Below are 144179 nucleotides of genomic sequence, written 5' to 3'. Positions count from 1 at the left end.
TTTTTTTTTTGCTTTTCTGTTAGTTTTTTTAATTTATTCAACAAGTATTAAGTTTTTATCAGTTTAAAATAATGAGTTATAAGATATTATTTGCAAGCCTTGTGGTAGCCTCAAATCTAAAACCATGCAACAGAATCACAAAAATAAAAAGCAAGAAATTAACATATATTCGTAGAAAAAGTCACCTTTACAAAAAAAAAAAAAGACAAGGAAAAAGAAGGAAGAGAAGACAACAAATAACAAACTAGCAGGAGTAGGTCATTATGTATCAATGATAACATTAAATTATATTAACTAAATTGCTCAATCAAAAGAAATACAGTGGCAGAATGGATGATAAAACAAGACCCAACGTTCCATTGCCCACAAGAAACACACTTCACCTATAAAGACACACACAGACCTAACAAATGGAATGAAGAAGAGATTCCATGCCAATGGAAACCAATAAAGAGAGGGAGTAGCCATATTTATAGTAAATAAAAAACAAAATAAGTTTGAGGACAAAAACCATGAAAAGAGCAATGGAATGTCATTATATAGTGATAAAGGGGTCAATTCGGAAGAGGATATAACAATTGCAAGGATATATGAACCCAACACTGGAGCACCCAGATATATAAAGCAAATATTATTAGAGCCGAAGAAAGAGATAGACCCCAATACAAGAATAGTTGCAGAATTTATTACTCCACTTTCACCATTGGACAGATCATCCAAACAGAAACTCAACAAAGCAACATTGGACTTATTCTGCACTAAAGAACAAAGGGACCTAATGGATATTTTATAGAGAAATTTCATAAACTGCTGTAGAATAAACATTCTTCTCCTCAGTACAAGGATCATTCTCAAGTATAGACCACACAATAGGCCAGAAAATAAGTCTTAAAGCAATTTAATAATTTAAATGATATCAAGCATCTTCTCTGACCACAATGACTGAAATAAAACTACAAATCCATAACAAAAAGAATTTTGGAAACTATACAAACACATAGAAGTTAAACAATATGCTCTTGAATAACCAGTTGGTCAATGAATAGATTACAAAGAACACTGAAAAATTTCTTGAGACAAATGATAATGGAAATACAACATATGACAATCTATGGGATTCAGTGAAAGCAGTACTAAGAGAAAATTTAATAGCTATAAGTGTCTACATTAAACAAAAAAGAAAAACTCAAAATAAACAACCTGGTAGTACATCTCCAGGAAACCAAAAGCAAACCAAACAAAAACTTAGTAGAAGTAAAGAAAAATTAAATATCAAAGTAGAAATAAATGAAATAGAAATGAAGACAACAATATAAAAGATCAACAAAACAAAAAGTTGGGTTTGAAAAGTAAATTTGACAAAGCTTCAACCAGACTATTAATAAAAAAACAAGAGAGAAGATCAAAATAAATCAGAAATGAATAAGTAGATATTACAACCACAGAAATTCAAAGAATCATTAGACGTTACTATAAGTGATGCTTTGCCAATGATTAGGAAAACCTAGAAGAAATAGACAAGTTCCTAGACACAGCTTACCAAGATTGAATCATGAAGAAATCCAAAATCTAAACAGATCAATAACAGTAATGAGATCAAAGCCATTTTTAAAAAAAGTATCCCAGCAAAGAAAACCCTGGGACTCAATGGCTTCCCTGCTGAATTTTACCAAACATTTAGGAACTTATATTAACCCTATTCAAACTATTCTGAAAAATAGACAAGAAAAGAACACTTCTAAACTCGTTCTATGAGGTCAGTATGGCCCTACCACCAAAATCAGACAAACACACACCACAAAAAGATAACTACAGGTCACTATCCCTGATTAACAATGATGCAAAAATCTTCAACAGAATTAAAGCAGATAGAATTCAACAACACGATAGAAAGATCATTCATTATGACCAAATGAGATTTTTTCCAGGGATGTGAAGATGATTTAACATAGGCAAATTAATCCATGTGTTACATTATATCAACAGAATGAAGAACAAAAACCATAGGATCATTTCCATTGATGCTGAAAAGCTTTGGATAAAATTCAATATCCCTTTATTATAAGCACCCTCAAAAACTGGGTATAGAAAGAACATACCTCAATAAGATAAAAGCCATACATGACAAACCTGAAGCTTGTATCATAATGAATGGGGAAAAACTGAAAGCCTTTCCTCTAAGATTGGAACTGTGACAAGGATGTTTCACCATAGTTATTCACTAGTACTGGAAGTCATAACTAGATCAAGCAGACAAGACAGCAATAGAGGTCTCTGCATTGGAAAACAAGTCAAATTATTTCTTTGCAGATGATATAATCTCATATTTGGAAAAACCTTAAGACTATCAAAAATTATTGGAACTTATAAACAAATTAAGTAAAGTTTCAGGATACAAAATCAACATACAAAAATTAGTAGCATTTCTGCATGCCAATAGTGGACAATCTGAAAAAAAAATTAAAAAGTAATCCCATTTGCAATAGCAACAAATAAAATTAAATACTTATAAATTAACTTAACCAAAGAAGTAAATCTACAAGGAAAACTATTAAAAACTGATAAAAGAAATTAAAAAGGACACACAACAAAATGGAAAGATATGCCATGTTCATGGATTGGAAGAATCAATATTGTTGAAGAGTCCATACTATCCAAAGCAATTTGCAGATTCAGTGCAATACCTATTAAAATAAAAATGACATTCTTCACAGAATTAGAGAGAAAAAAAAACAAAATTGACATAGAATCACAAAAGACCCAGAACAGCCAAAGCTACCCTGAGCATAAAGAACAAAACTGAATCACATGCCTAACTTCAAACTATACTATAGCATTATAGTAACCAAAACAGCATGGAACCACAATAAAAACAGACACAGAGACCAATGGCATACAATAGAGAACCTGAAATAAATCCATATACCTACAGTGAACTCATTTTCAGCAAAGGTGCCAAGAACATACAATAGGAAAAAGATACTTTCTACAGTAAATGGTGCTTGGGAAAACTGGATATATGCATACAGGAGAAAGAAACTAGACTCCTATCCTTCACCATGCAAGATTCAAATCGAAGTGAATTAATGACTTAAATCTAAGACCTCAAACTATGAAAGTACTAAAATAAAACATTGAAATAAAAAAATCTCACCACAATTACAACGTTTTTTTTTTTTAATCAAAAATACAGGTAATAATGAATACCAGTGAGAATGTGCAGAAAAGGGAACCCTCATACATTGTTGGTGGAAATGTAAGTTAGTACAACCACTATGGGGAACAGTTTGGAGGTTCCTCAAAAACTAAAAATAGAACTACCATATGATCCAGAAATTCCACTGCTGGGTATTCATCCAAAAGAAAGGAAATCAGCATATTGAAGAGATATCTGCACTCCCATGTATATTCACAATAGCAGTATTTACTCAGGAGCAATGCAAGTGTCCACTGACAGACAAATTAATAAATAAAATATGGTACATATACACAATGGAGTACTATTCAGCCATAGAAAATCATGAGATTCTGTTATTTGCAACAACATGGATGGAACCAGAGGTCATTGTGTTAAGTAAAATAAGCCAAGCCCCGAAAGACAAACTTTGTATATTCTCACTTATTTGTTGGATCTAAAAATAAAAATAATTGAACACATGAAGACAAAGAGTAGGAGGATGGTTACCAGAGGCTGAGAATGGTAGTGGGACCCTGAGGAGGAGGTGGGGATAGTTAATGTGTACAAAAAATTAGAATAAGACCCACTATTTGATAGCACAACAGAGTGACTACAGTCAATAATAACTTGACTGTACATTTTAAAATAATTTAACATTTGTAATTGGATTGTTTTTAACACAAAAGATACATGCTTGAGGGGATAGAAACCCTATTCTCCATGATGTGATTATTTCATATCACATGTCTGTTTCAAAATGTTTCATGTATGCCATAAAATAAAACACCTACAATGTACCCACAAAAATTAAAAGTAAAAAAAATACAAATAATATAAATTAAAGGAATTGAACTCATGGAGACAGAGAGTAGAATGATGATTATCAGAGGATGGAAAGGGTAGTTAGGTAGGTCGGGGGTGGAAGGAGGCTGCTTAATGGGTACAAAAACATAGAAAAAATGAATAAGATCTAGTATTTGATAGCACAGGAGGATAACTATAGTCAATAATTTAACTGTACATTTTACAATAATTGAAGGAGTATAATTAGATGGTCTGTAAAACTAATGATGAATGCTTGAGGTGATGGATACCTCATTTACCCCAATGATTACACATTGAATGTTTGTATCAAAATATTAAATATACCATATATACATCTACTGTGTACTCACAAAAGTTAAAAAAATTTTTAAACTAGATATAGAAGGAACATATCTCAACATAATAAGTGGCATATATAACAAACCCACAGTTAACATCTTACTGAATGGGAAAAAATTGAAGGCCTTTCCCCTAAGATCTGGAAGATAATGATGCCCACTTTCATCACTTTTATTTATCACAGTATTGGAAGTCCTGGCCAGTGCAATTTGGCAAGAGAAAGAAACAAAGGGCATCTAGGGATGGAAGAATTAATATTGTTAAAATGACAAAGCTACCTGATATGGCTTAGCTGTCCCCACCCAAATATCACCTTGAAATGTAATAATCTCCATGTGTCAAGTCAGGGGAGTCAAATGGGGATAACTGAATCATGGGGGTGGTTTCACCCATACTGTTCTTGTGGTAGTGAATAAGTCTCACAAGGTCTGATGGTTTTAAAAATGGGAGTTCCTGCTGGGCACGGTGGCTCACACCTGTAATCCTACCACTTTGGGAGGCCCAAGTGGGTGGATCACTTGAAGTCAGGAGTTTGAGACCAGCCTAACCAACATGGTGAAACCCTGTCTCCACTAAAAATACAAAAATTAGCCAGCCATGGTGGCACATGCCTGTAGTACCAACTATTTGGGAGGCTGAGGCAGGAGAATCACTTGAACATGGGAGATGTAGGTTGCAATGAGCTGAGATTGTGCCACTGCACTGTAGCCTTGTAGACAGAGTGAGACTCATTCTCAAAAAAATGGAAAAAAAAAAAAAGAAAAAGAAAAATGGGAGTTTCCCTGCTCAAGCTCTTTTGCCTGCCTCCATGTAAGACACAGATTTGCTTTTGCCTTCCACCACGACTGTGCAGCCTCTCCAGCCATGTGGAACTGTAAGTCCATTAAACCACTTCTCTTTATAAATTACCCAGCCTTTGTGTCTTTATTAGCAGTGTGAGAGTAGACTAATACAGTAAATTGGTACCAGGAGTGGGGCACTGCTGTAAAGATAACTGAAAATGTGAAAGTGACTTTGGAACTGGGTAACAGGCAGAACTTGGAACAGTTTGGAGGGGCCAGAAAAGGACAGGAAGATGTGGGAAAGTTTCAAACTTCCTAGAGACTTGTTGAATGACTTTGACTAAAATGCTGATAGTGACATGGACAATGAAGTCCAAGTTGAGATGGTCTCAGATGTAGATGAGGAACTTGTTGGGAACTGTAATAAAGGGGACACTTGCTATGTTTTAGCAAAGAGAGTGGTGACATAGCATTTTGCCCCTGCTCTAGAGATTTGTGGAACTTTGAATTTGAGAGAGAGGATTTAGGGCATCTTGTAGAAGAAATTACTAAGAAGCAAAGCATTCAAGAGGTGACAGAGCATAAAAGTTTGGAAAATTTGCAGCCTGATAATGTGATAGAAAAGAAAAACCCATTTTCTGGAAAGAAATTCAAGCCAGTGGCAGAAATTTGCATGAGTAACAAGGAGTCAAATGTTAATCACCAAGACAATGGGGGAAATGTCCCCAGGGCATGTCAAAGACCTTCATGGCAGATCCTCCCATCACAGACCTGAAGGCCTAGGAGGAAAAAATGATTTTGTGGGCTGGGTCTAGGGCCATTCTGTTGTGTACAGCCTTGGGACTTGGTGCCTTGTGTCTCAGCAGCACCAGCCATGGCTAAAAGGGGCCAAAGTACAGCTCGGGCTGCTGCTTCAGAGGGTGCAAGCTCCAAGCCTTAGCAGCTTCTACATGGTGTTGGTCCTGCGGGTATACAGAAGACAAGAATTGAACCTTGTGTCAAGGTTCAGTTGAGGCAAAGGTTATAAATTACCCAGTCTGGAGTATGTCTTTATTAGCAGCATGAGAACAGACTAAAACACTACCCAAAGCAAGTTACAGGTACAATACAATCCTCACCAAACTACTAGGACAGTTTTCACAGAAAGAGAGAAAACAATTCTAAAATGTATATGGAACTATAAAAGATCCCAAATAGGCAAAACATTCCTGACCAAAAAGAGCAGAGCTGGAAACATCATACTACCTGACTTGAAAATACATTACAAAGCTATAGCAGCCAAAACAGCATGGTACTGCCAGAAAAAAGACATAAAAAACAACAGAATAAAGAACCCAGATATAAATCTATGCATTTACAGCCAACTCATTTTCTATAAAGGTGCCAAGAACATGTAATGAAGAAAGGATAGTGTGTTCAATAAATGGTGTTAATTTGAATAACCATATGTAGAAGAATGAAAGTAGACCTCTATCTCTCACCATATACAAATATCAATTCAAAATCTATTAAAGACTCAAATATAAGACCTCACACTGTGAATGGGGAAAGAAACATTGGGAAAACACTCCTGGACATTGGGCTGGGCAAAGTCTTTTGTGTAAGATGTCAAAAGCACAGGCAACAAAAGTAAAAATAGGCAAATGGGATCACATTCAGCTAAAAGGCTTCTGTACAACAAAGGACACAATCAATAAAGTGAAGAGAGTCCAGTGAATGGGAGAAAATATTTGCAAACTATCCATTTGGTAAGGGATTAATAACCAAAATATATGAGGAACTCAAACAACTCAATAGCAGAGAAACAAATAATATGAATAAAAAATGGGCAAAAGATCTGAATAGACATTAAACAAAAGATGATATACAAATAGCAAACAGGTATATAAAAAATTCTCAACATCACTAATCTTCAGAGTAATGCAAATCAAAACCATAACAAGATATTATCTCAGCCCAGTTAAAACGACTTTTATTACAAAGACAAGGAATAACAGATGCTGGCAAGGATGTAAAGACAGGGAAACCCTCAAATGCTTTTGGTGAGAATGTAAATTAGTACATCACTATGGAAAACAGTATGGACATTCCTCAAAAAGAAACCTAAAAAAACAGAACTTTCACATGGTCCAGCAATCCCACTGCTGGGTATATTTCCCAAACAAATGAAGTTAGTATATCAAAGTGATATTTAAGCTCCATCTTCATTATAGCACTACTCACAATAGCAAAGATATGGAATCAACTTTAGTGTCCATCAGTGGATGAGTGGATCAAGAAAATGTGATATCTATACACAATGGAATACTATTTAGTTATTTTTTAAAAAATGAAATCCTGTTATTTGTAGCGACATGAATGGAACCGGAGTTCATTTTAAGTGAAATAAGCCAGGCACAGAAAGACAAATATTTCATTTTCTCACTCATATGTGGGAACTAAAAAAGTATATCTTATGAAGACAAACAGTAGATTGTTGGTTACCAGAGGCCAGGAAGAGGAGGTTAGAGGGAGAAGGATGAACAAAATAAATAAAGGGGAATCTCTGTTTGAAAAAATAAAGAAAAATGTAATAGAAATAAAATATTAGAGCTTGACTCCAAACCCCTCCCATCATTTTCCTGCCTTGCCCTCCTTAGAATAACCACTCTGCTGAAGTGCCTGTGTATCATTTCAATAAATGGTCTTTTTAGGTTTTACTTTACTGAGATAGGGTCTTACTGTGTCACCTAGGCTGGAGGGAAGTGGTGCAATCATGGCCTATTGCAGCCTTGACCTCCTGGGCTCAAGAGATCTGCCTACCTCAGCCTCCAAAGTAGCTGGGACTACAGGTACCTGCCACCATGTCTAGCTAATTTTTGTACTTTTTATAGGGGTGAGCCTTTGTCATTTTGTCCAGGCTGGTCTAGAACTCCTGAGCTCCAAAAGTGTTGGGATTGCAGGAGTGAGCCACTGCACCTGGCCTCAGTGAATGTTCTTATTCTTTTCTCTGTACATATGTTTCATAAATAACACATGATATCATACAGGGTAATTTTGAATTTGCATAGCCAGTATCAAACTGATCACTTCTAGGTATCAGTCCTAGGAAAACTTTTACACATGTTCACGAGAATACACATGTGTATTAAGTACTATTCATTGTTGTACGATTTGCAATAGCAAAATGGATAATGAATACAATCTAATTGTCCATCAGTAGAGGAATTGGTTTATTCATATCATAGAATGCCATAGAGAAGTTAAAATAAATTGGTTAGACCTAAGTGTATCAACACAAATAAGTCTCAAAAACACTGTTGGGTAAATAAAGCAAGTTGCAAAAATAAACATGCAGGATGATACCATCTACATATTTGTCTACTCATCTGTAAATCTAAGCTTTCTGATGTCTGTATATTCATGTTTAAAACACAGATCACGAAATAGTATTTCACCATTATTTCAATTAAATATCTTTTCCAGTTTGCAAAGCACTTTTATATATACATTCTCATTAATAAAGGCAAATAGGAAGATAAATGTGTTGATGTTAAAAGATGCTTTTTCAGTTTTGAGAGTCCTGAGAATTTTCAGTAAAGACTTCATTAGCTCAAGAAACCTACTAGGATCTGAGCTGTATTCTTATCTTTAGGGCCACCAAGCTCAATATATGAAAGCCATTAATTAACTTAAGCTATGACCTTGGATGAGCCTCGTAAACAGCCACCTCTCAAACAAAGGAGAAGTAAGACTAGGAAATCACACCAAGGGAGATCCTCTTACGGTGTTTCCTTTACAGACACATCACCCTATAAAACGACCTGAACATTTCAACAAGACTTCTCAGAGAAAGGCATAACATAAATTCCTTGTTTAAACTTTTAAAATTCCCCTAGAATATAAATTGATTCAGCTTTCATCCTACAGTAGGCCCTCAAGAAGATAGTGTTAATACACAGTTCTTCCCAAATTATCTTTTCTTGTCCTGGAGAAGCCAATCATTTGAAGGCACGGATTATGCTTTATGTTTGTGTTTCCCAGGGCATTGTTTTTGTGCATGACAGTTGCTCAAGTGTAGAAACCAGTTCAGAACAGTAGAAAGTGCACAGGGTCTGACATCAGACCAAACAGACCTGGCTTCAAGTCATGGACCCATCATTTATTGAGATGTGGATCTGCCAGCTGACTTTGGGCTAAGGTTGCCTGATTATTTGTCAGATTTAGCAAACAAAAATCCAGGAGACCCAGTAGGGACATATACAAAACAATTCCTCATTGTTTTCTGAAATTAAAACTTAACCAAGCATCCTGTATTTTCATCTGGTTATCCCACTTTGAGCAAATTACTTGTCTGTGTTTCAAGCAGTTTTCCTGAAAAACCCACAGGGAAGCAGCATTCCCTATTTGGTCATGCATGGATGAGGCGGAGCCCTCACCTATCCTGCTTCTCCAGAAGATGGAGTTAGGCTATTGACACTTAGTGCCCTAAAGTCAGAGACCCTAAACAATTTCCCTAAGACAGCCCTGCACAAAGAAAAACAGTCCCTGCCAAAATACTGATGGTGCCTTGTTTGATGAGCACTGTGCCAAATGCCTGTGTGATAAGGACAACTGTGTTTAGTTTATTGTTGAGTTGGTGATTTTATACTGGATGGAAAGTGTTCCCTCCCCATTTGCTTTCACTGTTTATGGTCCAGTCCCACACTTAAAACTGGAAAGATACAACTGGGAGTAATACATTAAAGAATGAACAGAAATCATTTCAATTCTGTTGCCATCAGTCCAGTTACAGGCAAAAAATTCCCATAATTCAATCCTTTCTGAGAGAAGTTTCCTATGTAACTCAGAACTAGTCCACACAAGACAGTGGACAAACACGTTTTTTTTCTCCCACATTGTTATTTTTTTCACTATCTAAACTCAAAGCATTGTAGAAATGTACACTACATACTATAATCCCACTCCACAATTTAATACTGCTGAATAGCATTGAAAGGAGGGAAGATGAGAGGGTTTTTGTCTTACATCTGTTTTGGAACAGTTGATTCAATGACCATAGTTTTTCTTCTGTCTGCATTTGTGGGTATCTCAGCTTATGCTAAAAATGCTCTCTTCCCCTCTTAAAGTCAGTTACCCTCCTAAGTATGGTCATACATTTAATCAAAATGCAGGGGCTAAGGTGATCAAAGTGAAGTCGAAAAGAGGCTTCAGCAGGTCCACAAGTAATCTTCTGAGGTTCTCTTCAATGTCACCTAAGTTAGTGGAACCTTTGGCATCAAACACCTGCATTCGAATTCTGGTTATACCACTTATAAGCTCTGTCAACTCAGAAAGATATTTAACCTCTTTGTGCATATTTCCTTGTCTACAAAATAGGAATAGTAATATATACTTCAAGTAATTGTCATAAGGATAAGAGAAACACTACATGTAAAGCATTTAGCAAAATGTTAGGCAGAGAACAGATACTCAATAAGTACCTATTACTGTGATTCCCTCAGAGAAGCATCCCTTCTGACTCCAGGCCAACAGAATCATTGGCAGGCTAATGTTAGCCTTGAATGACCTGTGTGTGGACAAACAGGGAAATAACCAGTTTATATCATAGCTTAATTAACGCCCTCCAGAAAGTCTCCATATGCACACACACATACATGCACACCCTAAGCAAAATGAATGGGATAGGATTTCACATATAATTCAGATTCAGTTGCATACACACTGAAATAAACTATTTTTCATAAGCAAATTATTAATTTAGGAAAAATGTGATTCATACACTCAGTTGAAGGAATTTGGCTGAAATGTCACTGCCAATATTAAATGTCATCTTTCAAGAATAACTTCTACACAAGGGATAAAATGTAAATTTCCATTTTAAGCTGTATGGGAAGAGTATTTCACTCAGCTGAACAAGGAGACAGCATTATCTCCATGCTTTGTGAATCTCAGTGTCCTCCGTAACCAATTACATCAAACTGTTTAGCACTTTTGATTCATGATTGTGCTTGACAACATCGTTTGACCCTCAGCATCCTCAGTACCCTCTTTCATGCACCTTCCTGTTTTACAGGTGTAAGAAAACTAAAACTCTATTTCCCAGCCTCTCTTGCAACTAAAGTTCTGGATGTGAATTCCACTTGTCCAATGAGATGTACTTGCTCAAGATTTGTAATGTGGGTGGGAAGAAAAAGCCATTTTCCTACTGCTTTGGCCACTGCTGATCAAGTTTACTAGTCAGCTTTGAGCACTGTGGAGGAGAAGTAGCAGAGGTAGCAGCAGTGGTGGCAGAAGTTGTTGAGTGGTAGCTTCTTAGCCTCTAGGTCAGTTATGGTGGTGAGTTTCCTGACTGCCAATCTTCTAACCTTTCCAATGATTTTATAAGCACTGAACTCTGCCTGATCCAATTCCGTTGGTGCTTTAAAATAACCTTTCCACCAAAACACTTTAATAGCAGTGAATCATAAACTCTACCTCCACAGAGTCTGGGAATACACTCCCAAGTGAGCCCTTAGGTGCATCAAATGTCTAAAGCTCTTATTTCAGAAACTAATGCAAAATTAGAATTCTGTTCCATAATTCATCTGTTTGTTTTCATACAAAAATGTTTTAACTTATTTCCCTTCAAATGAAACACATGCTAGAGCAAGGCATGCTATGCCTATTGTATATTACAGATCAGTGGTTCTCAAACCAGGATCTGCATCAGAACATGTACAGGGCATCAATAGCTACAGTTTCCCAAGATCCATGCCAGACCTTTGAAATGAGAATCTCTGAAGATGCATGGTGGATTACAGAATGTAAATTTTTAAAAACTCCCCAGTTCATTCTGTTATGCAGCCAGGTTTGAAAAACATTTGTTTGGATTATCAGGAATATATGTACCTGGATTATATACTCTCAGATTTCCAAAGAGATATTTTCAGTGAATTAGTGGTGATTTGATGTTTTGACTGCATCTTTATAGAGAGTAAATAGCAAAAATATTCAATCGAAGGTCTCTGTGTCTTTTGTAAAAATATAATTTAAAAACCATTGTGCTAAAGATAGCAACAATAGACCCTAGGAACTATGAGAAGTGGCGGGAGGGAGGGAGGGAGAAAAAGAGGGAGGGAGGAGATAGATTGAAAAACTATTGGGTACTATGCTCAGTACTTGGGTGATGGGATCATTCGTACTCCAAACCCCACCATCACACAATTTACTCAGGTAACAAACTTGTATATGCACCCCCTGAATATAAAATAAAAGTTAGAAAATAAAAAACCCCAATTTACAAACAACTCAAGCAGATTTACAGGAAAAAAACAAACAAGCCCATTCAAAAGTGGGCAAAGGATATGAACAGATACTTTACGAAAGAAGACATATATGAGGCCAACAATCATATGAAAAAATGCTCATCGTCACTGGTCATCAGAGAGATGCAAATCAAAACCACATTGAGATACCATCTCACGCCAGTTAGAATGGCGATCATTAAAAAATCTGGAGACAACAGATGCTGGAGAGGATGTGGAGAAAAAGGAACACTTTTACACTGTTGGTGGGAGTGTAAATTAGTTCAACCATTGTGGAAGACAGTGTGGCGATTCCTCAAGGCCTTAGAAATAGAAATTCCATTTGACCCAGTAATCCCATTACTGGGTATATATCCAAAAGACTATAAATCGTTCTACTATAAGGACATATGTACACGAATGTTCATTGCAGCACTGTTTACAATAGCAAAGACCTGGAATCAACCCAAATGCCCATTGATAATAGACTGGATTGGAAAAATGTGGCACATATACACCATGGAATATTATGCAGCAATCAGAAATGATGAGTTCGTGTCGTTTGTAGGGACATGGATGAATCTAGAGGACATCATCCTCAGCAAACTGACACAAGAACAGAAAATGAAACACCGCATATTCTCACTCATAGGTGGGTGATGAAAAATGAGAACACATGGACACAGAAAGGGGAGTACTAAACACTGGGGTCTATTGGGGGGAAAAGGGGAGGGCCAGTGGGAGGGGGAGGTGGGGAGGGATAGCCTGGGGAGAAATGCCAAATGTGGGTGAAGGGGAGAAGAAAAGCAAAGCACACTGCCATGTGTGTACCTACGCAACTGTCTTGCATGCTCTGCTCATGTACCCCAAAACCTATAATCCAATAAAAAATTAAAAAAAAAAAAAAAAGAAAAGAAAAAACCCCATAAAAATTAAAATAAATAAAAGCCTCACTCCACAATTTCAGCTTCTTATTCAAGGAAAACAACAATCTTCTATTGAAATTTGCTTTTAAGCAGAGCTTAAATTTATCTTTTGTTTTATTTGTGCAATTTGAATTTAATTCATTTTATTGCTAAAAAAATTTACCTCCAAAACTCGAGAGGCATAATTCTTTGGGATATCATTTTTCTATTTCATATATCTAAAATAAATCAATAAAATAAATTATAAGCAATTTTTTAAAAAGTTGTTCAATATATCAGTGTCACATATGTGATGCCATATGATAAATTTTTCATAGCATTCCTTACTTTGGTAGAAATATATAGAGCCAATATATTTTCCTTTTCCCCTTGGGTACTAGAAAGTTCAGAGGTAAACTTTTTGCTATTTTCTGTAGAGAAGTCATTCCATATTCCAGGTCTTGCTATCTCATTCCTTCTAAAGCATTATCTCATTCCTTCTAAATAATTTGTCTTTTTTAGTTTATACTTTTTATATTGTTTCATTTCAGTCTTTTAATACTGTAAACAACTTTGAATGTGGAAGGGATATAACTTATAAGTTAATTAACTGGCTCTCTTTGGCTTTGGTCTGCTCAAGATGAATGACAGAATTGATTATACTACACAATTATATTCAGCACTTGAAGGTCTCAAAGGGTAGTACCAACATATGCTCTCTTTATATCATTATTTATTCAGACTACGTTCTTATTTTTAAATATCCAGACAACAGAAAAACATATAAAACAGAAAACATAAGTTCCCTTGTACTACAATGCTACTCCTTTCCCCACAACATAAATAAAACAAATTTTTATACGGTCTCCTATATCTTACTTTCTGAATACATAACAGCAAATGTATACTCCAAAGTAAGACTGTGCTTTACATACAGCTCTGCAACTTGTTCTGTTTCTCCTACAGTTCAGCTTGGATATCTTTTCATGTCAATATATTTGAATCTATGTTATTAGTTTCAACAGCTATATACAATCTCAATATATGAATATGTCATTAGTCATTTTACCAGTTCTCTACTGAACATAAGCTCTGTTAAGGGACAACATGGAATTTCCAAGGGAATGCAAGAAAGAGCAGGTAAAAGTTCATTCCTGAAGACATGACCATCTTACTATTTAGTCTCTTACTGTCAGTCACATTACTAACTGCATGGAGCTCATTGTCCCTCAATAATGATTTTTTAATACTAATGAAATTGAGAGAGCAAAAAAGGTAACAACTCAGTAAATGACACTTTAAGCCGACTACGTGCTGCCAACGCATTTTAAATGAGCATTTTATTTTCCATTAGTTGACGCTTTTAAAAAAATCCATGCCACCTAAATAGCCAGATCCAGATGAAAGCGCTCAACACGGATTTTATTTTATAATCAAGCAACATGCAAGTTTTTAAGACAACTATCTGCCCAATGAATCGAAAGAAGAGCATTATGTGGCTTGGCTCTTACTGTGATCACCTAGCTGCTCACGTTGCAATGTATAGAAACTTAGTCCTTATCCAAACCAAGAACTCATGGGGTGGCAGGGGATGGGGGTGGGAACAAGAGGCAAGGTGACACTCACAGGAGACCAGAAGTGTCCTGTAAATACAAGCTTGGCTCATGTTGCCCAAAAAGTATGAACTCTTTTCACAAATGTTTACAAAGAGAAAGTTTTGTATTGCAGGCATCTCTATTGACCAATAAGCTGTTTTTCTTTGGGGAGTAAAAACTGAAACACAGGGGCGGGCGTGGTGGCTCATGCCTGTAACCCCAGCACTTAGGGAGGCCAAGGCGGGTGGATCACGAGGTCAAGAGATCGAGATCATCCTGGTCAACATGGTGAAATCCCGTCTCTACTAAAAATACAAAAAATTAGCTGGGCATGGTGGCGCATGCCTGTAGTCCCAGCTACTTGGGAGACTGAGGCAGGAGAATTGCTTGAACCCAGGAGGCGGAGGTTGCAGTGAGCCGAGATCGCACCATTTCAGTACAGCCTGGGTAAGAAGAGGGAAACTCCGTCTCAAAAAAAAAAAAAAAAAACACAGGCAAACAACTGATTTTGTTTGGTGGGGAATTGTTTTATGTGATCACAAATATCTTGCTGGCTAAAATTTTATCTTGGTGTGTGTGTTTGGGAAAGGATGTTGGGGAGGAGGATGGCATGAGTGCTACATTCACACCCAGGTCTTCTGACTCCTCTCCATTCACATCCACTAGTTCCTACATCAATCCATTTAACAATCACTGCCAGAGCACTTAACTAAACTCGCTTTCAAAGCACATATTAAAGAGAAATGGCTTAAACTACTACTAGCTCTGATGTGATTAAGGCATTGATCTAGTGCCACTTTCTTGAACCCCTCAAGCTTCTAAGTTTGGGGAGCAATAACTGACCCCTTTGAGACATACTAGAAGTTGTAGATATTCTCACCATAAAATAAAAATGCTCATACACATGGCATTTTGAACACATTTCAGGAGTTTATAAACCAAGTTTAACAAAATGGTATTTATTTCAATGAAAGCAATTCATAGAATGGTAACAGCCAAATGGCATTTTGTCTTCATACCTTTGTATAACGTTACATGTAAATGTATTCACAAAGCAAAAACAATCCTTTGCTGGATCTCACATCCTGCTTTGAAAATCAGAAAATGTCACCTTACAAAAGGCCCCAAGAAACCCATTTTGAGAGTGTTCCTCTACTGCCATCTTGTGGATTTTTGTTGAAAAAAAAAAATGCTACAAGAGTTTTTTTGTTTGTTTTTTGTTTTGTTTTTTCTAATTTTCAACGCCTGCATACCTCTCATCTATGTTTGCTAACTGTTAACAGCTGGATACACCCACTCCATTTATGTAAATACACACCCATGCCCACATATCCTTTTTTTTTCAAATCATACAAAAGTAGGTTGCTTTCGTCACGACACTTCACTGCAAAATATTCCAGGATTTATTTTCCAAGAGTAAATTGACTCTTCTATTTAACCACAATATCAACAGACCTAAGAAAGTCACCATGAATTCAATATCATCCAGCATCCAGTATTTACTAAAATTTCTTCTTTCATTCCACAAAATATCCTTTATGGTTTCTGTTTTTCCAATCCACAATCCCTCAAGATTCACTCAGAGCATTTGAGTGTCTCTTTAAAAAGTCAAGGTAGGATGCCTGCACCATGCCTCACATTCTAGAATTGCCTCTTTCATCATTATGATATTTGGATCAAAAATTTTCAGCAAGAACATAACATAAATGACGTTGTGTACCTTCCTCTGGATCATATTGAAGGCACATCATCAGGTAAAACCACTATGGGCATTGCCAAGTTTGACCACTTGGTTAAAGTAGTAACCACCAGACTTTTCCATTGTGGAAGCATATTTTTTCTTTTTCAAAGTAGCCTGTATAGTGGCAATTTGAGACCTATTTTCGACATTTTACACAGTTATATTAGCATCCTGATGATCCTTACCTGAGCCAACTCTTACTTTGGGTGTTATAAAATTTTGCTTTTTTAATTATTTTTATTCCTTCTACATTTAGTAGTTGGAATTCTTCTGTTTAAAAAAACCACACTGGGAATTATTTTTTCTCCTCTTCTTTTATTTCATTTTGAATATTCCCATGAATTTGCAGATTTTTTTCTTACTGTACTATAAACTATTACCATCATTTTTTTTATGTTTAAGTTCTCCCAGACTTATACAGTGGGTATCCCTTCAAGTTGTTTCCTGTGTCCTTACAAAATGTTCCCATCATTTCTGATCACTTTCTTACTTTCTGGTTGTATTAGTCCAGTTTCATACTGCTGTGAAGAAATACCCAAGACTGGGTAATTTATAAAGAAAACAGAGGTTTAATGGACTCACAATTCTACATGGCTGGGGAGGCCTAACAATCACAATGGAAGGCAAAAAAGGAGCAAAGGCACGTCTTACATGGCAGCAGACAAGACAGCATGTGCAGGGGAACTGCCCTTTATAAAACCATCAGATTTTATGAGACTTATTCACTATCATGAGAACAGCAGGGAAAAAACCCTTCTCCATGATTCAGTTACCTCCCACTGGGTCCCTCTCACAACATATGGGGATTATGAGAGCTACAATTCAAGATGAGATTTGGGTGGGGACACAGCCAAACCATATCACTGGTATAGCAAGATATCTAGGCTCACATTGTGCTTGTACTTTCACTGAAATCAGTCGTTTTTCCAAAGAAACCTGATTAGTTTAAGTAGGAAATGATGCATAGAAACATACATCTTGGTGTTAGGTATGTATGCTACTACACGGTTATTACTGCTATATCCAGTCAATCAAGGAACAGAGATAAAGAGAAAAATACACACACACACACACGCATGCACACATTGTAATCACGAGGTCAGAAGTATTCTATGATTGTAGTAGAGATGAACATTTTAACAAGAAAAACTAGAAAAGTCAGGTTTTTAATAAACATCTTTTGAGAAGAAGTAAGAAGACTACTGAGGTAGCTAGACTTGAGAAACTAGATCCAGAAAGAAGGGAGCTCATTAAGGTGAGCTTACTTTATAGACATGTATTTTCCTCCTTGATATTTTTGGCATGGAGAATGAGATAAAGAATTTAGCAGAGCAGTTTTAGGTCACCTCTTGGGAGCGGGGAGATTAAAAGTGTGCACTGGATAAGGCAGATAGATGTTGAGAGATCAAGCTCCCAGAGAGACAGAAAGGATAGAGAATAGAACCTAGCACTTGGAACCAGTTTTCTTCTAGAGGCATTTACAGTTTAAACTGTGCAGAGAATCAGGGTAAAAAGCCAAGCAGAAAGCATCAACAAAGCAGAGTAAGCAAGCAGGCTAACAATGTTAGAGGGTGAAAAATTGGAGTTCATGACCTTACTAGTAGAAAGAGCTCCAACAAACAACCCTGATTCTTAATTGGAACTCCTAGAGAGCTACAGCCTAGAAGTGGGAGTGAACCAGAAGTAAACTGGGGCATACAAAGACCATAAATTAGTTTTCAGTAAGCAAAGCCCCAAGTTGAATTACATTTATCTAATCCTCTATTGCCTTAAAGAGGAAAAGACAATATCCTTTGGAGGAAGATAACATGATCTGGAGTCTCTCTATTTTTCATATACAATGTTGGACATTCAGTCAAAAAAATTTTATATAACATAGAGTTGTATTCTTTAAAACTGAAAAACCAGTAAGAGAAACATAAGCACTTTCATTTTTAAAAAGAATCTTCAGGTATAAAAGCTCATCAGAGTGTAAATCAAAACTTCAATGTCACTCTGAATTCAAAGCTTCTCCTCAATCTCAGTTTAGGTCTCATCTCTGGGGTGATAAATAGGCAGACAGGAGAAGGAAAGTCTAGTCCTTCACATTCTTGATCTATTCAGTGAAAATTTACTGACATACAAATAAACAGGAACAAGAGAAAAAGAGAGGCTAGAAACAGGTAATATTGAAGTTACCAGACAAAGACTTAAAAATAATTGTAATAAATAGTTTCAAGGAAATACATGGCAAAAGACATGTCACCACAGAATTGGAATCTATAATAAAAAGCCAAATGGAAATTTGGAACAGAAAATAAAATAGTTAAAATTAAGAACTCAACAGATGGATTTAACAGCAGATTGGGCAAAGTTGAAAATGGAATTAGTGCACTAGATAGTATCTAGAATGAAGTGTAGAAGCAAGAAGCATAGACATTCCTGGAAGTGTGTAAGACACATATATAATAGTGGGAAAGACTAGTATGAGTGTTGTTGGGGGACTTAAGAGAAGAAGAGTAAGGGAGTTAGGGTAGAAGCAGCCTTAGAGAAAGTGGACAAATTCTTTAAGAAACAGAACTCGGTAAAGTTGAAACCAAAAAAATAGTCCTAGATCTATGAAAGAACTGAAACCTGTTATTAAAAACTTCCCCACAAAGTGGAACTCCAGGCCCAAATGGCCCCACTGACAAAGTGTTTCAAACACTTAAAGAGGAAATAACACTGATCTTACACAAATACTTCCAAAAAAAAAGAGAGAGAAAGAGAGAGAGAGAAAACATGGAACACTTGCCATCTTATTTTATGAAGCCAGCATAACCAAAACTTGTAAAGGACATTGCAAGAAACAAAAATCACAATACCATGTATGTGTGTAGAGATCCTAATCAGCATAATAAGTCAAGAAAGAAAGGAAGGAAAGGTATAAGGATTCAAAGTAAAAAAATTCCAAACTATCTACAAAAATTTTGAATTAACAGCTGTTTTAAGAAGGTTTGCATGAGTTCAAAATATAAAAATCATTTTCATTTTTCTAGATCAGGAGAGTAAGTACAAATTTTTAAAATTACAGTATCTTCCAAAATCATCAAATACCCAGGAATAAATCTTTAAAAAGATGTGTAAGGTCTTTACATTAAAAACCATAAGATATTTCTGAGAAATTTTTTAAAAGCTGGCCAGGTGCAGTGGCGCACGCCTATAATCCCAGCACTTTGGGAGGCTGAGGCAGGCAGATCACAAGGTCAAGAGATCAAGACCATCCTGGCCAACATGGTGAAACCCCGTCTCTACTAAAAATACAAAAATTAGCTGGGTGTGGTGGCATGCGCCGGTAGGCCTACTCGGGAGGCTAAGGCAGGAGAATTGCCTGAACCCAGGAGGCGGAGGTTGCAGTGAGCTGAGATCCCACCACTGCACTCCAGCCTGGCACCTGGCGACAGAGCAAGACTCTTGCCTCAAAAAAGAAAAAAAAAGGAATTTTTAAAAAGCCAATTTAAATATAGGAATAGACATATGAACATGAATATATATGTTCATAGACTGGAATCTTGATTGTGTTAATATATCATTTCCTCCCAACTTGATTTATGGAGTTAATACAATCCCTCCCCCACAGAAGTCACAAGTTTGTTGTGAAAATTAATAAGCTGATATCCAAAATTATGTGAAACCTCAGTTGGAGAGGGAAGTAGAGCAAGATGGCTGACTAGAAGCCTCCCACAATTGTTCCCCACACAAGAATACAAAATTGAACAACTATCAACACAAAAATGTACCTTCACAAGAACCAAAGATCAGGAAAGCAATCACAGTACCTGGTTTTATTATAACATGGTATTAAAGAAAGAGGCACTGCAGAGGGTAGGAAAGACAGTCCCCAGTCACCTCCACAACCCCTCCCCTTCCCCTGGCAGTGGTCACACGGCACATGGAGAAAGAATCCATGCACTTGGTGGAAGGAGAGCACAGTGGTTGCGGGACTATGCACTGGAATTCAGTGCTGTCCTGTCAGAGTAGAAAGCACCATAGGGCAGAATTCAGCTGGTGCCCATAGAGGGAGCATTTAGACCAACCTTAGACAAAAGCAAATTATCCAGCCCAGCGGTTGGAACCTAAGTTCCAGCAAGCCCCACCACTGTAGGCTAAAGGGCTTAAATGAACTTGAAAGGCAGTCTTAAATGAAGATCTTAAATGAACTTGAAAGGCAGTCTCGGCCATAAGTACTGCGCTTCCTGGTGCTCTGCCAGGCTGGGAACCAGTGGACTTGGGTGCACATAACATAATGAGACACAAGCTAGGGTGGCGAAGGGAGTCACCCCCTCCCTCAATACCAGGCAGCACAACTTGCAGTTCTGGGAGAGACTCCTTGCCTGGGCTTGAGGAGAGGAGAGTGGAAAGTAAAGAGGATGTTACCTTGCAACTTGTATACTAGCTTAGCCATAGTAGAATAGGGAACCGAGGGAGAGTTCTAAGGCCCACATTCTAGGACCTAGCTCCCAGATGACATTTCTAAACATACCCTGGGCCAAAAGGGAAACTGCTGCCTTAAAGGGAAAGACCCAGTCCTGGCAGAAGTCATCAACTGCTGACCGAAGAGTCCTTGAGCCCAGAATAATAAGCAGTGGTAGCCACTCAGCACTGACTGTAGGCCTCGGGTGAGACTCAGAGCTGTACTGGCTTCAGGTGTGACTCAACATATTCCCAGCTATGGTGGCAATGGGGAGAGATTCCTTCTGCTTTAGGGAAAGAGAGGAAAGAGCAAAGGGGACTTTGTTTTTCAGCTTGGCCACGGTGGAGTAGAGCACCTACCCCAAACAAACAGGCCCCTAAGGTCCCTGTTTCCAGGCCTTTGACTGTAGATGGCATTTTTGGACCTGCCCTGGGACAAGGAGAGTCTACAATCCTGAGGAGACTCAGGACTGGCAGCATTCACTGCAAGCTGACAGAAGAATCCTTGGCCTTCAGTTGAACATCTGTGGTAGCCAGGCAGCACTTACTGTGCGCCTGAGCAGTGGTGGCCATGGGGAGAGTCTCCTTTACTTGAGGAAAGGTGAGGGTAGAGTGAGAAGGATTTTGTCTTGTGGTTTGGGTAGCAGCTCAGCCATAATAAAATAGACCACCAGGTAGAACTATGGTTTCCAACTTCAGGTCCTGGTGACCCAGCAGCATCACTGGACCTACCAAGAGCCGGAGGAAATTTGCCATCCTTAAGGGAAGGACACAAACCTGGCTGGCTCGACCATCTACTGATTGTAGAGCCCTTGGGCCTTGAGTGAACATAAGCAGTAGTCAGGCAGTGGTCACTGCAGGCCTTGGGTAACACCCAGTGCTATATTGGCTTCAGGTCTGACTCAGTACAGTCTTAGCCATGGTGGTCACAGGGGTACTTGTGTCACCTTTCCCCTAGCTCCTGGCAGCTCACCACAGAGAGAGAGACTCTGTTTCAGGGAATATAAGGGAAGAGGACAAAGTCTCTGCCTGGATTCTCCCAGATCTCACCTAAGACCACGAGGGCGGTAACTTTACAAGTCTTAAAGAGCCACCCTCAAAGTAGATAAGGCCACAGTAACAAGACTTAGATCACAACACTCAAGTTCCTTCAAATACCTGGAAAGATCCCAAGAAAAAAACAAACAAGCCCAGACTGTGAAAACTAAAATAAACACCTAACTCTTCAATACCCACATACTGATAAACATCCACAAGCATCAATACCATCCAAAAAAACATAACTTCACCAACTAAATAAGGCACCGGCGAATCCCAAAGAGACAGAGATATGTGACCTTTAAGACAGAATTCAAAACAGCTGTTTTGAGGAAGCTCAAGGAAATGCAAGATAACACAGAGAAGGAATTCAGACTCCTATCAGATAAACTTTAAAAAGATATTGATTTAAAAAGAATCAAGCAGACTGAGTGCTTTGGAAGGTCGAGGCAGGCAGATCACTTGAAGCCAAGAGTTCAGGGCTAGTCTGGCCAACATGGTGAAATCCTGTCTCTACTAAAAACACAAAAACTAGCTGGGTGCAGTGGTACAGGCCTGTGATCCTAGCTACTCAGGAGGCTGAGGACAACAATTGCTTGAACCTGGGAAGCAGAAGTTGCAGTGAGCCAAGATCGTACCACTGCAGTTCAGCCTGGGTGACAGAGTAAGACCCTGTCTCAAAAAAGAAAAAAAGCTTCAAGCAGAAATTTTGGAGCTGAACAAGGCAAGTGACATACTGAAGAATGCATCAAAGTTTCTCCTAACAACAGAATTGATAAACCAGAAGAAAGAAACAGTGAGCTTGAAGAAAGGTTATTTGAAAATCTGCACTCAGAGGAGACAAAAGAAAAGAACAAAACATGCCTACGAGATCTACAAACTAGCCTCAAAGGGCAATTCAAAGAGTTAGTGACCTTGAATAGGAGATAAATAGAGAAATAGGGGTAGAAAGTTTATTCAAAGAGATAAAAACAGAGAATGTCCCAAACCTAGAGAAAGATACCAATATTCAAGTACAAAAACAAGTCTATAGAAAAATAAGCAGATTGAACGCAAATAAGACTGCCTCAAGACATTTATTAATCAAACTCCCAAGGTCAAGGGTAAAGAAAGAATCCTAAACAGCAAGAGAAAAGAAACAAATAATATACAATGGAGCTCTGATATGTCTGGGAGCAGACTTTTCAGTAGAAAGCTTACAGGCCAGGAAAGAGTGGCATGACATACTTAAAGTGCTGAAGAAAAAAAACTTTTATCCTAGATTAGCATTTACAGACAAAATATCCTTCAAACAGGAAGGAGAAATAAACACTTTCCCAGACAAACAAAAGCTGAGGGATTTCAGCATAAAACCTGTCCTACAAGAAATGCTAGGGGGAGTTCTTCAATCTGAAAGAACAGAATGCTAATGAACTGTAAGAAAACATCTGAAGGTAAAACAAACAAACAAAACACAACTCACTGGTGCACAGAAAAACAGACAAGCACAGCATTGAAATTATGGCATATAAACTACTTGTAGTTTGAGTAGAAACGCTAAAAGATGAACCAATCAAAAAATAACTATAACAACTTTTCAAGACATAGGCAGTATAGTAAGATATAAATAGAAACAACAAAAAGTAAAAAGTGGGGAAATAAAGTGTAGAGATTTTATCAGTTTTTTTTTGTTAGTTGATAGTTTGTTTTTTATTCATGTAATAAGTTGTTATCAGTTTAAAAGATGGGCTATACTATTTGCAAGCCTCATGGTAACCTCAAATCTAAAAACATATGACTGATATGCAAAAAATAAAAAATTAAAATATACCCAAGAGAAAATCACCTTCACTAAAAGGAAGAGAGGAAGGAAGGAAAGGGGGGAAAAAAAAGACCAGAAAACAAGTAAGAAAATGGCAGGAGAAAGTCGTTACTTACCAATAATGACATTGAATGTAAATGGACTAAACTCCCCAATCAAAAGACAAAGAATGGCTGAATGGATGAAAAAGCTAATCCCAATGATTGGTTGCCTAAATATAACACACTTCACCTATGAAGACACAGATAGACTGAAACAAAAGACATAGAAAAAGATATTCCATGCTAATGGAAACCAAAAAAGATTAGGAGTCACTGTACCTATATCAGGCAAAATAGAGTTCAAAAGAAAAACTGTAAGAAGAGACAAATTAGATCACTATATAAAGGACTGAATTCATCAAGAGGATGTAGCAATTTTAAATACATATGCATCCAACACTGGAGCACCCAGATATATAAAGCAAATATTATTAGAGCTAAAGAAATAGACCCCAATACAGTGATAGCTGGATAATTCAAAACCCAACTGTCAGCACTGGACAGACCTCGCAGACAGAAAATCAACAAAGAAACATCAGACTTAATCTGCACTATAGAACAAATGGTCCTAATAGATACTTACAGAATAGAACGTTTCATCCTATGGCTGCAGAATATGTATTCTTCTCAGTACATGGATCATGTACGGGCTATCTCAAGGTAGCCCATCCATATGGGCTATCCATATGGTAGCCACAAAACAAGTATTAAAATATTCAAAACATTGAGAAAGCATTGTCTCTGACTACAGTGGTATGAAACTAGAGATCAATAATAAGAGGAATTTTGGAAACTACAAAAACACATGGAAATTAAACAATATAAACCTGAATGGCCAGTAGGTCAATGAAGAGATTAAAAAGGAAATTTAAAAATGTCTTGGAACAAATGAAAATGGAAACACAACAACATATCAAAACCTATGGGATACAGTGAAAGCCATACTAAGAGGAGAATTTATAGCAATAAGTGTAAGGCCAGTTGCCTTGCCGGGAGGCCGGACACACCCACCTCTGCACCCAGCACCAGGCTCTGCACTCGGCACCAGGCTCTGCACTCGGCACCTAGCTCTGCTGCATGGCTCCCCTGGAAAGCTCCAGCTAATGCAACCCTGGCCAGCTCTTGCACCGGAAAACCCGCCCAACAACCTGCCAACCAATGGCGGCCTGCCCCATCCCAATCCCGCTCCCATGGAGCCAATCAGAGCACCCAGCTGTTGCTTGTTCCTCATAGCCATAAAAACCCCTGCCCCGGGAAGTCAGCACGACGTCTCTGGCCACCTTTTCCCGGACCACAGAACTTCACCCAGGAGCCGATTAAATTTCTTTATTTCAATAACTGGCCTCAGTTGCCTCATTCAAACCTTACAATAAGCACTTACATCAAAAAAGAAGAAAAACTCAAAATAAACAACATAATGATGCATCATTAGCCAGTCCTCTAAAAATGGTCATTTAGGCTATTTCCAATATTGTTTTCTATTAGAAACAATGCTGTAATAAATAACCTTGGTGCATATGTTGTTTCTTATTTGTGGAGGAGGATCTTCTGGTTAAAATACCAGAAATAAGATTGCTATGTCAAAAGATAAAAATACTGTAAAATCTCTCTCCAAAGGAGTCACTATAATTTCACACTCCCACTAGCAATGTTTGAGTGTGACTATTTTCATACGGTATTGCCCACAGAATGTGTTGCCAATCTTGTGATAACTCCTCCATCCTCACTCTCAGCTAATAACTTCGATTCCTACTTAACTGAGAAAATTAAACTCCACAGGATCCTATTGCCACTACCTTTGTGCCAATGCTCTCTGCCATCTTTCTTATTACCATATGTGAGGCTCTACTCGCTCCTATCTAATGTCACCTATGTATGTGATCTTTCCTCTCTCACCTATTGGAGTACATAACTCCAACGTTTTTACACTCTCTCTCCTATATCACTAACGTTTTACTCTCTATTGGATCATTTCCATCAGCATATAAACATGCTGTTATTTCCTAGTGAGGGAGTGAAGGGGGAGATTTTCCTTAGGATGAAGACACCTGAACAAAACATGGTCAGGCAAGTAAAGAAAAAAAACATATCTTCTGCTCCTAATGAAAAAATAAAAGTTCTTCATTCACGCATGTTAATGATTTGAAAGTAAACTCACCTGACAACAGTGTTCTACGACAGGAGCTCTTAAATTTTAGTGTACATCGGATTCACCTGAAGGGCTTGTTGAACCACAGAGTTCTGACTCAGTAGGTTTGGAATGTGGCCTCCTGGAATTTACATTTCTCACGTACTCCCAGATGATACTGCTCTTGCTGTTATGGGGATTTTACTCTGAAAATAACTGCTCTACACTCTCTTTTTTTTTTTTTTTATGGAGAAAGAGTTTCGCTCTTGTTACCCAGGCTGGAGTGCAATGGCGTGATCCCGGCTCACCACAACCTCCGCCTCCTGGGTTCAAGCAATTCTCCTGCCTCAGCCTCCCGAGTAGCTGGGACTACATGCGCGCACCACCATGCCCAGCTAATTTTGTATTTTTAGTAGAGACGGGGTTTCACCTTGTTGACCAGGATGGTCTCGATCTCTTGACCTCATGACCTCGTGATCTACCCACCTCAGCCTCCCAAAGTGCTGGGATTACAGGCGTGAGCCACCGCGCCCGGCCTACACCCTCTTTTTACATCTGACACATCATATCTTACTTCAACACAATCTGCATCAATTGTGCATTGGTCAATTAACTTCACAGGTGGAAATAATCTCCTTTTTAAATTATGAAATACATACCTTTATAAAAACCACACATTTCCCTTGACCTCACTCTTCCCTATTATTGTTGATTTGTTCACTCCTGTTTGAGGCAAAAATTCTCAAAAAAGTTCCTATCTTGTCTCTGCTGTCTCCAATTCCTCTAGTCTTTTTTTTCTTTTTTTTTTCAGACAGGATCTCACGCTTTTGCCCAGGTTAGAGTGCAGTGGCATGATCAGCCTCTGGAGTAGCTAGGACTACAGGCACATCCCACCATATCTGGCTATTTATTTTAATTTTTGTAGAGATGAGGTCTCACTATGTTGCCCAGGATGGCTTTAAACTCCTGGCCTCAAGAGACCCTCCTGCCTTCACCTCCCAAAGCACTGGGATGACAGCTGTGAGCTATCATAGCCACACATCCTCTAGTCTTTAAAAATCACCACAATCAGGCTTTCACACCTACCATTCCATCACAACTGCTTTCATCAAGGTCTACAATGACCTCTATATTGATAAATCTACCTTCAAGTCTTATCTCTCACCTAATTGACTTATCAGCAGCATTTGGCCTTGTATTACACCCTTCCCCTTTCTTCCCTTGACTTCAAAAACACCCTACACTACTGTTTCCCTCCTGCCTCATTCAGCACTTTTAGTCTCCTTTTCTGGCTTTTCTCTCTTTCCCTACATCAATTTTGGGATTGATCTTTCGTCCCCTTCTGTAACTCTCATTTGCTGTTGTACATAGCTTTAAATATCAGCTATTTGCTGACGATCCCTAAATTTGTATCTCTAGCTCTGAACTCCTGACTCACATATCCAGCAACTATTGAACATCTGCACTTCAGTGTCTAATAGTCATCTCAAATTCAACATGGCCGATTCCTGGCTCCTCAAACCAGCTGCTACTGTGGTCCGCCCCATATCAGTATTGACAACCACTCCATCCTTCTCATTCTTTCTGGATTACTTTGTTTCTCACACACCTCACATCCAATCCATTAGGAGATCCTGTACACACTTCCTTCAATCTGACCTTTTTGTTTGGTTTGGAGACAGGGTCTCACTAGGTCACCCAGGCTGGAGTGCAGTGGCATCATCATGGCTCACTGCAGCGTCGACCTCCAAGCCTCACCGAATCCTCCCACATCAGCCTACCAAGTAGCTGGGACTACAGGCATACACTACCATGCCTGGATAATTTTTGTATTTTTTGTAGAGATGGGGTTTCACCATGTTACCCAGGCTAGTCTCAAACTCCTGAGCTCAGGCAATCCCCATACTTCAACTTCTCAAAGTGCTGGAATTACAGGTGTGAGCCACCACACATGGCCAAATCTGACCTCCTTAACACCACCTCTCACCTGCTAACACACCGGCATGAGTGTCTATGTTGCTGCAACAGGCTCATCATGAGCACTCTACTTATTTTCTTGCCATTCCTACAGTCTACTCCCAGCACAGCAGCCAGAGTGATTGCATTCAAACACAAGCCAGGCCCTGCCCCTCTTCTGCTCAAAACACTGACTGTCTCCCGTTGCCCGCAGAGTCAAAGCCCAATTCCTCACCATGGCCTGCAAAACCCTATATGTCATCTTTCTAACACTTACCCAATACTCTTTCCCTTGCTCTCTCTCAATCAGTCACACAGGCCTCTATGTCATTCCACAAACCTGCAGGCACGTGCCCACCTTGGGGCCTTTGCTCTGGCTGTGTCCTCTGCTGAAATTCACCTCCCTTAGATGTCAGCTCCATTAACTCCTTTATGTCCTTCAAATCTCTGCTTAATGAAGTCTATCCTGACTATTCAGTGGTACAGCCTGTACCTCCCTCAGTGCCACTATGAACCCCTCTCCTTCTGCGTTTCACCTTTTCCCACAGTACTTACAATATCCAAGTGCATTATATAATTTATTTATTTATTATGCCTATTGTTTCTTCACGGTCTTACTTCACCTAACCCCACAACTGAATGTAAACTCCTTGGGAGCAGTGCTGTATCGCAAGCACCCAGAACAGTGACTGGATCACAGTAAGTGCTCAACAAATATTTATTAAATAGACAAATTTTCTCTTTTCTTCCAGAAAAGTCACTGCCATTGCTACTGTTTTTGAAACAGTGCCTTTTTGTACTCCCAATCTGCAGCTTCCATTCAGTCCTCACTGCATTTAACACATGCTATGTTCCAAGGAGAAATGGAAAGAACACTCTTCTTTCCATAGGACTCAGGCCTAGTCTATGGAGTCAGTCAAAGGAATAGGCATTCTGCTTACCGATTCAGCACCAAAATTCTTCCCTCAAGGGCCAGAAAGTAAAACACAGTCCTCCAAGGACCCGGCCCCAATATAATGAACTTATGGAAATGGATGCCCAGATATTTCTGAATTTAGTTTTCACTCAGATATAAACTTCTGCTAAATATAAAATGAAGGGATGGAGTGGATGAGTTCTGGTCTTTTTTATTGTTCAACTTTTATTTAAGGTTCAGGGGTACATGTGCAGGTTTGTTACATAGGTAAACTCATGTCATGGGGATGTGGTATACAGAATATTTCATCACTATTGGGTACTACGTGTAGTGCCCAATATTTATTTTTCCTGCTCCACTTCCTCCTCCAACCCTCTCCTATCAAGTAGGCTGAAGCATACATGTGGTATTAGAAAATGTGGTAAAGAAAATGTGATGCATATACACCATGGAATACTATGCAACCATAAAAATGAATGAGATAATGTCCTTTGCAGGAACATGGATGGAGCTGGGGACCATTATCCTTAGCAAACTAACACAGGAAAGTTCCTGTCTTTTCTAGTTCTAAATGTTCTTGTGACATTTCAGCTCAGTTTTTACAATTAAATTAGCACATTTCCAAAGTGTTACTTATTTGTAATGCTTAGTCCAAGTATGATTCTCTACTTTAAAAAATTCTATGTTAAATTACCTAAAAGCTGTTCTGGGAGCTGTTTTATCCTGAACATGCATCCCATGTTTGTCTGTAGTGGGTGAAGGAGTTGACATTCTGACTGATCATTTAACTCGTTAGGTGACTTTTCTTCCCCCTTCAGTGAATCAACTGGTCATTTGACTGGACTGTCTAAATAAACAAGTTGTAGAATAATGTTTTGGAAGGGCATTTCTCTAAAGTCAGCAAGACACTGTGGCCTATATAAGTGAAGGTAAAAAAAAAAGCTCTACAGTCTATATTTAGCTTTCCCTTATCTATCACATTATTTGGCAAGATACACGGGCATCAGTTGGCTGAAGTGTCTTCTCCCAGCCTTGGTGCCCAACTAAGAGTAGGCAGGACATAAGAGGGTCATGTTGGCTTTTCCTAGGAGATTCTAGTCTATTTGACTTATTTTATTGTTGTTTCTATATTTTTAAAAACTTTTGATTTTGTAATGCAAAAGTTGTCAAAATCAAAATGCAGTTACTAATGTTAAGAAAACCCTAACAGAGTCAGGAAAGGCCATGAAGAGAGGGTTCTCATGCTTGTATGACCAATAACAAAAAAAATCTCAAAATACTACAAAAATCACAATTTTATACAAGGGCCATCACAACCCAATACATAAAAGTACTTCTGCAAGAAAATCTGCCCAACAACCGCCTGTCCGACCTTGGACTGGTATCACCCTTGTTATTGATCTTTGTAGCCAGACAATTATTTCAAAACAAATATATAATTTGCCCCATTTTTTCCTTGAAAAAGCTTTTGTCCTCCTTTACTTCCCTAAATAGGCACCTAGTCTGCTATGACATGAGTATTCCCATTACAATACTCTATTCCCAAATAAACATCTTTTCTTTTAAAGAGCTTTCTCTCTGTTTGCTGTTTAGGTTAACAAAGTAATGATAGATTCATGAGAAGTTGCACAGATAGAAAAGAGGGATCTGGTGTATTCTTCAACCAGTTTTCAACAACAGTTACACCTTACGTAACTACAGTGCAATATAAAAACTTGGAAATTGGCATTAGAACAATGCGTGTATGTAGTTCTATTCCATTTGATCACATGTGTAGATTCATTGTAATCATCACTGAAATCCAAATGCAGAAATACAGTAACTAAGTGCAATTATGTGTAATGAAACCAGTTTGACCACAGGCTAACTGATATAAACAAGAGTCAAGTTTCTATGGCATATTTCTGGTCATAACATCACCGAACTTCTAAATATAGATCTCAAACACTTCTAATATTAAATATTTGAAATAAATGCGAGACATCCCTACATTTTAAAAGATTCATAAAAACAAGATAATTATTTGCCAAATTTTCGATGAATCAGTGAGTGACAGTGGTCACAGTGGTAGTGGATTAAATGAATAAATAAATGTTGGCAAAGTGCACATTGTTAGGAGCATCTCCTCCCACCACTCAGTTCAGAAACAAACAATAACACATGTGGCAGGCTCACTGATCACTTTCTTACCATGTCATGTATGGTCAGGTATTTGTAAGATTACTGTAGGCTTTACAAATTTTTATTTTACCATAATTTGTACTCATTCATTCATTCATTTTCCATCCTACTCATTTAGGGTTCCAGAGGGCCAGAGCCTATCCCTGCAGCTCAGGGTGCAAGGCAGTAACCTACCCTGGCCAGGATGCCATTCCATCACGGGGTACACTCACCCACACCTCCACGCTCACTGAAACAACATAGGCCAATGAACCTAACGTGCACAGCTTTCAGATGTGGGAGGGAACTGGAGTATTCAGAGAAAACCCACCCATGCAGATATGGGAGGAACATGCAAACTCCACACAGAATGTGGCCCTGGCAGAAAATCAATTTCTTTCCTCATGGATATTAAAAGGAAACATTGTTGAATGAAACAACATTATGCAAGGGCCTGCTGTGTTCCATCACCGGAAAGATCTTCCTAGTGCTAAGCATTTACATTTACACCCATCCTCCTCCTCTCTACTTAATCTATTTTTAACTATTTAAAGAATGTGCTACTGCAGATGGTATTTTCCTGTTGTGACCTATACCTAAAAACTTCAAGACCAGTTGTGTCATTTTCGTGGCAAAGAAATCCCTGACAACTTGTCAGACCTCTGTTTTGAGCCTAAGCTCACAACTACCAGTTTGCTTTACTGCCATAAAAAAATCTGAGCTATATCAGGGCCTTTCTAGGGATATTTAACATTCAAATATGTTTTAGTTAATTTATTCTATTCTTGTCCTTATTGAAGCATAGATTTTTTTTTAAATACCCTTAGTAAGCGATTGTTTAAAATGCCTCCTCCAGAGGATGTGGAGAAATAGGAACACTTCTACACTGCTGGTGGGAGTGTTAATTAGTTCAACCATTGTGGAAGACAGTGTGGCGATTCCTCAAGGCCTTAGAAATAGAAATTCCATTTGACCCAGCAATTCCATTACTGGGTATATATCCAAAGGACTATAAATCGGTCTACTATAAGGACACATGCACAAAAATGTTCATTGCAGCACTGTTTACAATAGCAAAGACCTGGAACCAACCCAAATGCCCATCGATGATAGACTGGACTGGGAAAATGTGGCACATATACACCATGGAATATTATGCAGCAATCAAAAATGATGAGTTCGTGTCCTTTGTAGGGATGTGGATGAATCTGGAGAACATCATTCTCAGCAAACTGACACGAGAACAGAAAATGAAATGCCGCATATTCTCACTCACAGGCAGGTGATGAACAATGAGAACACATGGACACAGGGAAGGGAGCACTACACACTGGGATCTATTGGGGGGAATAGGGGAGGGACAGCGGGGGGCGGGGAGCTGGGGAGGGATAGCATGGGGAGAAATGCCAAATGTGGGTGAAGGGGAGGAAGGCAGCAGAACACACTGCCATGTGTGTACCTATGCAACTATCTTGCATGTTCTGCACATGTACCCCAAAACCTAAAATGCAATAAAAAATGCCTCCTCCAATGATCTAGTTACATGCTTAATAAGACAATGAAATCTAGATCTAAGGCTCTGAGGAATAACATTTGATAACTTTCTATCTCCAACTTGCAAACGAGCTATGGGTCATAAGTGTTTAAAATGCAAATCCTCTCATTACAATGGAAACATTCCCACTGTGTTACCTCTTCCAATCTGCATCATTGTTCTTCTCCTACCCACCATCCTTCTCTTTTTCCAGCTACTCTTCCTATAAGATTTCTTTTCCCCACCTATCTACAATAACTTCCTCCCCACAAAGACACTGAAGTCAATTCTACCTGCAGAGGATTAGCTAGCTATCACAAAAATTTCAAGAACATGAATATGTAATATATTTTTTCCAACAACATTGGAATTCATCTATATATAGAGTTTTGTCACCTGCTTTTTTTCACTCCACATATGAGCATTTTCCCATGCCATTAAACATTTCATTACTTTTTTTTTTTTTTGCTTTTGCAACTGGCATATATACCTTTGCAAATAAACATTTCATTATTCTTAAGGCCCAAATAAGGAGAATTGTGGCAAAAGAGTAGATTGAGCTGATATGAATATATACTTTATGCTTAAAAACATCTAGGAATGTTGGATAAAATATAATACCTAACCCAGCCAACTTTAACGCATAGCGTAGCTTGAAAGGAAAGTTAATTTCCAGGGGTCATAAGGAAAGAAAGAAATCAGAGCCAGAACTAGGATGAGTGTCTCAGGTTTCACACAAAATGTTCCACATCCAGGGAAACTCCTCCATCCTGGGCAACCAGGGTAATTGGCCATCTTTGCCCAATGCAGTACATAAGGGGAAGCAAACATGCAATGAACTTGCATGTGGTTCAGGCCACATATGGGCTCTAGGGACTGGGTCTCTAGCACTTTTAATTCTCTTATTAGTCCCAATTACTTGTTGGTTATCTTGGATTTCTATTATGTAAATAATAGAAATTGTCTGCAGATGAGCGGTTGCCTGTTTTGGACTTTCGAAGTCATTTCATTCTCTTATATAACTTCTTTGGCTAGATCCTCCAGTATTGTATTAAATAGTAGCTGTGATAACAAGTATCATTGCCTCGCTCTTGACCTTAAAGGGAATGCTTCTAAATTTTCTCCATTAAATATTTTATTTTGGTTTACTTTTATAAAGTTAGGGGAGTTCCCTTCCATTTCTAGTGTACTGAGCCCTTTAAATCTGAAATCATTGTTGATATCTAACAATTGCTTTCTTCTATACCTTTTCAGAAAATTGTGTAATTTTTCTCCTTTGTTCCATTAATGCAATTATACTCCTGCACATTCCAGCAGTAAAACATTGCTTGAACTCCTCAGAATAAAGTCTACTAGTACATTGTGAGTTTGTAGATGATAGATAGATAGACAGATAGATAGATTGATAGCCAATAGACTTGTAAGATTTTTCTATCTATGTCCTTAAGTTAAATTGGCCTCTATCACTTTTTTCTTGCACTACCTTTGGCTGGTTGTGATACCTGTACTATATTAGTTTCACAAACATGATGAGCACCTTTTTCTGTTCTTCTACCTTGTAGAACAACATAAATAAGATTGGGATTATTTGTTCTGAAATTTCAGTAAAATTCAACTGAAAAATTTGGGGTCTGACCCTAAGAAAAAGTAGGAGAAAATAAAGATTGCAAACAGCCTTTACCCTAACCACTCCACCATACATAGGCCCTATCTTGTACAATGCAGTATGTAAGGGGAAGCAGACATGCACTGGCCTTGCCCAAAGATCTTTGATAAACTTTTACTTGTTAGACTTTTAGACTTTTCATTGCTAAGTTTGACACCAAGTTCCATGAACTCCTCTGTCATTCTTTTGGCATTGGCAAAGGGGAATGTTGGGGAGGGAGCCATATATAATAACTTGGTTTGCCAAATATGACAACTTCTGTTCAATATGACCTGGTTTGCTGATTTAAAGGAACTTTGCAAGAGGAAACACAGGCCTTTAAAATTTTTGTCAATTGCCTTCATTTGCTCTTACATCACATTCAGACACTCTTAGCCTTTCCAATGTCATCTCTCTTTCCTGTTTGCTCAAAATTCCTTGGAACTTTGGGAAATATTTCCCTGCTCTACCCACCACAAAGAATATTAGGCACCTCTCCTCTGTGTTCCCACAAGTAGTTATCTGTTTATAAGTCTAAGGCACTGTTGACAAATATCTGCCTCATTAGATTGCAAACTTCTTAAGAGGGACTGTGGTTGTTTATTTCTACCCACTCCCAGTATTTAACACAGTGTCTAACATAGAGTAGGAGGCTGTTAAATTGTGTTGAATCATTCACATAATTACAGAGAATGTTATAAACTAATAGGATCTCATAACAACCTAACATATACTGTCTTGACTATTTTTAGAGAACTTTCCTGTAGGAGAAGATAATTTTTTTTTTCTTATCATTTGGGCATGTTTTTAAAGATTCTGTAGAAACTATTTCTAATAAAAAGAATTCAGATTCTGGTTTGATGCACAAAACAGAAGTCAGCTTTATTTCATGTTTAAAAGTAAATATGACAAAAGTAAGAATCGATTTTTAACTTTCCAAAAATGCTCCATCAGGTCTGGATGGCTGAGACAGTCCCCTCTGCTCTGGATAGCTTATGTTGTCTTGAGGGGAAAATAATACGCTGGGAGAAAAGTAAAGTAGGGTTAAACGACTTGAAAGGACTAGTATTCACACAGCATACTTTGTAATAAAAGGAAGTCCCTGCAACAAAATTATCTAATTCTATATAGTGAATGTTACGATTAACTTATGTATTTTCGGTTTGCCAGTACATCATCTTCTGTTACTGTGAGGCATACATATAAAATAGACTACAGCAAATATCATTACAGAGATAATTTCTGAATAACAAAATTAACTTCCATGTCCCAGTGAATGGTCCACAGAAACCAAGTTTTGTTAGTCTAGTTATCATGTTATATATGTGTATATGTATGTGTGTGTGTGCATGTATACACATGCACACATGTATTGTATTAAATTAATACAAGGTAATATATTCATATGAATGATAATACACAGGCATCATTATAGTAATATATATTTATGTGTTACCTTAAATAGACAATATGTATCAAATATACATATATGATCCCTTATATAAAGATTTTCTTTTGCTTCCTCCGAGATAAATCGCTTTTCCTATTCATCAAATCAGCCTTCTCATTTTGAAGACTGGTGAAATGAGGCCCAAGAAAATTAAAGAACTTGCTCAAGCATACACTGTAAATAATGGCAGAACTGGGACTAAAGCCAGAGTCTCCTGACACTGAATTCAATGGTGTGTTATTCCTTTCCTTTGCTTCTTTGTAACTTAATACCTTAAATTTGGGTAGTGCATTGCAATTTTCAAAACATTTTCACATACAGTATATTGTTTAAGTTACACAAGAAAATCTAAGATGATGGTATCAAGGAACTGAAAGGTTAATTTCCTTGGCCATGGAAGCACTACTATTTAATGACCTGGGTCTCCTTACCCCAGTCCCTGAGGTACACCTTTGTTTCTCACCAACCATTTCATTCTTACTTGGCCCCACACAGTTATTTTGGAAGGAAGAGACCCAGGTCAAGGCTAGGAATCTGTAAGCCTGTACAAGTGTGACCTGTACAGGTAGTCCCTAGTATATGATTCTGGGATCCCTCTCTCAACTTCTTCTAACACTATGTGGTGCAGGTGAGACTAAGAGCTAAGATCCAGGATTCAATCTCAGTTCTGTCAGACTCGTAAGGCCATGCTCCTTCCCCTGGATATGTGATATGGCCACGTATGAGGACTATGGCCTTTATCAAGGGTGTCTATCAGCGAGCCATAGAGTCAGAGTGGGCAGATTCAACTTCTTTGCTCCCTCTGAAAAGCTGACCTGTTTATACCATATAAGGTGGCACCAAAACAATTGGCACATTTCTTACTCATTTTCCTGCTATCTAAATATCCCTAGTGATAAATATTTGTTCAGAAGCTGACCCTCTTGTGATCCAAACATTTGTGTGGTCAAAAAAAAAATGTGTCACTCAAACCAAGATGATCATAGAAATATAAAGCTAAGAAGAATCAGAGATTGGGCACTTCAACTTTATATCCTATTGTCAATTACCTTTGGTCTCTTGCTACTCTTCGCCATCTTTCTCATCTCTTCCTGCTGCTTTCTGTAACATTTCAGTCTTCCTCCTTCGCACATTTCTTGGTTTCTTCAAACTCTTTTCACCTCTTTTGACCCTGCTTTGTAAATTGGCCCATTTCCTGTAACATAAAAGTTCAAGCGAAACCTTATTTCTCATTAGTGATAGAGTAACAATGGGAGTGTTATAAGCAAAAGGATATTTGCCCAGATGACTACACTTTCCCACCTGGTATTTTTAACTCACCAGATTTAATAAATCTGATAGAAATTGTTCCACTTCGCTTGCTCATATGGATCATGGTAGCCATCATTATTATTCTCTATACAGTCATTTTGATTATGTGACCTTCCATAACAGAAATGCTCTCCTACTTCCCTGTGCTGACATCAGTGTTACCCACTCTTTAACACCCAGTTTAGAAATCATCTTGTCTTGGAAGCCATCTCTTCCACTCCTAGTTTAGAGGGATTCCTTCCTCCTATGAACTTCAAATCTAAATAGTAATAGCTCACATTATATTAGCATTTACAATTTTCAAAGCACTTTCACTTACTACTGTTGTCGTTGGGTATACAACTCGTACCTCCTTGTGTTTGTGTGGATCGTTCGTAAAGAGGCACTTGAGAGGCTGCCACATGCCAAGAACTTCACTAAGTGCTTTATACACTTTATCTCATTTAATCCTCACAACAGCCCTAGAAGGTGGATAGTGTGTTTCCTATTTTGCAAATGATTAAACTGGGGCTTAAAGAGGTAAAATAATTCACTCGAGGTCACAGATCGCTAGTGATAGAGATGCTGAATTTAAACATAGATCTGTTTGACTCTAACATACAAGCTTTTTGCATTAGACCACTTTGCACTGTGAATGAATAATGGCTAACAGCAGGTATGATAGACTTCCTATGTGCCGAGGCCTGTACATAAGCCCTTCATGTGCATGATCTCATTTAATCTTCATAATGACTTGATGAGGCAGGTACTATTTCTATCATTTTCATTTTTCATGTGGAGAAACTGAGGCACAAAAAGGGAAAGTAACTTGCCGAGGTCATCAAACTACTCAGTAGAAGAGCCAGGATTCAAATCCAGACCTATCTAAATCTAAAGTACAATCTCTCTCCTACTACACTACACTAACCTGTCTCATTCTCCCCTCAAAGCTTGTAAATTCGTTCAGACTGGAACCTTGCCTTATCACTTTTTATATCCCACAGAGGAAATAAAAATGTGAGTTGATTTTATAAGAAATGTTAGTTGATTTTTATGCTTATAGGGCTTTTACTTTCTAAAGAACTTAATGTAATCCAAGAAGAAAAAAAATAGTAATGTTGATGGCAGAGGTAAGAAGGAAAATCCAAAGACAGAAAAAAAGAGAGAAAGATTTGCATACAATATTATGAAGAAGTAATGACATAATTAATCCTTTCCTTATCTCATATTAGGTAGCATACAGAAGAAGATACCGGGATCCTGTAAGTGCTACTTAGCTATACAGAAAAACAAGGTCCTGCGCATGTAAGTCCTAGAGATAGATAAGTCTGCCTTTGAAATTATGACTTTGAAGATGGTTACTAACTTTTCTCCCCTAAAACTATATTACTAGGTTGACACTGAGCTCCACTAGGTAAGAAAGATGTGGAGCAAAGAAACAAATTTTTTCCCAGTTAATCATAAAAATGTCTCCAGGCATAAATGAAATGGTGAGGGCCAAAAATATATTTATGATTTATCTATGGCCTGTTTATGTTGCCAGGTTGTGAACTGCAGCCTCAAAAAAATAATAACTGAAACAACTACACAGTTCTCAGTCCCTTGGGGCCAGATGTGTTTGAGACTGGAACCTTACCTTATCACTTTTCTAAAAAGGTAATATAACATGATATACTGAATATTACATGACATTCCCATGGGGTCTGGGGCAGCATCTCATAATCAAACACAGTAACATTTCTGCAACAAAATATATAAACATTCACTTTAGGAATTAAATAATGACCAGAAGGAATCTCAGTCCAGGTTTATTGCAAAATGAGTACAACAAAGTTTTTAGGTTTGGAGAAATGTTTGAATTTCCGGATTTTAGAGAAATTGGGAACTTACGCTTTCTTCTAATGCTGTGACGTCCATATATCCTACTTTATATAATTAAAATAACTATGTTTTCTTTATCCACAGATTTTATTTTAAATTTAGTCATGTACATTTTACCTTAATTAACAACAAAAAAGCAAGATGGCCTTATTACTTCAAAACTGGCCTAGATTTCAGAGGACTTGGTTTTGGTTCAGCCTCATCACTAACTGGCTATATGACTAACATTTACTACTGAGATCCATGGTTAGATATTCTAATATCTAATGAAAATGCCCAATAGAGATAGTAGGAGTGAAATGATTTTTCCACTGTCCTAGAGGTGGTTTTCTTCTTTTCACATAACGTGTCATATATCATGGCTATCATATTCACACTGAAAAGTACAGGTCAATTTCTTGCATACTCATTCACTCACTAATGCATTTCCTCATTTATTAAATAAACATTATTCCAAATACTAGAGACATAAACATGAATAAGATATGGGACCTGTCTTTGAGGAGCTTAAAATTTAGAAAGGAAGGTAGTTATATAGACTAACAATTATATTACATTGAGATAAGTTCAAGTAGAGGTGATCAGAGATTGGTAGAAGGCAGAAAAGAAGAAGCCTGACCCAATGTGGTCAAGAGAATTGGAGAAAGCTTCCTAGAAGAGGTGACATCTAAGATGAGGCCTGCAGCCTGAGTGGAATGAGCCAGATAAAGAAAAGTGGAAGTGGGGAGATGCGCAAGAGCATTTCAGTCAGCAGATACACTTTATGAGGGTCAGAGTGACAAGGCGGCATGTGGTTTGTAAACATCAAGTAGAGTGGCATGGCTGGAAATGTTAAATGAGCCCACTGGAAATTTCTAATGACAGAGTTCCACATAGTTGTGGGACAGTTTTTTTCTTCTAGGAATTCCCAGGAGCCTAGATCTAAGAGCAGAGAAGTGGTATGGATTCAATTTCAATGAAACAAGGGGACTGGAAGCAAGAATGGATTAAAAAACTAGACAATGGGATCCAGGCTGAATTTAAGAAGCAGATGATGTTAAAAAGATGGCAGACCAGGAGAAATGAGAGCGTTAAAGAGGCTGAAGACCTCAATGAGTTAAAGAACAGATGCAGCAAAAATAAAGCAAGAAAAAGGCTAGAGGACAAGGAACCTATGGTCAAAGAGTAGGATTTTGAACTTTAAGATTTCAGAGATTCAGATGTTCAATTTTTAGTGAATAACAATGTTCAACATGAGGGCATGAAACTGGGTGGCCAGTGATGAGTAAAGGGGCAATTCATCAGAATTGAATACATCAGGAAACTTTGAGGCTAGGGACTCAAAGAAACAAAAACATGTATCATTGAAGGAATTTGTTGGATGTTTTGGAACCTTACGAGCTTAACATACCTGATCAGAAAGATAGAAATGGCATGAGGATAGAGCAAGATGGCAGAATAGAAGACTCTACCAATTGTCTCCACTCTACCCCGCCATGAGAACACCAAATTTAACAACTACACAGAAAAAAAAGTACCTTCATAAAAAACAAAAATCAGGGCAGCACTCACAGTACCTGGTTTTAACTTTATATAGCTGAAAGAAGTACTGAAAAGAGTAGGAAAGACAGTATTGAATTGCCAATGCCACCTCCCCTCTATCCCCCAGCAGTGGCTGCATAGCACAGGAGGAGAACCTGTACACTTGGGAGAGGAAGAGCGCAGCAATTGTGAGACATTACATTGAACTCAGAGCTGCCCTGTCAAAGCAGAAAACAAAACCAGGCTGAACTCAGCTGATCCCTACTCACAGAGGGAGTATTTAAACCAGCTTTAGCCAGAGGGGAACCATCCATCCCAGTGGTCGGAAACTGAATCTAGCAAACCTTGCCACTGTGGGCCACAAGTTCACTTGGGCCCTCAAATAAACTTGAAAGGCAGTCTAGGCCACAAGGACTGCAATTCTTAGGTGAGTCATAGTGCTGACTTGGGTTAAGAGGCAGTAGATTTGGGAGGCACAAAACCTACTGACACACTAGCCAGGGTGGCTAAGGGAACGCTGGTGCCACCTCTCTCCTAATTCCAGGCTGCAAAACTCATAGCTCCAAAAGAGGCTCCTTCCATCTGCTTCAGGAGAGGAGAGGGAAGAGTAAAGAGGACTTTGCCTTACATCTTGGATATCAGCTCAGCCACAGTAAGAAAGGGCACCAGTCAGAGTCAAAAGGTCCCCTTTTCAGGCCCTACCTCACAGATGACAGTTCTAGCTACACTCTGAACCAGGAAAGAATGTACTGCCTTAAAAGAAAGGATCCAGTCCTGGCAGGACCTGCTGACTGAAAAGCCTTTGGGCCCTGAATAACAAGCAGTGATATCTAGGTAATATGCTGTGGACCTTGGGTAAGACTTTGAGACTTGCTGAATTCAGGTATGACTCAGCACATCCTCAGCTGTGCTGGCTACAGGGAGAAACTCTTTCTGCTTGAAAAAAACAGTAGGAAAAGTAAAGGGAACCTTTTCTTGAACCTTATATATCAGCATAGAGACAAGGGAGTAGAGCCCCATGTGGACTTTTAGGGTACCCAATCCCAGGCCTTGGCTCTTGGATGGCATTTCTAGACCTGCCCTGGGCCAGAGGGGAGCCCACTGCCCTGAAAGCTGGTGAGTCCCAAGCCAGGTAACATTCACCACTAACTGATAGAAGAGCCCTTGGGCTTTAAGGGAGCATTGGCAGTACTCCCAGTGGGCCTGCAGTGATGGTTTCTACAGGGTAGCGCTCCTCTGCCTGTAGAAAGGGAAAGAAACAGTGGAAAGAACTGCATCTTGTGGTGAATGCCAGATCAACTGCAGTACAATAGGACACTAGGCATATTCCTAAGGTTTGACTCTAGTTCTTGGCTCCTGGAAGGTACCTCAGGACATGCCTGGAGCCTGTAGGAACTCACCACCCTAAAGAAAAGGATACAAGGCTGGCTGGCTTTGCCACCTGCTGTCTGTACAGCCCTAGTGCCTTGAGCAAACATAAGCGGTAGTCAGGTAGTGATTACAGTGGGCCTTGGACAAGACCTAGTGCTGTGTTGGCTTATGGTCTGACCCAGTGGAGTCTCAGTGGTGGCTGCCTCAGTGGGGCTTGTGTTACCTCACCACAAAGCTCCAGGCAGCTCAGCCGAGAGAGAGAGAGAGAGAGAGAGAGAGAGAGAGAGAGAGAGAGAGCGAGCGAGAGCGAGAGAGAGAGCGAGAGCGAGAGCGAGAGCGAGAGAGAGAGAGAGAGAGAGAGAGAGGGAGAGGGAGAGAGAGAGACTCCATTTGGTTGGGGAAAAGGAAGGGAAGAGAACAAGAGCCTATGATGGTAATCCAGAGAATTCTTCTGGTTTTAATCCAAGACCATTAAGGCAGTACCCCTACAAGTCTACAAGAGCCACAGCATCACTGGGTTTGGTGTTCCTCCTAATGTGAATACAGTTTAGCTCACAACATTCAAGTCCCTTAGAACACCTGGAAAGCTATCCAAAGAAAGACAGGTACAAACAAGCCCAGATAGTGAAGAGTACAATGAATACCTAACTCTTCAATGCCCAGGAACAGATGAACATTCACAAGCATCAAGACCATCCAGGAAAATGTGAAATCACCAAATGAACTAAATAAGGCATCAGAAATAAATCCTAGAGAAACAGAGACATGTTACCTTTCAGACAAAGAATTCAAAATAGCTGCTTTCAGCAAACACAAATAAATTTAATAGAAACCAGACCAGGAATCCAGATTTCTATCAGATAAATTTAACAAAGAGGTTGAGGGGTCCAAAGTGGCTCCGGCCGGAGGTCGTGGCGCTTGCGAAGGCGAGGTCATGAGTTCAAGGCTAACCTGAGCAACCATATAAGCTCAAACTGATTGGCAAAACAAAAACAAAAACAAAGAGGTTGAAATAATTAAAAATAATCAAGCAGAAATTCTGGAGTTAAAAATTCAATTGACATACTGAAGAATACATCAGAGTCTTTTAATAGACTGATCCAGCAAAAGAAAAAAATTAGTAAGCTTGAAGTTATGCTATTTTAAAATACATTTAATACCATTTAAAATGGTCAGAGGAAACAAAAGAAAAAAGAATTTAAAAAACAATAAATCATGCCTATAAGATTTAGAAACTGGACCTCTTCCTGAAACCTTACACTAAAACTAACTCCAGATGGATTAAATATTAAATATGACACCTAACACCATAAAAACCATAGAAGAAAACCTAGGCAAAACCATTCAGGACATAGGCATAGGCAAGGACTTCATGACCAAAACACCAAAAGCATTGCCAACAAAAGCCAAAATAGACTAATGGGATCTAATTAAACTCCAGAGCTTCTGCACAGCAAAAGAAACAATCATTAGAGTGAACTGGCAACCAACAGAATGGGAAAAAATTTTCGCAATCTACCCATCTGAAAAAGGGCTAATATCCAGAATCTACAAAGAACTAAAATGGATTTACAAGAATAAAATAAACAAACCCATTCAAAAGTGGGTGAAGGATATGAACAGACCCTTTTCAAAAGAAAACATTTATGAGGCCAACGAACATATGAAAAAGTGCTCATCATCACTGGTCGTTAAAGAAATGCAAATAAAAACCACATTGAGATACCATTTCACACCAGTTAGAATGGCCATCATTAAAAAATCTGAAGACAACAGATGCTGGAGAGGATGTGGAGAATTAGGAACACTTTTACACTGCGGGTGGGAGTGTAAATTAGTGCAACCATTGTGGAAGACCGTGTGGCGATTCCTCAAGGACCTAGAAATAGAAATTCCATTTGACCCAGCAATCCCATTACTTGGTATATATCCAAAGGATTCTAAATCGTTCTATTATAAAGACACATGCACCAATATGTTCATTGTGGCACTGTTCACAATAGCAAAGACCTGGAACCAACCCAAATGTCCATCGATGATAGACTGGACTGGGAAAATGTGGCACATATACACCATGAAATACTATGCAGCCATAAAAAACAATGAGTTCATGCCCTTTGTAGGGACATGGATGAATCTGGAAACCATCATTCTCAGCAAACTGACACAAGAACAGAAAATCAAACACTGCATGTTCTCACTCATAGGCAGGTGTTGAACAGTGAGAACACATGGACACGGGGAGGGGAACATCACACACTGGGGTCTGTTGGGGGGACTAGGGGAGGGACAGTGGGGGGTAGGGAGGTTGGAGGGTATGGAGGTTGGGGAGGAATAACATGGGGAGAAATGCCAGATATAGGTGATGGGTGGATGGAGGCAGCAAACCACATTGCCATGTAGGTACCCATGCAACAATCCTGCATGTTCTGCGCATGTACCCCTGAACCTAAAGTGCAATTAAAAAAACAAAACAAAACATATATATAAAGATTTAGAAAATACTCTTAAAAGGGCAAATCTAAGAGTTAGTGACCTTAAAAAAGAAGTAGAGAAGGTGTTAGGGTTAGAAAGTTTGTTCAAAGCAATAATAACAGAGAATGTCCCAAACCTAGACAAAGATATCAATATACAAGTACAAGAATGTTACAGAATACTCAGCAGATTTAACCAAAAGAAGATGACCTCAAGGCATTTAATAATCAAACTTCCAAAGATCAGTGATGAACAACGAATCCTAAAAGCACTAAGAGAAAAGAAACAAATAACATATGATGGAGATCCAGTATGTCTGGCAGCAGAGTTATCAGCAGAAACCTTATGGCCAGGAAAAAGTGGCATGATATATATATATGGTGCTGAAGGAAAAATAAGACACATATTACTCTTTCACCATAGAAGAGTATGTCCAAAGAAGATATCCTTCAAACATGAAGAAAAATAAAGACTTTCCCAGACAAACAAAAGCTGGGGGATTTTATCAATACCAGATCTGTCCTATACAAAATGCTAAATGGAATACTTCAAAGAGAAAGAAAAGGATGTTAATGACCAATAATAAATCATCTGAAGCTATAAAACCATTGGTAATATTAAGTATATAGAAAACCACAAAATATTATAACAATCTAACTTTGTTGTATAAACTGCTCTTAAGTGGAAATAATAAAAGATGAACCAATCAAAAATATTAAGTACAACAATTCTTTAAAACATAGACAACTATAGGATATAAACAGAAATAACAAAAAGTTTAAAAGTTGTTAAATAGGGGATGAACCTATGAGGTAGAGTTTTGATTAGTTTCCTTTTTGCTTGTTTGTTTATGCAATGTGATTTTTATCAGCTTAAAATATAGGTTATTAGATAGTATTTGCAAGCCTCATGGTAACCTCAAATCAAAAAACATACAATGGTTTGACAGAAAATAAAAAGCAAGAAACTAAATCATATCACCACAAAAAATCACCATCACTAGAGGAAGACAGGAAGGAAGGAAAGTAGAAGGAGAAGACTACAAAGCCACCAGAAAACAAATAATAAAATGGCAGAAGTAAGTCATTACTTACCAATAATAATACTGAATATAAATGGACTACATTCTCCAATCAAAAGACAGGGAGTGGCTCAATGGATATAAAAACCAGATCCAATCATCATTTGTCTACAAGAAACACACTTCATCTATAAAGATACATACAGACTGAAAGTAAAGGAATGAAAAAATGACATTCCATACCAACGGAAACCAAGAAAGAACAGGAGTAGATATACTAACATCAGAAACAATGTATTTTAAAGCAAAACTATATGAAGAGACAAAGACAGTCACCACATAATGATAGAGGTCAATTCAGCAATGGAATACAGCAATTGTAAATATATGTGCACCCAACACTGGAACACTCAGATATATAACACAAATAGTATTAGAGCTAAAGATAGAAATAGAACCCAATACAAAAATATTTAGGGACTTCAACACCCTACTGTCAGCACTGGACAGAAAATGAACAAAGTAGCATCAGACTTAATGTACACTGAAATCAACAAGAGGAATTTTGAAAACTATACCAAGACATGGAAATTAAACAATATGCTCCTGTGTAGCCAATGAATCAATGAAGAGATTAAGAAGGAAATTAAAACATTTCTTGAAACAATTGATAATGGAAACATAATATACCAAAACCTGGGATGTAACAGAAGCAGTACAACAGAGGGAAGATTATAGCTATAAGTACCTATATCAAAAAGAGGAAAAATTTCACATAAACAGCCTGATGATACGTCTTAAATAACTAGAAAAGCAAGACGAAACCAAACCCAATATTAGGAAAATAAAAATAATAAAGATCAGAGCAGAAATAAATAAATTTGAAATGAAGAAAACAATAACAGTTTTATCAAATTTACAAATTTTTTAGCAATCTTATTAAATTCACAAACCTTTAGCCCAGACTAAGCAAAAAAGAGAGAAGACCCAAATAAGTAAAATTAGAGATGAAAAAGAAGACATAACTGAAACCATAGAAATTCAAAGGTTCGGTAGTGGTTATTCTGAGCAACTATATGCCAATAAATCAGAAAATTTAGAAGAAATGGAAATATTTCTAGACACATACAACCTAACAAAATTGAACCAGGAAGAAATCCAAAACCTGAACAGACCAATAATAAGTAATGGGAGCAAAGCTATAATAAAATTTTCCCAGCAAAGAAAAGCCCAGGACCCAAGGGCTGGGCATGGTGACTCACATCTGTAATCCCAGCACTTTGGGAAACCAAGGCAGGTGGATTCCTTGAGCTCAGGAGTTTGAGACAAGCCTGAGCAACATGGCTGAGCTCAGGAGTTTGAGACCAGCCTGGGCAACATGGTCAAACCCTGTCTCTATCAAATATACAAAAATTAGTTGGGTGTGTTGGCATACGCCCATAGTTCTAGGTACTCAGGAGGCTGAGGTGGCAGGATTGCTGGAGCTCGGGAAGTTGAGGCTGCAGCGAACTATGACTGTGCCACTGCACTCCAGTCAAGGTGACAGAGTGAGAACTTGTCTCAAAAAAAAAAATTCCCAAGTTTACTTCCATAGAAGCCATCTACATGCTGACTTTTTATCTGTACCTCCTTCATGGACTGTGATTTTCTCCCTTGGATACTTGGACTATTAGACTATGTGTTACTGGAGAGCACAGAGCATAATCTGATTCACTTCTTTATCCTTCACAGCACCTAACCCAAGGCCTGGAACCCAGATATTCTTGAAAGCATTAGACGTTCTTGAATGATATAATGAAATGAAGTAGAGATATCTCAGACAGATCAGTCTGGCAAGACATTGCAGGATGGATTAGAGGGAGAGTAGATTAGGAGTCCAGGTGTATGTCCAAATTGGTTTGGCAGGTAGCCTTAATTCCTCTTTACCTAAGGCCAATGCCATATGTTCCTATTTAAATACCAGGAAACTTCTCTGGAAGGTGCCTCCTAGCCATTCTCCAAGCCTCACTTGCAGCCCCATCCCAGATAGTGTCTCTCTTATAAGAACCTCTTGGATTAGATATATCACTATGACCTCTCAGCTCTGAAAGTTGTCTTTGCTCTTTAGATGCTACCTTTAGTTCCCTTTTGCTCCTCTCCTGAAGTCACTTGCCTAGAATGGGGAAAAGCACTAAAGACTGGGACTAAATTGCAACAAAAAAATGAGAGAAGGGGCAAATTCCAGACTCATTCCAAGGAAGAAAAAAACAAAACAAAACAAAAAAATGACAAGGAGAGTAAGTGAAAAGATTATATACTGAGGATAAATGAAAAGAAATAGTCACTGATGACTCCAAGGTTCTAGCTTGGGAAACTAAAGAAATCACTGACAGGAATGGAGAAGTGTCAAGGGGAGATGATTTAGGAGAAAAAGATGAGTTTACTTTGCACGTGTTGCATTTGAGGTGCTGATAAAACATCTAATCCACAAGAGTGATTGGAAATACAGAACAGATAGAGGTGAGTATTTTAGGATTTGGATTTAAGAGTAATTTACCCAGAGAATCTTGGAATATTATGGATCAAAAATCATGTAGAAATCATCTAACTCAAATCTCTACTATAATCATGTAAGAAAATCAATATTCAAAGAAGTTAAACACATCCATGAAATGTAGTAGAAGCAGAATTGGAACACACACCTTTTAAAATGTTCTTCCTACTATGTATTTCTAACATTCTCTGATAAATGTAAGTAAAGCTTTGGGAAACAACCACACTTTGGAGAACAAAGGAAAGCAGACTGAGATGGATCAAATTTGTAAGAGGAACAATGAAATGCAAGGGAGGAAAATTTCAAGAAGGGAGCAGTCAACAGCGTACTCTGTGACAAAAAGATCAGGTTGAATGGGAATTGAGAAAAACCCACTTCATTTTGCAATGAAGTTATTAGTTACTTGGCAATGGAATGTTCTTTTTAATAGTACCTACTATGCCAGAGTTCTCTGAGGTGCTGTCCTTGGAGTCCTTGCAATGGGAACACCTCAGACATATGATCTGCATATAATGAGGTTCTCTTATTATTTCAGTAATTAAATTACTCTGAACAGCATCCAAGAAGAATCAGCTTCATACGAATTTCAAATCTATAGTGACTCATGAAATCTGGTACTAGACAAGGATGCCCTCTCTCACCACTCCTATTCAATATAGTACTGGAAGTTCTAGCCAGAGCAATCAGGCAAGAAAAAGAAATAAAGGGTATTCAAATAGGAAAGGTGGAAGCCAAATTGTCTCTATTTGCAGACGACATGATAGTATACCTAGAAGACCCCATTGCCTCAGCCCAAAAACTCCTGAAACTGATAAACAACTTCAGCAAAGTCTCAGGATATAAAATCAATGTGCAAAAATCACAAGCATTCCTATACACCAATAACAGACTTAAAGAAAGCCAAATCAAGAGCGAACTGCCATTCGCAATTGCTACAAAAAGAATAAAATACCTTGGAATACAACTCACAAGGAACGTAAGGGACCTCTTCAAGGAGAACTACAAACCACTGCTCAACGAAATCAGAGAGGACACAAACAGATGGAGAAACATTCCATGTTCATGGTTAGGAAGAATTAATATCGTGAAAATGGCTATACTGCCCAAAGTAATTTACAGAATCAACGCTATCCCCATCAAGCTACCATTGACTTTCTTCACAGAACTGGAAAAAACCACCATGAACTTCATATGGAACCAAAAGAGAGCCCGCATAGCCAAGTCAATTCTAAGCAAAAAGAACACAGCGGGGGGCATCACACTACCGGATTTCAAACTATACTACAAGGCTACAGTAATCAAAACAGCATGGTACTGGTACCAAAACAGAGATATAGACCAATGGAACAAAACAGAGGCACCGGAGGCAACACAACATACATACAACTATACAATCTTTGATAAACCTGACAAAAACAAGCAATGGGGCAAGGATTCCATGTTTAACAAATGGTGTTGGGAAAACTGGCTAGCCATGTGCAGAAAGCAGAAACTGGACCCCTTCCTGACACCTTACACTAAAATTAACTCCAGATGGATTAAAGACTTAAACATAAGACCTGGCACCATAAAAACCCTAGAAGGAAATCTAGGCAAAACTATCCAGGACATAGGAGTAGGCAAGGACTTCATGACCAAAACACCAAGAGCATTGGCAACAAAAGCCAAAATAGACAAATGGGACCTAATGAAACTCCACAGCTTCTGCACGGCAAAAGAAACAGTCACTAGAGTGGATCGGCAACCAACAGAATGGGAAAAAATTTTCGCAGTCTACCCATCTGACAAAGGGCTGATATCCAGAATTTACAAACAACTCAAGCAGATTTACAGGAAAAAAACAAACAAGCCCATTCAAAAGTGGGCAAAGGATATGAACAGATACTTTACGAAAGAAGACATACATGAGGCCAACAATCATATGAAAAAATGCTCATCGTCACTGGTCATCAGAGAGATGCAAATCAAAACCACATTGAGATACCATCTCACGCCAGTTAGAATGGCGATCATTAAAAAATCTGGAGACAACAGATGCTGGAGAGGATGTGGAGAAAAAGGAACACTTTTACACTGTTGGTGGGAGTGTAAATTAGTTCAACCATTGTGGAAGACAGTGTGGTGATTCCTCAAGGCCTTAGAAATAGAAATTCCATTTGACCCAGTAATCCCATTACTGGGTATATATTCAAAAGACTATAAATCGTTCTACTATAAGGACACATGTACACGAATGTTCATTGCAGCACTGTTTACAATAGCAAAGACCTGGAATCAACCCAAATGCCCATTGATAATAGACTGGATTGGAAAAATGTGGCACATATACACCATGGAATATTATGCAGCAATCAGAAATGATGAGTTCGTGTCGTTTGTAGGGACATGGATGAATCTGGAGAACATCATCCTCAGCAAACTGACACAAGAACAGAAAATGAAACACTGCATATTCTCACTCATAGGTGGGTGATGAAAAATGAGAACACATGGACACAGAAAGGGGAGTACTAAACACTGGGGTCTATTGGGGGGAAAAGGGGAGGGCCAGTGGGAGGGGGAGGTGGGGAGGGATAGCCTGGGGAGAAATGCCAAATGTGGGTGAAGGGGAGAAGAAAAGCAAAGCACACTGCCATGTGTGTACCTACGCAACTGTCTTGCATGCTCTGCTCATGTACCCCAAAACCTATAATCCAATAAAAAATTAAAAAAAAAAAAAAAAAGAACAGAGTTCCAGTTTGCTCACATTCTCATCTGACATATTTTATCAAAGTTCTTAAAGCCTAGTCATACTTTTAAAATTTGTAGATTTTATTTCCTTCCTCTGAATCCAGATGTATATAATCCTAGGAATTTCTAACTTTCCAGTAGTTCACTAATTTTTTGCAAAATAACATAATTATGTTGTACAGTATAATGAGACATGCAAATATTGGAAATTGAAAATGTAAATGTCCATTTTTAAAATTCAATGGGTGATGTATTTTTAGGCAGTCTTTGACACATTTATTCCCAGTTCTTTACCTCCCATTGTAAGAAAATAAGTGGCACTAAGACTATCAGCATAATGAATATCACATTATAATACAGAGAATCATGCAGCAGGATTTGTCTAAATGTAGAAATTTTCAGTAACAGCCATCTGGCAAGTAGCAACATTGAAAATGTATGGGGGATGTGCTTTTTACATCATCTGTGTATCAGCTGATCTATAATCTTTAAAAAAATAGACATTTTAATAGTTGAAAGAAAACATAGTTTTAACATTTTCAAACTGAGTTTTGAATTCTGTCTTAATTCAAAGTTACAAATTCAATCTGGTAGGAAGAAAAGGAACACGAAAATACACTTCATCTGAGTTTAACAGGCATGGTATTATAACGTTTAAATGTTTCACCTTATCAAAGTGACATACACACTCAGGTATCATATCATTACATAATCCACAGATGTTTAAATGGCATATGCACACAGATTTAAACTTTATCTAAAAACAGATTAAGATTAGAAACTGAATCTGGCACTTGAGACTACTGTCGCTAGCTATAGCAATAGCTGTTATAAGAACAATTCAGCTACCTCCCTTTTTTAAGTCCTCCCCTTAAAACCCCTCTCTCCTGCTTCCTATTATCACTATCCACTTGATCTTTTCCTTCCTTCTCTTCTATGCAAAGGCTTAAGCCTACTAGTGACACTCAAACCTAATGAAGCTTCTGATCCCTATTAATGAGGATAAAAATAGATCTTATATAACCTTGAGGATGCAATAAATTTCAAAACACATCTTATATGTTAGTTTAATATGGCTATTAGAAAATTATTAGAAAGTTTTTCACTAATGCTCTCTGCTTCCTTTTGAATGTGCAACCAGTTCAAGCCGGTTTGAGTGCTCTGTGTACTGGGTTCATATCACACTAGAACTCAAGTCAAGTAGCAGTAAACTAGAGATTCAGTTATAGATTCTTCCACTGGCAAAGTTCAGCCATAGCGCCTCAGAAATGACAATAAATTAAGGGGTCTATAGTGAGAAGACCACCATCCGAATGTAATTAATTCTGTGAAAAGGACCCTGTCCATCTATTCCAAATCTGTCTCCCTTCAAAACCGAGCTCAAATGGCACCTCTACCATGAAGGCTGACCTGCCCTCTCCGACTTAACCTGATCTCCACTGCTTCAAGGCTTTTGTAAGTTATTGCCACCATCCATTTTAGTCCTTAATTGTTTTCATCTTATATTGTAAGTTAAATGTGTCATACCTCGGATTTGTTTTAAGGTGAATTTAAGCTCCTTAAAAGTAGGGCCTGTGTCTTTAAAATGTCTATATCTTCTGTTATACTTGGCACAAGCGAACACTGAATGAATATGGTCAATAGTGGAAAAAATGAATTAGGCACCAAGAACTGAAGTACCTACGGCTCTGGTGCATAATTATCCTTTTTACCTACACTGTTTTTACTTCTCCCTCCAGCTTAAATTGCTTCTGATTTTTTAATCTCTCCAACTCTTGACAGTTGTTAGCTCCTTAGGTGATCCTTAAAACAAACAAAAACAAAAACAAAAAAACCCAAAACAAAACAAAAAAAAAATCACTATCCAAATTGCAGAGGATGAGGAATATCAAAACATCATTTGCTTTGGCTTGCAACTGAAGGCCAAGAGGAGAGCTACAACAGCTCTTTCTTAAAGGAATGCTCAGTTATTTAATGTGTAAGACAGGACTCAGCAGGAGGAAGAGCTTAAGAATATCTCCCAATGATGAAAGAGCAAAAAAGAGCATCCAAAAGAGGCCCAAGTCACAATGCTGCAGATAGTTATTTAGTTTTTGGTACCTCTGATTCAGACAAATGATTGTGTTTGGCTTCTTTTCCTTTTCAAGCCACCATATATTGATTTTACTTCTGTGTCTATTTCTTTTTTATGGGTCATTTTACCTACTCTAATATTTTATCTATCTCTTTATTCTTTGAAATGGAGAACAGAAAGTGAGTTAAGGAAATATTTCTAAGGAAATATCTTGCCCTGCAAAAGCAAACGTTGTCCTCTACTTAGCTCCTTGTTTGATATCAGAAATGGGATTTCCCCATTCTTAAACAATTATTTCCCTTGCCTCTAAAATCAGCCTATCACAATAGGCTGAAAGCACTCATCTGCTCTCAATCATTGTTCCTGGAAATTCATCTAAGCAGCAAGATGAATCTGCTACCTGCTCCAAGGGTCATGATAGTCAGCTCAAGATGACAGAAGGAGCATACTGCTCTTGCACAAAATAGTAAAACAAATAAATAAAACATAGTAAACCAAAATGTATAGTATCCAATATATACACTAATTCACATTGTTCAAGTTACTCAAGCAATTTGTATTATGCAGAAAGAAGGAAATATATTAGTATCAGAGAATAATACTTTGGATATCATTTTAGAGAACAAAAAATCCAGGGGACCTGAACACCGCATAAAATACCTTTGCAGAGGCATTTTAACACCGTAATGAAGTGATCATATCAAACTTAGTATCCTAGAAAGTCTCTAAATTGCATGGTATATTCCTAGCCACCAATTTCTAGCAAATGTTACCTCATTGTTAATCATGGGTTTTTTTTAATACAAAATCAACCTTTGAAGAGAGGAAGGAAGGGTCAAAAATTCCACTCCTACTGCCAATCACTTTGATGATCTTTATCAAGAGTAAGGTAGTGTATATAGTCTAACTTTTCCTGTGAAATCTAAACCATATTCTGGTAACTGAACTACTACTGCCCCATTAACTTCAATAAAAACATCTAAGATTCTTAACCTTTAACAGGCACCTTATCTTTATCAGAGAATTTAAGGAGGCACTTATTCTCAGAGTAGTGACTTTGCACCTGCACAAACCTGAGAGTGAGTGCTTCCCTCAACTTTGTGCTCCAAGTGCTTCACTCACCTCACTCTAGTCCTGACTGTGCTCTGTATCTCTGTACACACTCTGTCCCCATAGGTGGGGAGCTATTAAAAAAAAAACTTGGAAGCATCATGCTAGTAGTCCATTGGTATTTTGTATAAGATGCTAAGAAGAAATCAGTTTACCAACTGGCTTGAAGACAGACCATGGCTTTATGACCCAATGGTAGATGATCATTAAAGAACAATGGCAGATAACTCAATGGAAACTAACACTTCTAGGAACTGTTCTGATTTGCAGTTAACAGCCACCCCCCACTGCACACACACCATGCTTGCAAATTTATTTTTTCTTCAAATTGTGGGTTTGTTTGATGAGGGAATGTATAGATACTATGCAAGAAGAAAATCTATGAAAAATAAAATAACATGCATTTTTTTATTATCTTTTATTTTTGAGACAGAGTTTTGCTCTTATTGCTGAGGCTGGAGTGTAATGGCACGATCTTGGCTCACTGCAATCTCTGCCTCTCAGGTTCAAGCAATTCTTCTGCGTAAGTCTCCCAAGTAGCTGGGATTACAAGTGTGCGCCACCATACCTGGCTAATTTTTTTTTTCTTTGAGACAGAGTCTTGCTCTGTCGACAGGCTCCAGGCTGGAGTGCAGTGGTGCAATCTCAGCTCACTGCAGCCTCCGGCTCCTGGGTTCAAGCAAATCTCCCACCTCAGCCTCCCAAGAAGCTGGGACTACAGGCACACACCACCATGCCCAGCTAATTTTTTTTTTTTTTTGTATTTTAGTAGAGATGGGGTTTCACCATGTTGGCCAGGATGGTCTTGAACTCCTGACCTCAAGTGATCTCTCCTCCTCGGCCTCCCAATGTGCTAGGACTACATGCATGAGCCACTGCACCCAGCCGATAACATGCATTTTAAAAACATATTATGGCAACTCTAGTTTTAGATTTTTCCCAAGCTGCCATAGTTTCAACATAAAGAACCCAAACATAATCCCTATCTTTCTGAAGTATATTAATAAATATGTCTATATACAAATACTCATAAAAAGTTATGTTTGCCTACCTCCTCCAGCAAAGAGAGCAGCAGTAAAAGAGCAGATATCCCAGGATCATGAGGCAGATTGCACCAACCCAAGACATTCGCATCATCTGTTTAGGCTCTGTTGGTTTAATTACATCCTGTTACTTTAATGACTTAAGCAAGAGAAGTAAATCCAAGCTCTTTCATAAATTCTTTATTTAAAAAAACCTATCAGTTAACAAAGTAAAATGAGGAGGTATTCTTATATGACAGGTGAATATCCTTGCTACTTTATAATGAACAGGAGTTCATGAAATGTTCTTGAAATACAACTGAAGGCTACACTTTCAATATGTATCCCTTAATGAAGTCTTAACAAAATGATCCCACTCTTTTTGTACAATCATTGATTATTAAGATGCATACTATATATTTCTTCCTCTGGCCCTAAATAGGCTTTTTCCCTTGGCCATATGTTGTACATCCTAGAGCACTTGGGGAGCACATTAATCTGCGAACTGTTAACTTGGTAAATAAATAGCTTCTTGGTAAATGAATAGCTTCTTAGCACTTGGATGGGAGACTGCCTGGGAATACCAGGTGCTGCAGGTTTACTTCCAAATTACAAAACATTAAACAAGAAATCAAGAATTCACAGGTGAAATAAGCATATTTTAGTGTTACATTCATTGCAAAATGCATTCTAATGTGATTGGGGAATTGTAAGTCACGGTTAAATTTTTTCCTCTTCAAGAACCAAATGTTGCTTCATACATAATATGAAGACCAAACTGATAAATGAATTATAAACAACATGTGACAGTGTTAAAATTGCAAAATTATATTCATGATCAGGTTTTAGTTTTCAGTATTAATACTACATGTTCAACAAAAAGCTGCAAATTGAATAGGGACTATATTTACTTAAGATATTATTTTGCATGCATCCTTTTTGTAGCATTTGTTAGTGTTTCATCATATTAAATCCATGTAGCATAAGAGCAACTGGAAATACATCCCCACTATCCAAATGAAGATAGCAACAACAGATGGTTCAGTTCTCAAAACTTTGTAAAGAAAAAAGTATTCAGAACCTAATTTAAAAACTATAGAACAAGACTTGGTGTGGTGGCTCACACCTATAAATTCCAACACTTTGGGAGGCCGAGGCAGGAGACTTTCTGGAGCCCAAGAGTTTGAGACCACCCTGGGAAGCCTAGGGAAACCCTGTCTCTGTAAAAAATTTAAAAATTAGTCAGGCATGCTGGTGCACAACTGTAGTCCCAACTACTCAGGGATCGTGAGCCCTGGAGGTCAAGGTTGCAGTGAGCTGTGATCACATCACCATTGCACTCCAGCTTGGGTGACAGAGTGAGAGAGACACTACCTCAAAAATTACCCAATAAAACAAAGAAAAACTAATAAGCAGGCCTTAACAAGAAATATTGAAGTCTACTGCATACTGAGATGTCAAAGACAAGACAAATGGGAAAAATTCTACCCAGGAAGAAAAGCTGGGCAAGGAAAAGTAAGCTAAGGCATGAACAACTGGTATCTTCTCTCAGCCATTGGGCATACCATAGAGCCTAAAACCTTTAGGATAAAACACAGAGAGTGACTAAAGCAAAATAAAAGGTGAGACTAATTGTGAATTACCCAAGTCATCATCTAAGCAGAAACTGCTACTGAATAGAGTCCTGACCACCTCAGGACTTTGTAAGGAGCATTGATCTAGGCCTGGAAATCCCTTTTTTTTTTTTTTTTGAGTGGTGCGCCTATGAATAATTTATTTTATAATTTTTGAACATTTTCTAAATTTTCTATAGGAACAATAAAAATTATTTGTTCCTTTGTACATACTGTAGTTGTCTTATTCTTACTAACAAAGAAGTAGTGATACTATTGCTTTCCTTTGTAGAAAATCAATCCCATCTTCTAGGATATCTTCATCTTTGTTGCTATCATCCCATTTGATCAGTGATTTATTCTTGGTACTCTAGAATCTTGCCCAAATGCCAAATTAAGTATTAAGCTGGGAAATCCAAATGTGAACTTATGCCATTGTGATGTTTATTTAAATTAAATAGTTTGCTGCTAGTGACTAAAGTAAGTGATCCACTGGTATTGACCTACTTTCTATGAACACTTATCATATTGGCACTACAATATGTTTTAAGATTCTTTGTTTCAGCCTTAAATTATGACTCTATAATTTTGAATAGGCAATGATTTATGGCATGAACACCAAGATTCATGCAACTTAACAAATTTGTACATACCTGAATCTAAAAAACTTGCAAGCTCAAATAGCTTATTTTCTAAAATATTCTTCTTTATAAGAGAAACAAAAAACTAAAAAGCATGATATCAGATTTTTATTCAAAAACCAAAACCTCCACAGTATGTCAATGTGTTAAGGCCAGAATAGATTCTGTTCAATCTCTTATCCTATCAACAATTACAAACTTAAAAATAGTAACTGATGTTTTATAATCACTCTAAAGCACTTCAACATCAGCAAAGAACAATATAATTGTTTTAGGCAAATTTTAACCTCTTACTATATTTTATTACATTCCTCTTTTTGAAAGATTGGCAATTCCTGAAGCCAAGGTAAAAGTAATAATGTCTACCATTCTTTAGGCACCTATTGGGCCAGGAACATTGCTTTACACATTAATCTTAGCAACAAACTCCCAAACTGAGTTTTATAACCTCTGTTTTAAAAGAAAATAAAGGATCAAAGAAACTTATGTAAGATCACAATTTAATACACTACCAAGGGACCCAGATACTCATTTTCCAAACATTTTAGACATGAGAGTTTATCCTACTTATTGTTATATATTCTAAGAAATCTGCTCTTCAATTCTAGGTCCCAAGTGACTCTTCTCCCCTAGGTTGGATTGCATCTAGTGTTCAGTTCTGGGTGTCAAACACCCAGAAAACAGTGACAATAGTCAGGACTACTCAGATATGGGACGGACTTCCTTGCATGCTGAGTTTCTCACCATGGGTGCTGTTCAAACACCACTTTCCAGAAATGCTAAACAGAGGGTTAGGGTTAGGGTTAGGGTTAAATCATAGAAGAGACTAGACTATATGATCTCTAAGAACATGTTAATTTATACTTTAAGTGCATCTGATGGACTTTATGCTGGATAATAAAATTAACTTTCAGGCTCAAATTATTAAGAGATGTTGGTAATTTTAAAGAATCAAAAGGGTAGAACAATTGTTTTTGGTCAGGCTTAAGTATATAATTTTGTCCAAAGGGAGAAAGATCAGGTGATCTCTCAAGCTTCCCTGCCAGTGCGTCTCAAGGTTAACATTTTAATATGCAAGAGATAAAAATTTTACAGATAATAGCCTAATGACAAAATAACGAACTTTTTTCATGCTTAAGTGGTAAGAGTGTTTATTTTCAATTGTGTGAGGGAGAAATAAATTGGTTAAAATATTTCATGTTTTATGAAGCTGTAATTATTCTCTCCAAAGAAAACAGAATGTATATTTTATAAATATTTAATCATTGTTTCAATCAACCTAGGTCAGATGTTTCTATTAAAATGCAACAATTTTATTTGTTGGACAAAACTGTTACTTCATATAATCAATTTTTATTTACTTTATTGCACCAGGTTGAAGAAATATTTGGGAAATGGAGATATCTTACCTGGACCAGTTTTAAAGGTGGTATCAGTGTCTGTACAATGTAGTCATTATGGGTAGGTATGTGACTATTTACATCTGTTATTTTCATAAGCTCTAAAGCCAAAATCATCATTATGACTAACTTTGACACTCAGACCATTCTTTCAGCCTATACAACATAACACTTTTTCAGATTTCTTTTTTATATACTCAATTTGACTATGGCAGTATTTTAAGGAACTTGTTATTTAAGGAACTTGTTTATTTTGCTATTCTCATTGCTAGATGCCTTTTTTAAACTTAATGAAACAAGTATAAAGAAACAAAGAGATTTATTCAAGGTCACTAAAGAATTCAGTGGTAAGGCCTGGAATTGAAGAATAGATCTAATTTTGTGCTTATAGAGCATATAAAATTTTGTTAGAATAAATTTTGCATGATTTTTCATAAGAGCTTTTTCTTTGTAATTCACATATGCCAATCTATATGAAGCTTCTCCTTGAAAGGGCACCACATGCTATACAAAATGAAACATGTTTATCTGTGGTTATTAATTCTCAGGGGTCATCATGTACTGGATAAACACATTATATACAGAATTACAAAAAGATGGTGGGACTTGAAACCTGGGCTTTCTATCATTAAAACAGATGGGAAAACATCTGGCATATTCCATAACAGCAGTCACACAGTACCCTCACTAATGCCACAGAAGACATCAATTTCATAATACTGGGTTAGTGACTAAATTTCAGGTAACGCCATTCAGGTAAATTGTGAAAGATTTAGATATTTGTGAAGGAAAAGTATTTTATAAACAGTAACAAACATTTATGAAATGCCTTACGAATACTATCTCAGTTCATCCTCATAATTCTTTGTGGTAAATTTCTTCATTTCAACGATGAGAGCACAGACGTTCAGAGAGATTGCCTTGCCTAAGCCAAAGGGCAGAGCCAGGATTCAAACTCAGCTCTGTCCCACTCCAATGCCAATACGCCACAGTGCTTCCTAAACATTTACTGTTTTCAAGACAAGAACATTAGAAGGGGGAAAAATCAAACAAGAACTTACTTGTCGGAAAGAAAAAATTCAGCAGAGCTTCCAACGCAAAATCTTTTCCCAGAGATTGGCCATTAGTATCTTCATTGTTTTCCAGGCTATGTCCATTTAGAGGCACACTTGGAAATTCTTAAGAAGTAAAATGATTCATCTCAGCATATAAAGCATTCATCACTTTCAATAACCCTTTAATAATAATTACTTTTGCTTAAATTAATTATAGAAAGTCAGATAGTTAATAGATATACTTTCATCTTATAACAGTTTAGGTATTATTAATAATCAGAATGCAATTTTGTTGTGAAACTCTTAAGTGTTAAATTTACAAATGCTTAAGCTATAGGCTGACACATCCTATTGTTGCGCTGTAAGCTGATTTACAATAGTAAACTTGCCTCTGACAAATGGCATTGACATTAAGAGGCCTAATCAATTGATGAACTGAAAACAGTATGTATTCTAACTAAGCAGATCCCATCATAGAAACTCTTGGAAAATATGTTAGCTTACATATATACTGATAAAAATCAAGGCCCTAGATAAAGTAAAACCTTCCTTATCCTTCTTTCTCACTATTTTAAAGAACTGGCTTTTAGTCTTATTTACACAATTCCCTTCTATGCAAGAGAAGAGGATAACACAGATTCGTCCATATCATTAAATATTTCCCAAAATTATCTTTAATAATGTCACGGAATCCCATTATATGACTCTCTTATAGTTGAGTTAGCAATTTCTCTATAGGAAGACATTTAGGTTATTTACAATTTATTGATGTTATAAAGAATACTGCAATGATTATCATTACATTATCATTAGCTTGCAATGATTATGATTGAAGCTTTATATATTTGCAAATATTTATGAAAAATTACTTAAGATAAATTCTTATGGTATGGTTCTTGATTATGTCCAAATTACCCTCCAGCATGGCTACCCCAAAATATACTTCTACCAATATATAGTCAAGTGCCAGTTTTCTGACACCTCTCCATTCTTTGTTATTATTTGACAATTTGATGGCCAAAATAAAACAAAATATCTTTTGTTATAATTTGCAACTTTCATACTCAGTGAGCTTACATCTTTCATATTGTATTGCATAATAGAAAACTCTTAATCTGCCACATATTTCAAATATTTTGTTCAATGTAATTGGTTATCCTTACATTTTTTATGGTGTTCGGTGAAGCTCAGAAGCTTAAAATTTTATATGTAATGAAATCTATCAATCTCTTCCTTTATTCTTTTTACCTCTAGAAAGGCATTCTATACTCTAATACATCCTTCTAACATTTTCATGGTTGCACTTTTTATATTTAAATATTTAATTCACCTGGAGTATATTTTGGAGTGTGTTATGGAGTAGGGATACATTTTTTCCAGCAGTCCTAAGGCCCTTTATTAAATCCATCCTTTTCTATTATACTTACAAAAACATCATACTCTAAATCCTTATATAGTCGTAGATCTGCTACTTGACTTTCTATTCTGTTCCACCAATCTATCTATTCATGTGCCAATACTAATGTTACTATCTTTGTTTCTGAGATGGAGTCTCTCTCTATTGCCCAGGCTGGAGTGCAATGGCATGATCTCAGCTCACTGCAACCTCTGCCTCCCTGGTTCAAGCGATTCTTGTACCTCGGCCTCCCGAGTAGCTAAGATTATAGGCAAGCGCCATCACGCCCAGCTATTTTTTGTATTTTCAGTATGGATGGGGGTTTCACCATGTTTCCCAGGCTGGTCTCAAACTCCTGACCTCAGGTGATCCACCTGCCTCAGCCTCCGTGAGCCACCACACCTGGCCTATCTCATCTCATTATGTTTTAATAACTGATCTGGTAGTCCTTTCATTGTCTCTGCTATCAAAGTTTTATTCTCAGCTCCGAGAATTTTTTAGATGAACCTTAAAATCATTTGGTTGAGCCAAAAAAAATTCTCATAAGATTTTTATGGTAATTATGTTCACTTACTTATCATTCATCCAAAAATCATTTATTGTGTGTCCTATGTGCTAGGAATTTTTTCACCTAAGTAGTTTTGTTTCTCGATTCACGCAAGTATCTTTTTATGTTCCTGAATAAGGTTTATCATTGCATTCAGATAGGTCCTGCATGTTTCTTATTACATTTATTCCCACATATCATAGATATTTTATTGTTTTGTGAATATTATCCATTTCACCACATTTTGTAATGGATTAATGGTATGTAAGACAGCTATTGATTTTTTTTTTTTTTGAGATGAAGTCTCGCTCTTGTCCCCCAGGTTGGAGTGCAATGGCGCCATCTCGGCTCACTGCAACCTCTGCCTCCCGGGTTAAAGCGATTCTCCTGCCTCAGCCTCCAGAGTAACTGGGATTACAGGTGCCTGCCACCATGCCTGGCCAATTTTTGTATTTTTAGTAGAGACAGGGTTTCACCATGTTGACCAGGCTGGTCTCAAACTCATGACCTCAGGTGTTCTGCCCACCTCGGCCTCTGCCCAACACTTTTGTTGGGATTACAGGTGTGAGCCACTGTGCCTGGCTCTATTGATTTTTATACATGTATTTTCTTACTACCTTAGTTAACTCTCATTAGTTCTCATTGTTCTTCAATTTCATTCCAGATAGACAATCATATCATCACTAAATATAGATGATTTTGTCTCCTTTACAATATTAACAGCTGAATTATTTTTCTTCTCTCATTGCATTGCCTAGAAATGTTTAAACTATGTTGATGACAACTATAACAATGGGCATTCTTGAGTGTTTCCTGACTTTAATGGGAATGTGGTAGTATTTCATAATTAAGTATCATGTTGACTGATGGTGTAAGATAGATACCCTTTATTGAATTAAGGATGTATTCCTCTAGTTGTAGTTCACTACAAATTTTCTGTTGTTGTTTGTTTCATTTTTAATCAGGGATAGAAGTGGGAGTCTATAAAATCCTTTTAATATTTACTGCCATGATGATATTTCCCTCTGCCTATTAATTATTAAATATTAATATATTTGCCAATATTAAAATATCCTTGCATTCCTGAGCAAAATCCATAAGTGCTAATGCTTTATATAGGATTCATGATTCAACATTCCTAAATGAAGTGTGTCTGCAGTTTTCTTTGTGTGCTACATCTGTAAATTTTGGCATGAGGGTTATACCTGCTTCATAAAATAACCTAGGAAGCTTCCTGTCATTTCTCTCTAGACTAAAACAGATGAAACAATACGGGAATTATTTAATCCATTAAAGATTTGGGAAAACTCATCCATAAAAAGTCTGAGTCTTTATTTTTTGGAGAGGGGTAGTTCTTTATCTTTTACTTCCTCATCGTCACAGTTAATTTTGTTATTTTTATTTTGCTAGGAAATCATCTACTTGCAAAGCAATTATTAGCATGGAATCATAAGACTATTCACTTGTAATGTTTACATCTCCTTTATATCAATAGTAACATCTTCTTTCTCATTTTAATGAAATCAACTTCCATACACATATATTTGAATGTGTACTCTCACATTGAACTCTATTATAAATGTTAAATCAAGCTAAATAATATTATGCAAATTCTCTGTATCTTTTTTTTCTTGTCAAGGATTAAAAGATAAATATTAAAGTATCTCACCATGGTTGTGGTTTTGAGAATTTCTACTTAAATTTCTAAAACTATTTGTTTCATATATTCAATCATGACAATTTTATCTTCACTGTATATTACATCTTGACAATATTAAAAATAACCCATTTTTCCTGCTTGTTTTCTACTAATGCTTACTCATTAATAACACCTACTATAGTCTATGTTTTGAGGATATATCAGTGAGAGAGTCAGACAAGATTCCTGCCCTCATGGAGCTTAGAAGGCCGTGGAGAAGACAGACAAAAAAGAAGTCAACTAACAAATTAAATAATTACAAATTGTACTGAGTGCTATGAAGAAAATGGATATTGATACAGAATAAGGTAGGGGGGCTACTTTAAATGGGAGCTGGTCTCTGTGAGGAGATGATATTTAAGCAGAATAAAAAAGGAACTATAAGTAGCTGGCTGCACAAAGGACCTGGGAGAGTGACTCCAGCACGATGACAATAAATGAGATTAACGTTGTCAGGCACACTTTGCCAGATCAGAGACCCCATCCTACATAACATGAGAAGGGAGCTACAGACGGAAGAGAACTTGACAAAACCTTTGTTCTGTATTGCTGTTTGTTTGCTCAGCGCCCCGTTCCTCGATTTGCCGTCCTGTTGCCATTTGATTCAGCACACCACCTGAAGTGCTGGCTGACAGTAGCACTCTGAGGCCTGAGTCTCCATTCTAAGTTACATTCAGCAAGTTATGTGCTCTCTGGAGTTCCTCCAGAATATTGATCCCCCAACTTAGAGTCCCCAACTCAGAGTGCCCCAGCCTCCAGCCCCTGCCGCACAGGCTTGCCCTTGGCTCGACATGAAATGCAAGTTGCTGTGATTTCTCTCTGTCATGTTTTTATCTTTTACAGAACCCTCCAAGTTTCTGGCATATAGATGGTTCTCCAGGTTTTCACCTTTTATAGATCTTTTGGTCATTACAATGGGCATTTGAAATGAAAGAGTCAATTAAACATCTTAACTCAGAGAAGCAACATCAGTGGCAGCCTCAACCACAAGTCTTGAACTATTTTAACCTGCCCTTCACCTCTGGTTTCTTCCATACTCTGAAAGACAATCATTTTTAAATTAACTTGGGCAGTCTTTCTCAAAGTGTAGTCTATCGCTAGTAGTACAGAAGAATGACTGACATATCAAACCTACTATGACGCCAAACATGGCTGACATCACTTGCCATGTGGCAAACCTTCATAAACTTTTATCCCTGTTCTTTCCTCCCTGGGACGATTGTCTCCTTTTCCTCTTTAACACTCTTCGAAGTCTCCCAACAACCAGCACACAAGCGTTTTTCTCAAGTCTTTCTCTCTACCCAAGCAGCCTCCAGCCTCTTTCCCCTTCTCCATTACTTTTCATATGCAGAATAATTTCATCCTCTTGGCCTCTAATTTGCATCTTTACACTCATTCGTATGTTCAGCAAATAAAAGATTAGGAGTCAGCCTTTTAAATTGGTAGCAGAAAATAGTAAAGAACCAATTCTGTTTCCTTGTCACAAAGATTTTTTATTTTTTAATTTCCCTGTTACAAATAAAAGATTAAAAATCTAACTACATTTCAAAGGAAAAGAAACACCAGACTCAGTGCAGACAGAGGGCTTCATCCATATGTGACCTGTTCAGTCAAACAGGGCCCCGCACTTGGGAAGCTCCATGCTTGGTTTAATGTTTTGCTATCATCATCTTGAAATTCACAAATTTTGAATGAGAGACCTTGTATTTTCATTTTACAAATTATGTTGCTACCCCCTGCTCTGGTGGGAGGTCTTACAGATGAGGAACTGAATGACAGGGTGAGGAGACAGAAAGAACAGTGGCTAACTGTATCAGTTTCTAAAGGATTTTCCTGGGGCTTCAAGTTGAAGGTCTACCTATGCCACTGTCTTTCTGTGTGTTGGCCTCAAACCGAACTGAATTTGCACCCTGGCCCTGCCACATACTAGTTGGTAAACTTGAGCATGTCAGTAAACTTCTCGTTGCCTCAGTTTACTTATCTGCAAAATGGTGATATTTATTTTGAAGTGTTATAAGGATTAAATGAAGTCACATGTGAAGAGCTTAGTACAATGAAAGATGATAGTTTGTTATATGTCTTTCATTATTTTTATTGCTTACAATTCTAAATTTAATATCATTACTTTGTTTTCAGGATATTTATTTTTACTAATAACTCTCTTAATAGAAAATATGGTCAGCTTTCCATTTATAACTATGGTACACTTCCCTTTTTAAATAAATATATTAATGTAAAACAGTAAGGTAGCTTAAAAGAAAATAAGAATGGCTGGTAGAATTATGATAACCAAGCATTTTGACTGAGCAGGAGAAATGCCCTCCTAGTGAAATTTCTTCATTTTTTTGACAAGATAACTGAAACCTAAAGAGGTAAAATAACTCATCAAAGATCATACAGCAAGTTAGTGTGAAAAATCAGGGCAACCTAGATCTTATACCTAGCTTAGGGCTCCAAGCTTGAAATGAGTGAGCAGAAGAAATGCTTACCTAGTGAAATTTCATCATTTTTTCAAGAAGATAGCTGAAGCCTAAAGAGATAAAATGACTCATCAAAGGTCACACAGCAAGTGAGTGTGAAGAATGAGGGCAACCTAGATCTCCTGATTCCTAGTTTACGCCTCCCCCAAATACACCACATGCACACAGGGTTAAAGCAAAAGCAAGCCTTGTGCTCAATTAGGTACATGGCAGGCAGCCAGGCGTTCTACCTCATTCACTCCCCAAGGATACCAGATAAATGAAGTATTCTAATATAATGATACAGAAACTAGTTACTGGGATTTGTCCATGGAGCTAAGGCAATTTGAAAATATTACCTACTAGTCCATCTTTATTTCTCATGTTTTAAATTTCCCTGAAAAGGATGAGCAATTAGGACTGACTGAATATACAGAGAATTGGTGGAATCAAATTTCCAGTCCCCAATTTGCTTCTCTCCTCATCCTGTAGCCACTGGTCTGTATGTCTTCTGCATAAACATAACCTGAAAGGCATTGTGGCTTGGGAATGGAAATGACAATACAAACTGGACGTACATCCCAGAGTTATCTCGGGTCTCTCAACTTCAATTCCTCTCAGTAGCATTAAATCTAAGATAACTCAGTAGGGTCCATTTAGAAATGAGAAAGGGAATTTTCATTTCAGGACCACATGTTTTGCTTTTGTCACCATTTTACAGGGCCATGGACAATTATTTTCCCTTCCAATGTATATTAGTTTCCTAGGGCTATTGTAACAACATGCCATAAACTGGGTGGCTTAAAACAGAAATTCATTATCTCACAGCTCTGGAGGTTAGAAGTCTAAAATCAAGGTGTTAGTAGGACTGGTTCCTTCTGAGGATTGTGAGGAAAGGCCTCTCCTTGGCTTGTAGATTGAAATTGTCTTTCCTCTGTGGATATCTGTCTCTGTGTCCAAGTTTCCCCTTTTTATACGGACACCATTCATATTGGATTAAAATACACTCCAGGTGACCTCATTTTAACTTGATTATCTCTATGAAGACCTTATCTCCAAATAAGATCACAAATAAAGTATTGGGGTTCAAATTGCAACTGTTTTTGTTGAGGGACACAATTCAACCCATAACTCAGTACATTTTGTTACATTAATTAAATGAAATAATTTTAAATGCAAATTATATTTAATTCATACAGTCACATATTACCTCCTAAGAATCTGGGAAATCTAACAATATAAAGAATGAATCATGGATTATTTTAGGAGAAAACATGTTAGACCTATAATGGAAAAAGTCCTCCTGGAAATAAAGAAATCACACTGAATAGACAGTATTCTTTTTTTATGGGAGTTCTACTCAAAATAGAAATAGAAAATGAAGAACTCACAGACTAAGAAAAAATGTACAATTTATAGTTTTGTTTTTCAGCTTACTTTTTTAGAGGCTACAAAGGCTTTCAGTATTGTACTATTACAAATCCAGTAATTCCGAAATACTTTGGTGTTTTAGATAAATAGTAGAAATAAACATGAATAATCTGTAGTAATACTATGATTTATAAATGATCATTAAAATATCTTAAAGTGTTTTCAAAGAACAAAAATCATATTTCCTAATTTATTTCAAATAATTGATAAAAATCAGCATGTACTTTATTGAACTTCAAATTTCATCCCTCACAAAACCTATAAACCCATGTAGTTGTGACATAGTGTATAGAAGTCTCTATCGTTTTTAGTTGTGATGCCATTGCCCAATCTGTGCCTCCCTCTCTGACTGTGGGTGGACCTTGGTTGAGAAGATGGAAAACCTCTAGGGAGAGCAGAGAGAAAGAAGCTATTGGGATTACAGGTGGGGATGGTGGAAGTCTTTGGGCTTGGGTCTGGAGCTTGAAGGCAGGAGACTGTGGGAAATCTAAGGCCTTTGTGCAATGAGAACATAAAATACCTTTGTGATGGGGTTGGGAGAAAAGGCAGGCCATTGTGGGTTATACTGAGAGAGCGGTTTTGAGAAAACCATTTGAGTCTTAGGGAGGTATGGGAAGGAAAGAAGGTTGTAGGGAAAGGAAAAGCAGTTCAGGTTGGGAGAATATGAAGGTGGAGGGAAAGACTTTGAGTGAGGCAAGTGAGGCAGCAAGACCATTAAGTAGAAGGAAGAAAAGAAGGCTTTTGGGAAAGAAGTAGAAAGTACCTTTTGGTGGTGAAGGAAGGAAAACCTGAGTGGGGAGAACTTTTGGAGAGCTGAAAGTAGGCTTCTGAGAGGGAGTGAGTGAAGGCCTGGAGGAGGGTAAATGAAGAGGTAAGGGGAGGAATTTGAGGGAGGGAGGGAAGGCCTTAATGAAGGTAGGTTAGAGAGGGAAGGGATGATAGAAGATAAAAGAAGGGAGGTAAGGCACTGAAGACTCTGAGAGGAGAAAAGGGCTCTGTGAGACAAGGAATGAAAAACTTTTGAGAGAAGGCCTGTGAAGCAAGCAAAGGAAAGTCATTGTGGGGAGAGGTGAGAAATGAAAGGACCTTGACTGAAGGACAAGGAAAACTTCTGGAATGGTGATGAAGGAGGGAAGGCATTTGTGATGGCAAGTGAAGGAGGGAAGCTTTTTGGGAAGGGAGGTGAGGAAGTTAGGGTTTTGTGAGGGGACTTGAGGGAAGGAGGCCTTTGAGCAGGGAGGTGAAGGAGGGAAGCCAATTGTGAGGGTAAAGAAAGCAGGAAAGGCAACTATTGAAGATGAGTTCTTTGTGAGGGGAGGTGAAAAAGGTTAGAGCTTTGTTAGGGGAGAGCATGGAAAGATTTTGATAGAGGAGAAGAAGGAGGGTATACTTTTGTGAGGAGAGATAAGGGAGGTCAGAACTATATAAGCAAAGGTGAGGCAGGGAATGTATTGGTGAGAGAAGAAAGGACTATGAGGAGGAGATGAAGGAGGTTATTACTTCATGAGGGAGGTGAGAAGAGAAAGGCTCTTGTGAGAGGAGATAAGGGAAGAAGGTCTTTGTGAAGGAAGACTAGGGGGCAAGGAATTTTAACGAAGAGCTGAGGAATTAAAGGCCTTCATAAACGAGGTGAGAAAAGGAAGAATTTTGCCAGAAGTGTGGTAGGAGGCTTTTAGAGAGAGATAAAGGAAGGCATTTGTGAGTGAACATGAAGGAGAGTGGGAACTCTGTGATGGGAAGTGAGTAAAGAAAGGCCTTCATTAAGGGAAAGTGAGCAAGGAAAAACTTTTGTGAAGGGAGGTGATTGAGGAAATTTGAGTAGTGAAGTAAGGGTGGTTAGCAAGTGAGGTTAAGGGTGGAAGAACTTTAAGAGGGAGATGATGGAGGCTAGCACTTTGGTGCAGGGAAGAAGGTTAGTCCCATGCAGTGAAGTTACTGAAAGAAGGCCTTGGGAGAGATGAGTGAGGAAAGCCAACCATGGGAGAAAGTCACTTCTGAAAGTAGGGAAAGGAAATCTAGTACTTTGTGAAGGGAGGTTAAAGAGGGAAGACCTCTCAAAGAATACCTGTAACAAGTAAAGAGATTGAAACACTAATCAAAACCTCCTTTACAATAGAGAAATTATAGTTAACAATAATTTGTTTTATATTTCAAAACAACCAGAAGAGAAGAATTAGAAAGTTCCCAACACAAAAATAAATTTTTGAGATAATGAATATCCCAATTACCTGGATTTGATCACTACACGTTGTATATACACATTAAAATATCACATGTACCACAAAAATATATACCACTATGACATATCAATATAAAAATACAAAAATAGGGGGATCTGCTGGCAAGATGGCTGAACAGGAAAACATCCGGTCTGCAGCTCCCAGTAAGACCAATGCAGAAGGTGAGTGATTTCTGCATTTCCAAATGAGGTACCCCGTTCATCTCATTGGGACTGCTTAGGCAGCAGTGCAGCCTACAGAGGGTGTGCAGGCAGGGTAAGGCATCTTCTTACCCAGGAAGTGCAAGAAGCAGGGGGCCTCCCTTTCCCAGATGAGGGAAACTGTGAGGGACTGTGCTTTCCAGCCCAGATACTACACTTGCCCCACGGTTTTTGCAATCCGCAGACTAGGAGATTCCCTCGTGTGCCTACACCACCAGGGCCCTGGGTTTCAAGCACAAAACTGGCGGTTGTTTGGGCAGACACCAAGCTAGCTGCAGTTTTTTTCTTACCCCATGGCATCTGGACCTCCAGCAAGACAGAACTGTTCACTCCCCTAGAAAGGGGGCTGAAGCCAGGGAGGCAAGTGGTCTTGCTCAGCATGTCCCCCTCCCACAGAGCCCAGCACACTAAGAATCACTGGCTTGAAATTCTCTGCTGCCAGCACAGCAGTCTGAAGTTGACCTGAGATGATTGAGCTTGGTGTGGGGAGGGGCATCTGACATTCCTGAGGCTTGAGTAGGTGGCTTTCCCCTGACTGTGCTAAGGACTAGGTGGAATTCAGCACAGTGCAGCAAAGCAGTTGTGGCCAGACTGCCTCTCTAGATTCCTCTTCACTGGGCAGGGCATCTCTGAAGGAAAGGCAGCAGGCCCAGTCAGTGGCTTATAAATACAACACCTATGTCACTGGGAAAGAGCACCTAGGGGAAGGGGTGGCTGTAGTGCCACTTCAGCGGACTTAGACGCTCCTGCCTGCTGGCTCTGAAGAGAGCAGTGGATCCTGACAAGGAGGGTTTTACAAGGACAGCACTTGAGCTCTGCTAAGGGACAGACTGACTCCTCAAGTCAATACCTGAACCCCATGCCTCCTGACTGAGAGAGACCTCTCAATAGGAGTTGACAGATACCTCATACAGGAGAGTTCTGGCTGGCATCAGGCCGGTGCCCCTCTTGAGAGGAAGCTTCCAGAGGAAGGAGCAAGAAGCAATCTTTGCTGTTCTGCAGCCTCCGCTGGTGATACGCAGGAAAATAGGGTCTGGAGTGGACCTCCAGCAAACTGCAGTAGGCCTGCAGAAGAGGATCCTGACTATTAGAAGAAAAACTAATGAAAGTGAGAGGGATAATGGAACCAAGTTAAAAAACACACTTCAGGATATTATCCAGAAGGTCCCCAACCTAACAAGACAGGCCAATACTCAAATTCAGGAAATACAGAGAACAGCACTAAGATATTCCTCAAGAAGAGCAACCCCACGACACATAATCATCAGATTCTCCAAGGTTGAAATGAAGAAAAAAATGATAAGGGCCACAAGAGAGAAAGGTCAGGTTACCTACAAAGGGAAGTCCATCAGACTAACAGCACATCTCTCTGCAGAAACCCTACAAGCCAGAAGACATTGGGGGCCAATATTAAACATTCTTAAATAAAAGAATTTTCAACCCAGAGTTTTATATCGACCCAAACTAAGCTTCATAAGTGAAGGTGAAATAAAATCCTTTACAGACAAGCAAATGTTGAGGGATTTTGCAACCACCAGTCCTGCTTTACAAGATTTCCTGAAGGAAGCACTAAATATGTTAAGAAAATACTGGTACCAGCAACTGCAAAAACACACCAAAATATAAAGACCAATGACACTATGAAGAAACTGTATCAACTAATGTGCAAAATAACCAGCTAGCTTCATGATGACATGATCAAATTCACACATAATAATATTAACCTTAAATGTAAATGGGCTAAATGCCCCAGTTAAAAGACACAGACTGGCAAATTGGATTAAGAGTCAAGGCCATCAGTGTGCTGTATTCAGGAGACCCATCTCAGGTGCAAAGACACATATAGGCTCAAAATAAAAGGATAAGGAATATTTACCAAGCAAATGGAAAGCAAAAAGAAGCAGGGGTTGCAATCTTAGTCTATGATAAAACAGACTTCAAACCAACAAAGATCAAAAAAGACAAAGAAGGGCATTACATAGGGGTAAAGGGAATCAATGCAAAAAGAAGAGCTAACTATCCTACATATATATGCAGCCAATATAGGAGCACCCATATTTACAAAACAAATTCTTAGAGACCTACAAAGAGTCCTAGACTTCCACACAATAATAGTGGGAAACTTTAACACCCCACTGTCAATATTAGACAGATAAACCAGACAGAAAACTAACAAGGATATTCAGGACTTGAACACAGCTCCGGACAAAGCAGACCTAATAGATATCTACAGAACTCTCTACCTCAAATCAACAGAATATACATTCATCTCAGCACCACATACCACATATTCTAAAATCAACCACATAATTGGAAGTAAAACATTCCTCAGCAAATGCAAAAGAACAGAAATCATAACAAACAGCCTCTCAGACTACACTACTATCAAATTACAACTCAGGATTAAGAAACTGACTCAAAACCGTGCAACTACTTGGAAATTGAACAACTTGCTCCTGAATGACTACTGGGTAAATAACGAAATTAAGGCAGAAATAATGAATTTCTTTGTAACCAATGAGAACAAAGAGATAATGTACCAGAATCTCTGGGACACAGCTAAATCAGTGTTTAGAGGGAAATTTATAGCACTGAATGCCCACATCAGAAAGCAGGAAAGATCTAAAATCGACACTCCAACATCACAATTAAAAGAACTAGAGAAGCAAGAGCAAACAAATTTGAAAGCTAGCAGAAGATGAGAAATAACAGAGATCAGAGCAGAACTGAAAGAGATAGAGACATAAAAAACCCTTCAAAAAAAAATCAATGAGTCCAGGAGCTGGTTTTTTGAAAAGATTAACAAAATAGATACACTGCAAGCCAGACTAATAAAGAAGAAAAGAGAGAGAATCAAATAGATAAAATAAAAAATAATAAACAGGGTATCACCACTGATCCTACAGAAATACAAACTACAATCAAAGAATACTATAAACACCTCTACGTGAATAAAGTAGAAAATCTAGAAGAAATAGATAAATTCCAGGACACATACACCCTCCCAAGACTAAACTAGGAAGAAGTCAAATTCCTGAATAGACAAATAACAAGCTCTGAAATTGAGGCAGTAATTAATAGCCTGCCAACCAAAAAAAAAAAAAAAAAAAAAAAGCTAAGGACAATACAGATTCACAGCCAAATTTTACCAGAGGCACAAAGGTACCATTCCTTTTGAAACTATTCCAAACAATAGAAAAAGAGGGACTCCCCCCTAACTCATTTTATGAGACCAGCATCATCCTGATTCCAAAACCTGTCAGAGACACAACAAAAAAAAAGACAATTTCAGGTCTATATCCCTGATGAACGTGGATGCAAAAATCCTCAATATTTGGCAATCCAAATCCAGCAGTTCATCAAAAAGCTTACCCACCATGATCAAGTCAGCTTCATCCCGGGGATGCAAGACTAGTTCAACATTCGCAAATCCATAAACATAATCCATCACGTAAATGGAACCAATGACAAAAACCACATGATTATTATCTCAATAGATGCAGAAAATGCTGTTGATAAAATTAAACACTGCTTCATGCTAAAAACTCTCAATAAACTAGGTATTGATGGAACATATCTCAAAATAATAAGAGCTATTTCTGACAAACCCATAGCCAGTATCATAATGAATGGGCAAAAGCTGGAAGCATTCCCTTTGTAAACCAGCACAAGGCAAGGATGCCCTCTCTCACCACTCCTATTTAACATAGTATTGGAAGTTCTGGCCAGGGCATCAGGCAAGAGAAAGAAATAAAGGATATTCAAACAGGAAGAGAGGAAGTCAAATTGTCTCTGCTTGCAGATGACATGACTGTATATTTAGATAACCCCATCATCACAGCCCAAAAGCTCCTTAAGCTGATAAACAACTTCAGCAAAGTCTCAGGATACAAAATCAATGTGCAAAAATCGCAAGCATTCCTACACATGAATAATAGACAAACAGAGAGCCAATCATGAGTGAACTCCCATTCACAATTGTTATAAAGAGAATAATACCTAGGAATACAACTTACCAGGGATGTGAAGGACCTCTTCAAGAACCACAAACCACTGCTCAAGGAAATAAGAGAAAACACAAACAAATGGAAAAATATTCCATGCTCATGGACAGGAAGAATCAATATCATGAAAATGGCCATACTGCCCAAAGTAATTTATAGATTCAATGGTATTCCCATCAAGCTACCATTTGATTTCTTCACAGAATTAGAAAAACTACTTTTAAATTACATATGAAACCAAAAAAGAGCCAGTATAGCCAAGACAATCCTAAGCATAAAGAACAAAGCTGGAGGCATCATCCTTGTGACTTCAAACTATACTATAAGGCTACAGTAACCAAAACAACGTTGTACTGGTACAAAAACAGATATATAGACCGACAGAACAGAACAGAGGCCTCAGAAATAATGCCATACATCTACAACCATCTGATTATTGACAAACCTAACAAAAACAAGTAATGGGGAAAGGATTCCCAATTTAATAAATGGTGTTGGGAAAACTGGCTAGCCATATGCAGAAAACTAAAACTGGACAACTTTCCTACACCTTATACAAAAATTAACTCAAGATGGGGTAAAGACTTAAACCTAAGACCTAAACCCATAAAAACCCTAGAAGAAAATCTAAGCAGTACCATCCAGGACATAGGCATGAGCAAGGACTTCATGACTAAAACACAAAAAGCAATGGCAACAAAAGCCAAAATTGATAAATGGGATCTAATTAAACTAAAGAGCTTCTGCACAGCAAAAGAAACTATCATCAGAGTGAACAGGCAGCCTATAGAATGGGAGAAAATTTTGCAATCTATCCATCTGACAAACGGCTAATATCCAGATTCTATGAGGAACTTACACAAATTTACAAGAAAAAAACAAACAAGCACATCAAAGAGTGGGCGAAGGATATGAACAGACACTTCTCCAAAGAAGACATTTTATATGCAACCAAAAAAATATGAAAAAATGCTCATCATCACTGGTCATTAGAGAAATGCAAATCAAAACCACAATGAGATACCATCTCATGCCAGTTAAAATGGCGATCATTTAAATGTCAGAAAACAACAAAATCTGTAGAGAATGTGGAGAAATAGGAACACTTACACTGTTGGTGGGAATGCAAATTATTTCAACCATTGTGGAAGACAGTGTGGCCATTCCTCAAGGATCTAGAACCAGAAATACCATTTGACCCAGCAATCCCATTACTGGGTATATACCCAAAGGATTATAAATCATTCTATTATAAAGACACATGCACACATATGTTTATTACAGCACTGTTCACAAAAGCAAAGACTTGGAACCAACCCAAATGCCCATCAATGATAGACCAGATAAAGAAAAGGCATCACGTATACACCATGGAATACTATGAAGCCACAGAAGAGGATAAATTTGTGTCCTTTGCAGGGACATGCATGAAGCTGGAAACCGTCATTCTCAGCAAACTAACACAAGAACAGAAAACCAAACACCACATGTTCTCACTCATAAGTGGGAGTTGAACAATGAGAACACATGGACACAGGGAGGGGAATATCACACATCCGGGCCTGTTGAGGGGTGAGGGCTAAGGGAGAGATGGCATTAGGAGAAATAGCTAATGTAGGTGTCAGGTTGATGGGTGCAGCAAACCACCATGGCACATGTATACCTATGTAACAAACCTGCATGTTCTGCACATGTACCCCAGAACTTCAAGTATATATATATATTTTTAAAAAGTCTGGAAACAGCAGATGCTGGTGAGGATGAGAAGAAAGAGAAATGCTTTTTCACTGTTGGTGGAAGTGTAAATTAGTTCAACCATTGTGGAAGACAGTGTGGCGATTTCTCAAGGATCTAGAACCAGAAATACCATTTGACCCAGCAATCCCATTACTGCGCGTATACCCAAAGGAGTATAAATCATTATACTACAAAGAAACATGCACACGAATGTTTATTGCAGCGCTATTTACAATAGCAAAGACTTGGAACCAATCCAAATGCCCATCAATGATAGACTAAATAAAGAAAATGTGGTACATATACACCATGGAATACTATGCAGCCATAAAAAAGGATAAGACAAGTTCATGTCCTTTGCAGGGATATGGATGAAACTGGAAACCATCATTCTCAGCAAACGAACACAGGGACAGAAAACCAAACACTGCATATTCTCACTCATAAGTGGGAGTGGAACAATGTGAACACATGGACACAGGGAGGGGAACATCACACACGGGGGCCTGTCGGAGGATGGGGGTGAAGGGGAGGGAGAGCATTAGGACAAACATCTAATGCATGCGGGGCTTACAACCTAGATGTCAGCTTGAGAGGTGCAGCAAACCGCCATGGCACATGTATACCTATGTAACAAACCTGCAGATCCAGCAGATGTATCCCAGAGCTTAAAGTAAAAAATAATAATAATAATTCAAAAATAAAATGTTGAAACAAAAAAAGGCTAGGAGCAGATCGCCTCACTGGTGATTTCTACCAAATACTTAGAGAAGAATTGACATCTATGTTTCTCAAAACCTTCTGAAAATAGAAGAGGAAGAAAACTTAACTGATTCTAGGAGTTCAGTATTAACCTGATCTCAAGGACAAAGACACCCCAAGAAAACTTCAGATTAATATCACTCATGAATATAGATACAAAATTCTCCTGCAAAATAGTAGCAAATCAAATGCAAAATGGTAGCAAACCAAGTATTACAAGGATTATATGCAATGAAGCGGGGTTCATCCCACTAATATAAAGACAGTTCAACATAAGAAAATAATTTAACATAAAACACAAAGGGAAACAATCTGATATCTCAACTGATGCATAAAAAGCATATGACAAAATCTAAAACACTGTCATGAAAAAAAATCACTCAGCAAACTATGAACAGAATGAATCTTCCTAAAACATGATGAAGAGCTGATATACAGCTAACATTATAATCAATGTTGAAAAACTGAAAGCTTCCTCTAAAACATGAATGCCTGCTTTCATCACTGCTACTCAATATTGTGCTGGAAATTTTAGCAAGGGCAATTAGGCAATAAGAGCTAAGTGGCATCCAAACTGGAAAGTAAAAAGAAAAATCTCTCTATTTACAGATAACATGATTCTATATCTAGAATATCCAAAAAGTCCACAGAAAACTTATTAGAGCTCATAAATAAATCTAGCAATTTTATGATGTACAAGATCAACAGGTATAAATCAGCCGTGCTTCTATATACTACCGACAAACAATTTGAAAAGAAAAAGATAGCCATTCCATTTCCAATAGCATCCAAAAGAATAAAATATCTAAAAATAAATTTAACCAAGGAAGTTAAAGACTTGTACACTGACAACTACAAAACATTACTGAAATAAATTAAAGAAGACATGAATAAATGGAAAGACATTTCGTGGTCATAGATTGGAATACTTAATATTGTTAAGACGGCAATACTTCCCAAAGTAATCTACAGATTCAATGCCAACTCTATCAACATTCCAACGGTTTTTTTCCAGAAATGGAAAAGCTGACTCTCAAATTTATACAGACTTATAAGGAGCCAGGAATACTCAAAACAATATGGATAAAAAGAACAAAATGAAGGACTCACACATTCCAACTTCTAAGCTTGCTACAAAGCTGCAGTAATCAAAAGAATATGGTACTGGCATAGGGATAGACACATAGACCAGAATAGAATTGAAAGTCCAGAACTAAACCTGTAAATCTATAACCAACTGACTTTTGACAGGGCTGCCAAGACCACCCAATTGAGGAAAAAATTGTCCCTTCGACAAGTGGTGCTGGGACAACTGGTTATCCACATGCAAAATAGTGAAGTTGGACCCTTAACATACACCATTTGCAAAAGTCAACTCAAAATGGATCAACAATCTGAATATAAGAGTTAAAACCATAAAACTCTTAGAAGCAAACATGGAAGAAATCTTCATGACCTTGGATTCAGCAATGGATCCTTAGATATGACTCAAAAACACTAGCAACTAAAGACGAAATCGAGAAATTGAACTTTCTCAAAATTAAAAACATTTTTACATCAAAGGACATTATCAAGAAAGTGAAAAAACTACCCACAGAATGGGAGGGAACATTTGCAAATCATGTATCTGATAAGGGTCCAGTATCCAGAAAATATAAAGAATTCTTAAAGGTCAAGAATAAAACCAAAAACAATCCAATTAAAAATGGTCAAAGAATTTGAAAAGACATTTCTCCAAAGATGTACAAATGGCCAACAAGCATATAAAAACATACTCAATGTCATTAGGCATAAGGAAAATATAAATCAAAACCATAATGAGATACTATTTCACACCCACTATGATGCCTATAATTTTTAAAAAGGGGGACAGATAACAGGTATTGGTGAAATTGAAGTCCTCAAACATTGTTGGTGAAGATGTAAAATGGTTCAACCACTTCCTAAAACAACGTGGGACTTCCTCAAAAAGATCAATGGAGTTCCCATATGACCCAGCAATTCTACTCCCAGAGAATTCAAAACAAGTCTACAAAAGAACTTGTACACAAATGCTCGTAGCAGTATTGTTTACAATAGGCCCAAAGTGGAAACAACCCAAATTCGGTAAATTTCAAAAAATAGAATAAAATGTACTAGATCCCTACAATGGAATACTAATCAGCCAGAAAAAGGAATGAAGTACCATTATGGACTGGGGAAATGGCAGTAACTGGTTCATGGGTGTAGGTTTTAATTTGGTGTGGTGGAACAACATAGGAGTGACAGTTGCAGACTTACATGAACTAAATTCCTTCAATTGTTCACTATAAAATAGTTAATTTTATGTTATGTGTATATCACCTCAATTTTTTTTTTTTTTTTTTGAGACGGAGTCTTGCTCTGTCACCAGGCTGGAGTGCAGTGGCGCCATCTCGGCTCCTGGATTCAAGTGATTCTCCTGCCTCAGCCTCCTGAGTAGCTGGAATTACAGGTGTGTACCACCATGCTGGCTAATTTTTCTATTTTTAGTAGAGATGGAGTTTCACCACGTTCGCCAGGCTGGTCTTGGACACCTGACCTACAGAGATCCTCCTGCCACGGCCTCCCAAAGAACTGGGATTACAGGTGTGAGCCACAGCACCTGGTCCTCAGTTTTTTGTTTTGTTTTGTTTTTTTAGACGGAGTTTCGCTCTTGTTACCCAGGCTGGAGCGCAATGGTACGATCTCGGCTCACCACAACCTCCACCTCCTGGGTTCAGGCAATTTTCCCGCCTCAGCGTCCCGAGTAGCTGGGATTACAGGCACGCGCCACCATGCCCAGGTAATTTTTTGTATTTTTAGTAGAGACGGGGTTTCACCATGTTGACCAGGATGGTCTCGATCTCTTGACCTCGTGATCCACCCGCCTCGGCCTCCCAAAGTGCTGTGATTACAGGCGTGAGTCACCGTGCCTGGCCCTAGTATCCTATTTTGCATTTTTTTTTTTTTTTTTTGAGACGGAGTTTCGCTCTTGTTACCCAGGCTGGAGTGCAATGGCGTGATCTCGGCTCACCGCAACCTCCGCCTCCTGGGTTCAGGCAATTCTCCTGCCTCAGCCTCCCGAGTAGCTGGGAGTACAGGCACGCGCCACCATGCCCAGCTAATTTTTGTGACGGGGTTTCACCAGGTTGACCAGGATGGTCTCGGTCTCTTGACCTCGTGATCCACCCGCCTCGGCCTCCCAAAGTGCTAGGATTACAGGCTTGAGCCACCGCGCCCGGTCTGGTCCTCAATTTTTAAAAATGGGGCTACAAGGGAGGTTAGTATTTTGTGAAGGGAAGTAAGGAAGGGAAGGCTTTTGTTAGGGGAAGTTGGGAAGGGAAGGTCTTCCAGAAGTGAGTTTAGGCGGGAAAGACTTCCTGCCGCGCAGGCGTAAGAGCAGGTCTTTATGAAGGGAGGTGAGAGAGGGCAGGACTTTGTAAGGAGGACTGCTGAGGATAGGGCCATAAAGGCTTTTGGGAGGAGAGCGGACAGGAGGGGGCAGGAAAGCCTTTGGTTGGTGCCCACAGGTCGCCACACCCACCCCTCCCGGTCCCCCGTCCCCAACCCCCAGTCCCCCAGCATTTCCCTGCCTGGCCGGGAGCCAGCCCTCACCACTCACCGGAGTACAAGTGGTAGCACACTAACGGCAGGATCCAGATGGACAGCGTGAACAGCCAGAAGCGTCTGTGGAGCCATATGTTCCTCAGAAAGCGGCGAGTCTCAGCCCAGAAGCCATGTAGAGACGCCCGCCATCCTGGCCTAGGCTCATTACCCGTTGCAGCCTCATGCTCGGGATAGCTGCTCTCGGGATAGGACCCGCTTTCCACCACCTCAGGAGTTATCTTTATTCGAGCCGCATGGGTCCTTGACCTATTCCTCCCCCTCACTTGCCTCCGATCTGAAGGCATGGCTCCGGGTACTGCCTTGCTGAGAGACACCGCCTCACTGTCCAACGGTCTGTGACCCATAAGCTTCCGGGTCAGTCCATGACCCCGAAGTTCCGGTGCAGCCCATGACCCCGTGACTCTGTGGCAGTTACACTTGCGTGACTTGTGCCAACCCTCGCGATATCTGAAACTGATTCCTTCACAATGATGTCTTCTGCTTCATTCCACAGGCCCAGACCCTTATAACCACGTGGCCAGTGTTTGGTGCACCTCCATACTCCTACTCAAAGCCTGGGTCTAGATGCTTGTTAAATGCTTGCAGAACAAGTGAACGGGGCTTGAGGCCTGCATCAGTGGCATGACTGCTTGTCATAGATCAACAAAAAGGAGTAACTCGGATTCAGACTCCAGCCTTGGCCGTTAATTCCTCCTCATTCCTAGAGTGCATACTGTAGTGTACAGTCACTACAGTTAGTCATTACAGCACTGGCGACAGCAGCTGCTAGCCAAATGTGGCTGTTTCAATGTAAATTTCAACTACTTAAAATTAAATGAAATTAAGAAATCAGTTCCTCAATCACAGTAGCCACATTAACAAGTGCTCAATAGCCACATGTGGCTCATGGCTACCATCCTGAACACTGGCAATATATATATATGTGTGTGTGTGTGTGTGTGTGTGTGTGTGTGTGTGTGTGTGTGTGTGTGTGTGTATTTAAAAGGGAGTCTTGCTCTATCACCCAGGCTGGAGTGCAGGTCACGATCTTGGCCCACTGCAACCTTCACCTTCCAGGTTCAAGCAATGCTCCTGCCTCAGCCTCCCGAATAGCTGGGATTACAGGTGCATCCCACCATGCCTGGCTAATTTTTGTATTTTTAGTGGAGACAGGGGTTTCACCATGTTGGTCAGGCTGATCTTGAACTCCTGAGATATATATATATATATATATATATATGTATATATATATACACACACACACATATGTATATATATACGTGTATATATATACACATATGTATATGTGTGTGTGTACATATATATATACATATATATATATATATATTTAAGAGGGAGTCTTGCTCTATCACCCAGGCTGGAGTGCCGGTCACGATCTTGGCTCACTGCAACCTTCACCTTCCGGGTTCAAGCAATGCTCCTGCCTCACCCTCCCGAATAGCAGGGATTACAGGTGCATCCCACCACGCCTGGCTAATTTTTGTATTTTTAGTAGACACAGGGGTTTCACCATGTTGGCCAGGCTGATCTGGAACTCCTGACCTCTGGTGATGCCCCCACCTCGGCATCCCAAAGTGCTGGCATTACAGGCGTGAGCCACCACACACAGCCGGAGTATTTTCATCATGGCAAAAAGTTGTCTTGGGCAGTGCTGGATGTGAAGAGTGACTAGTGAATATCATAGATATTCAATAGATTGTTACACTTTAGTAGAAGAAGCCTTTAAGTGTGGGACAAAACGCTATTTGCCTTATGAGACCTTGAAACTGAGTTACAAATAAATAAAATAGGACAATATGAGAACAAATAATGTGTGAGGAACACTGAAGAGTGACTAAAATCATTTACATTTTATTGCCATAATTAGCACCCATGAACTGGGTGGCTCTGAGTAAATGTCCTCTTCCCACTAGACCTTGGTGTCTCGTGTAAAATGTGAGGGCTGTACATTGTTGCTAGACCCCATTTTGGCTCTAAAATCTGACCCTTGGGCCAAATCCCATTACCTTCGTTGATTTGGCCACACCTGCAAAAGGACTGTGTAGGTAATGCTTCCATAACTGTTAGCCTACCACATTCTAGTTTACAAGGGATATGAAAACCATCCTCAACTGCACTTCCATCCTTATTCGTAATTATATTATATGCACTTTCCAAAGGAGTTTCTACTAATTTTATTCTATTGTTATTTCCAGTGTTACTAGACATCCCACAGAGGAATTCCAATAATTCTTGAAACTTAGCAAACTCCATCCATCCCAGCCCCATGCCCAAGAGCCATTCATAATGCTCTTTCCTTTATTCAAGAGTCTAACAGGAAAAGAACCCATTTTCCTTTTACAGTTTTTTAAATCATTTTTTTGGCTTCGGCTTTTCCAAAATTAATTTGATGAGAGAATTGCTATTGCACAAAACATTTATTAATAGCTTCTGAAACTACTGCTTGCAGCTGTGAGGAACTGTGAAGTACCTAAGATTTTACTCTGCTTTCAAGCAAAAAGATAACTAGTTGCAGTTTTATAGATGCTGGCAGAAGATGCAAGACTACTGAGTCAGAGACAAAGGACAAAAGCTCTTCTGAGGCATGCAGAAACTCAACAAATCCATGGAAAATTGCCTCCCAACAGCAGCAATGTGTTTATGTCACAGCACAGGAGGGAAATGATTGTATGACCAGACACCGCACAGCCACCCTGAAGTCTCAGAAAATCAAGCTGGAGCACACCATTGGGAACTCAGCTCTTTGCCGCCTCACAGGTTGAGCTCTCTTAGCCCTTAGTTTCCCCCATCTACCAGTTAGGGGCTGTGGATAGCCTGATTGGGAAGATACCATCCAGCTCTGGCATGCTATGACTCATACTTGACTATAGCATTTGAGGTTGCCGCAAACATGTAAAGCATGGCAGTTCTACTACAATGTAATCCACGTCATACCATTAGAAACCCAAATTACTAACAGGAACTCAAGGGACAAAATCTGTAAGATTGCAACTCAGCACTTCCTGGTTTATACAACGTTAATTCTAGATTTAGGTCACACACACAAAAAAAGCCATGTGAAGTGGCCATTTTATAGATTATCAGATGTAAATTTAAAATCCTGCACTGGCTTTCCTCTTTTGTCCTATACCCTCAAGGGAGCTACATTTGATACTAAACAACCCAGACCTATTTAGAGATAAAAATGTATTGCATGGGCATGAGTACAAGAATTTTTCATGAGATGATACATACCACTGCTCACAATGTAACTACTGTTCAGAATAGACGGGTTTTTTTTTCAAATATTACCACAGACAGACATGAAAAGATGCCTGACCTCAGGTAATCATGGGAATATTAGTTAAATCAATAATGAGATATCATGTCACACTAATCAGATTAGCAAAAATCAATAAATATCCACACAAATATATAGAAATAAGACTTTGGTCATTGTTGCTGGGGTTACAAATGGGTACAACCAATTTGGTGAGTTCTTTTTTTTTTGAGACAGAGTCTCGCTCTGTCACCCAGGCTGGAGTCCAGTGGTGCTATCTCAGCTCACTGAAATGTCCACCTCCTGGGTAAAAGAGATTCTCCTGCCTCAGCATCCCAAGTAGCTGGGACTATAGGCATGTGCCTCTACGCCCCAGCTAACTCTATATTTTTTAGTAGAGGCAGGGTTTCACTATATGTTGGCCAGTCTGGTCTTGAACTGACCTCAGGTGATCAGCCCATCTCGGCCTCCCAAAATGCTGAGGTTACAGGCGTAAGCCACTGTGCCCGACCCACTTTGGTGATTTTTTGGCAACACATTGTAAACTTAAATATTCACATATTCTGTGACCTAGGAATTCCACTTTTAGGTATCTAAAAGTGGCATGTGTGCAAGGAGACAGGTGTAACATTGTTCACTGTTATAGTGGAAATAACATAAATGATGTCTCAGTAGGGTAATAAAAGCAAACTAGTTCATTCCTATAATATATAAGATAACATATAATGATAGTCAGGATCAATCGCCCTAGCCAAGGTAGTAATTATCTTTTTTTTTTTTTGCTGGTTTGCCTACCAGCATGAGGTGACAGTTGCAGCTTCTAATTGAGTGGAATTATTATTGTGTTCCCTGAAAGAAATATTGAGTAATAATAAGCTTCTACTTCTAAAATAGCAGAAACCGAAGCTGTGAGAATAGGAAGCAAAACACAAAGTTTTTGGGGATTATGGGATGTCATAAGTAGGTCTATAAGAGATGATTTCATTGTTTTATTAGGTTGTCTTCTTCTAGATGACGTGGGATGTGGTAAAACCGGTGAGGTCAACAGGCTTCAGTTCACTGTTGTACTTAGATCAGGGGAATGTGAGTTCTTTCGATGGAAGCAATGTTGTGTTAGATACAATAGTGCTTCAATAAGGTATTCAATAAATCTATAGATGGTAGGGCTAGCAGAGTTACTGTAAACAGGAAAACAAATCCAATTCCTGTTTGTGAACAGGAAAACAAACAACTCCGATCTATTCAAGTTAAGAAAAAAGTCACTGTCCAATTTGTAATAAAAGGAGTTCGAAGTAATGGAACTGTCCCAAGATGGCTGGATGGTACCCATAGCATATTATACCACATCAGGGTCCCAGGGTTAACGACTGCTGCTGATAAATTGGGCATCCAAGCAGTAGTAACAGTAAGTTTTGGTGAGAGGAAATTCATATTATTGAGTCCATGCATATTTTCATTTCTGTCCCCAAGATCACTGAATGGGCATTAAGTCCATCTGACTATTTGGCACCTCTCCTACAAAGAGAACCTTTTGATATTCATATGCAAGACCTATATTCTAGATCAACTCACATACTCCTTTCCCAAATTTCCTTGCTGTCAATCCTCCAAACTTGCTCCTTCCAAGACCCAGACCATCCAGCCGCAACATTAGCCTCTGCCCTGAGTCAGCATAGATCCTTGCCACAGCCTTTCTCTTCTTCCTGGCAAACAAGTTCCAGATGAAGGGGACAACCAAATATATGACTCGAAGTTCTGCCCAGCAGGTAGATTTCCCTTCCCCACCATTCTACCGATCACCTATGAGTGGAGCCGTATTGACACAGCAATCTCCTTACTCCTAAGAGAGAACCATTCTGTTCTCTTTCTCTGATCATTGTTGTTTCTGGATGAGCTGCAGCCATCTTGCTGCCGGTATAAGAATGAAGTCAATATGGAGAATGGCAGAAGAGAGGAACAGGAAGAACCTGAATACCTAATGATATCATTGAACTACGCCAAAACTTGACCCATTGTGGAACTTCCAGTTTGTGAGATAACACATTTCTAAATAGTTTTAACCACTTTGAATATAGTTGTCCAAACTTTCTCTCTTGTGCATTACTTCATCACCTAGTCAAAATTCAATGCTCTCAGAAGAAAATATCCCAAATTTGAATAACACATAGGCATACCTGCATATACAGAGAGATCCATGTATTTGTCGAGTGAATGGATGGATAAAGGAATAAATGTTTTTAACAGTTATTGCTCTAAGCAAAATCCTCTGTTTCTTGACTACTATCAAGAATCAGGGTTTATTTGCAGATAACTAGAATAGTTAGCTAGTTAGAATACATAACTAGATAATTTAAGCAAAGAGGGATTTTAATATAGGGAATTTGTTGATTACAAAATTCTAGGAAGGACTGGAGGAGGAAGCTCAGCTGGACTCCCTGTAAAAAATTCTAGAACAACACAGTAGGAAACCAGTGACATACCAACGCCAGGGCAATGGGAGCATTGCCTTGGTTGCAGACAATGAGGAAGTGAACTGTCTCTAGAGAAGGAAGAAGAAGAAAACCAATTATAATTTGGTCTGCTTTGTTATTATCACCATGTCAACAATTCTAAGTCATGTCAGCGGGAACACATTATTCTCTGAAAACAAAATCGTTTGTTGAGCTATATTTTAAGCAAATTGCTGAGACTACTGTTGAGTTGTAATAATAGATAAGTATACTTCAAATCAACACATTTAAATTACATATCGTTTCATCAACATTGTATTCTAAATGGAAGTGAATTTGGAGAATCTCTGCTTATATATGCAATCCCCAGTCTTTCTGGACCCAACTATACATTTCTGTTTTGAGAGCAATTTCATCACAGTTTAATCCATCCAAGCTTCCTTCAGGTACAGTTACTTCATGTCTCTAACACTCATGATGCTACACATTCCTGTGTTTAAACAAAAGCACAGTGATTGTAAATATGAAGACAAAAAACACTTGATTTTCTTCAGCTCTGTCATTCTATGATAACACTTGGAGTTTTCATTTGTGTTTAAAATTTATGGTGAAACACTGTGACAACTCTGAGGTATAATGCAAATGTTAGTATACTATAATTCTATTGCTATTATTCATTAGGGCAACAGACCAATATGCAGATGTTTGTGCCCCTTTTGTTAAAAAATGTATAATGTAATTAAATGTTAACTCATTGCTTTTTAAAGACTTAATATTGTTTGTTTTTTCATCTTTTTGTTGAAATACATATAAAATTTGCCATCTTTACATCTTTAAGTGTACAGTTTAGTGGTAACAAATATATTTACATTCTTTTTTTCCCTTTCATCTCCCTCTTCCCTCAACCTTCCTGACTTCTGGTAACCATTGTTCTAGTCTATCTTCATGATTCACTTTTGTAATTTCCACATGAGTGAGAACATGTGATATGTGTCACTTTTTACTTGGTTTATTTCACTTAATATGACTTCCAGTTCCATCTATCTTACTGCAAATGACAAGATTTTATTCTATTTTATGGCTGAATAATATTCCTTCATGTGTATATGCTGCATCTTCTTTATTTATTCATCCTTTGTTGGGGAATTAGGTTGGTTCCATATTTTGGCTATTGTGAATACTGCTGCAATAAACCTAGAAGTGCAGGTATCCCTTGAATATATTGAGTTCCTTTCTTTTGGATACATACCACGTAGTAGAACGGCTGGATCACATGGTATTCTAAGTTTAGTTTTTTTAGGAACCTCTATACTCTCAGCGGCTGTACTAATTTACATTCCTACCAACAGTGTGTGAGGGTTCCCCTCTCTTCACATCCTCACCAACATCTGTTAGTGCCTGTCTTTTTGACACAGGGCACTTTAAGACTGGGGATTGCATATATAAGCAGAGATTCTCCAAATTCATATCTCATTGTGGTTTTGATTTACATTTCTCCAGTCATTAGTAATATTTAACATTTTTTATATACCTTTTGGACATTTCTATGTATTATTTTGAGAAATGTCTATTTAGATCTTTTGCCCATTTTTAAATCAGATTATTTGGGGCTTTTTTGCTATTGAGTATTCCGAGCTCCTTATATATTCTGCTTTTCAATCCCTTGTCAGTTGGATAGTTTGCAAATATTTTCTTCCATTCTGTGATTGTCTCTTCAATTTGTAGATTGGTTTCCTTTACTGTGTAGAAGCTTTTTAACGTCCAGTGATCCCATTTGTCTACTTTTACTTTTGTTGCCTGTGCCTTTAAGGTCTTACACAAAAAAATCTTTGCTCAGACCAATGTCAGGGAACATTTCCCCAATATTTCCTTCTAGTAGTTTCATAGTTTGACGTCTTAGACTCAAGTCTTTAATCCACCTTGATTTTATTTTTGTGTAGCGTGAGAGATAGATGTACAGTTTCATTCTCCTACATATAGTTACCCAACCTGTACAACACCACTTATTGAAAAGACTGTCCTTTCCCCACTGAATGTTCTTCATGCTTTTGTTGAAGATGAGTTGGCTACAAATGGGTGGATTTATATCTGGGTTCTCTATTATGCTCCACTGGTCTATGTGTCTGTTTTTATGCTAGTACCATGTTGTCTTTGTTATTATACCTTTGTAGTAAATTTTGAAGTTAGATAATGTAATGCCTTCAGCTTCATTCATTCTTTTTACTCAGGATTGGTTTGCTTATTTGGGTCTTTTGTGGTTCCACACAATTTTTAGGGACTTTGGTTTCCTATTTCTATGGAGAATGTCATTGATATTTTGATAAGGATTATATTGAATATTTAAGTTGCTTTGGGAGAGTATGGTCATTTTAATAATATTGTGATTCATAAGCATAGAGTATCTTTCCATTCTTTTGTATACTTTTAATTTCTTTACCAGATTATATCTTTTTAAATCAAATATCTTTATTTGTAATATTTTTTGTTGTTATAATTTCAACATTTAATTTAGATTCAGGAGGTACAAGCGCAGATTTGTTACATGGGTATATTGCATGATGCTGAGGTTTGGGTCATGTAGTCAGCATAATATCCGATAGGTAGTTTTTCAGCTCTTTTCCCCTTCCATTTACCCTCCCCCAGTTGTCCCCAGTGTTTATTGTTCACATCTTTATGTCCATGCACACCCAGTGTTTAGCTCTCACTTATAACTGAGAGCATTCAGTATCTGGTTTTCTGTTTCTGTGTTAATTTGCTTAGGATAATGGCATTCAGTGGCATCCATGTTGCTGCAAAGTACATGATTTCATTCCTTTCTGTGTCTGCATCGTATTTCATGGTGTATATGTATGTACCACATTTTCTTTATCCAATCCATTATTGATGAGTACCTAGATTGACTGCATGTCTTTGCTATTGTGAGTAGTGCTGTGATGAGCATATGAGTACATTTGTCTTTTTGGTAGAATGATTTATATTCCTTTGGTTTTATATCCAGTGGTAGGATTGCTGGGTCTAATGGTAGCTTTATTTTTAGTTCTCTGAGAAATCTCCAAACTACTTTCTACAGTGGCTGAACTACTTTACATACCCACCAACAGTGTATAAGTATTCCCTTTTCTACACAGCCCCACCACCATCTGTTAGTTTTTGAGATTTTAAATAACAGCTGTTCTGACTGGTGTGACATGATATCTTGCTGTGGGTTTGACTTTCATTTATCTGATGATTAGTGATGCTGAGCAGTTTTTCAGCTGTTTCTTGGCCACTTATATGCCTTCTTTTGGGAAATGTCTGTTCATTACTTTGCCTGGGGATTAGTAAGTCATTTCTAGAATGGTTGGTTCTAGGAAAGCAGTAGTTTGCTGAGATCTGGGGATTAGGAACCTGCTGCCAGAACTATTGTCTCCAGACCCTCACTAGCAAAATGGATGTCTTGCATGCCACTTCCTTCCCATTTGGCTTAGTTTGGAAACCAAGCATAACGTAATTACAACCGATTGGTTGTACCAAAATCACATCCAAAATCTGGTCTGCAGAGGAATCTGGAAAATGTGGCGTTTTAGCTTTCTAGCTTCTGCAGTACAGAAAGGCATATTTGAAGAGGTTTGGGTGGATGTTGGGCAAGCCACTACCATCTTTAATAGCCTCACATACAGCCAGCTCATGCCCTGAACTACTACCACTCAAGCACACTCCACTTCTTACACACTCTATCAGCTCCTTCCACTGTGCCTTTTAAAATCTCCATCCTAATGTAAAGAAGCTGCTCTAAATCTTCACATTTTTTTCTTTTCCTCTGCTTTCCTACTCCTTGAATTAGCTTCCAACTGATGAACCCTCCCTGGTTTAACCACTGTGCTAGAAACTCCCTTCAGTGGATACTACTCCTCCTTCTACTTGCAGGGGAAAAGAAGAGGTCAGTAAATATCTTACACCTCTTTGCTACCCCAAACCATGGTTTCAATGCTTGTTGTCAATTTCCTCTCTTTTGGAGCCCACATTATCTGATTATACCACCTGCTTGAATTTTTGCATCTCAAGGGCCTACTAAATTTTTAAAAGTCTGTATTTCTTGCTTCTGTATTTTAGCACCTGAATCTGCAACTTCCTTTCACTCACAACCGTTGGCCTTTATTCCTAGAATGAAACTGGCTACATGGTTATTTTGGCTTCCACTTTTCAAATTTGAAAGCTACTAAAGTATGTATTCTTCTCTAACACTTTGCAGCATTTGAAACAGCTAACTTCCCTATTTTTCTCAGGGAATCTATGTGTCCTGACTGGCCTGTAAGTTCTCCAAGAGAAGATAACTTGTCTACCTTATTTTTTGCTGTATTTTCAGTGCCTAAACATTGAATAGCTCATAATATTTCCCCAATACATATATTTTAATGCATAATTGTCAGACAAAGCTCAATTCTCACATCCTCCCAATGCTTATGCTGTTGGATAAATGTAGACATTCCCTGAAATTCGGTCCTACTGCTGTCTATTATTTGTATTCTCTAGTCACTCCACAACCAGGCGTGATATATTTACTTTCATTTCTTTAGAGATTGCCTCTATATCAAAGACACTTTAATTTTCATATATCTGGTCTTGCCCCTTTCCTGAGCTCCGCAATGGAGATCAACTAAGCAAGCTCAAAGTTCTTACCTCTAGAAGAACCAGATGGAATAAGTCAGAGGCCCTGGGCTCTAGGACCTCCAGTCTAGTGTGGGAAACAGGCATGTACAATACAGTTGTAGTCCAATGTGACGAATGTTCTTAAAAACAAAGTTTTGAACACAGTATTGCAGGAACCCAATGGAGGATACAATTAATTCAGCCTGGATTTGTCAGTGAAAACTACTGAGAAGTGACATTTAATTCAGGCTTTGAAGATTAAATAGATAATGTCCAGGCAAACAAGATAAGAAAGGTGTTTTTCATGGAGGAGTCTGAAGAGAGACTTAGAAAAATGCCTTTTCTGGCTCCCTGAAGTCTACAGGAAAAATAATGGCAACAAATCCGCTCCCTCCGTGAAGCAGTCACTTGCTCTCTTTGGTGTTTTTAGTTCTTTGTCTCCTGGCTTTCTTACATATCTGGCTGGATGTCTCATTTGCTTTGATGAATATTCCTCATCTACTCAGCATCTAAGTGTTGGGTCTCCTCAGGGCTCTCTTTTAGGTCTTCTCTTTCCTTCCTCATTCTACACTATCTTCCCAAATGGTCCTATGCACGCCCACTGCTAACTTGCCATTACATCCTGACGACTTACACAACTACAGCTTCCATTTATCTCTCTTCTGATCCCTACTTAAGCATCTCTGCTTGGGTAACTTGGAAACACTTAAAACTGCTCATATCAAAACTTGATGGTTATCCACCACCAACTTTTACTTTCTTCACTTTTCTCTAACCTAATCGCCAGTAATACCTTTTATCCAGTTGCTCAAGTGAAAAATCTGAGTCACCTTTGATTCTTCCGTATTCCTCAACCTCCATTTATTCAATCAGCAAAACCTCTCTATCGTACCTCCCAAATTACCTGCATTGGTTAGTTTTATATGTCACCTTGGCCAGTCTATAATGCCAAGTTATTCAAACACTAAACTAGGTATTATTACTTAAGGGGTTTTCTAGATGAGGTTAAATCTACAATCAACTGACTTTATTTTTTTAACTTTTAAGTTTGAGGTACATGTGCACGTTTGTTATACAGGGAAACTATAGATGCTGGACATTAGACTTTCGTGTGATACGAAATTTGCAAAAAGTTTTTCCAATTCTGTTGGTCATCTGTTTATTCTGTTGATATTTTCCTTTTCTCTGCAGAAGGTCATTTTAATGAGATCCCATTTGTCAATTTTGGTTTTTATTGTGATTGCTTTAGGCATCTTGGTCATGAAACTTTTGCCAGTTCCTATGTCCAGAATGGTATTTCCTGCATTGTCATCCAAGTGTTTACAGTTTGGGGTTTTACATTGTCTTTAATCCACCTTGAGCTAGTTTTTGTATATCATGTAATGAATGGGTCCAGTTTAAATTGACTTCAAGTTAAGGATATCACTCTTGATAATTTGGGTTGATCTTATCAAATTAGTTGAAAACTTTGGGTTTCCTTGAAGAAAAAGAAATTCTGCCTGAAGACTCCAGCAACAACTCCTGCTGAGTTTCCAGCATGCTAGCCTACCCTATGAATTTTGAACTTGCCAACTCCCACAATTGCACAAGCTGATTCCTTAAATAAATCTCTAATCCAATATGTAAACAGTATATATTTTATATATTCTATACTTTATATATAATACTTTATGTCATATAGACACACACACACACACACACACACATACACACATATATATACGTATATATATACATAAAACTGAGTTTGTTTCTGTGGGGAGCCCTGACTGGTACACTTGATACACTGTGTCTCTAATTAATTCAGGTCTCTGCACTGTCTCCTCCTGTGGTCTTGCTCATTCCAATCCATTCACCACGCTGTAATTATTGTGTACTTGTAAAATTGTAAACCTGATTTTGTCACTCTCCTGCTGAATATCCTTCTCTGGTGATTGCCTCAACAATCCAAATTCCTTTTCCTGGTTTATGAGCACTCACCTTCTCTGTACCTTGCTTACCACCTTAGCCTCAGCTTTTGCCCCCTCTCCCTCATTCATATGTTATGACCCTACCAAACTTCCCCAGACTCCTAATGCTGTCTCCTGCCTTTGTACATGCTTCCTCCTTCTTCTCACCTGGCTAGCTCCTCTTTTGCCTTCAGGCCTCAACTTAAATATCATCCTCAGACCAGGTTCAATCCCCATCGTATACTTTCCAATAAGGTTTGGTTGCAATATCATTAATACTATAGCGCTTGAGTTTAAAGAAATGATTCAGTTAATTTAAATAAGGAGAGAAAGATGTGCTCAATATTTACTGCCTCCTCTGTGAACTGTTTGGGATCTTTTCTGAGTCAGTATGTCTTCAAGTGGCCATACATCTGCCTGGTGGTTTTTCTTTGTTTATATTCAGTTGGGATTCCTCTGTTAAGCTACGTTGCTGCCAAACCTTCCATCGCATTTTGTCATCCCATCAACAAGGTGGGAGAGTTGAAGAGTGCCCATTTTCCCTTATCTGAAGATTGGCATGAGACATCAATGTGTTTAGAAAAGTCCCTAATTCTTTGGAGTTTACAAGTGTGGCTAAGGATGATGAAATTCCAAAATCTCACTGCCTTATAGCAGCAAAGGTTTGTTGCTTGCTCATGCTACATGCCCAACACAGGTTGGCAGGGACACGGCTGATCGTCCCTGAGACCTATGCTGACAGAGATATCACCATCTTATGATGCTGCCATCTCAAGTTGAAGTTCAAAATTGTTGTATCAGGGGAAGGGTATGTAGAGAATCAAACTACGCTGCCTCTTCAATGGCTCCAGTCAGAAAGGACATGTATCCTTTCCACTTCCACTTTATTACCCAAAGGAAGGTACCGGGCCATGTTCACTTAGGGAAGCATGTACCTGGAAGAAAAAGAGAACCAGAAAATTTGGGGAGCCCTCAAAATGTCCATTACCAGGATTATTACAAATTGCTATCCGTTATTAAACACAGGCCATGTGCTGAGCACTTTACGTTGACCCTCAGAGGAACTCTGAGGTAAATGTTAATATCTCCATTTTGGAAAGGAAACAGGTTCAGAGAGGTGTCATGAGTTGCTCAAAGCCACAACTGATATTTAAGCTGGGATCTGAACCTGTGTCAACTGACTAGCAGTCAAGGCTCTCCACACAACTGGAAGCTGAGTCTGGCCCTTCTGCCAACCACTACTGCATATCCTATGCTACACTATAGTATGCGATACCCTTCCAGAACTCTGGGCTTATACAGGGTTTCATATGATGCCCTTGGCCTGGCAGAAGTGGGAGATGCATATTTTGCGCAAACTTTAGTTCACCCCTCTTGATCCAATTCAAATCATAAGGCCTCCATGAAAGCCCTCCCGACATCCTCCCACAAAAATGTATTTCTCCGGCTCAGCGGCTCTCAGCTCAAGTCCGGAGCAGGGTACTCATAACATGGTTTTATTATTATCCAATAATCTTGTTAGTTTCCTCACTACACTGTGTCTCCCTGAAGAAGCAGGCTATGTCACATTTCCCTCTGTATTCACAGGACAGAGGGAAAATAGCTTAAGTACAGCCAGCATTGGTGACACATACATGCCAGGCATAAGGCTAAGTGCTTCACACATGCTCACTAATTGCACCTTCATACCATCTCTATAGGGTAGGGGCTATTATAAGCATCATCCATTTCACTCATGAGAAAATTTAATTTCTAGAATGCTGAAATCACTTGCCTGAAGTCTCATAGGTAGCAAATTGCTGAGCTGGGGTTAGAACCCAGGTAATTTCACGCCAGATCCTAAGCATGCTTGGATGCTCTGCTACTGCTTACACTTTCTTTCAGCTAATATGTCAGCCTTTTCCTTCTAAGCCCTTTGGTGTGTATTTCCTAAAAACAGGAACATTCTCTTACATAACCACAGTACAATCTTCGAAATTAGAGAGGTAGCATTGTCACGTTGTGTACTCTGCAGACTTTATTCATATTTAGCCAATTGTTCCACTAATGTCATTTATGACAAAAGACAACATTTTCTGGTTCAAAGTACGATCCAGGATTATGTTACATTTAATTACCATGTCTTTTTTGTATCCTTTGATCTGAAATAGTTTCCCAGTATTTCTTTGTCTTTTATGACTTCAATAATTATGAAGAGTGCAAGCAATTCATTTTGTAAAATGTTCATCTATTTGGACTTGTCTGATGTTTTCATATGACTAATTTCAGCTTATTCATTTTTTAGCAGGAACACTACAGAAGTGAGGTTGTATCCTTGTCAGTGCATCATATGAGAAGGCACATTACATCTGTCTCTGTAATTATTATTTTATTGTATGTTAATTTTCATCTCCCAGTGTATTTTTCTTCTGTATCCCCAACATCAAACACACTCCCTGACTCATGGTATAGCATCAATAAACATCAGTTGAATGAATAACATCAGTCTGTTTCTCCAAAAGACATTGCAAAACATAACACTAGCCTCTTCCCTCGCCCTTTCTTCTCACATAATAATCAGCAAGTCCCACTGATCTCATCTCTTAAATATTGTAAGAATTCTGTAATCCTTCTCCATTCTCACTAGCTTAGCATTGGCTCATAATTTCAACAACCTGACCTTTCTGCCTCTAGTTTTGCCCATTAAGTCTATCTTTGAAAGGTGAGTAGAAGGGAACACCATTGTGTTATGTAGAATGGGCATAAGAATAGGTTTAATTGAGGGTAACTTACAAGCCAAAGTGTTAGTAAGATGAAGTACATTGTCTTCTGCTCTTCCAGGAGATGTGCCTGCCCACTGGTACTAAACATACATTGGATTTTTCAATGGGGTTTCTGGAGTTTGTGACTATGCCAAAGGAAATTTTGTAAAATAAGGAAGGTCCTAAATAATAGTACAAAGTTTATAATAAAACCTGTAGAGTTCCCTGAGACCTCTAGTCATGGAGCCCAGGCCAACCTATGAGAAAAAGATCCAAGGCTTAGATTGGGGGTGTTTTCGAGCCATGTGGCTAACTCCAGCAGTTGCTGAGCAATACCTCTACCTGTATTGAAGTACACACCCAGAATCAGGTTGATGACAATGCACGTTGCCTAGTTAGTAAATAATCTAAAGTTATGCAGATGTGTAACACAATCTGAGTTAGGGAGTCAGCATCTTTGATAGTGAGATCTCCAGCTGTCTCATTCGTAATCTCCCCTGGTGAGCCTTACCAACACAACTTAATGAAGGAAAAACCATTGTAAAATAACAGCAAACTGTATCTGTAGTGCTCCTAAGGAGAGCCTGCTGATGGTAGCAGAAGCTGAGGATGTAGTCTGTGCCCACTGGTTCTTTGTTTTTTTGAAGAGTTGTATGACTACCCTCAGGAAGTGGGCAACCTTTTGAAGGTAAAGGCAGGGGAGGCAAGGAAGCTATCTTAACTGCCCAGAAAAACGAATGCTGGAAGCCAGTGAGGGGTACACAAAAGCTGCTTTGAGTTAGGTCCAAGATGATCCTCTGCATTAGTTTGGCATGAACATCACAGGGGATAGACACATGAGTGCAGAAGGCCAAGGCAAATGGTGGCTGAGGCCTCTTGCCTATAGGAGAAATTCTTGAGGCATCGTTTGAGAGTGGATTGCTAATATGATCCCCCATAGCCAAATCCAGTTGGGAGTGACATATTTAGCTTTGTGATATTTGGCACTAGGGGTCACTGCCTCAGACAGGTACAGTCTGTCTTTATATGGAATAGGAAAACAGAGAGGTTTTTTTGCCCCTTGATCCTCTCCTAGCTTCTCAGGGTTGAATTTGCCCATGCTCAACCAGTCAGGGTCTGTCAGCTACCCTCAGGAAAGAACTAGACCTTCTTTTATTTCCTAGAATGAAAATCTGCAGAGACCATGGGGGTAACAATTCCTTTATCAAAGGCAGTCTCTTGAGATCCAGGAAGATGGTTACAGTACAGAGGTGACTTATTATGTGAGCTTGAGAACCACAGCAGTTCTCAAATTGCAGAGAAAGTGTGTGGCAATCCCAGATTCTGAGTTGTCCGGGGGTTTGGGAGGCAGAGGAAAGGATACCAGATGTCATTTCAATGAAAAAAGAAAAAAGCCTCCAAATTTGTGTTCATCCACATTTCTGTGATGTATGCAATACGATCTTCCCAGGTATTCATCATAGTGTGGATCCAAAAGAAGGATGGAAATTGGCTGGGTGTGGTGGTTCATGCCTGCAATCCTAGCACTTTGGAAGGCCAAGGTGGGAGGATCACTTGAGCTCGGGGGTTTGAGACCAGACTGGGCAACATAGTGAGACCTCATTTCTTTTTTCTTCTGCCTATGTTTCAGAGGAGTGAGACCTCATTTCTAAAAACAAACAAACAAACAAAAAGAGGGAAATTATTATTACATAATGTGGTGGCCACCTAAGTGTACCACTTCAGTCTCCTGTTGTGGAGAGCATAATTGACTGACAGCCCCAGATGCTACGCTTCTGAATCCACCACTGCGTACGCACTGAGGTTGTGCTTCCTTCAGCCTACTGCCAGCCAATAATCACCCACTAACTGAGCACAGTGGGGGTACTAATGGTATTGCAGAATCATGCAAGAAAAAAGTTCTTGCAAGTAGAACTTTTTAAACAAATGACTTTGGATCAAGCACTCCTCACCCACCTGGTTGAAAAACTTACTTGAAACTGCACTATAGTTGAGGATCTTCATACCCAGTCCTTCTTTCTTCCCTGCTCTTCATCGATGTCAGATTGGTATCATGGTCTAAAGTCTCTTTTGAACTTCTCTGGCTCTCTCCCCTTTACCTGTCTTGAGCTCTCACCCCAAAATATCTTGCACATCTAATTCTGTCTTGACATCTGCTTCTTAGAGGACTTGAGCTACCACATGGAATATGGCAGTGTATACAGCTGATAAGAATAGTACTAGTCAGCCTTTCAGAGTTTGTTCTTAAAGTGGCCAGTGTGGTTGTTCCTGAAGCTGACCATTCTAGCACTTTATTGCACCAACTGAATGAGAATGGAAAGAATATAGGAGTGCCAGTGAATTCCATGCTGATAGGCTCATTGGCCCCTTGTTGTTTGCCACTGGCCATAAATAAGTTGTCACATTGTATCATGTAAGAACATGTCAACACATGATAAAGGTAGTAAAGTCGGTCACACACTTTATGTGTGCTGTCTGACTGGGCCAGGTGGAAAGCAACCCATACCTAGAGCGTTTGTCTAAAGCAGTCAGGACCCCCTATCTGGCTCTAATAGGGGCAGAGGGCCTATAAAGTAAACCTGCCAGTACGAGGTAGTTCTGGGTCCTGTATGACAGCCCTTCATGATGGTTTTGTTACTGTGGTGGGTCTAAACCTGGATCCAATAGGTCACCATAAATGGTATGGCTCACAAGCTCAATTGACTTTCTCATTCCAAATGTTTTGCTTTTCTCAGGATGTGGCCCTTCCTAAGAGACAAATAACATATGTGACTTATTAATCGTGCCAGTGGATGAGTTGCATCTGTTTCCATAGGGAGCACCACATGCGTATGACTTTCATGGTCTCTTCCTGGGTGGTCCAACAGCCTGACCTAAGAGCAAGGCCAGTAGCAGCAGCCCATATCTATGTAAAGGCATTTTCATTCAAGGGGCAGAATGTTTCATTGCCCAAAAGCACCACTTGAAGTACTTCTATTAATTGTGCAGAGGACCCAGTGCCATGGAACATCAACACTTATCATCATTATAAACAATGGCTTAGTATTCCACTGAAACTGAAGCCATCATTGAGCCAGTTGCTCAGGCAAAGCAGGAGTGAAGCTTTCTCAGTACCTACTGCATAGGCAACCACTTATCCTTGCCGTTTGCTTGACTCTCTATTGGATGTACCATTTGTATTTTACATTTCTTTAGCTTGTCACACTCTGCCAATTATTAAACTATTGTCTCTCAGTTCCAAACTAACCTACTATAATCTGCTCTTTGATGCTGGGGCTGGGACTCTGCACATCATACATCTCCTTCACCAGCTGCATCCTATTAGGTTCTAACAATAAGGGGCTCTAGAAGGAGACCTCAAGATGATGGTTCTTCACTCTGGTAGAAACAGTATTTTCCAGTAGCAACACTTGAATCCAGTTCCCAGATTTTTCCGTCCACACTTCCTGAGCCAGTATCATCATGCCTCCTCAGACACGAGCATCAGCCAGTTGGCTGGCAACCTCTCCTAAGTGGTTTAAGTCCAAGCCCCATGAGGGTCTGCCTCCAAGATACCAGTACTAGCTAAACAGTGTCCCTTTCCTAAAGGTCTGAAGTTTCAATTCCATGGGCCCCTCCTTTGAGCTTTGGGTTCTCCTCATACCAGATTCATCCCTTCATTCCACCAGGCCTCAGGATGGTAGATGCTTCCTTTAGGTCCTACCTCTATTACCTTAATGTTCTTGTTCTGCATTTTCTGTCCTTTAATATCTGTTTAACCAATCCCTACATCAAACTCTCTGTTAAAATTAGTGGTGTGATTTCTGTTTTCCTGACTGGACCCTCACTGATACACTCATCTTATGAAATTTGGTTTGGTGAACCCATTGTAGAGTGGGAATGTTAGATCTGACAATCACTTCCCTTCAGTGAGATTTCCCCTTAGTCCCCATCAGGGATTTATAATGGACAAATCATAAAAGGCACGTACCATTCAGTAGTGGAGAGATTTCCCACCCTAGTATTGGGAGAGTATTGTTGCCAGGTGTATCAGATGTAAGACCTGTCATAGATACACAAAACTCCATGGGAGTCAGGTTTTATTTTCTTGCATTGCTTCTGAGGCTTCTTGCTGGAGGGTCTCCCTTTGAATTTGGCTACTAGTGTGGTGACTAGGTACAAATGCTTGAATAACGTTTTGAAATGTGAGATGTGCTGCTCTAATACCCAAAGAGGCCAAACAGATCATAGATCATAGGCTTCCTTTTCTTTGTAGTGTCTGCAAGGCTAATAGCTTTTCCTTATTATGCTAAGGAATGTCTCTTTGGGCTTTTTTTTTCTAATACAGCCCCCAAGATATACTTGAGTTGCCTAGCCCTGGTTATCTAACCTCATTCAAGGGCCAGGCCACCTGTGGACACTTGTACTTAGATAAAAGTGCATGCATTACAGTGAGGACAGTTTCCTTTGTGAGGGCCACTACCAAAATGTCATCAATATAATGGAATGGGCTTGCCCAACCCATTACTGATAAATTGCACTTATTTGCTGGAGGAGTGTGAAATTCCCACAACAAACCAGAAATTAATGTTCTGCCAGGTGAAAGTGAAATATTTCTTCTCTTTCTGGAGAAATTTGGAGAACATTAGCAATATCTAGAGTAATTCTATCCAGTTGAAATACGTGAGCCACATATGTAATTTTAATGTATCTAGTTGTCATTATCAAAAGGTAAAAAAGAGATGGGTACAATGAGTTTTCATGGCATATTTTGGCTAACCCAAGGGATATAAAATATTGACATCCAACAGCTAAATATAAAAGACAGAGACATTTTTCATTCTTCTTTCCAAACCAAGTCTTCAAAATCTCTTGCATATTCTACACCTTCGGCGTGTCTTAATTCAGACCAGCACATTTCAAGCACTCAACAGCCATATATGGCTAGTGGCTGAAGAACCAGACTGTGTAGCTCTAGGACATACCACACTGCCAGTAATGGCTGCAATCAGTTCAGTCATCCGTTGGTTTATCAGGCACTGTGAGTGCCATGGTGGCCACTGTTAAAAACACAATGAGCCAGAATGGTCTGTAATCTGAGGCCAAGGACACTGGATTTGCTTATTGGCTTAATAGGGTTGGGGAATTGGAAGGTCGTGTAGCCTATTGTTCCTTCACGGCAATGGCAGTAAATTGTATGAGGGGAATGTTTTCTTTGTCATCTTTGGTATGTGCCAGCTTTAACTGCACAATCCTGAAAGGATTTAGAAGTGCAGGAGGTTCTGCGGACTCAGTAGAACTGATGTATAGTATTCACCAAGACAGACTGACATGTTTGCATCCTTCAGATGCTTTGCTTTGCTAGGCTGAGGGAACTCAGCATGTTCATATCACTTGTGCAGTCTGACAAAGGGATGGTAAGTGAGCATGGTCTCATCAAAGCAGCCAACAGCGTCTGCAGTAATTGTGCTGAGTCTCTTGGTTCTAAGCAAAACCAATCCCAACTCCTGCCAAGGAAATTTACTGTGGACTTGATCAGGTCCAATAACAGCTCCTTGGGCTCCTGCGTTTGGTTAAGTGTAGGTCTGTTGAGTCCTTCCCCTACCTATGTTCTGGGCTCTTTGGGTTAGGACATAAAGTTAGCATCTCTTTGAAGAGGGCAGAGGCACTGGCCTTGGGACAAGTTTGCTTTTGGTTTAAATGGACTTAAATCTAGATTGAAGAGCTCCTCAGCAATCAGCCTAGAAAATCAATCTCTCAGATGACACAAAGACTTCTGGGGGTAGGGAATGTCTGAGAGTTTTGCTTCAGCAGTGTTAAGATGTGGCTAGCTAACTGCTTAGCTTCCTCTAAACCCTTCTATAAGGACGCAGGAGGCATTGGAGCTTTGCTGGCCAGGCAGTGGGGAGTTAACTGCCTCCATCTCCAAAGGGAACCCTCCCATCCAAAACCTCCTTGCATCAGCTCTCCAGGAGGGGGAGGGTCCTTAATGCCTACTCTAATACCAGTGTTTCCTGCCTCCTCCTCTCTGCAATCTCTTTAGAATGATTCTACTTTTAATGTCTATCTCCTTAGCTAGTCATCACTTTGTTCCAGACTAAGAGCCATAATGTACTGCCTGTGCAAGCCTAGGAAAAGTCTGGAGTGATGTTCTTCCCTTGACTTTTCATTTTTGCTGAGACGTGTTATCCTTCCAGGGCTCCTTATCTCATTGCCCCACTTTGGGTGGAGCATTATCTCATCCTTTACACTTTGGCAGAAGGAGCAAAGTTAGGGATGTCTCCGTATAAAAAACCATCAACTTTTCCAGCAGCATTATCTGAATTAAGGTCATTTGCTTACAAGTTATGCCAGATGCCTAGGATTTCCATACAATCATCCAAAAATGCAAAGTTGTCTCACAACAGCTTTAACCTAAGTAGAGTGGTTCCACTTTGCACTCAGTATCTCAGGAAGTCTCTTCTTGGTGATTATATGAATCTGATTTCCTTGATCATTCAATTCAGGTCTATTTGCTCCCACCCCATTGGTTAGCCTAGCAAATTCTTCTGGCAAGAGAATCCCATGATAAAACCCAAGTGCTTACCATTCAGCTTCACTAGTTTGTGGGTGTAACCTCTTCATTATATAATCAATTAAAGCCTCAGATCACTCTTATAACCATTGCTAGGAATCCAATTCCCTCTTAGTGCTTTTGAAGCCTCACAGGATGTACCTCAATTCCTCCCAAAGGCCCCCGGGTGGCACACTGCAAAACAAGTCTCAAATCTAAAAGTGCTGGCCGGGCGCGGTAGCTAAGGCCTGTAATCCCAGCACTTTGGTAGGCCTAGGCAGGCGGATCACCTGAGGTCAGGAGTTCGAGACCAGCCTGGCCAACATAGCAAAACTGCATCTCTACAAAAAAAAATTAAAAAATTAGCCGGGCGTGGTGACACATGCCTGTAGTACCAGCTACTCAGGAGGCTGAGGCACAAGAATCGCTTGAACCTGGGAGACAGAGTTTGCAGTGAACTGAGATCACGCCACTACACTCTAGCCTGGGTGACAGAAACCCTGTCTCCAAAAAAAATATTTAGATTCCATCAACTATTCCAATGGCGCTTGGGTGCTGAGGATTCTCTTCTCCCAACTTCTTTTTCCTTAGGTCTCACAAAGGCTGTCAGACTTAGAGTGCGAAAGGATTAAATTGTCTCAATCTGCCTTACACAGTAGACTTCCCAGGACCTTTGTGGCACACAGACACAAATAAGCACACTAACATGTTTACTGGAGATTTTAGCTTGGCTAGGTTTCCCACCACCAGCCCCAGAAGGGATGCTGTCCATTCCTAGTATTGCTCAGTTGATCCCTTTTGCAGTTTCCAGGAACCCAGGGGTGGAGTAAGTGATTTTACTTCATGTTGGGCACCATTTTTGAGGTGATGGGTTATGGCAAATTGCACAAAGCCATACGGAAGAAAAAGGTTTTAATGAGGTAAACTTGTCAGCAAAGGGTCAGCAAGAAACACATGGATACTATTCTCTCATGGAAAGGCCAGAGCACTGCTGGCTGCACCCTGGGTCTGCACTCCAGGGGAAGGATATTTTTTCCCTGTGAGCTTATTTTAACACAGAGCAAGCCTCTCCCACTAAAAGAAAACCCCTTAGCATAAAAAAATGAACCTTCCCAGTTTCATTATGGTACACAGAAATTGAAAGAAAACTTTTTAAATGCCCCCCAGATAAACATACAGAGAAAAAAATGCTCAAGATTTAAATTCTGGTACATTAAGCCTTATAAGCAATCAAGACTAGCACATGGTAATGGCTATTTCAGAATAACTGGTTATCAGAGGCACAGAGGTTCACAAGGCTGTTTATGGCTCAAAAGGGTCAGAACCATTATGCTGCCTCTAAAAGACACTATATTCTGAGCCACCAGGAATTCTAAGACCATGATCATATGAGAGAAACGGCTCTGAGAGCCAAGTTGAGTGTTAAGCTGGCTGCCTCCCAACAGACTGTTAATGTGTAATGCTGAAAACGACTGTGAAACAAGGAAAATCCAAACAAGTTACTTGAGTATATAGTTTCAGCCTACCCACCACTGATGCCCAGCTGGACAGAATGGGTAGCAAAGAACCCCAGGAAGGTATCAGAATGAAAAACTAGAAAAGTAGAAAACAAAGACTATTTTTCTAGGGGAAAAAAACTCATCAATGTAGAGGAGACAGTCTAACATAATTTTGGATTCTAACACTGGGTAGAACACTGACACTATCACCTATCCATTTGTACCTTTTAGGCGGTAGGCTGTGCCAGAGTTCCTTGAAGTGATTACAACAGTCAATTTCCAGGCACATTGTACCTACAAACCTGTCATTTATTTTATTACTCAGATGTTTAAACTGAATTTCTTTTTTACTCCATAGAAATACTTGTTTCCAAAGGGCAGGTTATGTTTATGTGTGCACAAAGAGGAGCATATGTTTAATATGGTTTAGTGGCATCCTACGTAGTAATGTAATAAATGTGTTGAAATTTTATGTCTGAGAATATGGAGAATTATTTTCAAGTGTCTTTGTTTTTGCCTTTTAAGGGCTCATAAAAGATTATCTGCAACACATATTTGCTTTGTATAACTTTCCCCCCACATATCATTAGTTTTTGTCACATGTAGAAATTTAAAATCAGGAGCAAACATCTGTCAGACTAATTTTTTGCTTTTTCATAAGTGCAACTTTTTAATAAAAATTTACATCTAGATAAACAATCTTCGGATTTTTGAAACTTTAATAAGATTTTAAAAACATCATGACTTTGAACTGAAAAACATACACGTTTAGCACACAAATATTGTAATATGAATCAACTCCAACTCCATTTGAAAACATGTGAATCAAAGTACAGTTTTAGAAGTTAGTAATTCACATTTAAGCAAGTTAGCGCCTTGCTGAATTCAGCCTTTGTAAAAAAGAGACTTAGTGCATATTGTAATGGTACACTGTGGTTCTGTACCATTTGGTTGAGTTTTTCACTTTATTAAACAAGTTCTTGAAAGTTGGTAGATAAAGGCTAACTTCCTATGACGTGAAATTTCCAATGGTAACAGTTACATTTTGTAACAGAACACTTTCCATAGATTTCTTTTCCTAGCTTAAAATTTTAAAAGCAATCATTTGTAAGGATTGCATCAACATCAATTTAGCAGAGGAAGATCAAACTTTATTGAAACTGCTTGCATACAAAATATATTGCACTATAACCAAACAAATGTCAACATAAAATCCAATCTGTTGTCGCTAATATGTACAGAGAATATTGCCCAAGAGCAGTTACATTACAAGGTCATTCTACCTTGGTTAATTATCTACAGTATTTTAAAACCAAACAGCTTACAGATGATGTGTGCAAGGTACCAATTTCTGTTTTCAAATACTATACATTCCCAGAATAAATAACTAGAAATCAACATTAATGTTTGGCAATACTTTTTAAAAGACTTTTGAATATTTGTGAAATCATGTGCAGTTTGTTGCCATTTTTATATGCTTGTTTGTATGCAAGGAAAAGTAACTGTAAAATGAAAATTCAAAGAAACAAACTCACAAAATACATCAGAGGCAGAACTTCAGTTTTCACGGCTCTGTACAGATTCAGTGGTACCCCTGCTAGGAGTTACTTTTTAAGAAAAATATAACATCTTAGAGTGAAGGTCCTTCACATATTTTTCCTCAATAAATTTCATTAAAAAAAAAAAGACTCCAAAAAAACAAAACAAAACCCCAACACATCAAAAAATAAAAGAAAAAAACATATTACTTGTTAACCGATTCTAGTCTTTTCCAATTCTGCTTATACATTAGACCTTATATTTCAAAAAGTTTACAAAACATTTAATCTTCTTCCAATGTTTCTTAGACAAAGTACCTCCTGTACTTCACAGAATTATTATGCATATATGGAAATGACCTTCCTATCTCTCCAAAATAAGCTTGAAATTAAAATATGAAAAACTTCACAAAACTTGGGGCAGACAAAATAAAAGAGAGCTCTACGTTAAAATTGGTCATCAGGCCAAAGAGCAGGCATACCCTACTAACTTTCAACCAGGAAGATTTGTTCCTAGCTGAAAACATTTTAGCCTCTCTCAAATGAAAAGATAGTTATTTCTTCTCCTGTCTATACAGAAAAATTACACATCTCTCTCAAAAACACTATTTATCAAACTTCAGTGCAACAAAACAAAAACAAAAACAAGTCCTATTCTTTATACTGCCTAACCTGATGTTTATGTAAGGAAAAAAATATGGAAAGCATGCATTCTTCTATAAAGTACTAATGTTTGACAGGGTTTGCTACATCTTTAACATTTAGTGTTTCCAACTTATCTTCCCTGAACTCTGCATCCAAATATAATATTCCTACCTGCCAGGATATAAAAAAGGCACAGATCATACAACTTTTTTTGCTAATGAAAATGACAAATGTCACATCACACACATATCAGGGTCCACTAAAATACTGGAAAAGTGGACCAAAACATAAACTGACACAGGCCATGAAATGACATAGCATTTCATGAAGACTTCTATACGAGATTGAAAACAGAAGTCTAATATGATTACCATAAATGCTATATATTAAGAAAAACTGAGAATGTACTGGTGAATTATCACCCAATGCAGGAAAATGGTCCAAATGAACAAAGAATATCACTGCTCAGTACTTTAGAAAATAAAACTAAAATCTGCCCTGAAGTGCTAAGTAGATTTAAAAGCAATGTTTTAAATTTTAAGGTATTTTTTTGTGCAAATCTGAAAATTGTTGCTTATGGCCAATACCAAAAAATAAAAAATTCTCAGCAGAATTTGTGTTCATTTCATGCCCTGTGCCATCTTGCCTACTATTCATCTTTGGCCTAACAAAGTTTTCTAATATGGAATAAGAATTACGGAAATGGTATAGGAAATATAACTTCAGAATTATGCAGTTTAGGGTACTCCATTCACGAGTGGTTGCTGACCATCCACGCTGTCTGGCTTTTCCTTCTTCTGGTTACGATCTTTACCCGTGCGCAGCCGATTACCTTCACTGGAGGTATTCTGTAATGTTTTAGTGTGGACACTCCTTTCATTATTGCAGTCAACTCTGATCTAAAACAAGTTATAGTTGTTATATATACAGACCATATCCTACTGTAATCTGTAATTGGCCTGAGAAGAAACTTAAACCTGAAGTGTAAATTCCACATGTTAAAAAGAGAAATGGAGATGAGAATAGAAGAAGTGCAAGAAATTAATGTAAGGTAGGATTCTATATTTGGTTTATGATTTTAAAACACTCTTCTTCTTTAACTGGAACACACTGGTCATCTCACTGCATCCAAAGTTAGAGAAAAACTCACAATCCTATCATGTCGTCTTCTAAGTAGAATAAACAGTGAGAAACAAACAGGTAAAATGAATTACTATTACTGACTACCAAGAAGACATATATGCCTCTAACACAGGAGTTAAAATGAGTTATCCTCCAAAGATTATGAAACTTAGGAAGAGAGAAAAAAAGTTTTTTCCTATTCTAGCATTACCACTCAAATAACTCACTAACTAGACTTTAGTTTACATCTTTCTACCTATCACAGGTGTGATCAACTTTCTCTATACTTGATCACACAGTAGAAAAACACAAGCTTTGGTTTCTACTGGCTTGTATTTCACTAAGAAAATTCAAATGATACTACAATGTGAACTCTGTCTGAAGAATGAAATGGTACAAAGAAAACTGAATATAATAATTTGTGGAAGGACTGAAATCCTAGGAGTATAAAGATTAATGTAATTTTAAAAAGAGCGTTTTAAGAGTTGTAAAATATTTTAAGTGTAAGTGCTGAACACAACACTGCTAATTCCAGAGGTACAAATGAAAGTTAACAATGACAAATGGACCTAGAACAACTACAAATACTGATCTACATCAAGCACAAACCCTAAAAACAACCCTAAATGGTTATAATTTCAAAATATCTTTAAGTAGTGGGTATGGGTATGTGTTTTAAATGTCTGGTTATCAAGGATTCGGTACTTTGATTTGTATCTATTTTCACACTTAACAGCAGTAACATCATCTTTTTTTATTCGGTATTAACATTTCATTTTTAAATATAATTGTGCATCCTTTTAACCAATACAGTTAAACTGCCAACTTCATCAAACGTGTCAGTTTAAGTGGAGAGTTACAAAACTTGTACATAAATATCTTACAGCTTTGTAAAGGACAGGTACCTACACTAATCTGCCAATCCATCTAGGTCCAAGGGATTTCTATGCTGGCCCTTAAGAACTCACCAATAGGCTGGGCACAACAGCTCATGCCTGTAATCCCAGCACTTTGGGAAGCCGAGGCGGGTAGATCACAAGGTCAAGAGTTTGAGACCAGCCTGGCCAACATGGTGACACCCTGTCTCTACTAACTAAAAATACAAATAATAGCTGGGCTTGGTGGTGCATGCCTGTAATCCCAGCTACTCGGGAGGCCAAGGCAGGAGAACTGCTTGAACCTGGGACATGGAGACTGCAGTGAGCTGAGATCATGCCACTGCACTCTGGCCTGGCAACACAGCGAGACTTCGTCTCAAAAAAAGAAAAATAGAGAACCCACCAATAGTTAACGCTAACTTTGAGCTGCCATGAATTCCAAGACATATTCCATCATAAACATTTTTGTCTTAAAAAGTGTCTCTCACTAATCTTGGGTTATGGTCCCAAATGAATCCGTAATCAGGAAGGAACCCTAACTCCTTAAGAATTAAAACTTACAGAAAAAGTAGAAGACAACATACATTTGGAGAATCAGACACTAAAAAGTTTGCATATCATTTGGCCATATGCTAGCTATGCGACTGTGGGAAAAGGACTGAAGCTTCAGTGCACTCACCTATGAAGCGGAATAATAAAACTACTTACCTCAGTGAATTAGTGTAAGATTAAATGAGATAAAACATACACAAAGCACTTAGCAAAGGTACCTAGATGTGCCCAGGGATAATTTTTAAATTACTTAACAATTGGTTTATTACTGGTGACAGCCAATTGAGTAGGGATTCTCAGTCTAGGTCCTGGCTGTAAATAAGCAGATGACTGACTGAGCATGGAGACTAGCTATCATCAGCTCTGTCTGTCATGATTATTAGATGTAAGAAAGACATCTTCTTTTCCTTATTTTCTACTCAAAGAGAATACCCTATCCCTGTTAACTCGGAGGAGCAAAGACACACAGGGCTTACTGAGGTCTCTAAGTACATTCCAGGATGTTCCTTGTCTGAGAAATTACAGGACCACCAATGTGGTATTAAAATCATAGTGTGGCTGTCAAGGTCTTTACAAATACCCAGACTGCATATTATCTAGGGAAATCCTCTTATTAGTATACTTGTTACAAAGGACTAAGATTGAGCACAATTGTAATATTGAAGGTAAAATACTTCACATAAACCAAATTTGCAATCTTTAAGTATGTTTTTAATAAAGTAAAAGAAACCCATACATCTCAAACTACCATATTCAAACAATTTAGATGAAAAGAGGCAGACAGGTTTTACCTGAAGGGATCCATCCGTTGTTCTTCCTTTAGCCTCTCTTGGATTACGTGGACGATTATCTGTTCGGGAGTGATCGTCGTTTCCTATGAAAACATTTTCAAAAATTCAACAGTTACTGATTCTGAAATGCTTACTGGAAGTTCTTTATTCCCACATCCTCTATCTAAACCACCCATAGAATCTGAAATGTAATCAATAGTCCAGTGATTCCAGTTACATAATGGTTAATAATCTAGCCTGCTGCAAAGCAACAGAAAATATTTCACAGGTATTATAATTCTACATCTACAGGTCAATGTGAGTTAATGAAGGGATGCTGTTTAGACTTAAAAAGATGCTGAATTAGTTCTCAACATAAGGAAGGCTGCCTAATATTCTTTCTTTCTACAAAAGAGGAAGGCTGATCCTCTTTTCTTATGGTGATCAGCACAACACGAGAGAGATGGGATCTTGATAATACTTAATTGCATCAACAGAATTTTTTATGGAACTTCAAGACAGCTGTTACGATTCACCTTGATTTTTTAATGATGAAGATCTCCATACCTTTGAAGCCTCCTCCACGTCCTCTTCCTCCTTGTCCTCTTCCTCCCCCTCCACGCCGCCGTCCGTCTCCTCTGCGCAGGAAGCTCTCCCTCTCTTCCTCTGTTGGAGCTAATGACCAATCACTGAGTTCGTCTCTGTGGTCAGATTCTGTTTCAGAAGCATTTGATGCTTCAGAATTAGTTCCTATCGAGAGTTAAAAGTTATATACCATTGTCTGACTTAAAAAAAAAAAAGAGGTTAACAGAGCTTCCAGAGATGTTTCAGGGGTAATCCAATACTCTTCCCAATTTATAAGCCCACAAAGACTATTATCACCTTCCATTTTGTAAAACAAATAATCTTAAACTCAAAATGAAGGGTTTTGCAATATTTAAGGTAACTTTGGTTATAAACATCTCATTCTCATTTTTAAAAAGGTATTTTATTAGCCACCTAAGTTCAAACCTTACTGAGCCACACCATTCAACAGCTGTGTTCCTTTAAACATCTATGCTCTGTGGAGGAAAAATCATCTACAATCTAGTTAAGTGTGATACCTTGATAAACAAAACCTCTATAAAGAGAGTTCCTTTTAGCAAGATTTGGCCCAGGGCAGAGGGGAATGTATATATTTTGGTCATTTCTGAGAGGGTGGCAAAGGAGGCCACAGTGGCAACTGCTTCGGGGAAGGATCTCTTGTAAGGTAAGGGTCTGGATCTAGCTGAAGGTGGATATCCTTGCCTGATGTTTTGTCCACAACCTGCCCTCCCACTCCCATTGCAATAATTGATCGTTAATAAAGAATTACTATAATAAACTCATTATGCCTGAAGGAGTTAATGACTTAAGAGGACAGGAGTGGAGAAAAAGAGCCCCATGGTGAGGCAGAAATTCATGAGTAGAAAGAACAGACTATTGGCAGAGGGGTTAGGGGTTAGGTTCAAGGTTGGCCTTAGGAGTAGGTATCTCTCCCCAACTCCAGAATATCAACTCTACTACCTCTCTTTTCCTCTGTTGGAGCTAATGACCAATTATAGCTTCACCATTATAGCTTCATTCCTGTGGATCTTGAAGGCTTTTCCATCTTAAAGAGTTCCTTTTTGAAATGCAAATATGCGTGAGATGGATTATATCTTATACCATCATTAGCAAGTTACAAAGTAGATACACAGTTGAGCAAGAAAGACAGTAGGCACTGGCAGGTGGGGGTCCGGGTTTACTGAAAGGTACTGGGAGAGAAGAAAGCAGCACGGACAGAAAAGCTGGGAAGGCAAAGAGAAACTTCGCCTACTTCTTGACTGTGCCTAGGGCTGACTTTGGCCATGCCACTCAGAATCACCTTATGAGCCACAAGATGCGGAACCCTGATTTACACAGTCCATCCAGCAAGTATGACCAGCACATACCTGACAAAAAAATGAGCCACAGTACACAAATGAAAAAGTTTTGGGTATACAGTTATAAAATGAGGAGAGGCCTTAAGAAAGTCATCAACACACAAGGGCTTTGCAGATTACCCCCAATCAGAACATGAACAGAACTTGCACCTACCCTGTGAACTCTAAGTGTTTATTATCCAGATTTTACTCTATGTCTCTTGTAACACAATTTAACCCACTGTGAATTGGAAACCATGTAGTGACAAATTGTTATAATGGGGTTCTAATGAATATTAGAGATTAGCAGCTATAAGTCTAGCAACAGATAAAGTTACTGAGTAAAATGCTTAGTTTGTACCTGAAGTATATCCAGGACCGCGTCTGCCGTGCCCCCTATTTCTGTAAGGTCTACTACCTCGACCCATTCCTTGACCATCATCAGTCACATAGCCTTTTTCCTTATCTGTACGATTTGGTGGTGGTCTAGAACTAGCTCCAATCTGTCGCAACTGCTCATCAATTTGTAATCTCTCCAAACGCAACTGGTCTACTTCCTATTTAAAATATACAAGATAACAGTAAAAATAATTTGACATTTTACTTAATAAAACCTTTCTCCTTTTCATCAGATAAAAATATACTGGAAATATTTCAATTTCAGCTCTAAATTTACAGTAAATACTGTTACATAGAATTATCAGGAAACTGAATGATCTCCTTAAAAAGAAAATTACTAGAGATAACAGATTATTGATGTCCAGAATTAAAGATATAACAAAAACACTCAGCATTAAAATTATACTGAATAAAATTTAAAGCTGTCTAATTTAGCAATATTATCCAATTATTCTACTGCTAAGGCACAGATATGCTCTTTTGGGGACTTCTTCATGATAGGATATTAAACAATGCTAAAATGTATGAATACAGATAAATGACATTTAAGGTTCAACCAGCTAACCTTAAAAATCACACGTTGTAAATAATCTTAATTAAAGTAGATTTGTCAGTTAATATCTAAATTTACAAAGCATTGAGTCTGGGCCATCTTTTGTTTTAAAAGAACATATACTATGGTTAAGGAACAATTATTTTCACAAACTGAAAATGTTGACTGTTCCTTATGAAGGGAAAACAAAACTATTTAATAGCTGACCAGACAGCTAGGTCTCACATCATGCCTTGAAAACTTAAAGACTACAATTCTGCTACAACAAGTACAAGCCACAGTATACATTCAGTTGATAGAAATATACACCTAGGGTCCACTGACAGACCCTTACACACAGTGCTTCCTGTATGTTGGGTTCTGTTAAACCCAGGTGAAACCTCACTTCTAACCACTGTCCTTCGAATCCACTCAGAAACATCTCATTTACTGGCTACAGGGAATCAGATACATAACTATTGTAGCAGTAGGTGTCTCAGTGAAGCAGAGGTTATTACAGAGACTGTCTATATGAACAGTCAATGGAGAAGTCCCTGTAAAACTAAGTTTCTAAAATCTTGATTGTGGCAGCTTCTGGAAAAGAAAGGTCAGGTAAGTATTTGGTGAGTTTCACCTGCGCTCTGCCATCATTAGCAACTTACACAGTTACACCAAAATCTGTTTTACACAGAATTTGAGCAAAGGAGAGACTGCAGCTGAGTGACTTCCTCCAAAGGTATAGTAATAGCTCATGGAATGGGGATATCTTGCAAAAGAGAACAAGTAGTCCAGGTTATCCCACTGGGGCAAAGCAGTCACCTTTTGGTGAGAGATGCCAGGCCCAATCAAGGGAAGTTATGGTGATGTAAAGAATGGCAACAGGGCAGCTGCTGATAACCAAAGAAGATATTCTTGAGAATAAATCAAAGGATCTAAGAAAGAACATTAGTCAAAATAATAAGGGATTTGATACAGTGCAATCCTAACTCTCCAGGTCTTCAAAATGATTTAAGCTAAGAATGTGAAGAAACACTAAAGATTACACATAAGCATACTGTAAAAAAAAAAAATCAAAGAGGTATTCCTACCAATGTAAACCTTGCTGGATGAAACCTTCCCACTTTTAATTAACTGGCCACCATAAGAATGAATGACATGCCCAATATCACAGTTTTTCTTCCTTTCATGCTTATTTATACACAAGCAGAAATCAGTTTTTCTTTCTTTCAAGAAATCAGCAAAAAAATTCCTAACGCCATAAATAAGAGTTGATTGCTTTTAAAGACATTTAATACCAGCTACATTATCATTTTGATATGTATGGATACAAATAAAACACTATAAAAACGAAGTAGATCAGTTTCCATTTCATTAAATTATAGAACATTTTGGCCAAAAGGAATTTCAAGAAGCATCTAGTGTAGGGAGGTGACTTGCCTAAAGTCACACAGCTAGTTCATTGGCTGAAGACTTATAAGCAAATTGCTGGATTGCCAATCCAGTGCTTTCTCCACTACACCCTGTAGCTTCCTGGATCCTATCTTCCAGTTTGAAATTTAAAGGAGGCATAACTGCCTAACTCTAAAATGACCATTTATGAGAAGCACAAACAGTTTGTATTTTGAAGAATAGCAAAGAGAAAAATAGAGAGGGTAAACATTTAAACAAAGGACTTCATGAAACGCTTAGCTTTCCTTGATAAATGACACAAAAGGAATAATAAAGGCAAGAGTTACAGACACAAATTTTGGCCTGGAAAAACCAAAATGCTAGAAAGGATCAAACTGATTAAAAGATTATGTACAGGACTGCGTAAATGGGTTTAAGAGAAGAATAAGGGTAAGTATAAAATTTTACTGAGAACTGCTATATAGGTCCTTAAATTTGTAGTGACTTCCATTTTTAGAAAAATTATAAACTAAACAACATATTTTCTCTATTATCTTTGACAAGTCAGTGTTTTGCACAGGCGAGAATGAATCCTAACTGCTAAAAGATCTACTATAAAGTTTGTATATTTTAGTACAAAAGGATTAGAAGTTGTTCTTTCTGTTCTCACCTTTAAATAGTTCAGGTGATAATCCAAAAGAACAGTGGCATTAGCGATGCTGTCCTTTGTTCCCACAAAAACAAATGGTACCATACCCTGAAAAAGAAATTGCAATGATGATCCTAAAAATTAATGATAGATTAAATCTGAAAAATGTAAATAATGACTAATTCCCTAGCACAGGATCTGGTGAACAGTAGGTATACAAATGTTTGCTGAAAATATAAATCAATATATGAAAACAAAAGTAGTTGATATACTACTTTATACATCTACTGTGAATAAGAAAAGATTAATAGCAACCTCTTAAAAGTATCAGATTACATTTTGAAGATTAGTATTCAGTAACAGCAAAATTTAAAAATGTATAATTCAAAACTATAGAAGCTTAACATGAGATATATAGACAAAATGAACAGTGTAAGACGCTCTAATTCATTTACTAAATGCTTTATCATGATCAAAGTCTTTTTTTTTTTTTTTGAGATAGGGTCTTACTGTGTCATCCAGGCTGGAGTGCAGTGGCACAATAACAGCTCCCTGCAGCCTTGACCTCCCCAGGCCCTAGGTGTTCCTCCCACCTCAGCCTCCTGAATAGCTGGGACTACAGATGAATGCCACCATACCCTGCTAATTTTTGTACTTTTTGTAGAGACGGGGTTTTACCATATTGCCCAGGCTGGTCTAGAACTCCTGGGCTCAGGTGATCTGCCTGCCTTGGTCTCCCAAAGTGCTGGGATTACAGGCGTGAGTCACCACACCTGACCAATCAAATTCTTTAAAAAAAAAATCAAAATGAAATACCAGGGGTACAAAAGTAAAAAGTAAATCATGTTTTGCTAACCAAGTAAATAGAGTACATATAAAATACAATAAAAAAAGGATAAAAATGCACTCAGTAATCTGTGAGACAAAAAAATAGGTACACTGACAAGCATAAGGTTTAGCAAGCCCATACACATTTCAATAATATACTCTAAAAATTTTAAAAGGCAGATTCACAAGGAAAGTTTGAACTTCTCTCTACGGATACTACTTAATATAACAACAGATTTTTTAAAAGGCATATGTATACATTATGAGACAAAAAAACTACCTCTTGTCACAAGTTATAGGGAAACCTAGACACAATTGTGCAAACTAATAACTGGCAATTTTGACAGACATTCAAAGTTGAGAACAGTTCAATATTTTGCTGCTGAATAAATATAATGGTTACTGATATTAATAAGTTACTAATGAAAAGCATATTGTAGCTCTGATGTGGATTATAATTTTCTAGGCAAAACTAAAAGGTATGAGAAACCAAGAAACTGTCCTTTAAACAAAGCATCACTCTTTCATAAAGAGTATCCATCTGGTAGGTGTTACTACACTGGGCTGTTCTTGCTTGCTTGCATTCAGTATACAGCATCTTAACGGCATGTAGGGGCTGGAACAGGTTTTTCTTTTTCTCTCCACATGAATGTGGGTATCAGTGGAGAACAAAACTGAACAAGTATGAAATACTGCTTGCACAGTGACCTTCATTCAGCAGTCAAAGCACTGACTTTGAGTAGCAACGACCGCCTGAAGAATCAGTGTCACTGAAAATCCATGGGCTTCATATGGATTTTTTTTGAATCAAATATATGAATTATGGAAATAATAGCCTATGAATCATATTTTTTTCCCAAAAACATTATTTTTGGGTGTTGGGTTTTTCTCCAACAAGCTTTATTTGTCACAAAGCCTTTAACCATATTATTTCCCAAAATGCCACGTGATGGAATGAATGCAACACCCTTCCCTTGGGTCAAACATCACCAAAATAAGCTTTAAAATCCTATGTAATAGATTTAGTTAGATTAACTTTGAAGCAAATTATTTACAAATATCTTTTCCTGCAACATTCTAAATTGTTGGAGTGCCACAAGGACCACTCTAATTTAAGCACTTCACTAGTAGACCTGAATAGTAAATTAAAATGAAGAAAGGCAAGAATGGAATGGTGGCCTTCAATACAGATACCAGGAAAAGCTTATTCCTTGTTCTGGAATAAGAACTGGGCTGCCCAGCAATGAGGCATATCCAATCCACTTGCCATTATAGTCCTCTTTGTAAAACGGCATCTTTGCTTTTAATCCATGAGTCCACAACATCTTTTCCATAAATAGTTCTCATGGGCTCTCCCTGCCCTCTCAAGGAACTTATAATGTGGTTGAGGAGATCAACAAGTAAACATCTATGTTTAAGCACTATGCTAGGGTGTTTGCAATGTTTAAGCACACTGCAAAACAGAAGGGGAAGGCCCTTGAACCAGTCAGGAAGGTAGGGATCTTTGGCAAGTACACAAGCAAAGCTTTATAAGGAGTAAGGACAAAATGAGGTGGCAAGTGGAGGAGAAAAAGCGCTCCAGGCAGAGTAAAACTGTATGTACATCTAGAAGCAACATAAGCATGAGAATGTTCAGAGAACTCAAAGTACTTCAGTATGAAAACACAACAACAAAAAAAATAAAAAAAAACAAAGTACTTCAGTATGGTTCAAGCTTCTCTCTAGAGTCTAAGGGAGAAGACACTTTAAGATGATACTAGATAAGTAACTGGCCCTACAAGTGGCATGAAGGTGTTTAAGCTTTAACTCCAGGGCAATGAATCCACATACCCACAAACACTCCTCCTTCCAGTTCCGAATCCTGATGACCATTTGTAACCTTTCTTAACAAGGGGAATAAACATTAAAACATAAACTGAAACTGTATTTCTCAAGGAATGTTTTCCTACCTGCCAAGCCTTGAGTTCAGGTTTCTGGGATTCCCCTGCTACAACTGATGAAACCACTAACACCTAAAGCAGTATAAGGAATGCAAGGGATGGCATTAACTGTAACAAATGATACACAGAAGCCTGAAGACAGGACTTTCACTGCAGGACTTTTAAATCCATTTCTAAATAGGTTTGTTCAAATGGAGAAAATTAGTTTCTAAAATATGGTTTTAAGTAGTAACTACTGCATCCAACAGCAGGTATATTTAGAGCTACGAGACCAGAAAAATTTAAAGAGAGAAGGCATGGAAAAAGGGGAGTCCAACCTCAGAAGAAAAATGTGACTACTAAATGCAACCCCATTATTTTATGTTTACAGCGTAAGATTTGTCACTGTGAATAAATTGAAAAGTATGTATCACATTGGTTCGTAGTTATCTCATAAGCTGGCAATGAGATTTGAAAAATATAGAACATATGTAGCCTACAAGTCTAACCAGAGAAAACACCCAAATCACCAATTGTGACATCTGAGACAAATTATTTTTAGCGTAATTCAAAGTGACAAGTTAATTCTTACCCTCTGAACTTTTGTACTGTTAGGTTGAGAAAAATGGGTGCTGTTTTCCTTTATATCTAAATGTTTTTTTTCTTCCGGGGCATTAGGTCCGATCCTTGAATTATTGGAAGGAAGGGAATTTGGTGGTATAATTTCCTTGGTACAAAACAGAACACACAAAAGAGAAAAAAAAAAATCAATTTAAGACTTTATTTAGCTCTATTAATGTATCAATCATCATATTGTTAAAAATGCAAGTTATTATAAACAGTTTTGGTATATAAAATTATAGAATACAAACTATACAGTAAAAAAAACAAAACCCCAAAGGATTTAACTTAAGCAAAACAAAAAACAAAAAAAAGAATTTAACTTTAGCTAAGAGAATCTTTCACAAAAGCAAGCTAGACAATATGTGAAAATTATGGCACTTTGAGGAGACAGTATGTTAGACAAGAGTACTATTGCACAGAAGGGTGCATCCTCACCTCTCTACCCCATGCAAATACTTTAAAAGTTCCTACAAAAAACACATATTTTTGAAGATAAAAGGGTTACAGAATTTAAAGGTATGAAGGATGAGGAAGAGATATTAAGCACAGAAAATAATTTAAAGCACACAGAATAAACACACATACTACAAAATCCCCAAACTAAAAAAGTGAAAAGATGAAAGCCAGAAAACCTAACCTGTGCTCCAATTTTGCCTTTGTCAGCAACATTAACATTTTAAAAGTACTTTACAAAGCATTTTCATATATATTATTAAATGGTCATTAACACTCGACCCAGTGATATATGTTTCATATTTAAAAATTTATAACTACTCCTTTTAAAAATTAGGAAAAAAGACTAAAATAAAGTGACTAATCCAAACTTACAGCATTAGAGGACAGAGAGTGGCCATTATCTATACCTCTAACATTAATTACAGCAGGCATGCTTGATAATCAGAATATCTGCATTCACTTTATGCACATATTAGAGGTCTTTAATGTATCACATAAAAAATTTTATTTTTATTAGACAAACCACAAAATATTTGCACTCTAACATACCTCTTCTTGAGGAACATTTTTCTCATTTTCAGCCTCAATCCTCACCCTCACAACTCCTGACTTGTCCACAATCTCTTGAATCAGTTTTCCATTTTTTCCTATCACTTTGCCTAAGAAACAAACAAATCATGTTTGGTTTTAAAAACACATACCTCAAAGCAGTAAGCACAGCCCTACTGTAAACTATTACATTAACATAGATATTTATATGTGTATGTATATGTATGTATGTATTGAATTGCAAGATTTCAAAACTAAAGTAGAGACTCTTCAAGAAGATGGTTAATCTGGTTTTCTGTTTAATTAGGACATCATTGTTTAAACTCCTTTGGTCAGGTACTAGAGTTAATACTTGTAAACTGATTGGGTAATTTTGAATTTTTAAGGCAGTTCAAAGATAGCCTCTTATTTTTGCACAAAAGGGTACACTCTAAACTTGCTGGTACCATATCATTCTTTCTGCGAAGTTCTATAAAAAGAATTAAGACAAAAAGAAGAGATAATGGGAAATATATTCACTTATTCAATAATTTCAATTCTTATCTGTACCTGATTTAAATCTGCTTCTTTGTCTCATGATAAATATTTTTAGAACTCTGTACGGCAGGCACATTTATAAAAGACATTCTAAGTTTTAAAGTGGCTTAAGCTGCTAGACATACATCTAAAAGTAATACAAATTCTTCAAGGCCCATGCGTTAACAGAGTATTACTCCTGTGCATTACTCACAAACGTCAGCAATGTATTAAAAGGTGAAGTGATTAATCACAGAGTAAAAGATCAAGAAAATTCACTTTAAGATAACTCAAACCCCAGTGAAAAAGCTTAAATCCAGTTTAAGTATTCTTTCAGTAACATCTATTAAAACTTGAGATTTCAAGTACCAGTAAAAAATAGGTACTTATTTTCCTTATTTTATAAAATTCAATCATATACATTACTGGGAAATGACTGCTTTCATAAGCATCATCATATGAGTGTGAAAGAAAGACATTATAAACTTAATTTCTAATTCTAGAAATGTACATGTGAACTACATGATTCTGAGGGCTTACACAAGGTATCTAAGTATCTGTACATTGGCCACATCCATCATGTGCTTGACCTCACCATCTCACCTTCCATTTTTTTCCCCCAACTTCACCTTGAGCTTTAAAGGCAAAGCTCTAGGCAAAGTTGGGGGAAACGATGAAAGCAAAAATTTGCTTTGAACCAATGCTAGATAAAAACTCAGTGAAAAGCCTTCTCACAAAAAATTCTTGTGGTTCTTGTAATCAGAGCACAGCTTTGAAACTCTTGCTATGTATGGCTGCCTCATTCACCCCTAGAAACTCTTCGACTGGTCAGGGAACAGAACTGACACCACTAAATCAGGACTTGGTTTAAGTCCTTCTATCAATTACTTCTGCTCTTTAAAAATGAAAAGAGGAAAGGTGAGGTGAGAGAAGTCACCTGGAGTTTTCACACACTTTGCTTTTAATCTGCCAACACTTATATTTTCAAGAATTAGTATTGATTTTAATAAAAATCTGAGTTAACAAAACGAAAAATGAGATTTTGGGATGTTTTTATTAAGATAATGTCTTAACTATCCTAAGTACTGTGTGTTAAGTGTAGCTGACCGAATAGTTATACCAATTCATTCTTAGTGAGTGAAGAATTCCATTTTAAAGAAAAGATAAATTAGTACACACAGTAATAAAGACAGTTTGCGAAAACTAGAGATGATAAATCATGTTGGCTGACTCAAACAAAATGCATGCAATAATGATTATGACACCTCTTTAAAGATATGCCTTGCAAAATCTTATATAAAAATGCTTTCTGAAAATTCCTAACATTCCCAGTGTTACAGTGGACCATCTCTAAAACAGAATTCTCTCATTTTATTAACTAGAAACAACAAAAGAAAAACCAGGCTGATTTACTTCAGCAGTCTTTCTGGTTATTTCTGAGGTCCTCTTCTTTCCAGGTAACCACAGATAGAATCTACTTTTAATATTTAATAGCAAGTAATCCAATTCTACATTCACACTTATTTCTAGATCGCAAAGGACAATTTACTATAATTCTGTTCTACTGAAATGCAATTGTTTTGAACAAAGGGAAGAACTAACACAGTTCCCTACTATGTCCAGAATTGTCCTCTACTATATCTTCCCATTTAATTGTCACATCAACTCTGTGAGGTGGATACTCATCACATTTGTTTGGTAGGTAAGAAACAGAAGTCTCATGGGGGCTAAGACAGTGACCCGTAGTTACACTGCTACCAAAGAATGAAGTAGGACTGAAATCTGGATCCAACTCCAATGCCCAAGCACTTTCCCCGCTACCATCACGCCACCTCCGAAACCAACTTTAATGAATGACACATAAATCTCTACTCATTTGCTATTAAAAAAAAAAAAACCTACTGGCTCTTTTTCCATAAGAATTCCTAAATTTACAATAACCTAACTATAAAAGGTATGCAACTGCTTGACAAGCTGTAAAGAAGAAAATACATATTATTCATCACCCGACTGTCTTGAGATTACCACTCTATCTTGTGCTATGCATACATTCTGTACACATACAATTGGTATGCAAGTATCTCAGTACCATTACCAACACATTCTCTTGTTGTCTGTAATATACAGTTGAGCTAACACTTCTGCATTGTTTCCCTAACTATTAGTACTTTATCTTCAAGCTAATTTTCTTTGAGAGACATATTCATCATTTCTAGTGTTTGTTAATGACAAGGAAGATGTTTATAAATTTTATGCTGGCAAAAAAGCAGGTTAAATTAGCATTGAAACTAGGCAAACAAAATGCATGAGAAGTCCTTGCTTTCTTCTTAAAACTTTCCAAAGAACATGTATTACTTTATATAAAACGGTCACAGTCATGATCTCAAGTTTAAGAGATAAAAAACATAGACAGTATGTCCAAATTTTATTTATAAATTAAAAACATATGTACCTTTCTTGATAAAACTGCACCTGGTTTTGATATTTTCTACTAAAGACATCTGCAGCATTTGGGAGTATTGGTGAAGAGCTCCTAAATATTTGCTGATACTCACGATGGTGATGGTCATAAAACAGTACTCAAGTCAAAATGAAGAATTACTACTGACTTTGCAGAAAGTCCCAGAGACATCTGAAGTTTCTTCTAGCTTTGAAACATTTTAGATTTAAGTAACCTATGTTCAGAGCTTCAACCCTGAGATAATTAAAATGAATGCTATCATTTTATAGTCCCATAAGAACAAATACAAATCTACTTTAAATTACGAGGCCCCCAAATATCATTCATTTTAGAAAATTATTTAATTTTAAGATATAAAAAGTATACAGTAAGGAGGCTGGGTAAGATTTATCCTTTCAGGTATTAGTAGGTTTGAACTAGAAAATCAATCTATTTTGAATACCTTCTGAAAATGTAATCTTTGAGCATCACATTTACCAAATATTTTTTGTATAAGAACAGATCATATTTCAAAGACTATCTTTCAATTAAATGATACCCTTCAGTGAGAAAAAATGGAATTCTATCACTATAAACTGTTTACCTAAACTTTGTTTTTGTACTGTATGTCAACAGATATTTCTGACTCACCTACTAAGTTTCTTGGAACTTGTATGACATCTTCAGCAAATTCGAGAAAGCTTCTAGCTTTTTTCACTGCATCCTGATCCTAATAAAAGGGGAAAAGTTTTAAGACAATAGATTAGCCAGCTGAAATACTTTTTTCAGGAAAAAGAATACTATGCAGTAAAATATTTACCTCTCCATAAATATGAAATGTGCAGGTATCTTCATCTAGATCAATAGCAGTGACCCCAGGTACTTTTCTAGCTTGCTGAATATTAGCACCATGAGTACCAATAGCTAGACCCATCAGATCTTCTCTTACGATAAACTGTTCATGAAACCTCGAGGCAAGCTGCCTTGAACTCTGAAGAAAAATGCATGTCTGATGAATACACTTTATCAACTATTAAGACAACTGTATTTCGGTCAGCCAGGTAAATTATCTTGACCCTGTATATGAGGAGTCCATAAATTATTAATAGTTTTAGTTGAAAATTAACAGGATTTAGAAAATACCTCTCACAGCCTAAGTACTTTTTAGGTTACTAAAGGTCTATGTCATTTTATATATTTTTGTTAATAGGAAAGAACTTGTTGACATTTTCCAAAGTAACTGTTGAAAACCTATCTGGCAAGGCTGCCTTAGTTAACCAATGACATCAACAATATAATAACTAAGAAGCAGGTCAAATGTTCCCCAGTAAAAACCAGCTCACTTGGTCTGACAAACTCAATGTTACTTATTTAGGTTACAAAAAAGTTTAAGTACCATCTTTATAGAAAATTTTATTCACTTCATTTTTATTAAAAGATAACAGTATATATTTTCTGGAAACAATGCCATTTTTTAGAACATCACTAGGTACTGTAGTCTAAACATTCCTCTGTTAAAATGACATTAAAATGATACCTCCCTCAAAACCTAAGGAACCAAAATTGCTGGTACAGTAGTTAAACTGAATAATCAAAAAATGTCAAAAATTAAAAACTTACTAAGCATCTGAAAGCTAACATGAGACCAGAGTCTGTAAGACTTTGTGATCTGGATCCAAAGTGCTCTAATGAGCACTTGTAAATATTCAGTGATGATGAAACTGAGTTACACTGACATCCTCAACTTATGGATAATCACTATCTTTAAATACCATTATCAAAACTTAGTGTTTAGTTCTAGCATGCTATTAATGAAAACCAAACATATTAGTGGTTCATGTTGAAAAATGGGATTTTCTTATAGGAACATGTAAATCTCTTTAATATTACATGTTCCTATAAGAAAATCCCACTAACATTAGTAGTGAAGAAAGACAGGCATGCATACTAGTTTCTCATTCAACAGATCTGATAATTTGAATGAATGAATGAATATAATTATTATAACTAATTTTAAAAGTGCAATATCCATTTGTTTTAGACTAGAATAATAAAATGTACAAAATAAATCTAGGACCTTTCAAGAACTCATGTTTTTTGAGTTCTGGTTCATTAATCTGGTTCATTCTTTTTCATTGATAATTTGCTGATAAATGGTTAGCCAAAAGTATGATAACAGATCATTTAAGAATAATTTGATGTTTAAGAAGAGGCATATGAGTATATTTTCATAATACTCAAAATGAAAGTAAGGAGGCAGCTCTGGGCTAAAAGTTACAAGAGAATCACTAAAGAAACCACAAAATTGTGAACACAGTGACATCAAGAAAGAATAAGGGCAAAAATTAAAGAAATAAACAGACCTCCATGGCCTTAAGGAAAAACAAAGTAGCAAAAAGATTAAACTTTTCCCCCTTCTGCTAAAAGTTCAGCACCATATATTAAGTTGGCAGGTGGCAAATTTCACAGGGTTTTACAAGAACAGACTTCACTACCTTTTCTCTTAAAATGCAGTTTGGAACTCCTTTTCTTCTTTACTATTTCAAATGTGTGGTGTTTTCCTTCTAATGAAATGAATAATGATGAGGAACTCTGGAATTTGACAGTAATATAGTAGAGCTGGCACATTCATCCAAGATCCACTTAGTTTCTATAGTAATGGATGGATGTACTAGATAGTTATCAATGAAAATAAATGTATGGTGATGAAAATTATTGGAGAATTAATAAAAGTAGATAAAATGCACCTTAAGAGATGAAATAGTAAGTTAGGGAAATAGCCTCTGGTGGGAATCTGAAGACAGGAGTTTTAAAGAATGACAACCAATTAGAATAAAGAAGTTCTATACCCTTTTAAACAAAGATAAACCTACACAATGAAAGGAATATGATTAGATACTTAAATATTCTCTAGTATGTTAATGATATCATATAGAAGAAGCATTGCCTCATTTTATTAGCAGCTTTTATACACTTCTAGTAAAAGTGAAAAAACCAAAAGTCCCTTGATATACATGAACTGCTGCTTAATTCTGAAACATCAGGCATGGAAACTTTAGTATGGTTATGCTTTGTACCATTTTCCAACTACAGAAGTTAAGGAATTGCTAGGAAGTAGTAAATAAATGACAAGCGGCCTATATTCAAGTTTTGGAACGATACAGTTGTCATTTCTAGTAGCTTTATAAGCAGTGCTAGGGAAAGTGACATACCTCCAGCTGCTTACTAGCTTCTTCATTTCTCAGTATCAGAGACAACTTAGTGCGCAGACTCCGAAAGTGCATGTCAATCAGCATATGTGCTCGCTTTGAGGTGACTTCACTGATGGACTAAATTATTTAAATGAACAACATTATTATCGAGGCAATTGCCCCAGATGAAATAAACCAAAAATAACGCGAAAATGCTCACCAAAATGACAAGCTGATAATTTTCTGGATCATAAGTTACAGAAAAGGCACCAACTGCCTTTTTAAAGTCCTTGTGAGCCGACTCTTTAGCACACCTAGAAATTAAAAATATGCTATATCCATTTAGAAGTTTAGCACCTTTTCTGTACATCTCTGAAATATGGCTTAGATTACCAAAGGAGACATATTCGGGAACCACTTTATACTACAGGTTTCCTGATTTCAGTTACATGTAAGTCAGCAGTTTTCTTAAGTCAACTGTTGAAAGCTTTTGGAGACAGCTACCTACAGGGTATCTGATTTCTTTCTTTCTTTTTTTCTTGTAGCAGGCCTGTTTCTTTTTTTATTTTTTTTTAATTTTTAGTTTTGTGGGCATGTAGTAGTATTTACATGTATTTATGGGGCATATGAGATGTTTTGATACAGGCATGCAATACGAAATAAGCACATCATAAAAAATGGGGTAGGAAACTGCTAACCAGTTTGAGGAAGAGAAGGAAATGTGTATGAATGAGAAGGCACAAAAATTTATACACATACACGATCTCTAGAATCAAAAGGGAAGATTTCTATGTATTCTCAACTGTAATTTAATGTACATCTGAGGTGGAACATGTCCAAATCAAATGTACTGTATTCACTTGATAAAGTCTGTAAAAAAATGAATCTCTTCTATTAAGCATTATTCCAGATCATGGATTATAAGATGAGATGACTTTTTAAAGCTTCTTTAGCTCTACTTATTACACATTTATCTGAAAACATTTTAGGTAAAGGAGAAAAATCTGTTAGTCTATAATTTACTGTGTGACTTATGACAGAATTATCACATTTGTTTGATCAGTTTTTAAATCTTAGAATTCATGAATGAAGATAGTTTCGAAAACAAATGTATATATGTACATCAGCCATTATACAGCCAAGTAAGTTTAAACAAGTGCAAGGCTGCCTTGATTCTATAAGTAGGAAAAGCTAAATAAATTTTTCCCCATTGTTCTTGCAAACCAAACAATGTTTGCCAAAGTTCACCAAACTTAAAATCAACTTCTACTATTTTAAAATTTATATGCTTTTAAACTAACTGCATATCAGTTCCAAGTTCTCAGAATTTCTTGTGTATCAACTTACATTTGTCGTAAGTCTTCTGGCACATCCAGCTTGATCTTATGGAAAGTATCTTTTGTGGCAGGTTTGTTGGGATTAACCGATCTTAGACGTTCAATTGTGACAATTTCATTGTAAGTTGCATCACATGCTGCATATTCTATCACATAAAACTGAGAAATAAATAAAAATCACTTCTAATCACAGCTTTTAAAGTAAGAGCAAGAAGCTCTCCCTATTCAGTTAATTTAAAATAAATTATCTATGGGAAAAAATTTATAACCAACTCAAACATACTGAACACACAGTGAAAACATTTTAATAAAATGTCTCAAAATTAGAGATTACTTCAAAATAGAAATCCAAATGGAAATGTAGAACCTGCGTTTAAAAAAAGGAAATAGTATAAGAAAAAAAGTTAAATAAGCATTTTCCTACCTCACCCTTTATCATCCTCACTTTAGCTAACCACCAACAGCAAGGCTCTTTTTCATTTGCTCTGGAATAAACCTACACAAAAATTACAACACAGAATATTTCATGATTAACAATTTTGAAATCTATGGATTATCAGATATCGAAGAACTTTTCTTAAAATGCCCCTAGGTGTCTCTAAAATCACATGTCATATATCTTCAACCAAATTGTACCCCTGTCTGTGTACCCTGAGCTAGGCAGAGATACATAATCAGAAACTACCTGAGACTGCTTTAAGGCTCCTTGTAAAAATCAGTTTTCCTATATTTCTGATCTACTTCAGCAATATTATTAGTACTATGAAAATAGGTGCTCATAAATATATGTACACTTTCTCCTTGGGTACTTAGTGAGTTACAAAAATGTATCTAAAAATGCATAAGCTTATTTTTGTTTATTCCAGTAGGAAATATTTACTAAAAGTTGCTGACCCTGCCCTATTGTCTTGTTGCTTGGTCACTAAGTAAGAAAGATCACTGAACATGCAGCCCACTAAGGATACCACTCTGGCATTCACATCTCCTGGGAACTAAATGGACTGATCCTTGGTCACTCTCTGGTCTCCTGCTTACTCTCCACTTAAAAGGACAACTTCATGCTGGCAATCCTCTGGATATCACCTTCCTGCTCTGTCACACACTGTGGATCAGTTCTTCTAACTGATCTCTTTGGTGACCACTTCAAAGTTCACTTAAGATGTACAGCATGGAACTTTTCGTGAAGACCCTAGCAAATCAAGGTTAATAGGAAAAGAGACAATAGAGTATACATGGAGAGAAACCCGGAAGGACAAGGGGGATAAGGAGGTGAGAGGCCCAGAAAGGTACAGAGTCTAAGGCTGACAAGCAAGTAAAAGCTCAAACTTGTCTCCCTTTTATAACCAAAGTTAATGATCATACAATACACTGACGGAATACAACTTAACATACCTTTCCCTCTTGCTTCCATCATTCTCAACTACTCCAGCCAGGGAAATTACCTCAGCTAATTGGTGTGAAATACAGTGAGGTCATCCTAGCAATGGCATCTCATTAGTTCCCATTTGTCAAGTGACTAAGCTGGGGAGAAAAAGTCCCTTTCATCCCTCCATCAAACACTATTCTGGGTATTCCTAATATAGACCAAAGACCTGGGCCTTGCCTTCAGAGAGCATATACTCTCCTTGGGAAGTGGACAGCTAAGCATACAGTGTTTCTGTTCCCTATTAAGATCCCTTGCAAAACCAAGCCCAGCTGCTTACACCTAGTAGAGATTGGGTACATTTTTGGGAAAATAAATAACACTTTATCCTATTTCCACTTTAAAACTGTAGAGAGAAAAACACAGACTTGGACATTGAGAGACCTTCCCTGACTACCCTCTAAAACAGCAATCCTGCCCCTGTATCACCTTTCATCCTCTCGCTTTTTTTTCCTTTGTTAAGACTCACATCTGTCATATTAGCTATCCTCATTGGAATGTCATTTCATCAAAGACAGAAGATTCTGTCCTATTTTGCTATACCTTTACTACCTAGTACAGCAAATAAGAATTCAAGGACCAGCTGGGTGTGGTGGCTCATGCCTGTAATCCCAGCACTTTGGGAGGTCAAGGTGGGTGATCACCTGAAGTCAGAAGTTCAAGACCAGCCTGACCAACATGGTGAAACCCCCATCTCTACTAAAAATACAGTAATTATCTGGGCATGGTGGCAGGCACCTGTAATCCCAGCTACTCAGGAGGCTGAGGCAGGAGAATTGCTAGAACCCAGAAGCCAGAGGTTGCAGTGAGCCAAGATAGAGACAATGCACTCCAGCCTGGGCGACAGAGCAAGACTCCATCTCAAAAAAAAAAAAAAAAAAAAGAATTGAAGGACCTAGAACCACTCTGCCTTACCTGCACAAATGTCCAGTTAGCCACATCCTTCATACTACAAATATTCACGAAACAACAACTATTATTAGCTAATAGTAAGGCATTATGCTTATTATTGTGGAAAAAGAAGAGAAGAAACTAAAAATGGAGTATGTGAAAGGATACAAAGGAGAGGATACCACACGAACTATATGAGGCAAGGTAAGTGCCTTAAATATAAAACCAATTTTGTAGGTTTTAAAAAATATACCAAGAAGATTCACTACTACTTAAAGAAATTACAGTATACTACTCTGTAATAAAGCATGATTTCTTTCCTGTGTATAATTAATTTTCATAATCAATTTTGCTTACAATGGGGAAACAGTTGTAAACAAACAACACATTATTCAAACAAAGATTCAGAAATTGAGAGAAGGAGAAAAGAATTACTAGTGGGCAAAGAAACTTGAGGCAGGGACTTTCAAATATATGCTCTGAGTACTGCTCAAATAGCCAAATGTAAGCATCATGTATCGTTTTGAATAATTAATAAGATGAATTAGTCAAATGCACATGTCCATTTCAACTGTCATTCTCAAAGTAATTTAAACAGTGATAAAGACAAGGTATTAAAAAAAAGCACAGATAAATAACCCCACTTCTTCAGTGCTAAATGACTTTATGGCAGGGAAAACTCACCTCAACTTCATCACTTTCATTTATGTCTTTATTATAACCTACAGGAGGTGGGAATCTGACATCATGGAATGGGATCTGCCTTTCAGGCTGCCAGCTGTAAATAAGCAAACATAAAATTATTTAACATGCTTTTCATGTTTAACTGAAACAATGATCACTCTGCCATCAACTCTTGGTTAAGTGTGACCCCCTTTTTCTAGTTTAAAGAAGCAAAAGCTTTAAAATGATCCATTTTTTGCTGAGGAGGGCATAATGGCAATATAGTAACATTTCAGCAAAGTCTGCATGCAACACAGCAGCCTACTTCCATTTGGAGTATTTCTCTAAACACAATACAGCAACATTATGATTTTTCAAAACAAGTCTTCTTTCCAGTAATTTCAACTTCTAAGAGCTTTAAACATAAGACCACGACAGAAATTTCCTTCAACATTTGAATATTAGTGCCAGTAATTGTTAGTAATATAAATATACTTCCACTTGCAGTAGAATTTTAACCACATTCCGAGGACCACAAAAACTGCCCTCTAATTCCCAAGCAAAATGGGGCAGTCAGCACATTAGCAATTCAGAACTCACTTTTCCCCCTTTAAATTTTAGATCCCACGAGGTGGTCAATTCTTGCTGTGGGTAGCTGGCTGCTGATCAGTATGACGTTATCAGCATGCACTGGGATGGTGGGCTCTCCTAAACCACAGAAACTTGATGGAGACAGCCTATAGGAGTTTAAGTTGCCTATGTTTTTAAACTTAAAATGATATTAAACAACTTTGAAAGATACCAAATTATTTTTTATATCCATAAAAATGTAAAATATTAGGGTGCGGTGGCTCATGCCTATAATCCCAGAGCTTTGAGAGGCTGAGGTGGGAATACTGCTTCAGGCCAGGACTTCAAGAGCAGCCTGGATAACAAAGCAAGACCTCATCTTCACAACAAATTATTTAAAAAAGCATTAGGTATGGCGGCATGTGCCTATAGTCACAGCTACTTGGGAGGCTGAGGTGAAAGGATAGTTGAGCTCAGGAGTTCAAGGTTACAGTGAGCCACGATTATGCCCTGCACTCTAAGCCTGGGTCAGAGTGAGACCCTGTCTTTAAATATATATATGTATATATATGTGTGTGTGTATACACACACACACACACACACACACACACATAAAATATTAAAAGACAAACTGCAAAAACACTGAGGACTCAACTTCTGAAGCAGCCACGTCTGGGTTCCTTTAGGTGGTTTTCATCTGTAAATACTGAGATATGTTCTATGTATAATGTTGATGTTTTGCTAAAGGGCTTTGTTAGTAAAATTCTACTGAGAAAAGCACTAAGTTTTGTTTAAAGATGAGCTATTATATAAGAAGGCAAACAGTAAGTCAGAATTTGTGGAAGTCTGATAGGGCCTAAATTAACTGAACCCTTCTCTGAGTTATAAACACTTAACAGATGTTATACGTTCATTGCTAAATTTGATTTTAAAGCATATAATAATGTGTAATATAACTTCTTGGTTCCAAAGAAGAAATAATTATTTTAAGTGTATACAGATAAAAATTCAAATTCCTTATTCAAAAACGTGAAATACGAAAACACCTTTATGCTTTACGGAATGTTTAGGAAGCACCTAAAAACAAAGCACCTAAAACAATCTTCGTATCAGTTAACAGGAGCTTCTTCATTATCGAAAGGAAAGAAAGGGTAAATACAATCTGGTGTTCTATACAACGCTGTTTTCGTTTCATTTCTAACAGAAAACCAAAAAGGAAACACACAAGGAAGGGCTAAGAGATTACTTTGGTAGGGACTTATTAAATACTATTGATGTGTTCAAACCCAGTGTTGTATCTCAAACATATTCCATGAACACAAGGAAAAATTGATGATCTATTTCAAACTCCCATGATGACAAAGAGCTTGAAGAGAAACTTTTATGCAGATATGGTACAGGAGATAAATAATTAGAAGATCCAAAGATGGAATAATTTTAAGTTTATGGTAGAAATCTGACTAAAAACCAAAAAGAAGTGATCTGATAAATCAATTTGTAAACTAGACAAATTCTTAAATGCACCGAGGAAATGAGTGTTTGCTTAATATTTTGGATTGTAGACTACAGGAAAAACTAAGAGAGTAGCAAATAAAGACAACTCTCCCTTTATGGGAAACAGCATTTACCTAGTGATGTAAGTAGATAAAGCATATAACTGTAAGAAAAAAAATACCCTCCAAGTTAACAAAGATTTCTCTGTTGGTGTGATACCATTGTCTATTTTGTTATCTCATAATCATGGATATGTGAAACAGCAAAAAGACAAATTCTGAAACTTTAGGCTTTATGTGTTTAGGGAAAGGTATTCTATTATTCAATCTTGTATTCTTGTCTGAGATTATTAGTCCAGAGCCAGAAATAGGGTTAGATACTTTCAATCCTTTTATCTCAGTTCCCTACATGTGTTTCAGGCATCTAAGGATACCACTTTGTCCTGTTGCTAGCCAAAAGAATCTGCTAAGTTCAATTGCAAAATTTATTTTCTAGATGCTGAAACACAGCCCTGGTTTTAAATTATTTAGAAGCAAGACGTGTGTGTTTATTGCTCAGTATGTCTGGGTCACATACTACATTTTAGTAGACATAATCCACATATCATATAATTCATCAATTTAAATGTACAATTCAATGGTTTGTAGAATTCAATGATTTAGAGATATGTGCAACAATTACCAGTCTATTTTACAACATTTTCATTGTCATATAAAAAATCCTGAACTCTTTAGCTATGGCCTCCCCACCAGCCCCAGCACTAAGCAATCACTAATCTACTTTCTGTCTCTATAGATTTGCAGCCTGCTTTTGATACTATTAATTCTCTTGGTATATAAGAGCCAAAAAATGATAACTGTTAACCATCCATAAGAGTTTAGTAAAATCCTAAGATAATAGCCACATCTGTACTTCAGCTAAGGAGTTTATATGTGCTTTAGAATCTTAAACAGCTACCCTGAAAACAGTCTTATTAGCATTCAAAAAATGTAGTCAAGAGACCTGTCTCCTTCAATAAAATGTTAACATCTATACTATTGATGCTTTCATACAGTTAATATTCCTAGGCCTATAACTATTTTTATTTCCTCATCTAGCGAAAAAGAGCAGAAAAGATCAGCTACTGCTATTACTGAATAAGTAAAACATAAAAAAAATCAGATAATTGGTAAACATGACTTTCTGATAAAATATACTAGACAACTAAAACCATCAGTTTTAGATTTAATGTTAAAGAACTCACACACACTTTTTAGGCAATATGCATGAACCCCTTCATTACTATCCTTTTAAAATTTACAAATAATCCTATGCAAACTCTCAGTTACTAATACACAAGAATCTCTGGTTTCTTTCTTCACATTCAAGGGAATTAAGATGTAAGAATCAATACTACACAACAAAGGACCTCTAGGTCATTAGCAGAAAGAGTCATTCCATTAGTTTACTTCTGAGTTGTTCAGAAACTTCTCAGTCAGTAACATGAAGATCCATTCCTAAAAAGCACTCAAACTTGACTTGAACTTTTAAAAAATGAAGAGAATTAGCATAAAATATGAAAGAACCTCATCATTAAAATTATATAACAAGACACTTACTTGTTTTCAAATGCAACTGTTATTGAATCTTCATGAACATCCTTTACAAATGCCTGTGTAAGAAAAAACATTCAATTAACTTGGGAGCTTAAAGATTGTTTGCTTTTAAATTTTACAGTGATACCAAACGTTTTATGTGTTTATGAATAAAATGGAGCTTCAAATGAAGGTCAGTTTTTGAAGATCATTTATTCATTAAGCACGTCTATATTGCCACCTTGTATATGCTATACCCTAGAGATACAGATAGCTAAAACACTAAACAAGAAAAAATTGCTCCACAGAGTTCAACATCTCAAAAAATTGACAAGTATACTGAAAATTACAATGTGGTGGTGAGTGCAAAGTTGGACATATATTTTAGGCTAGAAGTACTGAAAACTAAGAAAATTGTTCCAGTCATATTAGCCAGTATAGATACGTTGTAACCCACCTTTTTCTTCTTAAAATCTTAGAATACCAATAGTCAATGATTAAATGTAACCTCAAATCTATCTATCTACCCATACACACACAAATATACTAACCTTTAACAACCACATGCTGCAAACAACACTAAACGGTCCAGAATTGAATTTAATTCTCAATCTCACAGGCACTTCTAGAAAAAATATATAAAGTCCAGAGGTTTTGATCTTTTAAATCTGATGACACAATTGCTAGTAATCTACACACAGACAGAAAATAACTAATTATCAAGAATTCTTTAATCTGCATGCTGTAATTTTACAAAATTAAGCTTTTAATAGGTACAGAAAAAGAGGGTTTTTCTTTTGTTTTGGACAATTAGAGGAATAGGACAAAGCATTAAGAAACTCAAAGGCTTTATAGCTTAATTCATTTTAAAAGGGCCTGGGGAGATTTAAGCTTCTTACTCAAATTTCTTCTGCATGTCTCTCCCCTTCAGGGGTTTCTCCCTGCCTGCAGGACCACAGCCAAACTCCTTCTCTGGCTGTAAAAGGCTGTGCAGGAGCTGTCCTCTCCACCCCCACCACTTCTCCAAGCTTTATCTTTCATATCCTTGGAGTTTGTAACCCAACAATGCTAAAAAACACTTTTGCCTTACTCTGTTCTGGGCCTCTTTCCTTTCCTTCTTTCCTACTGTCCTTCCCCCTTTTTTTACATAGCTATCTCTTATTGGTCTTTCAGATTTCAGTTCAAATGTCATCTTCAATGGGAGAACTGAGAAGTCTAAGTTAAATTCCTGTCCTCTGCATACTCACAGCATCCTATGCTTATCCCTACAATAATCTTACCCCCCTCTATTATTATAGCCCATTTTCTCTCTCATGGTAAATTTCCTAAGGGTGGTGTCAGGTTTTACTTCACTTACAGTCATATTGCAGAGTGCCTAGTGTGAACTCAGTGAGTAGTTATCAAATAGATCATTGCCTAAGAGGTTCCTATCCCAGCCTTAGGGAAATGTATGCATGTGGGCGGTGGTGGTAGGTTGATAACATAAAGGAAAACACACTGAAGAAGGTGAGGTTCCTACTGACCCCTTAAAGCATAAGGAAGGATTAGCTAAACAAAAGAGAGAGGAGGATGGAGAGGCATTCTACTAAGCCTAAGGGGCAGCAGGCATAAAGATGTAGATACTGAAAAACAGCTGGGTTGTGGCAGAAATAATAAATCCTTTGTCAACAAAGAAGCCAAGACAATTCAATGGGGGAAAGAATATTGTTTTCAAAAAATGAAGCTGGGACAAGTGGATATTCACATACAAAAAGAATATGTTTCAACCTTTACCTCATACTGCATACAAAAAAAAATCAATGAATATGCATCAAAGACCTAAATATAAAAGCTAAACTTATACAACTCTTGGGAGAAAACACAGTAGTAAATCCTCGTGACTTTGAATGTCTGATCTCTATATTACATAGTAAGATGATAACTAGTTTGGATTAAGACCATTCTCTAACTTCTGTGTCCTCAGTAAACAGCAGTTTCTGGTTTATAGTGGGTGCCCAATACATGTTATTAAAAACAAATGCTCCAATGCAGATGTCTTGGTAAACAAATATGTATTCAAAGGCCTGATATAAAGGTTCTTTTAAAAAATGAAACTTCCCAAAATATCAAATTAAAGCATATGGAGTGAAGCATTAATTAGCTGCTCTTAAGAAAAACTATGGAAGCTGAGACAGGGCCCTGGGAACACTGATACAGAAGCAACTTAAAGAGATACCAAACTTCTCCAATAATGCTTAAATAAATATAAGTCAAGCTACGCTAAAAGAAAATTTCCTTGCAAGAGCAAGGTGGACTATAATGGCATCCATATGTTGTGCTATTCCCAAGGTGGCTAAATAATAATTTTTAAGTTAAGCATGGGTATATATCTTTAGAGGTGGGGGAGAAATCAACATTTTCTTATCATTTTGATCCTACTTATTTTTACTCAGCTATATTTTCTACAGCATATTTGGAGAACTCTAGCTTAATACTGCCAATGATATTTTAGAATTATTAGATTTCATAAGGGATTGTTTCCCTATTACTTCAACAAAGAAGCCTAATTTTGAGTTAAGTTGCAGGAATTGGTAACTCTCAGGCTCTAATTCCTGTAAGTTGTAAAAATTATGGAGAATGGGAAAGAGGACTCTCTTGTCCCTCATTTCTCCCTTGTCTTTACAGGATGACTAGTAACAAATTAACAGTTTGCTTTTTGGGGTGCTATTAGATTACTAACTAAAATTAAGACACCTTTTAGGAAGTTACTGATCCCATATTTACAAGAGGCCATTGCTTCTGTGCTTATCCTTGTCTAGTTTTATGATGCTTATACATCTTGGCAGTAATTCACATTAGCTCCTTACCATATATTATATGCTAAAAACGTTAAGTCTTTTAATCAGCTATTAGGATCTTATTACAGCTAGGTAAAGAATTTTTTTCTGAAAATCAAGTGTCTATCCAAGACTCCTGCCCTTGTCTAAAACTATGCTATCTACCACAGCAGCCATGTGTCATGTGTGGCTACTTACATGAAAATTAAATGAAATTAAAATCAGTCTCCCATTCACTCTTGCCACATGTCAAGTGCTCAATAGCCACATATGGCTTAATGGCTACTGTAGTAGACAGACCCTTAAAACATTTACAAATGTTGGAGACTGTCTTCAGACTAATCATAAAAGCACTATAATATCAGCTTTATCACTATTGCTATTTTTTTCCTCTTTGCCTAAAAGTTATTGCCCAGTTGAATCATACGTATTCGCAACATTTGCTTATTTCCTAAAATCAAATAATCTCTCAAAGGAGGAAGATCTTCAAGTGCTGTGGCTATTAGGGGAAAAAAAAGCTTTAGCAGACTCTGAATGCATTTCTGGATGTAGTGTCAGAAATGGTCTGAATAATCATCATAGCTCAATAGGGCCACTGACTTTGAGTTAATGAGGCTTATCTGTATATGGATGTTTCCATGACTGTTTCAAAATTAGTCATTTTAAGTGAATACAGAAGGTATATAATACCTTTGGTGGCTGCCTTAATAAATGGAATAAAAGAAACTCATAGGTTGCCTTTGGTCTACTCCTGCATGAAGGACAAATACCTCCTGTGAATTCTAAGGTCTTTCACTAAATCTTCATTCCAACAAGATTTCACCTTCCTGTTTCTCATCATAGTTTTTCCAATAGCCCCCCTTTTGGCTCTGTCCTTCCCCTTATCCACCACTCACCCACCCACAGACACACTCATACCTTCCTTCTTTGGCCATCTCCAGAGCACTATCACTCCAGCAATCACCAACTTGTAAAATTGTATTTTGCTGTGATCCCTACCTTTCAGGTAAAGCTGATGTCTGTAGAGAAGACAAGTTAAGAAGATTCCTGAGAGGTTTCCAAAAGCAGCATATTGAATGAGTTTGAATAAACACACAAGGGGAATTACAGTGTATTGTGTGAGAGCTAGGACTCTTATTGGAGTCAGTGGACTTAGTAGTTAATGGTTTTGCTGTGAATCAGATCTAGGTTCAAAATCTTCGCTCTGACACATAATAGCTGTGAGACTCTCACCAAGAAGTGATCTCTGGACCTCAGATTCCTCATCTGCAAATAAGGAACTCGACCAGCCTCCTAAGGTTGTTGTGGGTAATGAAATTACACACATGGGTGGCACTAAATGAGAGATAAAGTAGAGAGTGTCATATTTTACAAAAAATGCAGAATTATAAATGCTCTTCCATTTGAAAAATGTACATCACAACAAAAGCACACTTTAAAAAAGCTTTAAAAATTGGGATAGAAAAAGAAAAGAATATTTCCACAAAGATACTCAATACTAAAAGGTTGTTTAGTCTTGGAAGAAAAAAATGTGACGAAAATCTTGGGGTTTGAGAAAGGTGATAAAGTACAGTTTAAAAGAGATATACAGGTTCTTCATCAGGGTGAATAAACAGAAAATAAATCATTAAGGAATCCCCAATTTACTGGCAACTGGGCAAAGGAGGTAATTTGTAAAATCATATTTACCTAAGTATGTAATGCCTAGAGCTAGCCATTCAAACATTCTATTATCAGGACTGATGAAACAAAGAAAAGTCCATCCCTATTTGGGTAAACTCTCCCCTACTACACCTCACATTCCTTAGCTTAGTAACGTATCTTACAAACAGGAGCCACTGCTCACAGGAGAGGATATTGTGTATTAATGTTTCAATGTAAACCCGACCACCAATGAACACAACTCCTACATTATCAGTAAGCTTCTATCACTTACTGAAGACAGAACATGTAGTGCTATGATAATTTTCATTAGGAAAAACTTAACAGCATTGTAAAATATCCCTCCTAAGGAAAACCTGCAGGAGGCCGGGCCTGGTGGCTCAGGCCCATAATCCTACCACTTTGGGAAGCTGAGGCAGGCAGATAACTTGCCACCAGCCTGGCCAACATGGTGAAACCCCATCTCTACTAAAAATACAAAAAATAGCTGGGCGTGGTGGCACATGTCTGTAATCTCAGCTACCTGGAAGGCTGAAGCACAAGACTGGCTTGAACCCGAGAGGTGGAGGGTGCAGTGAGCTGAGATCCCGCCACTGCATTCCAGCCTGGGGCAACAGAGTGAGACTCTATTTAAAAAAAAAGAAAGAAAGAAATAAAAAAGAAAAGAGAAAACAGACAGGAAAAGAAAAGAGGGAGGGGAGGGGAGGAAGGTCAAAGAGAAAGACAGAAAGCAAAACCAAACCAAACCAAACATGTAGGAGATAGAGAGGACAGGAGCATAGAAAATGTGATAAAAGTATGATTCAAACCAAAGGCTTCATATATAAAGTAAGTTATCATTTTGTCCCCCTTTTATGGGGACACTCACAACATAAAAGAATAAACACAGACAATAAATCTCATCAACAGTCCTTCCAACCATACCACATGTCCAGGACTTCATATAGGCATTTGCCACAAATTATGAGAAAAACACATTCTGCTTCACCCTGACCAAAAGACAACCGAGACATGTGCAAAGAAAACAGTATTTGTTATTAATTTTCCTTGTGTGTATGTATTCTAATTTTTGAATACTTCAGTTTTATGAGCTCCCAATATAACAAGGCAAATTTCCTAGCCGGGTCAAAGATTTCCAACCTTATCATTCCTTAATAGGCATCCATATGAAGAAGTACAGTGTCAAGGGTCAAGAGTTAACAACAAAAAAGGCTGGCACATAAACTAAATTATTTCATGACAGCTTTCTATTAACAGTAAAAAAAAAGTAATATAACCTTGTAACTATAGTTATAGGATGCTAAGGCAGTATTATATCACAAAATACAAAGACCACAATGAAATTGAAAACTGAGCAGGAATTCAAAGCAATTTTTTCAGGCTAAATTTCATCATTTCAGGAAGTCAGAATCCTGACCCTTAATGGCCCTGACACTTGGTAGTAAGCCACTTACCTAACATCTCTGTGCATCATTTAAAGAATGGGAATAACAACAATACCTCAAATAAAGTATCAGAGGTAAAGCACTTAGAACAGTGCCTGGCACCTAGAAAGTACTTATCCTCTGTTAAATATTATTACAATTGTGATCCTGATCTTCTCAGGAAGCACATTCCTACAGCGGGCAGAAATCAGAAACTCTAGTACTATACCACTGAATTCTGCATCTAATTAATAATTTGGAGATTTTCAGAATACTTAGGTATGGAGTTAGAAAATACAAAGGTCAAAAAGGGGAAAATGATGTAGCCACAAAGCTCCTAAAAACTAAAAAGGGTAATTAGACTCTAGGAAGGAAACAGTAAATGTGGTTGACCCAAATAATTCACTTCCTCGAAGTACAGAATAACACCTTTATGCAAAGTTAGCTCAAGAAACTTCAGAGAAAACATGTTTCAAGTTTATTTACACTTTATGCAAGTTGTTTTATAAACTTATAAACCTTATACAAGTTTATTCATAGTAAAACTGATTTTACTACATTTCACTTAGCATCTGAAATGACATGTTAGACCACTAATACCTTCATTAAAAACTTTTTTGATTGTACACTTTATCATATTTAGCTGCTAGCTACCATACTACTGCTCACCAAATTAAAGTCTGTCTGTAAATACTGAAAAAATAAAGTATAATCTAACAACAAAATTATAATGTAGCACAATTATACCATATGACAATAAGGAATCAGAAATCAGAGGCTGTATTTTCAGAAACAAAAAGGGTTCTTATGTCTCCGATATGTGATGTATCCATCTTTAGTAATTTTCACAAAACCTACAAATCTTAGGATTTATTAAGGCATTCATATTGGAATGATATGCATTCTACATTCAAAATGAAGTTAATTCATTACCATTCTCAACACACCAAAACTTCTAGTCCAAAGAAAACAAATTATGTGGGGCACATGCCCCTAGAACAAAGGCCTTATTTCATCATTATGCATTTAGAAAACACTTTGTAAAGATTTCATGAGGTGTAAGTCAAAGTGTCTTCATATCTTAAATAGCACCAGCAGGGCTCTGTAAGTGGTACACGTGACCAACTTTTTCTAAGTCAAATACCTAAGCTTAAAAGTAGTGGCTCCGGTGATTACTAAATCTAACTTAAGTTTTTAAGAAGAAACACCAGAAAAAGAGGAAATATGGTGGTTATGTTAAGCAAATCAAAGTCTGAATTCAATTATACCTAAGTTGTTTGATTTGTTTCGTTTTCAAAGCTTTTCTATCAATTTGAACAAGGTTCCTATTTCTTTTTCCATAAATGTAACACTTCTCCATTGTAGTTCATTTTTAATTGGTTTTTGTTTCACATCTTTCCTGTCCATCCCACTGGACAAGCAACTCAGTTTACTTTGGCTTTACTTTTATAACTCACAGTAATATTATAAGTCATATAAAAACTTTGAGCTTTTTGTTACAGAAACCATTTTTCCATCAGTGCAGACCATTTGACATTTTCTTAGAAATCAAACTTAAATAAATATAACAGCAATTTCTCTGACACACACTTGTTCAAGTATTACATTTCTCCTCAGGGAACTAAGGGGCAACCAATCTATTCTTCATTTACTTTCAAGTTAAACAACTTTGTTACAAAACAAAACCCAAAAAGGGGGAAATTAATAGCAAAAAGAGAAGGCATTTCTTATATTCCAGTCAGTTTGCAAGCAAAATCACTGGAGCAAATCCTAAGTGGCTGGAAGAGAACAATAAGTACTTCAAGGCCAGAATGTGCTACTTGCCCTCTGTGGTAAGCAACCTTTAGTGGCATCCAACCTAAGCTGATATCACATATCAATCAGAATCCTGCTTACCCATTAGCCCTTACTCATACATATATATATACGTATATACAGTTATTAGTGGCAGAATCTAGTGACCAAACTCTCTAGGACCCTGAACCATTCTACGCAAACTCACCAGAAAAAAATACGGATCAATAAAATCAATGCAATTAAAATTTTGACTGCAGAGTCAACTGAAACAACTGCATATTCGTGAGACTGTTAAGAACAGAAACGTGGGATTACTTTGTGCCTCCTTTTACAGTGAAAGGTTTTATCTTTGTGCTCAAAGTATGGACAGTTTACATACTTTACTCATTTATGAAATATACTGATCTCCAAATGTCTTCATAAAATTGGTAAACCCAGAATATATTAAAGTCAAATTGTCTATTTTCCTAACCAAACTTGTCATGTTTGAAACATTGAAGTCGTTTTTTAATAAATTTAAGAATTGTGTTGGACACTGGTAATACCTATTTTCCATGCTTCCTTCCACGTGCACCTTTTATTGCCAAAATACTGTAGTAAGGTGGAATATTATTTACAGAGATTATAGACATTCAAGAGGAAATGAGAATTACAAACGCACTCCTGCTACATCAAATTTGTAAATCTTCCTTTTAAAAATGAAAGGTGTTAGTTGATCTGCAAGGGTGTAACTTTAAAAAGCACAGTACACCCATGGATCCCTAAGCCTCAACAATTCAGTCCACTGCCACACCACAAATTCGAAGGAAATATGGTCAAGTTCTTAAGGGCACAAAAATATTTTTGCTCAGTTTAAAAAATGCCCTAGTAATATACTCTCTGTTAATTTCCTGAAGTTCCATGGCATATATTTAGGTTTCTGGAAACTTACACACACACACACACACACACACACACACACACAATTTTTAAGTAACAGAGTTGCTAATGGTTTTAGACGCTGAAGCGTGTGCATTCCTGAATTTACTCCGTTTAACAAAAGGGGGGGCGCGAATATTCACGATGATCAACGTCTTCAATGCATTGCTGAGCCATGTTAGGGTCTTCCTGAAACTTTTGGATCTAAAAATCTCCTCCGAAATCCACAAAGAGAAGCCACTAAAAATCAGTTGCCATTGTGATTTGGTGCCGACTACCGCTTCTTACTACTCTTTCTTCACAGCCCTCGCCCAGAGCAGGGGAGCTCTCCGAAGTCCCAATGCTGGACCGGAAAAGAGAAGCCAAAGGAGACCTGAAACCCTCTTGGCAGTGCAGGAGGCGGCCCGGCTGAAGAGCCCCCCGCTCCTCCACAACTACCCACACGTCAGGCCCGGATCCCGCTGGGAGAAGATATTTAGGAAAGAAGGAAGAAGCCGTCGCCGTCACTTAGCGCGGATTTCGGCCCTTCCCGCCCCGGCTCCTGTACCTGCCGCCGGCCCTCGCCCATCCCCAGCTCACCCCGGCGGGGCTCAGCGCCGAAAGGGAACCCTGTCCTCGTTCGTCTCTCATCCCGTTAGGCGCTAGGGCCTCTCGGAGTCGGAGCGGAGCTCGAGGGGCTTCCTACAGGCCCCAAGTCCAGTCCTTCCCTCCCAATCAACATCCCGCCGAGCGTGCCCTGGCACCCAGGCGCGGCGCTGGGGTAGAGGGCCCCGGGCCTGCCCCCGCCAACGTCAAGAAGAAAAAGGAGGGAAGGAAGGGCGAAGATGGGGCCTGCCCTGGAGCCAAGTACCTTGTAGAAAGCGCCATTGGAGCCCCGCACTTCCACCACCAGCTCCTCCATCTTCTCTTCAGCCCTGCTCGCGCCGGGAGCCCGCCCCCGAGAGGTGGGCTGCGGGCGCTCGAGGCCCAGCCGCCGCCGCCGCCGCCGCCGCCGCCGCGCTGCCGCACGCCCCCTGGCAGCGGCGCCTCCGTCACCGCCGCCGCCCGCGCTCGCCGTCGGCCCGCCGCCCGCTCAGAGGCGGCCCTCCACCGGAAGTGAAACCGAAACGGAGCTGTGCGCCTGACTGAGGCCGAACCCTCGGCCCGCTGCGCGTGTAAACACTGAAACTGCGTCACGTGATCGACGCTGTTCCCTCCCCCCGCGGGCTCAGCCCCTCGGCCCCGCCCTCTCGCTTCCAGTGGCCAGGGCGCGCGCGCATGCGCGTTGCTGGGATCGGGCCGGAGTGCCGGGTCGAACGTCAGAGGCGCGGGCGGGGCGTGCGCGGGCTCGGCGGAGGGCGGGAAGGCTGAAGGGCGGTGACAGGTCGCACCGCCTCGCGAGGGTCAGAACTCCCATTTCTGCAAAGGTGCATGCTGTGTCGTGTGAAATCAACTGCATCCGGTTATCCCATTGGCCTCACTAGGATTCCGGGGGCATGTCTGGTTTGGTTTGATTCAAAGTAGCGCAGAGCCTGATTGAGCGGGAGGTGGAGTGGAAGGCGAGAATGAGGGTAAAGGAGTAGATTGACGAAGACTTTGAACTAGGAACAGTGGCAACCAGGGTGACCTTGGCTTTCGAGACCCATAGAGGCAGAGGGTGAAGAGTCACGCCCTCTCTCACCAGATTTTGGGCTTTCCTGTGGAGACATCCTGGGCCCTTTCAGGGACAGTGTATTGAGTCAGGACCTCAAAATGTTAGCCTTTCCTCACACCCAGCTTTGACCCATGTACTTGCCTTTCCTCAATTTATTTTCGTGCTTTCACTTGACACACTTTAAAAAATTGTGTTAAGCACTTCTTAATGTCTTTAAAGTTCGTTTCTGCCCCTACTGTATGTGCACCCTGTGTCGGGGTGCACGTATGTGTGGCAGTCATGGGTCCTGTCTACAGGGGCCGTTGCACCTCCTTGCAACCCTTTACCTTCTACTCTAAAACAAAGCCCACCTTTTTCTTATTCCTGTTTCTGCACGGTGCTTATAGCTGCGTTGATCCATGTTTCCTTAGGGATGCTGGTATCCAGCTGAGAAGTTTATGGAGCACCTATCATGTGCCAGGCACTGTGCTCAGTGCTAGCGAGAAATTGGTGAGTAAAACAGAAAAAAAAAAAGAAAAGAAAAGACTGCCAGCATTGAACTTGGAACCTAGAGAAGTAGATGGACATAAATTATCCTGGCAAGTAAATGAGGAGTTGCAGCTGTGATAAGGGCTACGAAGAATAGGTGCATCCATGATGACATAACATGACCCAGTCTGGGGTGGAGAATCGGGAATGATTCCAGCTGGAATATGGCAGGTGAGAGTTAACTGTAGCACTGAGTTTGCAGAGGCAGGATGACCTGCCCCAGGCAGGTGCCCCAGAATGAGAAGATGTTGGTGCTGGTGGAATGTCAGCTTTAAAGCGGTGGATTTAGGGCCACATTCCTCAAGGCCATAGTAAACAGGAAAGACCTTTTTGGACTACTGTCTTTGGAGTAGTCACTTGAGACCAAGACTTCAATAGGGCTGAAAGAGAATCTCATCATAGGTTGAATGGGAGCAGAGCATTAGCTGTAACTCCAACGTATTATAGTAAAAGGGGACACATTGATTAGAATAATTATATCTCTCCATGTGTAAGGTCTTGTTCAGTTTACCCAGGGCTTAAAAATAGGTCAACTCTTCACAACTATCTTTATTGCAAGCCACACTCATCCTGTGCTGTTCCTGAACCTGTGATGCACTTTCATCCTTTCATGTCTCTACACATCCTTCCTGAGCCCCATAGAGGCCCTGCCCCTTAAGGTTTTCAGCTGGATTCCTATTAGCTAGTTATTTTATTTCAGGTACAGAGAGTTAACTTAGCTCCTCCATTTTCAGTACATTGTCATATCAGTCCCTACAAGGTCCTTGTTTTAAATTATTTTATATTGTTTATATGATTTTTTTCCTCATCTTTCTCAATTCCCACTCTCATTCTTACAGATGCAAACTGCAGTATGTTTGATATAGATCCTTGATAATTTAAGACAGGTAATGTTTTGTTTATGCCTCTTGCATTTGCAAAGGTGGTATTGGACTGTAAATCTCTATTTCCCACTGTTTTACTCAACACTATGTTTTTGAGCTATACCCATATTGCTGTGTGTACACCTAGTTTGCTACTGAGTATGCTATAGATTTTATTCATACATATCCCTACTGATCGGACATCTAGGTTGCTGCCAACTCCCTGAAGTCATACTTTGGTGAAAACCCTTGGGAATGTCTTTACAAACCTTTACCAGAACTTATCTTGTGCTCTTGTAGAACTTTGTGCATACCTCCTGCCTCCTCATTACACTGCTTGGCATGTAGCAGGGACTCAACAAATGTTGAATACCTCTACTATTGATGGTTAGTATGCTAGAATAATTTATTTATATTTTTGTTTTCCTTATTGGATTATTAGTACCTCCCAGACAGGGCAAATATCTTTTCTATCCTTGTGTCCCTGGCACATTAAAAGTGGTTGATTTCAAGGTATGTTCAATGAATGAATAAATAAATAGTTATCCTCACTGCCAGTACATACTGCAACTTAGTCTCGCCCACTTGACTCTGAGTCTCAGCCTCACTCTGATCTCTAGCTTTTGATATTTCTCCTTTCAAGATAGCTTACCTGAACTCAGACACTGGGCTCAGGCCTGATCATGAGCCTGCTCTTCCAAAATCCTCTCTCTCCCCTCCCCTTCTCTCTCTCTTTCGCTCTCTCTCTCTCTCTCTCTCTCTCTCTCTCTCTCTCTCTCTTTTTACAGACAACTCTTGCCTTCCAGTTCATTGCTCAAGCCTAAAACGGAGACATTTTCACCTTCTTCCATACATCAAATCCATCAGCAAATCATTGCAGAATCCAGAATCTGCTTCTCATCGTTTGCTCAGCTACAACCCATAGCCCAAACTTCCATTCTCTCTTACCTGCACTGTGGCAACAATTTCTTCGCTGGTCTCCTTGCAGTCACTATTGTCCCCTCTCTGACAGTTCTCAGCACAGAAGACAGAATGCCCT

The 144179-nt window shown here is 38.1% G+C and overlaps 2 protein-coding genes and 1 long non-coding RNA gene across 33 annotated transcripts; 1 reads left to right on the top strand and 2 right to left on the bottom strand.

Moving 5' to 3' along the window:
* Positions 1-35136: 35136 nt before the first annotated feature.
* Positions 35137-79933, bottom strand: FMR1NB (FMR1 neighbor). Its single transcript, XM_008990005.5, has 5 exons — positions 79565-79933; positions 59474-59590; positions 54788-54884; positions 36780-36925; positions 35137-35302 (listed from the first exon to the last, which is right to left on the bottom strand). The coding sequence occupies exons 1-4, from the start codon at positions 79911-79913 to the stop codon at positions 36793-36795; spliced, it is 696 nt and encodes a 231-aa protein (XP_008988253.4). The 5' UTR covers positions 79914-79933; the 3' UTR covers positions 35137-35302; positions 36780-36792.
* Positions 79934-103270: 23337 nt separating this feature from the next.
* On the bottom strand, positions 103271-141279 carry FMR1 (fragile X messenger ribonucleoprotein 1). Of its 31 annotated transcripts, none has more exons than XM_078362480.1 (20): positions 140967-141279; positions 135549-135650; positions 135315-135334; positions 132051-132124; positions 131524-131576; positions 127883-127976; positions 125309-125380; positions 124895-125043; positions 123768-123861; positions 123569-123685; positions 121177-121347; positions 121008-121086; positions 117401-117510; positions 116364-116498; positions 115802-115864; positions 113046-113132; positions 110417-110612; positions 108701-108883; positions 108155-108237; positions 103271-105710 (listed from the first exon to the last, which is right to left on the bottom strand). In XM_078362480.1, the coding sequence occupies exons 4-20, from the start codon at positions 132063-132065 to the stop codon at positions 105549-105551; spliced, it is 1863 nt and encodes a 620-aa protein (XP_078218606.1). In that variant the 5' UTR covers positions 132066-132124; positions 135315-135334; positions 135549-135650; positions 140967-141279; the 3' UTR covers positions 103271-105548. The 31 variants fall into 31 exon arrangements, with proteins under 31 accessions (XP_078218606.1, XP_078218605.1, XP_078218611.1 ...); XM_078362479.1 differs by having other exon boundaries at positions 135234-135334; positions 140967-141213; XM_078362485.1 differs by lacking the exon at positions 115802-115864 and having other exon boundaries at positions 103271-105659; positions 135234-135334; positions 140967-141242.
* Positions 141280-141382: 103 nt separating this feature from the next.
* LOC144580986 (uncharacterized) lies at positions 141383-143701 on the top strand. Its single transcript, XR_013531432.1, has 3 exons — positions 141383-141522; positions 141746-141849; positions 142136-143701. It is a non-coding gene; the product is annotated as an uncharacterized LOC144580986 (long non-coding RNA).
* Positions 143702-144179: the final 478 nt, after the last annotated feature.

This window comes from Callithrix jacchus, chromosome X, assembly GCF_049354715.1.
Source record: "Callithrix jacchus isolate 240 chromosome X, calJac240_pri, whole genome shotgun sequence".
In the NCBI taxonomy this organism is placed as follows: Eukaryota; Metazoa; Chordata; class Mammalia; order Primates; family Cebidae; genus Callithrix; species Callithrix jacchus.
Note: the sequence above shows the minus strand (reverse complement) of the source record. Positions and strands in the feature narration are given on the sequence as shown.

Bases quoted from the DNA above. Each gene is read 5' to 3' on its own strand.
- FMR1NB (XM_008990005.5), bottom strand. From the start codon at position 79,913: ATGGGTCACAGACCGTTGGACAGTGAGGCGGTGTCTCTCAGCAAGGCA. The intron at 59,591-79,564 runs GTGAGTGGTGAG...TTACTTCTTAAG, and splicing joins GTGCTACCACTTGTACTCCG to AATTTCCAAGTGTGCCTCTA. The intron at 36,926-54,787 runs GTAGGCAAACAT...TTTATGTTACAG, and splicing joins TGCTCTCTTTGCTGGAGGAG to GAAATGGGCCAATTTACAAA.
- FMR1 (XM_078362472.1), bottom strand. From the start codon at position 135,642: ATGTGTGTAATTTCATTACCCACAACAACCTTAGGAGGCTGGTCGAGT. The intron at 121,348-123,568 runs GTATGTCACTTT...ATTTTTCTTCAG, and splicing joins AAGCTAGTAAGCAGCTGGAG to AGTTCAAGGCAGCTTGCCTC. The intron at 105,711-108,154 runs GTAAAACCTGTC...AACTTGTTTTAG, and splicing joins CAACGGATGGATCCCTTCAG to ATCAGAGTTGACTGCAATAA.